This window comes from Heptranchias perlo, chromosome 13 (genome assembly GCF_035084215.1).
Source record: "Heptranchias perlo isolate sHepPer1 chromosome 13, sHepPer1.hap1, whole genome shotgun sequence".
NCBI lineage: Eukaryota > Metazoa > Chordata > Chondrichthyes > Hexanchiformes > Hexanchidae > Heptranchias > Heptranchias perlo.
This window is the reverse complement of record NC_090337.1, coordinates 21,201,553-21,334,372: the sequence shown is the minus strand read 5'-3', so window position 1 is coordinate 21,334,372 and position 132,820 is coordinate 21,201,553. Positions and strand designations below refer to the sequence as shown.

The window sequence follows — 132,820 nt, the reverse complement described above, 5'->3', positions numbered from 1 at the left end:
TGGGACCCCTAGTTCTAGTCTCTCCCACAAGGGGAAACATTCTCTCAGCATCTACCCCTTCTAGTCCCCTCAGGATCTTATATGTTTCAATAAGATCACCTCTCATTCTTCTAAACTCCAGCATATACAGGCCCAACTTGTCCAACCTTTCCTCATAAGATAACCCCCTCATCCCAGGAATCAGTCGAGTGAACTTTCTCTGAACTGCCTCCAAAGCAATTACGTCCTTTCTTAAATAAGGAGACCAAAATTGCACACAGTATTCTAGATGTGGTCTCACCAATGCCCTGTACAACTGTATCAAAACATCTCTACTTTTATATTCCATTCCCCTTGCAATAAATGACAACATTCCATTTGCCTTCCTAATCACTTGCTGTACCTGCATACTAACTTGTTGTGATTCATGTACTAGGACACCCAGATGCCTCTGTACCTCAGAGTTCTGCAGTCTCTCTCCATTTAAATAATATACTGCTTTTCTATTCCTCCTGCCAAAGTGGATAAGTTCACATTTTCCCACATTATACTCCATCTGCCAAATTTTTGCCCACTCACTTAACCTATCTATATGCCTTTGCAGACTCCTTGGGCAGCATTTTAGCACCCGCTATCGGGTGCATTCCTGGCGGGGGGGCCCCGAAAATCGTGAAATTCCGGAGCGGGACCGGAGCCCGCCTCAAACCCGTGCACTTCCGGGTTCCCCGCTGACGCGCCGGCGTGTGCGCGCAGCCCCCGCTGGTGGGAATCCCGCAGGCAATTAAAGCCAGCGGGATGCCACTTGAAAGTATTTATTTGGCTTGTTCAGGTCATTAACTGACCTGATTAAGGGATTATGTGAGGAGGGGTGGGATTTTAGAGCAAACTGGGACTGTTTCCCACACTGGGGGAAAACACTCCCAGTTCAAATGGACCTGTTGCAGCTGTCAGCCTGTGGCAAATGCAAAGGTCCATTTGACAGGTAGTGGGGGAGACCCTCACTCATTGCAGGAGGCCACTCTGTCACTTGGGACAACGTTTGGCCTCCACCACCCTCCTCCTGACAATCAAAGTCACCAACTTGCACACTTACCTCGGTGTCCAGACACATGTACCTAACTTGCAGACCCCCTCAGATGTACATCTTCCGGATGGGGGCCGCCGTAGCTGCAGTCATGACCTCCTCGGAGGGCGAACAACATCACCAGCCTCGCCATCCACGCCGTCCACCTCTGACACGTGGAGCTCCACAACAGAGTGCTGTGACACATCCACCTGTACAGCAGGAGGGAGGGCTACCGTAGAGAGAGATGCGTCGCAGAGGGCACTACCCTCACCGCAGGGTCCACAGACCGAGGCTCAGCTTCCTGGACCTCTCTGAGCAGCAGTGCACACGGAGGCTCAGAGTCACTCGACATGTAGTCGTGGACATCTGCAGCCTCCTTCATGCCAAGCTGCTCCTGGCTGGCCCGAGCACCATCTTCTTACCTGTCGCTGTCAAAGTCACCACTGCCCTCAACAACCTCTCCTCCGCATCCTTCCAGGGTGCAACCGGGGACATCGCCGACGTCTCTCAGCCGTCTGCACAAAAGAGCCCTGCAAATACACCTACACCCACTCTGCAGTGACACAATGGGTGGCATCAGTTGTGGGTCTTCATAGTGATCCTCAGGAAAGGGCATTATTGCACAGACCAGACAAGATTCGCGAAGACATGGCAGTAGTGGTGCCAATATAATATGTAATGTGAGTTGGTCAGAAATTCAATATAAGTAACAACCATGACAAACCCTCAAACACCCTTGTGCATCCCCTTCATGCTCATGGCACGTTTGCCTTACGCTGCCTACTGCACATATGTGATGCATGCCCTGTGGCTGCAGCACAGGTAGTGGCAGGTTGAGTGAGGCTGGCCGTGAAAGAGATGCATGAGAGGGTGAGTACGAGATAGAGCCATGAGATTGTATGAGGATTGGGTTGAGTGGTAGTGGCGGGATGAGTACTGGCGAGGTGAGTAGGTGCAGGTACGATGAGGATGAGGTTTGAGTGGGTATGAGGGGTGATGTGACAGAGTAGTGTTGGCAGTGCAGAAGGAGATGTGGGTTGGGGGCGGTGATGTGGCAGACGGAGTATAAGGGAAAGAGTAAGTGTACTCTCTTTGGCTGACCTACTGAGGTCATTGGAGCGCCTCCTGCACTGCAGGTGGGCGATATGTTGGTGGTGCAGGTGACCTCCTCTGCCACCTCGAGCCAGGCCTTCCTGGTGGCAGAGGCAGGCCGCTTCCTCCCGCCCGCCGGGAGGAAGATCTCTGTCCTCCCCCTCCTCCTCACCCCATGTATTGATACCTGGAGTGAGGCATCATTAAACTGGGAGCAGCCTTCCCCCTGGGCTGCTCCATGCTGTGATTTTTTCTGTTTGTTGCAGCATCTGTCAGTGGAGGACTGCCCCTTTAAATAGAGCTCCTCCAGCTGACAGATCTTACTGCGCATGCGCAGTCCGCCCGACGGGCAGATCAGCAGCGGGGAACCCGGAGGAGCAGGTAAGTGGATCCAATTAGTGGATTGCCTGCTACGACCGCGCGGGAAGCTGACTAATTTCACCGGGCGCGTTACCCATGCGCCCGATAGCCCCCCCCTGCCGAGAACCCGCAGCCCTGCTAACATCGGGCTCCTTATGTCCTCTTCACAACTTACTTTCCTACCTACCTTTGTGTCATCAGCAAATTTAGCAACCATACATTCGGTCCCTTCATCCAAGTCATTAATATAGATTGTAAATAGTTGAGGCCCAAGCCCTAATCCTTGTGGCACTCCACTCGTCACATCTTGCCAACCTGAAAATGACCCATTTATGCCTGCATTCTGTTTCCTGTTAGCTAACCAATCCTTTATCCATGCTAATATGTTACCCACTACACCATGAGCTCTTCTTTTGTGTGGTTCCCATTCTCCCTCTTAATTTTTATCCGTGGCATTTTAGCAAGACAACCAACCTCCCGTAATTTTTGCTGTTGCTGCTTTGCTTGCTTTTGTAAAACAGGCTTCCCGTCACCTAAGAGCCTTGGCCTTGTCTTCTATTCCAATTCAGAAGCTGCAATCTTTCATCTTCACCTTCCCTCCTGATGAGCGACCCAAGTGTCAGTTTTTTAGCCTTCTGCACATGCATGCAACGTGCTGCTCAGAGCTATTTCTTTGGGCCTCTGTGCATGCATGACCTCAAGGCCAGTTAGAATCCATTGTGCAAGTGTGACCTCCAGCTCAACCTGAGAGAATGTAAATAAGTTGCAAGAAGGAGAGATAGGAAAAAGTGGGGGCAGGGGAGGTGTTTAAAAATGTGGAGAAATAGGCAGACAGAGAGAGAGAGCAGAGAAAGTATAGGAGGTATCATGAGACAGACAAATTAATGAGTCAATCAAGGAGAGGGAAAGTAAAAAGATGTAACGAGCGAATCAGTCAACAGAAAAACAGATGAAAATAGAAAAAATTGCAGAGTGGGAGAGAGCAGGAAGATGGTTACAGTTTTTCTATGTAAGCAACAACATGGGAAATCAAGTAGTAATAAAATATAATGGGACCGAATGGGATGTGGTTTGCCTCATCAAAATCCATACAATGTAATACTATCCTTGCATTAGTTATGCATTTATCTTGTCAACTGCTGTATTTTGCATTTAAGTAAAATTGGCAATAATCAGATTAAGGCTTTTGTTTTCCTTCACAATAGAAATATGTATGAAGGCAGTCATGTTTGGGTTTGTAATTTGCAGTGGTGCCATTACAGAGCAGGGATGATATTCACTGTATACAATCAAATTTGAATTTCTCAGTCCTCATGTTGTATAGAACATTTCAACAAGTACACAGTCAAAAGTACACTTTATACTTTCAAATCCTTATAATTCTAGAAGAGTTTTGATGGTGTCATGATGACTGGAAACACCAAGTTGCCCCTCCCCCACATGCTTACAGCTATAATTGCCGCAAGTTTGAGATGCATCAAATTTAATTAGCTACCCAATGCACATTCTGGTGTTTAAACTTCAGTTTATAAATCACCACACACTCTTTACTACGTAGAAACAATGACTGTGTGCAGTGCCTACAGGCAGACTATTTCATGGAATATGCACTCTCTGAAAGAACATGTCCTGTTACCAAAACAATACTCAGGTCTGTACATAGTGTCAATATATTAATGAACTCCAATACAATACATCCTTAGCTCAAACTATTAAGGCAAAATTCCAATTGATGTCATAGCCAACATTAAATAAACCTAGCTTCAGGTAATTACTTTTTCATTGTTTATTTCTTTTTAAGATAAAGCCACACTTCATTAAATATTACACAAAGGTACATATCTCAGTTTTGAGTCTACTTTCTCTTGAATCTTATCAACTTATAAACAGTGCTTCTTTGGTTGTGAACATGGGCAGGAGTCTCAAGGAGACAGTTTGAAAACTGCTGTAAGACACTGTGTAATATGATGTCAGTGTACTAAATATTTCCACATCGTTCACCTGAGGAAGGAGGTAGCCTCCGAAAGCTTGTGAATTTAAAATAAAATTGCTGGACTATAACTTGGTGTTGTAAAATTGTTTACAATTGTCAACCCCAGTCCATCACCGGCATCTCCACATCATTACTAAATATACAACAGCTTTGCATCTGGCCTTTGTATGTCCCACCTCACAGTAATAGTCAAATCTGAGAAGAGGCAAAATGTGTACTCTGAAATCCAATTTCGGTCAATAACTTCAGACAGTGCATATTTCCCCACAGTCACTGTGATTGCACTGCAGTTTGTAACAAACAAGCCTGTTGCACAAGTTTAAAACAAGATAAAAGGTCAAGTTAGAATTTAGCACCAAATGTGGACATTCTGCTGACATATGGCAAGTTCCTGATCACATCTGGGCTGTCCGAACTATTGGGGGAGGGAAGGAAAAAGCTCCCCTTTGCCTAACGATGGAGCAATATTGTACAGCCTTGGGATGAGGTAATCTGCCTGCTCTTTCATTGGCCACATCGTGCAATGTAAGAGAGGAGGAAGAAGAAGGATCTTTTTAAAAAAAGGATTAAGAAATAATTTCAGAGGAGAAAAATATTAAATAAAACAAGTTGAAATTTGGAAACCAAAACATTAAAAAGTGCTCATCAAATCCCAAATCCAGATTGATAATATTTAAGATCAAAAATAACTTTAGTCTTGTAAATACTTAGTAAGTTGCAGTGTGCTTCATTTAAAAAAAAAATCAATAGCATTATAAGGAGCTATAACTTGTCAATATGAGTTCATATCTTACATATACATTTTAACATATCAAGTCTGTGATACAATGAAAGTTTAATGACTTATCTTCTAAGTACTGTTTTTACTTCTTGTTTAATCCATTTAATTAATTAGCACAAAATAATGATATCTTAAACACAGGAAAAAGGAAGTGGCCCGTAGTAATTACTACCTAATCAATCACTAACTGCAGTGACTCAGGATATCCTGGATTAGACTATATTGTTTCAGCCTGTGTTAAATTGATTCCTTGAAGCCTTAAGTTTTTTTCTGCCCAGTGAGTGAGGGAAAGTTTGTGTACTTGAACAAAGTGATCAAAGCCAATAAAACTAGAACTAAACCAGCCATTTTGTAAAAATAACTTTCAAAATAGTTGTGCCGTTTATCAATTGGAGTTTTAAAGGCCCTGAATTTCCTGCTTGCTTCGCTGTAGCTTTGTTGGAGGTGCGGCTGACACCCCGTTTACATATGTAAACCCCACACTTCCGATGAAGTTATGTTGGCACAGCAGCAGAAAGTGCAAGGAAATTCAGCCTTTAAGTTCAAGAATCAACAGAAATGTTGCCCCTTTGATTTTCTAGACTAAGTAGATCGCCTATCTCTCCCCCTTCCCTACATTCCTGTCTTTTAAGTCCCCCCACACCAGGCACAATTCCAAAAACAAGGAGAAAGAATTTCTGTGTTGGTTTGTGTCACAACATCGTCAAATATACTCAAACTACACGTTTATGATGTTGCTACATATATAGAGACCAAGAGCAATTCTTGTAAGCAGCAAGAAGGTCTGTGTCAATGCTATTCCTAAAGCATCCACAAGTTCTCTCACCTCTGCTTAATATCTCGATTGTTGCCACTCCCATGTCCTAATTGATAGTTTTCTTATCATTTGGGGAATTGTTAGGAAGAGAATCCAAATGCACTATTCTGAAGTACAACATGCATACATGCTAACCTGAATAACTAACAAAAGCTGACAGTTCCCAAGGAGCTGACAAGAATGGCCTAGACATGGAAAAACAAATCGTTATTAGTTGATCTCCTGTGTTGATGTACACGGTAAGTTGGAGCATATGCTCTTTCTCTCTTACCTGTCTCTGTTGCTTTTGTGTTGCTGTTTCTCTCACTATCTCCATTTTGGCTTTCTCTCTCCCTTTCTCTTCTCTTTTGAATCTCTCTCCCTAACTATTCATTTTGCTTCTCCCTCTATCCTCTTTTGTTTCTTTCATATTTTTTTTCTTTTGGGTGGGAGGTGGCGGGTGGCCTGGTGTGGTGGGAAAGGAGCCAGGAATTGCTGCAGGCTACATTTGGGGTGGGGATTGTGGGTAAAAATGTGGCTGTCAGCAGATTCCTTCCAATCCCCTCCCTCAATTACTCATGCTTCCTCCACCGCCTCGTTGCCATCGCATCCCCTCCCCTCCCCTTCCTACCAACCCCTCAATCTCATCTTTACCCTTATCTATTATCCTTTGATCTACCCACTCAATCCCTATATCCTCACTCCACTGTGACTCATCTCACCCTTAACCCTTAATTAATCCCTCCCAGATGTCCCCTCATCCTCAACTGGTTTCCCCTCCTCCTTCCATCCCTGTTTCCTTCAAAGAAGCTTTTTTGTTTTCAAAAATCAACCTTCTTGCACTTTTTAAAAAAAGAAAATCAAATGAAAATGAGAAAAGATGCTCTGCCTGCACGCTTCCTTCTTTCTGCACATGTCTATCGCTCTCTCCCTCTCACAGATGTTAGCAATTAGGGCATTTATCTTTTCTAATGTAAACAAAACAAAACACAAGTGAAACAATTAGTTGGTTTCAAAATTCAGCTGCTATTTTCTTTTGAAAATTGAACTAACATTAGCATGAGGAAAGACACGCTCAGCTTAATGCACTTTCTGAAATTTATAGAGCGCAAAACAAAAGCTATAGAAGTGTGTAATCAACACACTCTCTCAAAAAAACCTGAATATAAACTTTACCTGAATAAAGCTTTTGAAATTTGCCCTCTAGCTTTTCTTCAAATAATTTAGAAGAACAACTTAGCAGAAACTATTAGAAGGTAAAGCAAAATATTCTATTAATACAGCTGACTAAACAGTACTGCTGAATCCTGGGAAATTAGGTACACTACACATGCTCAAATTTCACAATCCAAATTCAACTCATAGCATCACAGTTCTGGGCAAAAATATCAAGTCCAAACCCAAGTTTTTGGGACAATGTGAGGCCTGTTGACCGGAGGTCACCGATTACGATTATTGGCTTAGTACAAAGAGGAGAAGAGTCAATTCTCTCTTAACTCTCAATTCACTTTATTCACGTCGTTAGATCATATACATATAGCTTATACGTCTGGTTAGATATAGACATGCAGTTTGCACCAGGTTATAGTTTTATACCCAAACTAGGATCTAAACGCACACCCACTAGATTTCTCTGACACTCCCTGAGTGGTCACAGAATATAAAGGCTAATACTCGAAAAGGAGAGCTGACGCTGGCCAGGCGTTCCGTTCTCTCTCTCTTTCGTCTCTATGTCCCTGATGTAGGTTCTTCCGCTTCCACAAGTCTTCGCTGGCTCCACGCCCGAGATTCTTCCTTCTTATTCCGAATCTTATCTCTTCAGGCTGTGCTTTCTCTCTCCTGTTGGTTTAGGCTTGCTCGCCTAGTCCGTGTCTTCTCCTTATTGGCTCTGTCCCAAGGACTTAGGTAGCATTACCTCATTACTCCTTTTCTAAATAAGGACTTGTGTCTTATCACATCTCCTTTGGCTTTCATGAAACTTAGCTAATTCAAACCGGTTCCAGCCAGCTCAGGCCAGCGACTGAACTCAGGTCAAAAGTTGCTTTTGCCTGTGTGTCAGTAGTTGGGAATAAACTCAGTAGTTTCTGCATCCCCTGGCCAACAGGCCGTCGAGTAAAAACTTTATTGAAGACATTAAAAGACACAGAAAACAATTCAAGGTTGTTATTGCAAAATATGTAATTAAAAAAAAAAATTCTTATTTTGCCCATTAGAGATTTCAATTACTGAGGAAAATAAAATCAAAGAAGAAAATTTTTCAGAAAGCATTTTGAGTGATTTGTGGGGAAAAGATAACACAGCAATACTTGGTGGCATGGTTGTGGAATTACAGGACGACAAGATTATATAGACGGTTTCCATTATAAATATGGACATAGAAACTCATAATAGAAAAAAGGTGACAAAAGAGTGACAACAGGAAATAAGGTTTTGTAGACAGGAAGTTGCGTGGATGTAAGATTTTTAATAAGATGTCAATATGGTGGTGGAATTTTTGCAGGGTTCTTCTGATCCCCCCACCGTAACTTCAGCAGAAGATCGGTAGAAACCCTGGAAAAACGTCAAAAATGGCTGTTTATGGGGTTTCCCCAAGTATTCCACTGATTCACACCGAAATTATGTTGTGAGATTGGGAGAACCCCTGTGGAAATTCTACCCCGGGGTTTGTTACTTAAGGTGTAGCACAACATTTTTTCACTTGTATAATTCAGTTTATTCTTAATACAAAGTTGCTTAATTTAAATTATTGGCTATTACCATTTTTTTAGTACAAAAAACCTTTGAATTATCATGAGTAGTCCGTACATGAGAACCTGAAAGGGAATTCCAAATATTGAAAACACAAAATTGGTGGTGGATTTCTAGCCCCCGCCTCAGACATGTTCCACAGTAAACTTTACATTTTTACATTAAAAATTATGCATTCTGATTAATTCTAAGCATTTTTGTACTTCACAATTAATAGATTTTAAGCTGAAGAAAAGGAAAACAAAATGAAATTTGAATTTTCAACAGACCAACACGTAAACAAAAGTTACCTCAATAGACATTCTATCACCTCCAGATGGAAGCCTCTGGTATTAGTGGTAATATATTGAGCTCAGTTGAAAACTGGCTGGAAGGCCATAGGCAGAAAGTAATTATAGATGGATCTGGATCGGTTTGGAGACCGGCCATCAGTGGTGTCCCGCAGAGATCAGTGTTGAGATTGTTGCTCTTTGCTATTTTTATTAATGATCTAGATGTAGGTGTTGGGGGAACGATCTGCAAAAGTGCAAATGATATCAAGATCTGTGCGAGTGAAAGGACTACAGACGATGCTTAACTGCTTCAGGCGGATCTTGATGTGTTGGGGGATTGGGCTTGTAACTGGCAAATAATGTTTAATTTGGAAAAATGCTGTGTTATGCATGTGGGCAGGGCAAATGCTCAACATACATGCATCCTTCAGAGAAAAGCATTAAAGCAGGTGGAGAAAGAAAAAGAAAGAGATCTGGCCATTCTAGTGCATAGCTCTCTAAAGTTCATGAGCAATGCTGTGAAGCGATAGCTACAGCGAATAAGGTGTTGGGATGCATTTATAGGACAATTGACTATAAGACAAAGCAAACTATTTTGTCCTTGTACAAGACCTTGGTCAGCCCTCCAGTTTTGGTCTTCCCACATGGTGGGTGATATTGAGGCTTTGGAAAGGATGCAGAAGAGGGCCACTAGACTAATTCCCAGTTTAACACATCTTAGTTATCAAGATAGGCTAAAAGAGCTGTGACTCTACACTTCAGAGAAGCGTAGAGTTAGGGGTGATCTGATTGAGGTTTATAAGATGATGAAGGGAATAGATTGTGTTCCAGCTGACAGTTTGTTCCAATTAAATACATTAGGGAGGACCAGGGATCACAATTTTAAGTTGTATAAGGCCAGATCTAGGTTAGATGTCAGGAGATGGTTCCTTTCCCAGAGAGTAATGGACCCATGGAACAGGCTGCCGGCTCATGCAATGGATGCCGATTCGCTGAATTCCTTTGAGCGAGAGCTGGACCTGTTTCTGGCCGGGGCGAAGATCACCTCTTACAAAAGGTAGGTAATGCATAGAATTGTCAGGGCCAAAGTGATCTCCTGGACTAGTTTTGATTGTCAAAGGGGTCGGAGAAAAAGTTATCATTTTCCCCCCCACCCCTGAAATTGGCCTGCATTTTTAACCTGGTTTTCTGCCTCTCCCAGGAGATCACATGGTTTTGGATGGGGTGGGGAGTATATATATTGTGATACAATTGCGTGGGACAGGCTGGATGGACCAGAGTGTCTTTTCTTGCCTGTCATTATTCGTATGTGACCTCCTACCACTTAGTTCAAAAAGGAAGTCTACCTCCAGACTCAGTTCACAAAGACATTACCTTATCCAAAAACGCAATCTTTCACTGAAACTCTCTCCTCCAACCCTCAATTCAACTTGCCACTCTTCTCGTCCTCCAACAACCCAGTTAAGCTGGTACTGTTTTTCCACTCTGCAGTTCAAACGGGTACTCTCCCTCCACAAAATCTCTGTTAATGATAGCACTCTCCTATCATCCATTTCCCCCTCCCATCTCTCCTTCACTGCTACCGATCCCACTCTTTCATTGCCTTTCCTCTGCCCTTCATTTCCCTCTTCTCTCACCCCTTCATTGGTATCCAGTGCCATTCATTTCCACCATTTCCTCCTCTCTCCCCTTAATTACCATCCATTTCCCCCTTTCATTGCTGTCCATTCCACCCTTTTGTTGTTGTCCATTTCCCCCATTCATTGCCATCCATTTACCACATGCCCACTCATTCTTGCTCCTGAGTCTGGCATCTATTGCATTATCCCAGTTCTCTTAAGAGTTCCCAACTACAGAGGCCACAATCCCTGCCATCATGCTGGAAGCAGTAATGAGAGGAGAGAGGGACGTGATCCAGTGCATTGGCAGCTGAACCTAGGGAGGAGCATGACTAGAGGGAGAGTGGTCTGGTTTGTGCTGATTTTGGCAGCAAACACTGGTATACTGACCAGGACCCCAAAACACTGAAGTCAAGATGAAATCCAGATAGCTGGCATGTATGAATGTGTTAATGTTTGCTATCAGGCTACTGAAATGCTGTGTATCTTTTTATACAGCAAAACCACTTCAAGAAGCAGTTCTGTAATGCATTCTGAGACGACTGATGCTGTACAATGAACCCTTTTTGCATTATAGTAATACACAGCACTGGGGCAACAAACAGCTGTACATGTGTAAGATTGTCTGTTTGAAAGTCATGGTTAATGACCTTGTTTTCCGACCACTGGTTCTTCAGCAAAGGCTGGGTAAAACTTTTACAAAAACCACCTCTTTACTTGGACCTACCGCCAACTTACATTCTTTGTAACGCTGCTACTTAAGTTGGGACTGCTTTTGGCAGCACTGTAATATAAAGGGGACATAAAACACTTAGGCCTTCTAATCAAACATCCTAACTGCAATCAAAGAACATGAAGTACTATCAGCAACTCCCTTCATGTTCAAGAACTAGACTGACAAAAGTTTGATCAGAATCGCAACCAGGAAATGGTGTGTGGCAACAGAGTCTGGAAAGGAAAGGGGAAAATTAAAGTAAAATCTTCAGCAATTTGAAACAAAGCAACAACAGCAAGAGCTCACCATGTGTGAAGAAGTGAAGAGATCTGGTCCACGTCAAAACCAATGTTCCCTCTAATATTTTTACGGCCATGTGCGGAATGAATTTGGGTTTATGCACCGATTATAGAGGCTGTGTGTGCCACTGTAAAAAAAAAAAATCACAACTTTGAATAGAAGATCTTTTTAGAAAACATTATTCAGGGTATATAACAAACAGAACAAATGTACAAAATAATGGATAATTGTAACAAGGATGGCTGTCAAGGATTTTTAATTAAACAAAACTGGTTATAGAAATCTCAGAAGTAAACACTGTCACCAGAGGAATGGGGTCAGCCTGATTGAGACCCAGAGTCTGTATCAGTCAATGTGAATTTGGGGATAGGGAACAGCTTAATTAAACGTAAGAAATAGGAGCAGGAGTAGGCCACATGACCCCTTGAGCCTGCTCCGCCATTTAATCAGATCATGGCTGATCTTTGACCTCAATTCCACTTTCCTGCCCGATTCCCATATCCCTTGATTCCCCTAGAGTCCAGAAATCTGTCTATCTCAGCCTTGAGTATATTCAACAACTCAGCATCCACAGCCCTCTGGGGTAGAGAATTTCAAAGATTCACAACCCTCTGAGTGAAGAAATTCCTCCTCATCTCAGTCTTAAATGGCCTTTATCCTGCGACTATGCCCCCTAGTTCTAGACTTTCCAGCCATGGGAAACAACCTCTCAGTATCTACCCTGTCAGGCCCCTCATGAATCTTATATGTTTCAATGAGATCACCTCTCATTCTTCTAAACTCCAGAGAGTATAGGCCCATTCTACTCAACCTCACCTCAGAGGACAACCCTCTCATCCCAGGAATTAATCTCGTGAACCTTCGCTGCACCGCCTCTAAGGCAAGTGTATCCTTCCTTAGATAAGGAGACCAAAACTGTACACTGTACTCCAGGTGAGGTCTCACCAAAGCTCTGTACAATTTTAGTAAGACTTCCTTACTCTTGTACTCCAACCCCCTTGCAATAAAGGCCAACATGCCATTTGCCTTCCTAATTGCATGCTGTACCTGCATACTAACTTTGTGATTCATGTACGAGGACACCCAAATCTCTCTGAACACCAACATTTAATTGTTTCTCACCGTTTAAAAAATATTCTGTTTTTCTATTCTTCCTACCAAAGTGAATAGTCTCACATTTCCCCACATTTTAGTTTTATTAACTAATTAATTTATCTAGTTTAAGTTATTGATTTAAGCTTTTAGTTAAACCCCTGCACTGACTTAGACAGAGAAAAAAAAGTGACACTCACCTACCTGCTGACCTGTGACATCACTCTTTCAAATTCTGCCTGTGTGAGTTGACGCCAACTGTGTAAAAACCGCGTGTACCCTCGTCTCCTGCTCCTCTCCGCTCTCAGGCCTTCTGCTCACCGCACTTTTTAATCTTCTCGCTCCTTTCCGTTCTCGGGCCTTCTGCTGACTGCACTTTTTATCCTCTCGCTCCCCTCCGCTCTCGGGCCTTCTGCTGACCGCACTTTTTAATCTTCTCGCTCCTCTCCGTTCTCGGGCCTTCTGCTGACTGCACTTTTTATCTTCTCGCTCCTCTCCGTTCTCGGGCCTTCTGCTGACCGCACTTTTTAATTTTCTCGCTCCTCTCCGCTCTCGGGCCTTCTGCTGACCGCACTTTTTAATCTTCTCACTCCTCTCCATTCTCGGGCCTTCTGCTGACTGCGCTTTTTATCCTGGCCTTGCATGGACGGAGTGCCGAAGTGCACAGCACTCAACGGACTGCTGCAGTGCACAGCACTCAACGGACTGCTGCATGGTCGCAGCACGCAGCTTATAGGGAACGGTGGTCAAAACCCAAGGGCAGAGCTATCAGACCTTCCACGGGACAATAAGCACAAGACTGTTGGCTGAAAAATAACCATAGGGGAATCCACATGTGTTTGATACAGATTACAGATATCTAATTTAATTTTATCTTGGACAGTTTAATAGAAGTAATTAATTCAGTACTTCGGAGTAATCTGAAGTGGCTCTTTATTACTTCTCCTTTATCCCCAGCAGAAGAATTCTAAGCACATGGAGGTTATCTGAATGTACAATACAAGAGTTAATTAAAAATTGTAATCCAATCTGTCTTTATAGCTGCATGGAATCAAACTTTTGGAAAAGAACGGGTCCGATTTTTCCTCTTGTGCAAATTACATATAATTTTTCTCTTGGCAGCTTTTACACCCATAAATGTAGTTTTGATAAGATGAATATGTGGGATTTAAATTTAGCAAATTAATGAAGCAGGCAGCAGAAAGCATTAATATACTGATGGACTGTGCCACAGAGTGCTAGGAGAGGGGTTGGTGCCTGCTATTGCTCCCTGTACATACATTCTGAAGTCTCAGCAATGCTAGCAGGATAGGCACTGAGCTGAGGGCAGGTGCTTCCGATGGCTTTGTAATAAATGCAAGGCCCAATGTCTTACTGGGTTATACAGAACAGGAAAGGCCCAGGTTTGTGCTGAGTTAGCTGCTCTCAACTGGAGGAGCAATGGAAGGGGCTAAAGATTTTTTCACTGAAGCACAAATCGTAAAGGTGCAGAACTATGGAAACTATTACCTATTTAAAAATCACTTGTTTTGTAGGTTTTTTAAAAACTCATTATCATAATTACAGTGTAACTATCATCTAACACCATAATTCTGCTTAGCTGTGTTCAGCAAAGTGTCACAGGGCACAATTAGTCTGTTTCTGATGTAGAGATCAGTTGGCTGTGCTTGATCAAATGTGGACATACCCAAATCAATCAATATAACTGAATTACAATGTATCAGTGTTCTTTATTTCACATGCATGCTACTGTCCTAGCCAACAAATGATTTAATTGCATTTGAATTGCCCTGATCTCAACAATTTAGGACAGTACCAGTTATCACTGAACTGCCATCCATACGTTATCGAGCTGTGACCTCCAGGTAATTAGACTGTTCTCACTAGGTTAGTAGGCTATTGTGGCCAAGTTACTAAGCTGTTGTACCAAGATAACTCGTTTGTTTTTGCTAGGACTTGGTTCTGAGGTACCTGGACTATTATCTTTAGTTGTTATTGTTCAGTTTTTAAGCTGTTATCATTTGTGCAGTTATACAAGTTAATGCCCCATTGTCATTGGGCTACTGAGCTGCTGTTGCCAGATTATTCGGTTATTATCAGGTTGCACAGTAACCATTAAATATTTATTTTCTTTTTAATTCTAAGGCCTATTTCTTTCTCTAGTTTGTCTTTAGCAGCAGTGAAGATGCTAATTATAGCTTTTCTAATTAAGTCCATCTGAGTTGCTGTCAACTCTGGAAATTAAATTGGCAGGCCTTAGTTGCAAATGTAGCTTCATTTCAAGGTGATAGTAATTGAAGCACCTTTGGTATTAAAGTTAAACAGCTGGAGTCTGCAGGGTGGAGAACAAGAACCCACCGAAGAATGTGCAATGATGCTCTTCTCTGCCAAAACTGCTCACTATTCCAGTATCATCCTGGAATGTTAAGATAACCCCCGGCTTCTCTTCTCCACTACAAACCGTCTTCTTAAACCTCTCTCCCCTGCCTCCTCCACCCTCACCTCCAACGAAAAGTGCAAGGAGCTCATGGACTTTTGTCACTAAGATTGAGACCATCTGTTCAGCTGCCTCTGCCGCTTCCCTCCTTTCCCCTAGCCCACCAAGCCAAATTTCCCCTACGGTTCCCCCCCCCCCAGCATCTTTCTCTAGTTTCTCTTCTATCTCCCATCATGTCCTCTCCGAGCTCATCTTGACCATGGGACCCAGCTCCTGCTCCCTCGACCCTATTCCCATTAAACTGCTGACCACCCAAATTCCTTTCCTGGCCCCCATGTTAGCTGATGTTGTTAACTGTTCCCTTTCCTCGGGTACTGTCGCCCTCCCCTTCAAATCTGCCGTAATCACACCGCTCCTCAAAAAACCCACCCTTGACCCCACTGTCCTTGCAAACTACCGCTCCATTTCCAATCTCCCTTTCCTCTCAAGTCCTTGAACGTGTTGTCGCCTTCCAAATCCGTGCCCATCTTTCCTGCAACTCCATGTTTGAATCCCTCCAATCACAGCCCCTGCTACAGTACTGAAGTAGCCCTTATCAAAGTCACAAATGACATTCTATGTGACTGTGACAATGGTAAACTATCCCTCCTCATCCTTCTCCACCAGATGACCACACTATCCTCCTGCAACGCCTCTCCTCCGTTGTCCAACTGCGCTTGCCTGGTTCCATTCTTATCTATCCAGCCGTAGCCAGAGAATCAACTGCAATGGCACCTCTCCCCCCTCCCGCACCATTACCTCTGGAGTCCCCCAAGGATCTATCCTTAGCCCCCTCCTATTTCTCATCTACATGCTGCCCCTCGGCGATATCATCTGAAAACACGACGTCAGATTCCACATGAAAACTGACAACATCCAGCACTACCTCACAACCACCTCCCTTGACCCCTCCACTGTCACTCATTTGTCACATTGCTTGTCCGATATCCTGTACTGGATGAGCAAAAATTTCCTCCAACTAAATATTGGGAAGTCCGAAGCCAGTGTCTTTGGTCCCCACCGCAAACTCCGTTCCCTAGACATCGGCTCCATCCCTCTCCCTGGCCACTGTCTGAGGCTGAACCAGACCGTTCGCAACCTTGGCGTCCTATTTGACCCTGAGATGAGCTTCTGACCTCATATCCACTCCATCATCAAGACCGCCTACTTCCACCTCCGTAACATTGCCCGTCTCCGCCCCTGCCTCAGCTCATCTGCTACTAAAGCCCTCATCCATGCCTTTATTACCTCTTGTAAACAATTTTACAACACCAAGTTATAGTCCAGCAATTTGGTGTTGTAAAATTGTTTACAATTGTCAACCCCAGTCCATCACCGGCATCTCCACTTTATTACCTAGACTTGATTATTCCAATGGTGCCCTGGCTGGCCTCCCGTCTTCCACCCTCCATAAACTTGGGCTCATCCAAAACTCTGCTGCCCGTATCCTAACTCGCACCAAGTTCCGTTCTCCCATCACCCCTGTGCTCACTGACCTACATTGGCTCCCGGTCCAGGAAGGCCTCAATTTTAAAATTCTCAACCTTGTTTTCAAATCCCTTCATGGCCTCGCACCTCCCTACCTCTGTAACCTCCTCCAGCCCTACAACCCTCCAAGATCTCTGGGTTCCTCCAATTCTTGCCTCTTGTGCATCCCCAATTTTAATTGCTCCACCATTGGCAGCCCTGTCAGCTGCCTAGGCCCTAAACTCTGGATTTCCCTCCCTCAACCTCTCTGCCTTTCTCTCCTCTTTTAAGACGCTCCTTAAAACCTACCTCTTTGACCAACTTTTGGTCACCTGTCCTAATACCGCCTTCTGGCTCGGTGTCAAATTTTGTTTGATAACACTCCTGTGAAGTGCCTTGGGATGTTTTACCATATTAAAGGCGCTGTATAAATGCTAGTTGTTGTTGTTGATCCATTTAAAAAATGTGTTTTTTTCAAACTACTGCATCATAAATACCACAACCATGCCTGCCTCCTCTTCTCACCTATTATGAATAGTATTGATTCTGTCCAATAAGGGTATAATTCATGATATTAGTATCTCTAATACCGGGTAAATTGGAATCAAAGATTGGCAGGCAAAGCTGTAATCGAACAATGGGCGGCCTTTTAAGAGGAGATGGTTCAGGTACAGTCTAGGTATATTCCCACAAAGGGGAAAAGTCGGGCAACCAAAGCCAGAGCTCCCTGGATGACGAAAGAGATAGAGAGTAAGATGAAGCAGAAAAAGGGGGCATATGACAGATGTCAGATTGATAATGCAAGTGAGAACCAGCTGAATATAGAAAGTACAAAATGGAAATAAGAGGGGCAAAGAGAGAGTATGAGAATAGACCGGCGGCCAACATAAAAGGGAATCCAAAAGTCTTCTATAGTCATGTGAATAGTAAACAGGTAGTAAAAGGAGGAGTGGGGCCGGTTAGGGACCAAAAAGAAAATCTACACATGGAGGCAGAGGACATAGCTGAGTTACTAAATGAGTATTTTGCATCTGTCTTTACCAAAGAAGAAGATGCTGCCAAAGTCACAGTAAAAGAGGAGGTAGTTGAGTTACTGGATGGGCTAAAAATTGATAAAGAGGGAGGTACTAGAAAGGCTAGCTGTACTTAAAGTAGATAAGTCACCCAGTCTGGATGGGATGCATCCTAGGTCGCTCAGGGAAGTAAGGGTGGAAATTGCAGAGGTGCTGGCCATAACTTTCCAATCCTCCTTAGATATGGGGGTGGTGTCAGAGGACTGGAGAATTGCAGATATTACACCCTTGTTCAAAAAAGGGTGTAAGGATAAAACCGACAATTACAGGCCAGTCAGTTTAACCCTGGTGGTGGGGAAGCTTTTAAAACGATAATCCAGGACAAAATTAATAGTCACTTGGACAAATGTGGATTAATAAGGAAAGCCAGCACAAACTTGTTAAAGGAAAATCATGTTTAATTAACTTGATTGAGTTTTTTCATGAGGTAACAGAAAGGGTTGATGAGGGCAATGTGGTTGATGTTGTGTATATGGACTTTCAAAAGGCGTTTGATAAAATGCCACATAATAGGCTTGTCAGCAAAATTGAAGCCTGTGGAATAAAAGGGGCAGTGGCAGCATGGATACGAAATTGGCTGAGTGACAGGATACAGAGAGTAGTGGTGAACAGTTGTTTTCTAGACTGGAGGAAGGTATACAGTGGTGTTTCCCAGGGGTCAGTATTAGGACCACTGCCTTTTTTTTAAATGTATATATTAATGACTTGGACTTGGGTGTACAGGGCACAGTTTCAAAATTTGCAGATGACACTAAACTTGGAAGTGTAGTAAACAGTGAGGAGGAGAGTAATAACTTCAAGAGGACATAGACAGGCTGGTGGAATGGGCGGACACATGGCAGATGTAATTTAATGCAGAGAAGTGGGAAGTGATCATTTTGGCAGGAAGAATGAGGAGAGGCAATATAAACTAAATGGTACAATTCTAAAGGGGTTGCAGGAACAGGGAGACCTGGGAGTTTATTTGCCTAAATCTTTGAAGGTGGCAGGACAGGTTGAGAAAGCAGTTTAAAAAAGCATACGGGATCCTGAGCTTTATAAATAGAGGCATTGAGTACAAAAGCAAGGACATCATGTTGAACCTTTATAAAACATTGATTCGGCCACAATTGGAGTAGACTCATAGAAGGGTTACAGCACGGAAGGAGGCCATTTGGACCATCGCGCCGCACCGGCTCAATGCAAGAGCAATCCAGCTAGTCCCACTCCCCCGCCCAATCCCTGTAGCCCTGCAAATTTTTTCCTTTCAAGTACTTATCGAGTTCCCTTTTGAAGGTCATGATTGAATCTGCCTCCACCACCCCCTCGGGCAGTGCATTCCAGATCATAAACACTCGCTGTGTAAAAAAGTTTTTCTTCAAGTCACCTTTGGTTCTTTTGCTAATAACCTTAAATCTATGTCCTTTGGTTCTTGACCCTTCCACCAATGGGAACAGTTTCTCTCCACCTACTTTGTCTAGACCCTTCATGATTTTGAATATCTCTATCAAATCTACTCACAACTGTCTCTGTTCCAAGGAGAACAACCCCAGCTTCTCCGGTCTATCCACGTAACTAAAGTCCCTCATCCCTGGAATCATTCTCGTAAATCTCTTCTGCACCCTCTCTAAGGCCTTCATGTCTTTTCTAAAGTGCAGTGCCCAGAACTGAACACAATACTCCAGTTGTGGCCGAACCAGTAGTTTATAAAGGTTCATCATGACTTCCATACTTTTGTACTCTATGCCTCTATTTATAAAGCCCAGGATCCCGTATGCTTTTTTAACCGCTTTCTCAACCTGCCCTGCCACCTTCAACGATTTGTGCACGCATACCCCAGATCTCTCTGTTCCTGTACCCCTTTTAGAGTTGTGCTCCCTTGTTTATATTGCCTCTCCTTGTTCTTCCTACTGAAATGTATCACTTCGCATTTTTCGGCGTTAAATTTCATCTGCCACGTGTCTGCCCATACCACCAGCCTGTCTATACCCTCTTGACGTCTATCACTATACTCCTCACTGTTTACTTCCCTTCCAGGTTTTGTGTCATCTGCAAAGAAATTGTGCCCTGTACACCCAATCCAAGTCATTAATATGTATCAAGGAAAGCAGTGGTCCCAGCACTGACCCCTAGGGAACACCACTGTACTTCTCCCTCCAGTCCGAAAAATAACTGTTCACCACTACTCTCTGTTTCCTGTCCCTTAGCCAATTCCGTATCCAAGTTGCTACTGCCCCCTTTATTCCATGGGCCGCAGTCTTGATGATAAGCCTACCATGCGGCACTTTATCAAACACCTTTTGAAAGTGTACATCAACTGCATTGCCCTCATCTACCCTCTCTGTTATCTTATCAAAAAACTCTATCAAGTTAGTTAAACACGATTTGCCTTTAACAAATCCGTGCTGGCTTTCCCGAATCAATCTACACTCACCCAAGTGACCGTTAATTCTGTCCCGGATTATCGTTTCTAAAAGTTTCCCCACCACTGAGGTTAAACTGACTGGCCTATAGTTGCTGGGTTTATCCTTACACCCCTTTTTGAACAAGGTTGTAAAATTTGCAATTCTCCAGTCCTCTGGCACCACCCCCATATCTACGGATGTTTGGAAGATTATGGCCAGTACCTCTGCAATTTCCACTTATACTTCCCTCAGCAATCTAGGATGCATCCCATCCGGACCGGGTGACTTATCTACTTTAAGTACAGCTAGCCTTTCAAGTACCTCTTCTTTATCAATTTTTAGCCCATTGAGTTTCTCAACTGTATCTTACTTTACTGAGACTCTGGCAGCATCTCCTTCCTTGATAAAGACAGATGCAAAGTACTCATTAAGTACTTCGGCCATCCCCTATGCCTCCATGAGTCAATCTCCTTTATGGTCCCGAATCGGCTCTACCCCTCCTCTTACTACCCGTTTACTGTTTACATGCCTGTAGAAGACTTTTGGATTCCCTTTTATATTAGCCAATTCTGGGCACTGCACTTTAGGAAGGATGTGAAGGCCTCAGAGAGGGTGCATAAAAGATTTACTAGAATGGTTCCAGGGATGAGGGGTTTCAGTTATGTGGATAGACTGGAGAAGTTCGGGTTGTTCTCCTTAAAGCAGAGACGGTTGAGAGGAGATTTGATAGAAGTGTTCAAAATCATGAAGGGTTTAGATAAAGCAAATAAAGAGAAACTGTTCCCATTGGCTGAAGGGTTAGAACCAGAGGACACAAATTTAAGGCGATTGGCAAAAGAACCAAAGGTGACATAAGGAAAAACATTTTTTTAACGCAGCAAGTAATTATGATTTGGAATCTGCTGCCTGTAAGGGTGGTGGAAGCAGATTCAATCGTGGCTTTCAAAACGGAATTGGATAAATACTTGAAGGGAAAAAATTTGCAGGGTTACAGGGAAAGAGCGGGAGAATGGGACTAACTGGATTGCTCTTACAAAGAGCCAGCTTGGGCTCGACGGGCCGAATGGCCTCCTTGTGTGCTGTAGCCTTTCCATGATTCTATGACTCTGCTGATTTGCTCTGTTGACCTGCTTAGCTGTCTTGGCTCCCCCGCACCCCCCCCCACACTATACCCCCAGTCTCCCACCCCACAACATTCTAATTCCTCCCATGGCCTGTACCCAGACTCATTTCCTCTACGAGACCCGGCACCTTTGATCCTATCCCAGCCAAGCTCTTGACCACTCAATTACCATTCCAAAGCACATTGCTCACTGACATTCATCATTAACCTCAGTTCCCCCGCCATTCAAAGCTGTTGTCATCAAGCCCTTCTTGATAGGGTTACCTTCAAACCCATCTGATTATTGCCCCGTCTCCAACTTCCTTTTGCTTCGTTATAATTTACGAACACTTCATTGGCATACTGCTCCCACCCATCTCTTCCGGTTTCAGGCCGATCAGTCTGGTATCACACACTGTCCTCTTTTCTGACTCTGGCCTACTGTATTTCTCTCTTCCTTCCCCCCCACCCCCACCATTGGTGACAGAGTTTTCAACTACTATAGCCCTGCACTCTAGAATTCTGTTCTTAAACTTCTACAACTTTGCTACCTATATCCCCACCTTCTGGCAGAAAGTGGGAAGTGGTGTCCCACAGGGATCCGTACTGGGACCACTGTTGTTCACCATGTAGATATATATGATTTGGACTCCAGAATTTGAGGTACGGTGTTGAAATTTGCATTTGATACTAAATTGGAGGGTATAGCTAATAATGTGGAGCACTGCACCAAAATACAGGAAGACATAAACAGGCTTCCATAAATGCAAATTAAATTAAATATAGCAAAGTGTGAGGTGGTTTATTTTGGTAGGACGAATAAGGAGGCCACTTCTTGCTTAGAAGGTAAGAAACTAACTGAGGGAGAGGAGCAAAGGGATCTGGGAACACAAGTCACTAGAATCATAGAAGTTTACAACATGGAAACAGGCCCTTCGGCCCAACATGTCCATGTCGCCCAGTTTATACCACTAAGCTAGTCCCAATTGCCTGCACTTGGCCCATATCCCTCTATACCCATCTTATCCATGTAACTGTCCAAATGCTTTTTAAAAGACACTAAAAGCAGCAACATAAGAACATAAGAAATAGGAGCAGGAATAGGCCATATGGCCCCTTGAGCCTGCTTTGCTGTTCAATAAGATCATGGCTGATCTTCTACCTCAACTCCATTTTCCCACCCTATCTCCATATCCCTTGATTTCCTTAGTGTCCAAAAATCTATCGATCTCAGACTTGAATATACTCAATGACTGAGCATCCACAGCCCTCTGCGGGTAGAGAATAACAAAGATTCACAACCCTCTGAGTGAAGAAATTGTTCCTCATCTCGGTCCTAAATGGCCAACCCCTTATCTTGAGACTATGACCCCGAGTTCTAGACTCTCCAGTCAGGAGAAACAGCCTTTCAGCATCTACCCTGTCAAGTCCTCTCAGAATCTTATATGTTTCTTCTGAACTCCAGAGAATAGGCCCGTTCTACTCAATCTCTCCTCATAGGACAATCCTCTCATCCCAGGAACCAATTTAGTGAACCTTTGTTGCACCCCCTCTAAGGCCAGTATATTCTTCCTTGGGTAAGGAGACCAAAACTGCACACAGTACTCCGGGTGTGGTCTCACCAGAGCCCTATATAATTGAAGCAAGACCTCCTTACTCTTATACTCCAACCCCCTTGCCATAAAGGCCAACATACCATTTGCCTTCCTGATTGCTTGCTGTACCTGCATGTTAACTTTCTGTGATTCGTGTACTTGGACACCCAAACCCCTCTTAATACCAACATTTCTCAGTCTCTCCTTTTAAAAAATATTCTGCTTTTCTATTCTTCCTACCAAAGTGGATAATTTCACATTTCTCCACATTGTACTCCATCTGCCACCTTCTTGCCCACTTACTTAACCTGTCTATACCCCTTTGCAGCCTCTTTGCGTCCTCCTCACAGCTTACTTTCTCACCTAGCTTTGTATCGTCAACAAACTTGGATACATTACTCTTGGTCCCCTCATTTAAGTCATTGACACATATTGTAAACAGCTGAGTCCCAAGCACTGATCCTTGCGGCATCCCATTAGTTACAACCTGCCAACCCAAAATGACCCGTTTATTCCTACTCTCTGTTTTCTGTCCATTAACCAATCTTCAATCCATGCTAATATATTACACCCAGTCCCATGAGCCCTAATCTTGTGTAACAACCTCTTGCATGGAGCCTTGTCGAATGTTTTTTGAAAATCCAAATATACTACAACCATTGGTTCCCCTTTATCTACCCTGCTGGTTACACCCTCAAACATGATTTCCATTTTATAAAACCGTGTGGACTCTGCCTAATCATATTATGATTTTCTAAGTGCCCTGTTACTACATCCTTAATAGATTCTAGCATTTTCCTTACTATTGATGTCAGGTTAACTGGCCTGTAGTTCCCTCTTTTCTTTCCCCCCTCCTTTCTTGAACAACGGGGTTACATTTCCTACCTTCCAATCCATGGGAACCGTTTTGGAATCTAGGGAACTCTGGAAGATCAAAACCACTATCTCTGCAGCCATCTCATTTAAAACCATAGGATGTAGGCCATCAGTTCCAGGAGATTTGTTGGCTTTTAGTCCCATTAATTTCTCCAGTACTTGTTCTTTACTAATCTTAATTACTTTAAGTTACTGGGGTTAATTTCTAGAGGAATGGAATACAAAAGCAGGGAGGTTATGTTAAATTTATATGGAACTTTGGTTAGACCACACTTGGAGCAGTGTGTGTAGTTCTGGCCTCCATATTACAAAAAGGATATTGAAGCACCAGAGAAGGTGCAGAAAAGATTTACAAGGATCTTACCAGGAAAGATTGAGCAGGCTGGGGCTCGTTTCTCTGGAAAAGAGAAGACTAAAAGGAGACCTGGTGGAGGTCTTTAAAATCATGAAGGGATTAGATAGGGTGAATATGAAGAAAATGTTTCCACTTGTTGGTGAGTCCAGAACAAGTATATTATGTATATAATATAGCTACTACGAGATCAAATAAAGAATTTAGGAGGAATTTCTTTACACAGAGAGTGGTAAGAATGTGGTACTCGCTGCCACATGGAGTGGTTAAAGCAAATTGCATTGATGCATTTAAGGGGAGGCTTGATGCATAAATGAGGAGAAGGAAGTAGAGGGATACAGATGCAAGGTGGGAAAAGGTAATTAGAGTGGAAGGAAGCTCATGTGGAGTATAAATACCAGCATAGACCAGCTGGGTGGAATGGCCTGTTTCTGTGCTGTAGATTCAATGTAAATGTAATTCTATATACAGTAATCGAGAAGCCCCACAAGACTTAGCTCTTTGTCCAAAACTTGTCACTTCCCCTCAATTTCATCCCAACAACTTGCTCATTTCCCTATAAAACACATTGAAATGTTTTGTTATATAAAAGGTTCTGTATTAATGCTAGTGTTGTACTTTATATTCTATAATCTATTACTCTTTGTGTCGCTGCCTTATTTCCATTCTTACTCCAAATTTCCCAATTTTTAATTGGCTTTTGAATTGTCAGTGATGAGTCTGGATCAGCTTTGTTAGACCTTGTATTAATTTCACTTGTTGCAAAGCAGACCCAAAAGGAAGGGAGAACTATAAATTTAAGGAGGTGCCGAATACAGATTACCAAACTTCTAAAAACTTGAGTCTTGCTCATTGTTTTCTATGTAATTAAACATGGGTGTCAATGAGATCATTTGGTGAATGGCATTGGCCAAGTCCTGTCACTGCAGAAGAATTGTTTATGACTGTGAACCCTCAGCCAGGGACAAAATGCTCTCCAGCAGCTCAACTGTTTCTCTCTGCTTCAACTAAAGTGTTTTGCTGATGCTGGTTTAAAAAAAATATAGCATTAGCAAAAGCCAAGCTGCTGTTTAGTGTATTTCAACAAAGAATGTCCTATAGTACATTTGTATTACAAATATACAAATAGATTTAGAGATGGCATGCCCTGATACAACAGACAAAAATAGAGATTTTCCAGTCATACTGTGGGCTGAGAGTTATTTGAAAGCTTGGCAGTCTTGTGTGGTAACACAGTACCAGTCTGTACAAAAGAGTTGTTATTCCTCCTGAAAACATTAGGGAGAAGTTGTGCTAACTACTGAATGACTGGTTTGTTCAATGGCGATACCTATTAGTATTTATTTCTTGGTCAGCTTGGTTTTTTCCGCAATTAAAATGGGACTTTTGCCATCAGGATTATTTTTAAATAATGATTTTCACCTTCATCTTTCTATAATATAAAGTCTCATAACCAGCCCTCCATAGTACAGGAACACTAAGATTAAGTGTATTGCCACACTGGCTAAGATCAGTTAACAGCGCAGATCAGGGATTGAACCTAGGGATCACTGCATACCACACTCTATTTACTTATTGAGCCATTGGGAGAGTTTTAGGACCTCTTTCAAAGGAGGAGTATCACCAATCAGGACCCCTTAAAAGCAGGGGGGGTTCCCTTATCTGTAGAATCTCTTTTTAAAAATATAAGCTTCATACATTGAAAAGCAATGGTATTAAAAGGGGAACTTTACCTCAAGGACCCCTCGTGGAATCAGGTCAGCTTTAACCCCCCTCCCCCCACAGCTTTACCCATTCATTGAACTCTTATGCAATTTGCTTCCATGATGGCATTTACAGGATATGCATCAGTAACATAGGCTTGTGGTTGTAGGTGTATGTACTAGTATAGTCGCATCATATGCTTCCAGGAACAGAGTGCTTTGTTGATAGTGGCCAGACGAGGAGGGGAAAGGAGCACGAATGCACAAATGTCACCCTAACTTGCTTAGTATGCCACTAGTTTGGCCATTGTTCTTGTGGCACCTGGAGTGAGGGTGACAGTGGCAGTGTACTGCTAGACAATTTATAAAAATATCACTTTTTAAATAATGCTATAACAAGTGGGAAGTGAACTCTTAATATCACTAGACCAGAACTTCATATCACATCGGAGAAGTTCTCTACAAATTGTCTGTCTCAGACTGCCTCCAAGCAGTAGTTATAAAGCACTAAATATGATGCTAATGGTTAACTGAAAAACACCAGCAAATGTGCATTACAACATTTATGAATGTGGAAGTTTCACTTTGAGTCTCAGCCAAGGTTGGCTAAAGTTTTTTTTAAAAGTTGAAATTTCAAAAGTAATTATCAATGCCCTCTCCTCAATCAGGAGATGGGTGATAAGGAAACCACATTCATGCAACAAACTGACACTTTCGTGACACAAGTGCACCCTCTGCAGTTAGCAAGCAGCTGATTCGGAAAAAGCTCCACCACAGAAAGAAAAAGATAGGAGTAGGATCATGGGGGGTGTCATCAGATGGTAATCCTGTTAAAAGATACCTCAGTAAGGACTGCCCCAGGTTTCTGCAATGAACAGCAACAAGATGCCTACCAAAAGCCCCAAATAACATGAAAAATAACAGTAAAATTAAATTTAAAAAAGAGAATGCTATTTTTCTTAGTGACCATTCAAAACAGATATGTAATAATAATCACAGTTGGTAATCTTAAAATATCACTGTGTTTAGACAATTTAAAATACATTCTGAATTGCAGAGTTAATAGTAATTAATCTCTATAATTGTATGATTCATGGGTTCACATTTTTCAGAATATTTATGGGATATAGCTGACAACCACTGTAATTGTTGCATTACCACCAGTGTAACACACTTAAAGCTCTTTTACAATTAGTGCTTTTGTAGGTCAGGTCATGAGGGAATGGTATCTGTGTGCTAACTGCCCAGTGTTTATATTGCTAAAATTTGTTTCCTTATTAGGTTAGGTGCAATATTTCAACAACCTTATCTGGCATCATAACACTCGTCACTGCATTGCTTAGGTCACATCAAGTTGGTGCATTGGTTAAGCATTGTATCCAATGGAATCTATTCTCTAAATTACAATCATGTCATTATGGTAAATGTTTACATCTTGAAGTGGTTCTGATCAGTGATAAGCAACACACAAATCATTGTAAATTAAAATAGAAAATGCTGGTAATACGCATCAGATCTGTCAATATTTGTAAAGTGAAAGGATTAGTTAATGTTTCTGATGTTGGAACACATCAATAAAACCAAAGGGGACCCAGTTGTTTAGCAATATCATAGCGAGATTATATTTACTTGTTCAGATCTTTGGACTCTTAAGAATTGGCTTACAGCCTGAATCGACAAGCACTGCAAATATCTACAGCCTTCTCTGACGTTATGTCTGTTTAACGGCTTGTAATTGACTTTGTAAATTTAGCACCAGCATAGGAACCTTTTGTGAAACACTAATTTCCTTCTGATCTTTTGAGATACTCTCCTCAATGCTCCCCTATATCCCTGTAAGGGAAGGGCAGACTGAGCTTAAACCATAACCATCTCCACAACCATCATCCATGAAAACCTATCAGCAAACAGGCTGTCTGACAAACATGAACTACACAGTTCAAGGCTGTCTTTTTTTCCAACTGGTGAAATGCCTCACTTCTGATGCAATGACCTGTCCAATGTCAGGGCAAAAGTGAGGAAAATGACTGCCTCATTAAAAATTACAGGCTGGCAACATCTCTTCGGTAAGCAAGGCTTTAAGGATGAGATGAATTTAGATTGCTGGAAATTGCTGATCAAATTTAGAATCATAGAGCACAGAAGGGGGCCATTCGGTCTATCGTGCCTGTGCCGGTTCTCTGAAAGAGCTACCAATTAGTCCCACTCTCCTGCTCTTTCCCCACAGCTCTGCAAATTTTTCCTTTTTAAGGGTTTATCCAATTCTCTTTTGAAAGTTACTACTGAATCTGCTTCCACCACCCTTACAGGCAGTGCATTCCAGATCATAACAACTCGCTGAGTAAAAATATTTCTCCACTAGGTGGGATTGTGAGTTGTGAGGAGGACCTCAAAGAGGCTTCAAGGCGATTTAGACAAAAGATTTGAGTGAGTGGGCAAATACATGGCAGATGCAGTATAACGTGAATAAATGCGAAGTTATCTACTTCGGAAGGAAAAACAAAGGCAGAGTATTATTTAAATGGTGATAGATTGGGAAATGTTGATGTACAAAGGGACCTGGGTGTCCTTGTACACCAGTCACTGAAAGCAAACATGCAGCAAGCAGTTAGGAAGGCAAATGGTATGTTGGCCTTCATTGCAAGAGGATTTGAGTAGGAGCAAGGATGCCTTACTGCAGTTATACAGGGCCTTGGTGAGACCACACCTGGAATATTGTATGCAGTTTTGGTCTCCTTACCGAAGAAAGGATAAACTTGCCATAGAGGGAGTGCAGCAAAGGTTCACCAGACTGATTCCTGGGGTGGCAGGACTGTCGTATGAGGAGAGATTGGGTCGACTCGGCTTGTATTCACTCGAGTTTAGAAGAATGAGAGGGGATCTCATTGAAACATATAAAATTCTGACAGGGCTAGACAGAGTGGATGCAGGGAGGATGTTTCCCCTGGCTGGGGGTCCAGAACGAGAGCTCGCAGTCTCAGGATACAGGGTAGGACATTTAGGACTGAGATGAGGAGAAATTTCTTCACTCAGAGGGTGGTAAATCTGTGGAATTCTCTACCAAAGAAGGCTGTGGAGGCCAAGTCACTGAAATATATTTAAGAAGGAGCTAGATAGATTTCTGGACACAAAAGGCATCAAGGGGTATGGGGAGAGAGCGGATCAGCCATGATCATATTGAATGGCAGAGCAGGCTCGAAGGGCCGAATGGCCTGCTCCTATTTTCTTTGTTTCCTCATCTCCCCCCTGGCTTTTTTGCCAATTATTTTAAATTGTGTCCTACGGTTACCGACCCTCTTGCCAGTGGAAACAGTTTCTCCCCATCAAAACCCCTTCGTTTCCATTTTCTCCCCTCACCTCAAGTTGGCGGTCTCTTGAAATATGCTTGCCCACCCTACAGATTTCTCCTTGAATGAGTAAAAGCTAATTTTCTGGTTAACATACTTTAATGAAGTAAGACTCTCCTTCAAACTATTCAACCAAGGCTGGGTGAAACTCACCCTTCCTCTAAGTCTCTCAGCATACCCAGCCAACATTATATGAACTTTGTTTTCCCATCCAGAACACGCCCTAAACGTGACTCACCTGAAACCCACCCCTTTGATTGGATCTATTTGCAAAACAAATTGGCCAAAACTGGTTGAATCTTATTTCTTTCTCTTCGCCAATCCCGCTCCCAAACCATTTACTATATAGATAGATAGATAGATATATAGATATATATTTAATAAATGGGAGAAGTCTCACAGATGAGAGTCTAATGCTGTTGCATTTCTCTAATGAGAGCAATATATTTTTAAAACTTTTAAATTTTCATGCTGTGAAGAAAGAAAAGCTGTTATGCAGGTGAAATCCAAGATGTCATAGAATAATAGAAGGTTACAGCACGGAAGGAGGCCATTCGGCCCATCGAGTCTGCACTAGCTCTATGCACGAGCAATCCAGCTAGTCCTGCTGCCCCACCTTATCCCCGTAGCCCTGCACATTTTTTTTGTTTCAAGTACTTATCCAGTTCCCTTTTGAAGGCCATGATTGAATCTGCTTCCACCACTTCCTCAGGCAGTGCATTCCAGATCCTAACCACTCGCTGTGTAAAAAGGTTTTTCCACATATCACCTTTGGTTCTTTTGCCAATCACCTTAAATCTATGCCCTCTGGTTCTTGACCCTTCCACCAATAGGAACAGTTTCTCTCTATCTACTCTATCTAGACCCTTCATAATTTTGAATACTTCTACCAAATCTCCTTCCAACCTTCTGTTACAAGGAGAACAACCCCAGCTTCTCCAGTCTGTCCATGTAACTAAAGTTCCTCATCCCTGGAATCATTCTAGTAAATCTCCTCTGCACCCTTTCTAAGGCCTTCACATCCTTCCTAAAGTGCGGTACCTAGAACTAGACACAATACTTCAGTTGTGGCCGAACCAATGTTTTATAAAGGTTCATCACTAACTTTCTTGATTTTGTACTCTATGCCTCTATTTATAAAGCCCAAGACCCCGTATGCTTTTTTAATTGCTTTCTCAACCTGTCCTGCCACCTTCAACAATTTATGCACATATACCCCCAGATCCCTCTGTTCCTCCACTTTTTTTAGAATTTTGCCCTCTAATTCATATCGCCTCACCTCATTTTCCTACTGAAATGCATCACCTTGCATTTTTCCACGTTAAACTTCATCTGCCACATTTCCGCCTATGCTACCAGAGTGTCTATATCCTCTTGATCAGAAGTCAGAAAAGAAAACATCTTTCTACGGCAAAAGAACAAGGTGAATGGATGTCGAACCATGCAGAGACATAACTGAATGCTAGTATGAAAAGATGGATTTTGAGAATTTTTTTTATAAAAAGGAGAGAAAAGTGGAGACGCAGAAGGGTTTAGGGAGGGAACGTTGGACCAAGGCAGCTGAAGGCTCTAACACCAATGATGAGGTAAAGAAAGGGCTGCTCAGGAGGCCAGAGTCAGAAGACTGAAGGTGGCAGAAGGAGATGTAAAGCTGGTCTTGGATGTGTAGATAAGGAGGAGTGAAAGTGGATCTAAGCAGTCTTGGTGATGGAGAGGAGTTAGGTTTTGATGGTCAGCTCAGGGTCAAGCAAGATGCTGAATTTGTACAATTTCATTCAGCCTGAGTGATTTGCTAGGGAGGGGAGTTTACGACCAAAAACAATGGCCTCAGTCTTCCTGCTGTTCAGTTGAAGCAAGTTGTAATATATTGAAGACTGATGTTGGACAGCTAATCCGACAGAATGGTAGTGGTCAGAGAGTGAGAGAAGTAGTGGAAAGGTAGAGTTGGACATCCTCAGTATTCATATGGAAGCTGACTCCATGCCTAAGGATGATGTTGCTAAGGAGCAACTTATAAGGAGACGACCAAGGATGGCTGCTTGGGTGGTAACTGTCCAGGAAGGAAAGAGAAATAATTGTTGGAGGTGCAAGTAAGAATATAAAATAGAAATAAAACAATTAGATTTTCAGGTTCAGAAGGGTTTAGCACAAAGATTTTAAGACTGAAAAATAGATTTCATCCCACTTTTAATTAAAAAGCTAATTCTGTGAAATTTTCAGCTACAATTTTCAGATAATAGGGTTTTGTGATTTTAGTCTCAAATACTTCATTTTGTACTTTGGTCTCAAGTATTGAACTTGCTAAGAAGTTGTGCCTGACTGAGGCATTCTCAGCTGAACTGGCTATGGTTTGCGAGATGGAACGCCTACAATTCTGCACATTCCACTCCTCTTATGAATTATGTTTTCCTATATTGTTTCTACACTAACATTACTGTAGTTTCCCCAACACAATTAACTTTTAGAACTTTTGATGGTTTGTGACAGAGAAAGTCAAAGCAACAGAGAAGAGAGAAAAAGGAGTCTAAGGGCACCAAGTCGACAAAAAGGAAGCAGAGGGGCAAATAGCATTGAAACACAAGGGGAAGTGCTAACATTGCATGGTCTCTAATGGTGACTAGGACCATAAGCACGTGAGTTCTTGTCTCAACCAGGGTGTTTCAACTCCAGTCTTAATCCCAGTTTTACAGAAAGCTTGATTACCTTTGGAGAATCAAGGAGCGTTTGTGTAGAATTTTTTTTTCAGAAGTTCAGTTCTATATTGTACTTGGTCTGTTGGAATGAACAGGCTTAATGGGAAAAATGGCCTTTTCTAATTCCATGGCAGTTAAATGGCTACCTTTACACATATAAACATCTAAGTCATAAAATACACAGATTGCAGAGCTGAAACATTCAAAGTCCAATTTTCTTGCCACATTAAATCAAATATTTCTCTATTTAAATGCTGTGTGTTGTTAATAAACAATTCAGTTCAAACATGACTAATTTAAATCAAAATGCATATTTAGTTATGGCACTGGAATACGAGCATATTTCAGCAGCATTCAAAAGCTTGGTGAGTTATGATTCAATAAGAATTTTCCATCAACAGTCATAATCTTAGCTAGCACAAGTAATTTGGCTGCATGTAGACTGTCAGCACGTATTCTGCCAGAAACTTTGCTTTAGGCCATGATCCTGCCGTGGCACGACTGGCTTCTCAGAGTTCAGCCAGAATTTTAACATCGGTAATAATTAACAAAGGGAGCATCTGTGGTAAAATTTCTGCAACAGGTTATTTGTCACAGTATAAAAGGAAAAATCCCCATGGCTAGTGGGGTGGCATACTTGAGTACCATGGTTTTCTGCCAGGGAGCAGGAGGACAGAAGTTTACACTGATTCCCCATATGGCAATTTTTCAGTCTCAACCACGTAGAACCACAGGAGGCTACCATTTGGTTAAAGCAGTCCAAAACTACTACCATTGCCCTATTCTTGTATCTTATGCTTCAAATATTTATCAAATTGTCCTTTAAAAGAAGCTATGCTTTCTGACTCAACCACTTCCTATGGCAAAACACACCAAGCTCCAGCCACACAGTGTATAGGAATTTCTCCAAACCTTGCTCCTTACTCTGACAATTTTAAATTAATGATCCCCTCTATCAAAACCCTTCATAAATTTTAAAAACCTCCTTAACTTCTCAACCTTCCCCATATCTGGTTAGATGCTTTCCCATATAGGAGGGCCAAATAAAAAGAACTATGCTTCCCAGGGTGGCTTAGAGAGTTTTTCCAGTGAATAGTTGAGTCAAACAGACCCATTTCAATCTATGGCCTATTCTGAATTAGCTGATCTAAGGTAGGGTGACAATAGGTGAGCTACAATTGACAACACCCTTGGTTAGGAAGGGGATTAAAAACTAGCTAGGATTTCCACTCATTTGGTATGCACCAACCAGTACCGTATATGCTGTGTACTCACCGTTCTACCCCCCAGTTGAATAGCCTGTTGACACTCAAGACTCAGACATAATGGACACTCAGAAGTATTGAAGGGGTGTGGTGCATGTGGAACCATACTCCAGCAAGGAGTCATCTCAAGAGGGAAAAATTGAAGTGAAAAGAAATAATGGAAGGCCAACCACTTTGGCATTCCCTTGTGTACATCTTATCCAGGTATAAAGTGACATTGGAGGAGATCTGGCAGCAAGTCACCAGTTTATCTTCTCAACCAGAAAAAGGTCTACCAGGCAGGGAAAGAGAGATCAATATGTAAAATAGTACTGATCTTTAGGGGGGAAAAGTACACAACACTAAGTCAAAGAATCCTGGTGTACGCCAAAAGAGGTGCAAAAGTTTATTTCCCCCTTCTTCTGCAGAGCTCAGTTTTGACTGCATGATTGAGATAATCATCTATTGCCCCTCTTCTTGAATGCTTATGTTATTTACCATAACATGGTCACTCAATCTCAGCTGCCAGTTTTAACATGAAGGACCAGCCTGCTCCATTATCCTCACGTTAAATACTTTACTTGCTCATCAGCACGTAAAGCAGCTTCCAGTGGAAGTGTGACGATGTTGCTCAAAGAATCCAATTTTAAAAAAGGAACTACACTTAAAACTTACTGTAGGCAAATGTGTGATGTAGAACTGAACCTATTAGGAACTGAATTTAGATTGCCAAAATGATAAGTTATTTATAGCAGCAATAACTATATTCCAATTTAATGTCCTTGTTTTTGATGTTGGGATTTATTTTGACCAGTTTTTTGGTATCACCAAATTGAGTGTTTTCAGAGCTTCAATTATTTCCATTGCAAAAATCAGCAGAAACTGGGGTTGAAAAATTTTGTGGCACAAACCCCCTTGTTCACAAGTTTCCTGGTATTATGCAGATTGATTTTTAAAATCAATCTGGCACAATTATGGAAAGCACCTGGTGATTTTGTTTTTTTCCTAAAATTTCCAGTGCTATCAAAATAAACATTCACCTCAAAGTTTTCTGATCAGTGTGATTTTATTGGCTTTCTAATGTTTCGACTGTGGACCCTAAATATAATTCACCAAAAACATTTAAACATTTTTGAAGTGATCAACTTTCAATTTAATTACAATAGATAAGTTCTGTTGCTCAGCACTTTGAGGTTTGAGGTTTATTACAATTTCATTTCACATCATTTCATTAACTTTTTCTTAAATACGAACAAATCACTTCCATGTCAAGGTATCCTAGCAACTTCAACTGCACCAATTCATAAGATTAGTCATTTTTCCCACTTTCCCACCAAAAAAACCCAACAGTAATTAAGATACTTTGTTAACTCTAAAAAGCATGTTAAAAATAAAATCTACACAATTTACTTCATAGCCTTTTCAGGAAGTTGAACAGATCTTAATATATGCAGTCACATGAAAACAGGCTGTGTTTTTGAATTTAGTAAAAGTGTTTGTATTTCCGACAGAGCAACTTATACGAACATGTAACACTAATGCGTTACAAGTCTGAGACCAGTAGCTACTGAATCAATTTGCAGCTAGCTGTGCCCAATTTATACCGCTTGGCTGGAATTGCATTCTCACATCTGTACAGAGTTTAGCTCCCAGCTGCAAACGTTGAGTAGTTTGAGCACAGGTACCAGCGATCCTAAAACATTAAAAAAAATCTCTGCTCAAGTTCATAAAGTACCCAGATCCCCCTGAACATTTCTTGAACTAGACTTAATATTGCATTGGATCTACACTCCATTTGAAATTAAGGCTATGCGATGTGGAACAGCCTCCCTGAGTAGTTTCCCAAGACTGCATTTCTGGAGCCAGATGAGGACTTGACTCCAGAGTTATACTGTCCCTTCTGTGTCACTATGGAACAAGTTTGGAAATTGATACCATAAATTGTGGCCATAAACACTATTAGATTTGGCTAAAACCTGAAAAATTCAAGCAGTGGTAACCACTAAGGAGAATTTATAGAACAGTGCATTCCTTAGTGATCCCATTGTGTAAATTTTATATTTAAACACAATCATAATCACCGTACAGCATTAATTTAATCAGTAAGACGGAATACGGCATCTTTTAAACAGGTATCCGATTACAATCACTTCAATGAATGTATATCCGGTCAGATATAGCAGCTGGAAAGTGGGTCATAATCTGCATTCTCAACCACCAGTAGTAATCCATTGGATTGTAGCGGGTGTATGGGGATGCAGAGGTCAATGCGTGAGTGACATTGTTAATAACCAATGATGTGTCTGTGGAACCACCCACAAGGTAAGATTCCATTTTTGCAATCTGTTCATCAAAGTATTTCTTCCCATAATCCTTACGGATGATGTCCGGCAGATCATTCCACATTTTATCTGTGATCATTTTGACGCGTTCAGGAGTGTAAAGATTGGTGGCGGCTATGTAGTTACCAGGTTCAACAACACTAATTTTAACACCCCAGCGATGCATTTCATAGCGCAAGCAGTCCGAGAATGCCTCGACTCCAAATTTAGTGACACAATAAGGGGAACGAGCAGGATTGGCCATCCGTCCCAGCATACTTGTGATGTTAACCACACGGCCTTTACACAAGAAAGAATGGGAGATTAAAACATTGCATCATTACATAAATAGAGACTTCATATATTATTCATTCTTCAATACGTCAAATCAAGGTCATTTCCAAGTAGATTGTTGTATTCAGTGTTTCATGTGATTACAAAGTTTTAAAGTATAAAGCTCAGTGTATTCACACAAAAATTAGTTTCAAAACAAAAAAAAATCCATTATTTATTTTGTAAGTTCTATCCTCTTGCCTCCTTAGCCATTTCCCAACAAATCAGGATTGTTCCATTTTCAGGTCATGACTAATGTGGGCTTGAACTGGACACAGTGAGGAATGATTGAACAAGTAGGCTTAGTTTTTCCTTGTTCTATCTCCCCTTCTCAGTAAACGGGCTGAGCAACGTGCATGGAATCTGCAAAAGAAATTGTGTCCTACCACACCACGGTACAGCAGATGAATGTACAAAAACTCTTGATCTCTGAAATTACTCAAGATGGAAGCTTTAGGTTGGTTTAAGTACCGATTCAATACTTTCAAAGAGAAAATATGTTCCAAATAGACTATCAATGCAATGCAGAATTGATAAGGGCAGGTTGGATTAGTTTAGTTTTTTTCTCCCTTTTATAAACTCATGGCAAATCTGTTCACATCAATCACTGATGAGACATGCATATCCATGCATGTTTCTTTCCAAACTTGCCTGGTAGATATCTAATGAGAAAGGGCTCCTTTCATTAAGCACCAACATGGACATCACAGCACATCATAGGGGCAATTTTTGTCTCACTAACTTTTGGTTCCTCAGGGTGAATGAGGCGGTGGCAAGCTGAAAATTTTACTGCTCACTTGCCACCCAAGGCAATTTGAGCAGGCCTCTACATAGGCAGCCAGCACTCCCATCCAAAACCTGCACAAGCCTAGATCTCGAAGCCAATTTGGTCTCCACCCGTATTGCTATCGCTAGTTTCTTGTATTGCCCATGGTTTGTCGGCAGGTTAAGTCTGAAGATGGCCTTTCTAGCGATATTTAAAAGGGAACTTCACCTGCTCGCAGGTGAACTACTGGAAAGGTTGAGATATTTTGCTTCTATTACTTTGTGGTTTTTGGCTACATAGACCATGCCATTGTGCTTGTGGTGGCTGTAGAACGTTCTCACTTAAAGGGCTTCTGGCTAGAGGAAGAGGCTTAGGAGGAAGGAGCACAGAGAGCTGCAGGGAGGAACGCATTCAGAAATCCTTAGTGTATAGGCCCAGGACAACATATCTGCAATCCAAGGATCAGTGCATAAGGAAGCTGTGTGACTCTAGGGAGGCTATCAGAGTTGTGTCACTTCATAAAATAAGACCTACAAGCAACTCCCACAGCTAGCACATTACCTGTTGCAGTCAAGGTCACTGCAGCCCTCAACTTCTTTGCCTTCAGCTCCCTCCAGGCTGCCACAGGGGATTATCAGCAACATCAAACATATGGCACTTCAAGCTTAGGGGAATCCTGCAATCTGAGGAAGCCCCAGAGCCCTTGCCTGCTGCTGCCAGTTGTCAATGGGGAAAGTGTTTGCTTAGTAAACACAAGTTTGGCCCAGCTGGTTTTCTGGCACCAGTGCAAACATTGGTTGAGAAAGTCACGACAGTCTAGACATGCTGTCATCCTGAGATGGCAACATGGTCCCTTCCCATTGCAGGACTGCAGCTCAGCTCTCACATCAATCTATGGTGAACTGACTCTGGGAGATCAGTGATCCAACTAGAGCCCCTATCCATTCAGTCTCCTAGCTGTCCAAGGCAGAGGTGATGGTGGAGCCCAGAGCCTGCAAGACCCCAGTAAGAGCACTCCTGAGATGCTATTGCTGGTGTCAGACTCCTGCATGGAGACCAGGTGTATTATCCATTGAGGTAATCACAAGTGACATGGATGACTGCAGAGCATCAATGCCATGCACCAGCACCCCACACAAGTTGGTAATGGACTCCTCCACACGGAAATGCTATGGAAGCTCCCTGGCAGGCAGTCCAATGTATTCAACAATTGGTGTGATAGAGGCAGGACTGCCTTCTGATCTTGCATACTTCCTTGTGCTGTGTGCCAGCTTCTTCTACAAGAAGAGTGGTAGTGGGTTAGTGTGTGCTCTGTTGAAGGGGTTTGAATATGTGTGAGGCAGCTTAGGATAGTGTGCAAAATGAGGAGGAAGAAGCAGCAGGTATGGACAAGAGGATGAAGCCTTTGCAAAGGCAGTAGCAAGTCCTGAGAGTTTGTGCAAGCAGAAAGAGGAGCAGTGAAGTGTCCTGTTGTGATTCAAGGAGAGGCACGAGAAGCGGGGAGGGAAGGATTACTAATGTTGGGGCTGAATTATGGTGGTGCAGAGCTGTGCTGAGTGTAAGAGATGTGCAGCAAAGTCTTACCTTAACAGTTCTGGAGATGATAATTTGTTTCTGCATTGCTGCCAAGTTTTGGGAACAATGCTTACTCTGCCACCTCTCCATTGCTGCTGTGAAATTCTTTTGGGCAGCAGGTGCTACTCAGGGGAATATGTCCTCCCTGTTGCTCAATTAGCACCTCCAAACACCATCCAAAAATCTGGGGGCCCTAGATGCAGTCATCTTGCCAGCAGATTCTGAACGAGTGCCAGTAACTGGCATATGAAAAGTGCACCTTCTCTTTAAGAGGTGCAGGCTGCCTTTAAATAGCAGCAGCCCTGCTGGATTTCCCAATGTCAAAAATTGGTGAGAGTGAGCTGCCTATAGAGAGCGTGACTTGTGCCGGCAGCTCACCAATGTAGAGAAGGTGGTTAAAAAGCAAATGGAATACTTTCCTTTATTAGCAGAGGCATGGAATATAAGAGCAAGGAGGTTATGCTGGAACTGTATAAAACACTGGTTAGGTCACAGCTTGAGTACTGTGTACAGTTCTGGTCACCACATTACAGGAAGGATGTGATTGCACTGGAGGGGGTACAGAGGAGATTTACGAGGATGTTGCCAGGACTGGAGAATGTTTAGCTATGAGGAAAGATTGGATAGGCTGGGGTTGTTCTCTCTGGAACAGAGGAGGCTGAGGGGTGATTTAATTGAGGTGTACAAAATTATGAGGGGCCTAGATAGAGTGGATAGGAAGGTCCTATTTCCCATGGCAGAGAGGTCAATAACCAGCGGGCATAGATTTAAAGCGAGTAGAGGAAAAAAATTTTCACCTAGAGGATGGTAGGGATCTGGAACTCACTGCGTGAAATGGTGGTAGAAGCAGAAACCCTCAACTCATTTAAAAAGTACCTGGATGTGCACCTGAAGTGCCGTGACTTACAAGGCTATGGACCAAGTGCTGGAAAGTGGGATTAGGCTGGGGGGGGCTCATTTTCGGCCAGTGTGGACACGATGGGCCGAATGGCCTCCTTCTGAACTGTAAATTCTCTTTAATTCTATGATTCTATGATTATAATGAAGCTCAACCACAAAAATGGATCAGTGCATCTTGCCAATGTCATCAGGCAAGCAGAGTGGATGCCCTGCCCATTACCTGCCTGATTTACACTATTTATGAAAATCAATCTCCATATGTCAACACACTGGGGTAATGTCCTATCCAATTGGTTATTGAATACCCAGGCAACTGTTTGGCACCACACACACTACTCAAGCTAATCTTCACTCACCTTTTGCTCTGCGAATATAGGGAAGGAAACCCTTGGTCACACGGATAGTTCCCCACAGGTTAACCTCTGCAACCTCCTTATAAGTTTTCATGGTGGTGAACTCTACTTCCCCAAAAGTTGAGATACCAGCATTGTTAATCAGACCCCAAAGACCTAATAAAAGGAGGCAATTAGTGTTTTGAGATATTTCAGTCAAGAGACATATTTGAAATGCCAGATTAATGATAACAATATTTAACCTAATACTTATCCTTTAAAGAAGGAAAGTGCGAGGGAAGTACTTTTTCATTAAAGTACTCCTTTTTCATGTCAGAAAACACTTGCTAGATACTTTTTCAACTCTTAATAAAAATCAATTCTATCACTGACATGGAAACCTTTAAGTAGGTTCTCTCTCCCTGCTAGGCTTCTCCAGTGGTGTCAATTACTCGTAGGATCCTGGTGTCCCTGACTGTGTCCGTTGCAAACAGCAGAAAAAAAAAACTGCACCCCATCCTGTAGCATGACTTCCAAATCAAGCAGCTGCGCTGCAGCGCTCAAGCCAATCTGATGTTGCAATCTGACTGCTTGCAATAGAGCTACTCCAGAATACAAGGGGGAACTATCAGCAACTGGAATTACCAAAGCTTAGCAAGAGGTGCTTATGTTGTGCTAAAATTTCCATTTTCTAATGCAAAAAAAAGTACTTTGAACCAAAAATACTCCCTTTACTTTTCTTCCACTTACATATCTTTCATTGTTCTAAATACACACCCTAAATTCCACTATCAGCAGACATGAAATGTACTTCAAGCAGCATAACAGGATTCCTCCTTCCACCCACTCAATTTTTCTCTGTGTTTATAAGAGTGCTATATAAACAGCAATAGAGAAATCATACCCTGAATGCACTTTCCTCCTGACTGAAGGAAGCAATGCTGCACTGAACAGCTCTAAAAGCTTTGGAGAAAACTTTTTTTTTTAAAAAAAAGGATTTCTAAAAATCCTAAAGCTTTTATAAATATTGGGTGTGCACATAAATTACCATAAATTCTATTTAAATAAATGTAAAGGTGGGCTCTTAAAGCCAACTGACCTTTTTCTGTACCCGTTAAACGTTCACTCACAAACTCTACTGCTCTCTCTACCTCCTCATCTTTGCAAACATCTAACTGGACGACAACCATTCGATTACTCTTCATATCCTCCAGCTTCTTTGTCCCTTCCCCACCTTTATCCTGAAAGCAGAAATTTACCATCAGCATAGAATCTGTAAAAGGTTGCAATTCATCTCTAACAGTCACCATGCATTCTGTATTCACAGCAGCTTAATACATCCCTGTGAAGTGGTAGCACAAGATTTCCCACAGGCTGAGTTTGATACTCAGGTTATCTTAGGGCAGTAGTGGAGGTGAGCCACCTGCCACACCAAGAAAGGAAGGGAAAGTTAATATTGGTTTGATTTCATGCAATCTCACTCCTGTTATCAAACAGCACGGACATATTCCTGTCACAGCAGGACATTTAATATTGGGGTGCATAAAGGTCAAAATGTTCAACTGTAGAACTGAGTACACAGCACTTAGATTTTGACCAATATGGACCACAGCCAAAACATTAATTGGAAAGTAAGTGGACATAGGGTAAGGACAGGATTGGGCTTGGCTGTGATACCCTCATGGTAAAATAATCTTCAGATTCACATCTAAAACTGTCACTCCTGTGAAGTACTAGAGGGAAACCAGCATCCATAGACTTCTACTCTAGCAGGAGTCAATACTTTTAGGACAAAGTGGGGAGAAAGTTTTTTTTTAAAAAAAGCTACTTGCAGAATTTCTTCAGGGATATCATATTGGTCCCCAAAATAATCCAAATATTCCACTCACATTTTGTACATTCACAGTCTCTTGAGCAGAATGCTGGATTCAATACAGGTGAACATTAATCTGTTAACAGCTGAGCTGAATAGACGTTTGAATCCGAGCAGACACTAGAACTTGGACTTTTCAACTTTATATCAATCCATAATACTGTTAAAGAATAAAAGTTGCAAGCTAATACTAAAAAGTGCCCAGTGCACAAAGGATCAAATAGAAGAATGGAATATAACACAAGAACTGGCAGTTCTGCTGATGAATCTCTATTGATCAGGGAACAGATGTCGTTGAGACGGTCGGTCTGTACAAAGCAGTTGTCAGCAACGTACGTTCTGTACAAGGTAACCCTCAGATCAAGAGTCAAAACATGTCCATGCCTAGCAATTGACTTTCTATTGTAAAGATGCAAATGACGTCACTTGAGACCACGTTTGCCCAGGAAAGTATAAGATAAAACAGAGCTGGTCAAAATTTAACAAAGGAAACAAAGATAATTCCATCAAAAGCATAATACTGTGGATAATCCCATTAACTGTTAAAAATTACTTTAACGGCCTTTGACCTTGTTACTTGATAAACAAAGATCAATCAAGTACAGGAAATTCACACCTAATTGAGGCAAACAAAGACACAGCAATCTTTGTAAGAAACAAGCCGTTTAAAGCCAAATTGTGGAAAGACACTCATTCTGTGCATTTTAGATGAGTTTCAGCAAATGCAAGAGTGGGGTATCCAACAAAAGTATAAGGAAAGTTATAAATCAAAAGCCACAAAAGATCTAAACACAGCAGAGAATGAAATCTACCATGCTGCGCTGCTGTCCAGAAGACTTGGAACTGGGTAATACCAACCTTGAATTCTGCTGTTGTTGCTTAAATACTGTGTGTATTGATGATTCTGATGATGTTACAACAAAGCCTTGTTATACCCAATTGGGACTGCCAAGCAAATTACTGGAAGGGTAACCTAGGGCTGAGTGCCCACAAAAAGGGGACCCTATCTCAACATGAGTAACACTTGCTTCAATTAATTTCCACGTAAAACCCTTATAACTGCAAGAGAGAGAAAACTTCTCAATTATTAGTTTGAGCTGAATCTAAACAAGGGTGAGGATCAATTTAGCTTCAGCCTCCAATACTATAAGGAATTGCTAAGATAATGATCTCCTTGCACTTGAAACTTAATAAAAATTTGCTTGTTAATTGGAAAGACTAAACATTTATTCTGTACAGTCCTATGTATTTAGATCCATCTTGAGGTTCCTTACAAGTTACCAGCACAATGTATTTTTCTAACAATTATAACTACAAAAGCTTTCATGATCAGAGTTTCTTTCTCAGCAGCTGAGACACGGCAATGAAGCAGGCTGAAGACAGACAGCACTTGGTCAGACAATTTGCCTCAGTTAATAGGACAACTACCATCAGACCAATCATAAGTGCACAGTAAAAATTACAGTAAATATTAATTATTTTCCATTTAAGGAGATCCCCATTATAAAGCATTATAGACCTTCTGGAGAATCCCTTTAATAATTTTGTGCAAAATGTCAGTTTCTGCTCCTTTTATCATTTGCTAAAGCATTAAAATATTAAGATCCTGTTCTAAATCAATTACTTTTATAAGAACCCTTATGGATAAAACATTCCACTTTGCTTTGAAGCTAATTCTCCAACCTTGTGCAACTAAGAGGCAATAATATCTACCTTTAACAGGCATCCTGCAAATATTCTGAACCCTTTTTCATGCAGGTGTTCAGCCAATGAAAATCCAAATCCAGTGTCACATCCTGTGATGAAGATACTTTTGCCTTCGTTCTGGTTTAAATAATAAAAAGAAAATCATAATGTTTCAAGAAAGAACTTGCATTTTTGTCAAACTTTCACAAACTCAGGACATCCCAAAGTGATTTATAGGCAATGAAGTACATTTGAAGTGTAGTCACTGTTGTAATGTAGGAAATGCGGCAGCCAATTTGTGCACAGCAAGCTCCCACAAACAGCAATGCGATAATGACCACAATGTTATGATATTGGTTGAGGGATAAATATTGGCCAGGGCACCAGGGAGAACACTGTTGCTCTTCAAATAGTGCCATAGGATCTAATGCCACTTGAGGGGGCAGATGAGGCCTTGCTTTAATGTCTCATCTGAAAGATAGCACCTGCAATAGTGCAGCACTGAAGTGTCAGCCTAGATTATGTACTCAAGTCTCTGGATTGGGACTTGAACCCACAACCTTCTGATTCAGGAGGCAAAGGTGCTACTAACAGAGTCAAGGCTGACATCCATGTTTTCTCTTTCTAACATTTATCATTTTTTTTTCTTACTCCTCTAATATCATCCCACTCCCAACTCAGTGAAAGCAAATCTTCTCAGGCTCTGCCAACACTGCTTTGTAATTAGGTAGCCACTAGGAGATGTACACAAACACCACTGGTCAATTCTTCTTCCGGTTTGCATCTTCCTGTAGAAGTGACTCTTCGCTCCGTTCTGTCCTCAGCTGGCTCACAAAGATCAGTTAGCTTGTGAGTGAGTGATCCCGAGAACTAATGCGACTAGACACACTAGACAGACAAGTGGGAAAATTCTAAAAATTATATTTATACAGCCTACAAAAGATTGTATATTCAAGACAGAGTGACAGATTTTTGGACACTAAGGGAATCAAGGGATATGGGGATAGGGCGGGAAAGTGGAGTTGAGGTAGAAGATCAGCCATGATCTTACTGAATGGCGGAACAGGCTTGAGGGGCCATATGGCCTACTACTGTTCCTATTTCATATGTTCTTATGTTCTCAAACTTAAAATTCATTTTTTTCACAGCCAATCAATAAAATCATTCTAAATTTATGTTCTGCTAGAACATGGAAGGAAGTTAGAGTTAACGGTATTCCAGTTCGATGCCATTGTAGCCATTCTTCTGGAGATGCAGTCAAACCTCTACTCAAATCAGGCTATATGAATACCATAATGCAAGTTCCATCAAACTTTTCTAAAACTAGCTCTAGCTAAGGGATCCTGGGAACTTAACTCTTCTCCCAAAAAGGCCTCAAATTGATCACCAGTTCCATTGTTGGGTAAATTAAAAGAATCTCATCTCCAAAATTAATATAATGCAAACTTCTGCCTCATTTCTAGGCTAGGCCAAAAAGAAAAGCAGACTGTTGGGCCCTGCTCTGTTTTGCCAGCATTACCGGTTTTAATTTCAGACCTGATTTCCTGCCCCCTCCCGCCTCATCAATTCACACATTCTTTTATTATGCTTATTCGTATAGTCTAAAGATCACGGCAGTCATTGAACTGTCTCCTGTTTTTATCCGATCAGCAGGTTTCACCCATACTTCCTCTTGTATTTATCCTCCTCCCCCCTCCTTTCTTCCAATTCTATTTATTTACTTTTCCAGTTCTAATGAAGCGTTACACCACAAATGCTGACTGACCTGCTGTGTTTTCAGCATTTGCAGTTTTTTTTTTGCTTTTAATTTAGATTAACTTAGATTAAGGTCTCTGATCAAGTTTTGATGAAACAAATTTAACCCTTGTTTTCCATGACACATTTTCACTATCGAATCCATGTGTTGTGCTTACACAAATATCAAGCTAGGGCTTAGTTTGCAGTCAGCAATCTGGCATGCTACTAATGCACTCTGCACAGCATACTTTCCACAGACAGCTAACCTTCAACTCCCACCCATAACATGCTCTGAATTTATGAGAATAAACTGCCCTTATTCCCCACCCCGTGGTTGACATTGAATAGGAGTGTTACTACGTTGAGTCAATACACAATCTATAATGCTGAACTTTTTCCACTATAACATGGAGCTTACTACAAACAGGTTTCACTTAACTTTAAAGTTTTCTTGCATATATTTTAATGGCTTTTAACTATTTCACTTTGGAACAGAAAGCCTTCCATTACATTGAGCTACTCACCACTTCCGGCTGGCTTGCAAGTGATCGAACAGTTGTGGTGCAAATTGCTGGCTGCACTCTACTGAAACACAGGATAACAAAGAACATAAATTATTGTGCGCAAGGTTTAATAATAGTTTAGTTAAATTTTAGGAGAATGAAAGAACACATCTAACATGTAGCATGGACTCAAGTTCATGAGACATAAGGTGAACAGGCATTTTAGATTCAATTACTTTACACAAAGGGTGGTGAATATACGAACCAGATAAGCAAGGGAAGCCACATGTATTCCTTACATACTCACAGGAGGCTGCACCAGTATGGAAAATGTAGATAAATAATGAGTCTGGAATCAGGAGAGAATACAACTAACAGCGAAGGAAAGTGAGTTTAACATGAAGACTAACTACTGTGCACTTGCTGGAAAAATTCAAAGGCAAATGAATAAGTGCATGATTCAGTGGAGTAGAGACATATGGGCTTATCAAGGTAGTTGGGTAATAGTAATACAGGATTAATTGGTAGTCTAAACTAGATTGGCCTTTTCTATTTCAGTCAGGAGTGTGATGGAATACTCTCCACTTGCCTGGATCAGTGCAGCTCCAACAACACTCAAGAAGCTCGACACCATCCAGGACAAAGCAGCCCGCTTGATTGGCACCCCATCCACCACCCTAAACATTCACTCCCTTCACCACCGGCGCACTGCGGCTGCTGTGTGTACCATCCACAGGATGCACTGCAGCAACTCGCCAAGGCTTCTTTGACAGCACCTCCCAAACCCGCAACCTCTATACCTAGAAAGACAAGAGCAGCAGGCACATGGAACAACACCACCTGCATGTTCCCCTCCAAGTCACACATCATCGCGACTTGGAAATATATCGCCGTTCCTTCATCATCACTGGGTCAAAATCCTGGAACTCCCTTCCTAACAGCACTGTGGGAGAACCTTCACCACACGGACTGCAGCGGTTCAAGGTGACAGCTCACCACCACCTTCTCAAGGGCAATTAGGGATGGGCAATAAATGCTATCCCATGAACGAATAAAAAATAGTTTGCTGAATGACTTCTCTAACCAGGAGATTGCCCAACTTCACTTGTGCAACAAACCTCAAGATATGTGACTTCTTGCACAGGAAACTGCTGATTCACCATTCACAACTTCTACAAAGACTGAATTTATATCAAGGAGGAGAAAAATGCTTTATTTTACTTTTTCCCCCCCAACTCTCATTCCTTTTAGAGGCAGTGCTTAATGATAGCTATAGTTCCATGTCCAAGTGGCCATTCTTCATTTTTGAGCCTAGAGAGCAAGCTATTCACCCATGTGGGAATTGGGGGGGGGGGGGGGGGGGAAGGCAGCATGCATCATAACAAAGCCTATGCCTGTCTTTGCCAAACAGCCATATGCACACATTTTGTAACAGGGATCACTGGATAGAAGACAGGAACTTGGCTGCTTTTTCTAACCAGCTGGAGGGCTGTGTATTACAGCATAAAACAGCTCTAGTATAAAGACATAACTATTATCTTCAGAGAATGTGGTATATGGGTATAAATTGAAGCCAAGAAAGAACTTGCAATTTTAGAGCAGCTTATCACATCCCAAAACTCTATAAATAATGGATTACTTTAAAAAAGTACAGCCACTTGTTATATTGGCAAATACAGTTGCCAATTTACACTACAAACAGCAAGTGAATGAATGACTAGATCATCTGCATTTTGATGGTGTTGGTTGAGAGAAGAATGGTGACCAGGACATCAGTAGAATTCCCCTGTCTTCAAATAGTGCCAAGGGGATCTTTTATATTCATCTGGGCAGGCAGATGGGATCTTGGTTTAGTATCTCACCTGAAAGCCAGCACCTTCGACAATGCAGTATTCCCTCAGCACTGCATAAAACGGTCAGTCTAAATTATGTGCTCAACTTCAGTGGGGTCTAAACACAAAGCCTTCTGCTTCAAAGGGGAGAGCTCTACCAAATTGAGTTAGCCAATATGACAGATTTCTGGAGGGGTCTTACACCTCAGGACTTGCTGCGCTCAACAGTCTTTAGTTGTACTGCCATTTTTGCCCTGATGTACACTCCAAACCAAAAGTGTTAGTGTAAAAGGTAGTCTAAAGTTATGGAAAAAGGGTATTCAGCCCATCACTTCCACAGATCACATATAATTGACTATCCAACCAGACCTGTACTGTACCCACCAGGAAGATCTGATAGCCTTGCTCAGGGATATGATCGCCCACGTGCAGGACGGTGGGGGTGAACACCTGCCTCAGCCTGGACCAGGAGAAGGCCTTCGACAGAATATCCCACATGTACAAGATGGACGTGTTCTCCAAAATGGGGTTTGGGGAGGGAATCCACAATTGGATCCGACTGCTCTATGTGGACATCCGTAGCACAGTCCTAGTCAACGGGTGGGTGTCGGAGAGCTTTCCGATCAGATCTGGAGTCAGGCAGGGCTGTCCTCTCTGTGGTCTTGTTTGTATGTTGTATTGAGCTGTACATCAGGAAGGATGCAGGTATCTGGGGGTGGGGGTGATGATCCCAGGCAGCGGAGGCTCTCAGGTTAAGGCTTCCCTGTACGTGGACAACCTCACCGTCTTTTGTTCCGATCAGCAGTCAGTCCAGAGACTGATGGGCACCTGCAACCATTTCGAACTGGCCTCGGGGGCCAGAGTGAACCAAAGTAAGAGTGGGGCCATGTTCTTTGACAGGTGGGAGATCCGATCCTTCACCATCAGGTCCGACTACCTGAAGGTGCTGGGGATCTGGTTCGGGGGGCCCCAGGCCTGCACCAAGAACTGGGAGGAGTGGGTCACCAAGGCCAAACAGAAGCTTGGTATGTGGGTGGGGCACTCCCTCTCCATAACCAGCAGGAACCTGGTGATAAAACGTGAGGTACTCGTGTTGCTCTGTGGCCAAGGTCTGGCCCCTTCCCCGCCAATCCGCCGTCAGTTACCCGAGCTATCTTCCACTTTGTCTGGAGGTCCAAAGGTAGAACCCGTCTGCAGGAACACCCAGCCCCTACAAGCCCCCAGGCAAGGGGTGGGGGGGGTGGGGGGGGGGGGTAGAAAACGAGCATTCCCAATGTCGCTTTGATCCTAATGGCCACTTTAGTGTGTGGCTGCCTCAGGATGCGTGTAGAGTCCCAGTACACAAACACCAAGTGTCACTACATGCTGAGTTTCTACCTATCAGAGGCAGCTGGGTCTGGCCACAGACGCAGGATGTCCTGTCCAGCTAGACTGTCCCCACCACCTGTCCCAGGTGGAGAAGTTCCTAAGGTGGAACCCCTTCGACCACAAGGCCGTCAGACAGTGGTTGGCACGGAACGTTCCGAGAGTCCTGCAGGGAAAGGAGAGGGTGGATCCAATCGGGCACTTCCCTGACTCGTCGATTCCATTTGGCAGAACGTCTCATCGCCAAAACTGACGAACAGGCACCAGGATGTAGTCTGGATGATGGTGAGACGGGCCCTCCCAGTGCGGTCCTTCCAACACGCACGGAATCTCAGCGCCACTGCGAGCTACTCTCAAGGCTGCGGTGGGAATGAGACCATCATTCACCTCCTGATGGACTACCCCTTTGCGCAGAAGGTGCGGAGAGCGCTGCATTGGTATCTGTCCCAGTTCATCCCCAACAGCTCGGTAACACAGAATGCTGTGCTCCACAGGACACACCAAGACAGATATCAACTGCTGCTGGAAGACAATCAACTCTGTGAAGGAGGCCCTCTGGTCTACCTGAAACCCGTTGGTCTTCCATCTGAAGGAGCTGTCTACGACCGAGTGTTGCCGACTGGCATACTCAAAGGTCCAGGAGTATGTGCTGTGGGATGCACTGAAGTGAGGTGTGGACTATGCAAAGGCTCCATGGGGAAAGGTCACCATGTAAGGCCACCCCACTTTGTAATGTATAGAATGTTGAAGATACGTACAGTGTTTTGAATTGTAATAATGGAATCATTGTGTACAATCTGCATTGTATTGGTTTGAACTACATTGCTTGAAATTGTGTCCTTTACATTGAACTGTATGTATCTTTAAATTTTATGAAATAAAGTATATTTTGAAATATTAAAAAATTCTATCCAACCAACTTTATCGCGCAAGGAAACATTCTGCATAACCTCCCCCTGCCTAAGGGTAAATCAAGAAAACTCCAGGATATAAATTGAAAGACAGTTTTTGAACTTTGAACATGGCAATCATTTCCATTTGTAAACACGACGACTTGACAGGACTTTTGAACCCGTTTCAGAAAAGTGTCTGCCATTGACTGTTCCATTAGAGACTGAGTACAAAGGCACAAGACTGATTTCCTGCATTTACTTTAACTAGCAGGTGTAGGCCAATGATATTTGTAGACCCCCATTTTCATGGCTTTACAATGCCGATGGGTTACATCATGGAATAGGACAGCTGAATGAAGAACAGTCTGCAGTGCTCCATTAGTGTGAAAGTACCTTATTCTTAATAATCTCCTGTCCCTAACCAATTAAATGAAATCAGCTGCTGTAGCAGAGTCTTCTCCTCCTCCCTCATTACCCTAAGTAATGGATATATATATATATATATATACACACACACAATAAAAATTCTTAACTTCAAATATTGTTGATTTCATCCTCAGACCAAGTTAAATAATCTTCAGAGAAATGGATAGCAACAATACACAGGGACATTAGGAGAGATGACTAAATATATGGTTAAATAGACCAATTAAGAAGTCATTTAAAAGTGGTGAAATGGGAATCAAGTCTATGGAGAGTAGGGTGAAGAAGGGTAGAATCTTAGAGCTAGACCATTTGAGAGTAAAATCAGGAAGCACTTTTTCCACACAAATGGTAGTGGAAATCTGGAACTCACTCTCTGAAATGGCTCTGGATGTTGGGTTAATTAAAATTTAAGATTGAGATTGATAATTTTTTTTTGTTAGGTAAGGGTATGGAGGAATATGGATCAAAGACTGATAAATGGAGTTACCCTACAGATCAACTATGATTTAACATTGGCAGAACTGGCTGGACCTGCTGAATGGCCTACTCCTGTTCCTATGGCAACACTCTTACATCCAAGTTAACCATAAATTTGAAGCTCTGCATTGTGGGCTCAACTCTGCAACTTAGACATATATTTAAAGAATTTTGAATCCCAAAAGCAAGTAATTTCTGTCTCAATGACAGACGCCACCATCAGCTCAAGGAAAATCAAACGTAATATTTGAATTATTTTTACAATCTTGTCCCAAGAGTGATTTGAGTGAAAAAGCTAAGGGAACATTTAAGCTTTATATAGGCAGTCCAGATAACGACTAGAGGGTTTCTCTGACGAGGACGCCGATCAGCCTGGTTAAAGTTCCCTTCTGACTCACTTCCCTCTTAAACTGAAGCCCGTCGGCTCCAGTCTCACCCCATAAACCCAGTGATTAAAAGAACCGGGCCGAGTCCCTGTGACCGGCTGACCGCACTCTTACCTCAGCACGGGAGGTGTTGCCCTCCGCAACGCGACCGTCACACTCCGACTCACGAAACCGTACATGTTGGAAATGCACCCACAACCGCTCTACAGAGTCCCAGCCGCTCTCCAAGGTCACTCGGTTCACGCTCGTATTACCGTAATACAAAGGCAAAATACCGTAATGCACCGCGTTTAGCTGCCCAAACACGCCCTCCAGCTGAACCTTTCTTTGTGTTCGAATCACAGAAAGGTTACAGAGAAATCTAGCTAGTCCCACTCACCCACCCTATCCCTGCAATTTTTTTCCTTTCAAGTACTTATCCTGTTCCCTCAATACAGATTATTGATTACAGATTCATTACAGCTACATTACCTCAATTTGAATTTTACATTCTGCCAGAGGTGGGTGGGGGGGGGGGGGGTTTCCCTGATTTCAGCCCCTCGGTATACAATGGCAGGAAGGCTCTAAATGGTTGCCTTTCCCCACAGAGCCTTTGCGGCGGCTGCACCCAGCCTCAGTGCGTGTAATGCAATAAGGCACCCTAGAGTGTCATGAACTGTCCGACAAGCTGAATTTAGGGAGTTCGGAGTTAAACTAAAGAGTAGGACCTCAAAGGTAGTAATCTCAGGATTGCTACCAGTGCCACGGGTTAGTCAGAGTAGGAATGACAGGATAGCTAAGATGAATACGTGGCTTGAGAGATGGTGCAAGCTGGAGGGATTCAAATTCCTGGGCCATTGGAACCGGTTCTGGGGGAGGTGGGACCAGTACAAATTGGACGGTCTGCATCTGGGCAGGACTGGAACCAATGTCCTAGGGGGAGTGTTTGCCAGTGCTGTTGGGGAGGGTTTAAACTAATGTGGCAGGGGGATGGGAACCGATGCAGGAAGTCAGTGGGAAATAAAGTGGTGACAGAAACAAAACGCAGTAAGGGAGAGTGTACAGAACATGACCGGACAGATGGTCTGAGAAAGCAGGGCAAAGACCAAGGGAAGTCTAGATTAAACTGCATTTATTTCAATGCAAGAAGTCTGATGGGCAAGGCAGATGAACTCAGGGCATGGATGGGTACATGGGACTGGGATGTTATAGCTATTACTGAAACATGGCTAAGGGAGGGGCAGGACTGGCAGCTCAATGTTCCAGGGTACAGATGCTATAGGAAAGATAGAGCAGGAGGTAAGAGAGGAGGGGGAGTTGCGTTCTTGATTAGGGAGAACATCACGGCAGTAGTGAGAGGGGATATATCCGAGGGTTCGCCCACTGAGTCCATATGGGTAGAACTGAAAAATAAGAAGGGAGAGATCACTTTGATAGGATTGTACTACAGACCCCCAAATAGTCAACGGGAAATTGAGGAGCAAATATGTAAGGAGATTACAGACAGCTGCAAGAAAAATAGGGTGGTAATAGTAGGGGACTTTAACTTTCCCAACATTGACTGGGACAGCCATAGCATTAGGGGCTTGGATGGAGAGAAATTTGTTGAGTGTATTCAGGAGGAATTTCTCATTCAGTATGTGGATGGCCCGACTAGAGAGGGGGCAAAACTTGACCTCCTCTTGGGAAATAAGGAAGGGCAGGTGACAGAAGTGTTAGTGAGGGATCACTTTGGGACCAGTGATCATAATTCCATTAGTTTTAAGATAGCTATGGAGAAGGATAGGTCTGGCCCAAAAGTTAAAATTCTAAATTGGGGAAAGGCCAATTTTGATGGTATTAGACAGGAACTTTCAGAAGTTGATTGGGAGAGTCTGTTGGCAGGCAAAGGGACGTCTGGTAAGTGGGAGGCTTTCAAAAGTGTGTTAACCAGGGTTCAGGGTAAGCACATTCCTTGTAAAGTGAAGGGCAAGGCTGGTAGAAGTAGGGAACCTTGGATGACTCGGGAGATTGAGGCACTAGTCAAAAAGAAGAAGGAGGCATATGACATGCATAGGCAGCTGGGATCAAGTGGATCCCTTGAAGAGTATAGAGATTGCCGGAGTAGAGTTAAGAGAGAAATCAGGAGGGCAAAAAGGGGATATGAGATTGCTTTGGCAGATCAGGCAAAGGTGAATCCAAAGAGCTTCTACAAATACATAAAGGGCAAAAGGGTAACTAGGGAGAGAGTAGGGCCTCTTAAGGATCAACAAGGTCATCTATGTGCGGAACCACAAGAGATGGGTGAGATCCTGAATGAATATTTCACATCGGTATTTACGGTTGAGAAAGGCATGGATGTTAGGGAACTTGGGGAAATAAATAGTGATGTCTTGAGGAGTGTACATATTACAGAGAGGGAGGTGCTGGAAGTCTTAACGCGCATCAAGGTGGATAAATCTCCGGGACCTGATGAAATGTATCCCAGGACGTTATGGGAGGTTAGGGAGGAAATTGCGGGTCCCCTAGCAGAGATATTTGAATCATCCACCGCTACAGGTGAGGTGCCTGAAGATTGGAGGGTAGCAAATGTTGTGCCTTTGTTTAAGAAGGGCGGCAGGGAAAAGCCTGGGAACTACAGACCAGTGAGCCTGACATCTGTAGTGGGTAAGTTGTTAGAGGGTATTCTGAGGGACAGGATCTACAGGCATTTGGAGAGGCAGGGACTAATTAGGAACAGTCAGCATGGTTTTGTGAGAGGAAAATCATGTCTCACGAATTTGATTGAGTTTTTTGAAGGGGTAACCAAGAAGATAGATGAGGGCTGTGCAGTAGACGTGGTCTACATGGACTTCAGCAAAGCATTTGACAAGGTACCGCATGGTAGGTTGTTACATAAGGTTAAATCTCATGGGATCCAAGGTGAGGTAGCCAATTGGATACAAAATTGGCTTGACGACAGAAGACAGAGGGTGGTTGTCGAGGGTTGTTTTTCAAACTGGATGCCTGTGTCCAGCGGTGTGCCTCAGGGATCGGTGCTGGGTCCGCTGTTATTTGTTATTTATATTAATGATTTGGATGAGAATTTAGGAGGCATGGTTAGTAAGTTTGCAGATGACACCAAGATTGGTGGCATTGTGGACAGTGAAGAAGGTTATCTAGGATTGCAACGGGATCTTGATAAATTGGGCCAGTGGGCCGATGAATGGCAGATGGAGTTTAATTTAGATAAATGTGAGGTGATGCATTTTGGTAGATCGAATCGGGCCAGGACCTACTCCGTTAATGGTAGGGCGTTGGGGAGAGTTATAGAACAAAGAGATCTAGGAGTACAGATTCATAGCTCCTTGAAAGTGGAGTCACAGGTGGATAGGGTGGTGAAGAAGGCATTCAGCATGCTTGGTTTCATTGGTCAGAACATTGAATGCAGGAGTTGGGATGTCTTGTTGAAGTTGTACAGGGCATTGGTGAGGCCACACTTGGAGTACTGTGTACAGTTCTGGTCACCCTATTATAGAAAGGATATTATTAAACTAGAAAGAGTGCAGAAAAGATTTACTAGGATGCTACCGGGACTTAATGGTTTGACTTACAGGGAGAGGTTAGACAGACTGGGACTTTTTTCCCTGGAGAGTAGGAGGTTAAGGGGTGATCTTATAGAAGTCTATAAAATAATGAGGGGCATAGATAAGGTCGATAGTCAAAATCTTTTCCCAAAGGTAGGGGAGTCTATAACGAGGGGGCACAGATTTAAGGTGAGAGGGGAGAGATACAAAAGGATCCAGAGGGGCAATTTTTTCACTCAAAGGGTGGTGAGTGTCTGGAACGAGCTGCCAGAGGCAGTAGTAGAGGCGGGTACAATTTTGTCTTTTAAAAAGCATTTGGACAGTTACATGGGGAAGATGGGTATCGAGGGATATGGGCCAAGTGCAGGCAATTGGGACTAGCTTAGTGGTATAAACTGGGCGACATGGACATGTTGGGCCGAAGGGCCTGTTTCCATGTTGTAACTTCTATGATTCTATGATTCTATGTACAATGTGTTCATTGAACTGCACTTGATGTAACCTGCAAATTGTATAATCTGTATTGTGTACGTTTAGAATGTGATATGACAACTGTATTGTATGTATTGCTGCAAATTTTATGACTAAAGTATATTTTATGAAAAAAAACTTATCCTGTTCCCTTTTAAAAGGGACAATTGAATCTGCCTCCACCAGCCCCCTCAGGCAGTGCATTCCAGATCCTAACCACCAGCTGTGTAAAAAAGTTTCTCTTCCTGTCACCTTTGGTTCTTTTGCCAATCACCTTAAATCTATGTCCTCTGGTTCTTGAGCCAATGGGAACAGTTTCTATATTCTGTCTAGACCCTTCATGGTTTTAAATATCTCTATCAAATCTCCTCTCAATCTTCTCTGTTCCAAGGAGAACAACCCCAGCTTCTCCAGTCTATCCATGTAACTAAAGTCCCTCATCCCTGGAATCATTCTAGTAATCTCTGCTGCACCCTCTCTAAGGCCTTCACATCTTTTCTAAAGTGCGGTGCCCAGAACTGGACACAATACTGCAGTTGTGGCCGAACCAGTGTTTTATAAAGTTTTATCACAACTTCTTTGCTTTTGAACTCTATGCCTCTATTTATAAAGCCCAGGATTCCATATTTTCTTGCTTTCTCAACCTGCCCAGCCACCTTCAACGATTTATGCACATATACCTCCAGACTTCTGTTCCTGGACCCCTTTTAGAATTGTGCCCTCTAGTTCATTTTGTCTCTCCTTGTTCTTCCTACCGAAATGTATCACTTCGCATTTTTCAGCGTTAAATTTTATCTGCCACGTGTCTGCCCATTTCACCAATATGTCTTTGTCCTCTTGAAGTCTATCACTATCCTCCTCACTGTTCACTACACTTCCAAGTTTTGTGTCATCTGCAAATTTGTACACCCAAGTCATATATCAAGAAAAGCAGTAGTCCTAGTACCAATTCATGGGGAATATCACTGTACACCTTCATCCAGTATGAAAATCAACCATTCACCACTACTCTCTGCTTCCTGTTACTTAGCCAATTTTGTATCCATGCTGCTACTGCCCCCTTTATTCCATGGACTTCAATCTTGATGACTAGCCTATTGTGTGGCACTTTTTCAAACGTCTTTTGAAAGTCCATATGTACCAGATCAACCGCATTACCCTCATCGACTCTGTTACCTCATCAAAAAACTGTAGAGTTAGTTAAATACAATTTGCCTTTAACAAATCTGTGCTGGCTTTCCCTAATCAATCCTCACTTGTCCAAGTGACTGCTAATTCTGTTCTGGATTATCGTTCCTAAAAGTTTCCCCACCACCGAGGTTAAACTGACTGACCTGTAGTTGTTGGGTTTATCCTTACACCCTTGTTCAAAAAAGGGGTGTAACTTTTGCAATTCTCCAGTCCTCTGGCACCACCCCATTATCTACAGATATTTGGAAGATTATGGCCAATACCTCTGCAATTTCCACCCTTACTTCCCTCAGCAACCTAGGATGCATCCCATCCGGACCGGGTGACTTATCTACTTTAAGTACAACTAGCCTTTCAAGTACCTCCTCTATCAATTTGGTCCATCCAGTTTCTCAGCTACATCTTCCTTTACAGAGACTGGCAGCATCTTCTTCCTTGGTAAAGACAGATGCAAAGTACTCATTTAGTTCCTCAGCCATGCCCTCTGCCTCCATGAGTAGATCTCCTTTTTGGTCCCTGATCAGCCCCACCCCTACTCTTACTACCCGTTTACAAGCCTATAGAAGACTTTTGGATTCCCTTATCTTGGCTGCCAGTCTATTCTCATACTCTCTCTTTGCCCCTCTTATTTCCTTTTTCATTTCCCTTCTGAACTTTCTATATTCTGCCTAGTTCTCACTTGTGTTATCAACCTGACATTGTCATATGCCCTTTTTTTCTGCTTCATCTTACTCTCTGGTCATCCGGGTAGCTCTGGCTTTAGTTGCCTTACCTTTCTCCCTCATGGGAATGTACCTAGACTATACCTGAATAGTACCTCCTTAAAGGCTGCCTATTATTCAATTACAGTTTTGCCTGCCAATCTTTGATTCCAATTTACCCAGGCCAGATCTGTTCTCATCCCACTGAAATTGACCCTCCGCTAATTGAGTATTTTTACTTTAGAGTGGTCCGTGTCCTTTTCCATAGCTATTCTAAACCTTATGATACTATGATCGCTGTTCCCTAAATGTTCCCCCATTGACACTTGCTCCACTTGGCCCACCTCATTCCCCCGAACTAAGTCCCACAATGCCTCTTTCCTCATTGGACCAGAAACTTACTGGTCAACAAAGTTCTCCGGAACACTTCAAAAATCCTCCTCCTCTTTGTCCCTTATATTACTATCCCAATCTATATTAGGGTAGTTGAAGTCCCCCATTATCACAACTCTATGGCTTTTGCACATCTAATTTCCCTGCAAATTTGCTCCTTTATATCCTTCCCACGAGCTGGTGGCCTATAGAATACACCCAGTAGTATAATGGCACCTCTATTGTTCCTTAACTCTAACCAAATAGATTCTGTCCTTGATCCCTCCAGGACATCCTCTCTCCAGCACTGCAATATTCTCCTTAAACAATACTGCCACCTCACCTCCTTTCTTTCCTTCCCTAAACACCTTGTATCCAGGAATATTTAGTACCCAATCCTGCCCTTTTTTGAGCCAGGTCTCCGTTACCATCACGACATCGTATTTCTATGTAGCTAATTGCGCCTGCAGCTCTCCAATCTTCGTGCATTTACACACATGCACTGCAAACCTATGAGACTTTGTGCTCTTAGTCTGTTCCCATCTACTATCATACTATTTCCTGCTCGTGTGCTATCTTCCTCTCCCAATCCTTTGCACACCTTGTTTCTCCTTTCCAATGCTACATCCTGGTGCCCACCCCCCTTCCAAATTAGTTTAGCCCCTCCCCTCCACCCACCACAGCACTAGTGAACATCCCCACGAGGACATTGGTCCCAGCTCTGTTGAGGTGCAACCCATCCGTCCTATACAGGTCCCACTTCCCGCAGAACTGGTCCCAATGCCCCAGGAATCTAAAGCCCTTCCTCCTGCACCATCTCTCCAGCCATGTATTTCTCTCCCTATGTGTGGCTTATTTGCTTTCTTTGTGTTTCTCTCATTCTTTGAAAGAAGCATAGAAAGAAAGACAAAAAAACTGACATGGTCAGTTTTAAAAAAGCTGTACACTTCACTATAAAACAGAAATATACCTATCCTCAAGGAGAAAAACAGAAGCCAGGGTCAACTGCACTGGATGGGTCAAACTGGTGCACAAAGTTTCACAAGGTTTGTCCGATCTCTTTACTGAAGGCTGTTTGGTCGATTTTCCTGGTCTTGTGCTTAGGTGTATTAGATCACCTGGACACAGCAAGTACAGGAAAGTTGGGCTGGCTGCCTTGCAGGCATGCATTCCCCCATCTGATTTTCCTATATTAACTGTGCCCAGGTAATACAATAGGCCCACGCCTAGGACCAGGAAAACCTAATCGTGTTGTGGTACAATTCCACTGCAACCAATAGCTCTTAATGTATGAGGCTAAACAGTGAGTGTCAGCAGGCTATTTGTATGTCAATGGACATCACAGCTAAACCCAATGCTGATAGGGTTAGATGAAGTAGGGTGGGAGGAAGCTCAGGTGGAGCTTAAACACCGGTAGTTCGGCTGAAAGACCCGTTTCTATGCTGTAAATTCTGTACAATCCTGTCATCCAGTCTTGTGCACTTTCCAGAGCAATCAACGGCCTGGCTAATTTCCCCCCACAGATTGAACATAGATCAATTTCAGTGACCCCCACTGCTACTCCAGCTGAAATTTAGTACAATCCAAGGATCAACTCTGATCTTTCTGGTGTCTGCCTGACTCAGTATCACACCAAGAGTGCAGTGCACTATTGAGAAAACTGGAGATGGGTTATTTGCAAACCATTCCTGCCTCATTCATAGAGGATAATTAGGTGCACATGATTGTGAATACTGGAAACGTTTCCATTTGACTCACTGAAGCTTTAGACAGACAAAATACAAAAGGCCAGCAAGCCATGGATAAAATTTAGATGGATTATCAGCCACTGTGATAGACTTGCTATGCATGTCATGAAACAGCATTTAAAAGGCTACGCGATCCCACAACCAACAGATCAGATCAAAACTCTGCAGACCTGCCACATCCAGTCAACAGTGGAGGACAATTAATCAACTAATGGGGAGTAGGAGGCTCCATGAACATCCCCAATGAGAGATTGGGTCGTCTCGGCCTATATTCATTCGAGTTTAGAAGAATGAGAGGGGATCTCATTGAAACATAAAATTCTGACAGGGCTAGACAGACTGGATGCAGGGAGGATGTTTCCCCTGGCTGGGGGGTCCAGAACGAGGGGGGACAGTCTCAGGATACGGGGTAGGACATTTAGGACTGAGATGAGGAGAAATTTCTTCACTCATAGGGTGGTGAACCTGTGGAATTCTCTACCCCAGAAGGCTGTGGAGGCCAAGTCACTGAATATATTTAAGAAGGAGCTAGATAGATTTCTGGACACAAAAGGCATCAAGGGGTATGGGGAGAGAGCGGGAATATGGTATTGAGATAGAGGATCAGCCATGATCATATTGAATCGCGGAGCAGGCTCAAAGGTCCGAATGGCCTACGCCTGCTCCAATTTTCTATATTTCTATGATGGCAGAGCCCAGCACGTGAGTACAAAAGACAAGGCTGAACCGTTTGCAACCATCTTCAGCCAGAAGTGCCAAGTAGATGATCCATCTCGGCCTCCTCCCAAGCTCCCCACCATTACAGAAGCCAGTCTTCAGCCAATTCGATTCACTCCAGGTGATAAAGAAACGTCCGAGTGCACTGGATACAGCAAAGGCTATGGGACAACATCCTGGCTGTAGTGCTGAAGACTTGTGCTCCAGAACTAGCCACGGCCTCTAGCAAAGCTAATCCAGTAAAGCTACAACACTGGCATCTACCCAACAGACTGGAAAATTGCCTAGGTATGTCCTGTCCACAAAAAGCAGGACAAATCCAATCCGGCAAAGTGATGGAAGGTGTCGTTGACAGTGCTATCAAGTGGCACTTAATCACCAATAACCAGTTTGGGTTCCGCCAGGATCACTTGGTTCCAGGCCTCATTACAGCCTTGGTCCAAACATGGACAAAAGAGATGAATTCCAGGTGAGGATAGTGTGACTGCCCTTGACATCAAGGCAGCATTTGACCAAGTGTGGCATCAAGGAGCCCCAGTTAAATTGAAACCAATGGGAATCAGGGGGGAAAACTCTCGTGGCTGGAGTCATATCTAGCACAAAGGAAGTGGTTGTTGGAGGCCAATCATCTCAGCCTCAGGACATTGCTGCAGGAGTTCCTCAGGGCATTGTCCTAGGCCCAACCATCTTCAGCTGCTTCATCAATGACCTTCCCTCCATCATAAGGTCAGAAGTGGGGATGTTCGCTGATGATTGCGGTGTTCAGTTCCATTTGCATCCCGTCCGATAATGAAGCAGTCCCTGCCCGCATGCAGCAAGACCTGGACAACATCCAGGCTTGGGCTGATAAATGTGGCACAAATGTTACTTGGCACACAGTGCCATGCAATGACCACCTCCAACAAGAGTGAGTCTAAACACCTTCCCTTGACATTCAATAGCATTACCAGTGCCAAATCCCCCACCATCAACATCCTGGGGGTCACCATTGACTAGAAACTTAACTGGTAGCCACAGTATTTGTGGCTGGTCAAGAGCAGGTCAGAGTCTGGGTATTCTGTGGCGAGTGACTCACCTGACTCCCCAAAGCCTTTCCACCATCTACAAGGTGGAAGTCAGGAGTGTGATGGAATACTCTCCACTTGCCTGGATGAGTGCAGCTCCAACACCACAGGAAGCTTGACACAATCCAGGACAAAGTAACCCACTTGATTGGCACCCCATCCATTACCCTAAACATTCACACCCTCGACCACCGGCACACTGTGGCTGCAGTGTGTACCATCTGCAAGATGCACTGTAGCAACTCGCCAAGGCTTCTTCAACAGCATCTCCCAAACCTGCAACCTCTACCACCTAGAAGGACAAGGGCAGCAGGCACATAGGAACAACACCACCTGCACGTTCCCCTCCAAGTCATACATCATCCTGACTTGGAAATATATCGCTGTTCCTTCATCGTCGCTGGGTCAAAATCCTGGAACTCCCTACCTGACAGCACTTGTGGGAGTATCTTCACACAGACTGCAGTGGTTCAAGGCGGCAGCTCACCACCACCACCTTCTCAAGGGCAATTAGGGATGGGCAATAAATGCTGGCCTTGCCACTGCAACATCCACATCCCATGAATGAATAAAAAAATATGGGATGGTTTGGAGGAGGGGAGAATTTTGAAGCTCCAAGAATTTACAGCTCAACCCAAATATATTCCAGAAGCTTTTGCAAATTTCCACTTGTGCCCTGGTTTAAGAGTCTGATTTTCCTGCTCATCATACAGTGGCAGCATTCCACATATATTACTTGAGGTGACTGATGCCCCATTTTACAGCCTCCAGTTTATTTATCACAAGGCTATTTTCAGAGATACCGAATTACATCATGCGTCCCAAATGTAAGTGCTTCAATTGGCAAATTCAATTTCTAATGAGTCATGCATACGGCATGCGTCTGTAGAATATCACATTTCATAAATGGCTGTTACACTTTAAGACCGAAAGTGTCTGTAGGCCAAAAAACCCATGATAAGTTCATCTTTATCAATATAATATTTACACCATTCAGAAAGCACTCAAGTAAATGTTGCTAATTGGCTGAAATCCACCTTCAGGTAGGAAAAGGTACTAAATTAGCAACAGCTGCAAAACAAACCGATCGCCACTTCCATTTACAAAACAGAATAAGCAAACAGCAAAAGAACCAATTAAATTGCCTAACAACTTCTTTCAAAGTCATTTGGCAACAATGTTCCCTTCTAAAGCACTATGTTTTATATCTTAGTTCAATTATTGACAGATACAAAAATTACACTTCTTAAAAATTCACCTCTAAACTTGGTGCAACAAAAATTAATCTTTCTTTTTTTAAAAAAAGTTTCATGGGATGTGGGTGTCGCTGGCAAGGCCAGCATTTATTGCCCATCCCTATTTGCCCTTGAGAATGTGGGTGGTGGCAAGCTGCTGCCTTGAACCGCTGCAGTCTGTGTGGCAAAGGTACTCTCACAGAGCTGTTAGATAGGAAGTTCCAGGGTTTAGACCCAGTGATGATGAAGGAACATTGAAGAGATATATTTCGAAGTCGGGATGGTGTGTGACTTGGAGGGGAATGTGCAGGTGGTGTTGTTGCCATGTGCCTGCTGCCCTTGTCCTTCTAGGTGGTAAAGGTTGCAGGCTTGGGAGGTGCTGTCGAAGAAGCCTTGGTGAGTTGCTGCAATGCATCCTGTAGATGGTACACACTGCAGCCACACTGCGCCGGTGGTGAAGGGAGTGAATGTTTAGGATGGTAGATGGGGTGCCAAACAAGTGGGCTGCTTTGTCCTGGATGGTGTTGAGCTTCGTGTGGTGTTGGAGCTACACTCATCCAGGCAAGTGGAGAGTATTCCATCACACTCCTGACTTGTGCCTTGTAAATGGTGGAAAGGCTTTGGGGAGTCAGGTGGTGAGTCACTCACCACAGAATATCCAGCCTCTGACCTGATCTTGTAGCCACAGTATTTATATGGCTGGTCCAGTTTAGTTTCTGGTCAATGGTGACTTCCAGGATGTTGATGGGGGGGGGGGGGGTTTCAGCAATGGTAATGCCATTAAATGTCAAGGGGAGGTGGTTAGACTGTCTTGTTGGAGATGGTCATTGCCTGGCGCAAATGTTACTTGCCACTTATCAGTCCAAGCCTAAATGTTGTCCAGGTCTTGCTGCACGCTGGCATGGACTGCTTCATTATCGAAGGGGTTGTGAATGGAATTGAACACTGCAATCATCAGCCAACATCCCCATTTCTGACCTTATGATGGAGGGAAGGTCATTGATGAAGCAGCTGAAGATGGTTGGGCCTAGGACATGGCCTTGAGGAACTCCTGCAGTGATGTCCTGGGGCTGAGATGATTGGCCTTCAACAACCACTACCATCTTCCTTTGTGCTAGGTAAGACTCCAGCCACTGGGGAGTTTTCCCCCTGATTCCCATTGACTTCAATTTAACTGGGGCTCCTTGATGTCACACTCGGTCAAATGCTGCATTGATGTCAAGGGCAGTCACTCACCTCTGGAATTCAGCTCCTTTATCCACGTTTGGACCACGGATCAAAGGTTGGGTAAACATGAAGCTATTTTTGTCTACATTTATTTTTCTTGTGTAACATTCAAATGAAAGGTCCATATCCAAAACATCAACTTGTCTGTTCTTCCCACAGGTGCTGCCTGTGTTCGAGTATTTTCTGTCATATTGTAAAATAATAAATGTGGATTCTGAAATACACCTTCTGGTAGAAAAAAATACTAAAATCAAGAACTGCAAAGCAAACCAGGAAAGGGAATTGTGCATAACAGAAAGTGTCCAAAACAAAACATCCAGGTACATTTCTCATTGTGTTCATGAGTTTGTTTGGAAACCCAGAGTTGTTTATGACTAGAAAGGAAAAGGAGCAGATGGGCTTCCATGTGGGGAAAAAAAGGGCGAGTGGGAAATAAGAAAAAAACAGCAGTAAACCTGTCCAAGCGTAGGGCAAGGTGAATAAGCTACAAAATTGCAGGTGAGGAAAAAAAGGATTAATCTGTCAGCCCCACCCGTTACATACTTCATACTTGGGATTAGAGATTTAGATTTTTTACAAGTGTATTGAATTGCAATTAAATTGACTTTTACAGACATCAGTAAAATGGGCAAGATGATTTCAAAAATATTATTTTCTATTTCCAGGGTTTAAAGTAATGCTAGAAAACTGTATTTAGGAAAGAAAGAGAAGGCGGTTGCTATTTTCTTATCTTTCAGCAGTACAAGTGTATGTTAGTGTGTTCTTCTAAAGCTATCCTAATTTGGGCTGGCATTCCTGTTCAGTTTATTTTTAGGGCAAGAAAAAATATATCAGCAGGATGCCTCAACTAACTTTGGACTAAATATTCTTTCATCCATATTTTCAAGTCTATTTACATGTACATTTCTTTCAAACTTCAGACATTCTTTTCTTCTTCCTCACAGTCCTGAAAGCCATACATCAGTTCGGCAGGCAACTCTCTCCTTGGACTCTCAATACTGGCATTAAAAAGACTAAATGATGCTCTCTCTTCTCTACAGTTTATAATAATATGTGGGTTACATGGAATATGACTTCACAACAGTGAATTTTTTAAACACATGGAAAAGTAGGAAAAGCTGGCCAACGACGTCAGAATAGCTGAAGCTCAAAAATAACCCTGACAGGGTAACCCAATCTTTGAGCTGGGGGCCAGATAGTCATGTTAAAATCACTGGGTAGGCCACATGGTTTTGTAGAAATGTGAGCTCTGATACATAGAATATTCAAACATCACCATGTGCAAAATTCAAAGCTTCATACATTAAAAAACACCCTTCACAATGCAAGACCCCTTACATGAAAAAGCAGCACCATGCACAGACAAAAATTGAGATCTCCCATACACACAAAAAGCCAGATCCCAAAACATAAAAACCTCTGCACAAAAATCCCAAATAAGAAATTCAAGCATCCCCTCTTCCACCATTCTCACCTCCAGCTTTCTCTTGCCCAGCCTCACCCTGATACTTATCTTCCCTACTCCTGAAGCTTATAAAACGAGGAAGATTCAGCCTTGGCTATCTAAACCACTTGGGCTGGAAGACTAATGGGTAAAAAAAAATTCTGCTCCCTGATTGGTCTAAATTCACCAATCCTGTTCTAGTCCCAGGAAACTTAAAGAACTGTAACAGCCATTTATCCAACCTGTGCTTTTTCCCCTCATACTAAGTACACAAAGCCAATTTCAACTATTGTTAGTCTCCGCTCCTAGTGAAACTAACTGTAGTTGAAACCAAATTTCTGCATCTAATTTGGCCAGCTCCTGGCCTCGTTGGACAGGGCTGCACTATTAAATGAGGTTAAATTGAAAGAACAGCTGTGTATGGGCTTGTCATAACTTAGGCTGCAGGTATGTCCAACATTTGATCTCTGGACTAATAATCCAGAGAACATGAGTTCAAATCTCACCATGGCAGTTTGAGAATTTGAATTCATTTTTTTTTTAAATCTGGAAATAAAAAGCTGGTATCAATAAAAGTGACCAGGAAGCTGATGGATTGTCATCAAAACCCAACTGGCTCACTGATGTCCTTCAGGGAAGGAAATCTGCCGTCAATACCCAGTCTGGCCTATATTATTTTGACCTTTTAGAATTACCACTGCATATTTCTTCATATTATAACCACGTGTATTTATATTGTACCTTTAACATAGAAAAACATCAAGACACTTCTGTGTCCTATGTTCCTGGCCGGGGTTGACCTGTTGGACTCCTTGCCCTCAGTCTTCTGTTGATCCGGATCATTCGTCAAATAGCTGTTTGGTGGGCTTCCAAAGTCACCCTTAGTTACATTACTCCTGCTGAGTCTCTACAACCTTATGCTGGTGAGGGGTTCCTCCTTTTATGCCACTTTTGGGGGTGGTGTCAAGGGCTATTACTGACAGGTGTTTGACCCTATGGAAATCTTGCCAAAAGGTGGGGTGGCCAATTGGGTGTTGAGCATCTTTCAGGAGAAAAGGAAAATGAGTCAGCCTACTCTTTCTCTTTTCTTTGATGGACAGAGGGTGATGGAGTAGCACCCCCCTAATACCATACCCTTTGGATTGACCAATTACCAGTTACCATTATTCCCATGGGACTGGCCCCTTATCTCATCCTGTAGTATTCCTCTTAAGGCCACCGTTGGCAACTTCTCGGTCTATTATCTGATGCTCCTGTCTGGGTCTCAGGCTTGAAGCGCTAAGACTCCATTGTCTCATATGGACAGTTATCTTGTGAGCATGTCTGCATAGCTATGGTTATAGTGTATGTGCTAGCAACTGTCATACTTTTATTAGTTTTAATAAAGGATCTTGAAGGGTTTTTGCAATGCTTGATAGATTTTAAGTTGTGTGGTTAATAAGTATACACCTATTTAGTATTAGAGAAATATGTTCATAAGCATAGCAAAAGGTATATGACCCAAATATATGTGGTACAATGAGTCAAAGTACAAATGTGATTATGGCAATACATAGGTTAACATCAGATATATGTGATTAATACTAAAGGTGAACTGCCCAAACTACATTTGATACAGATTTCACAGGTGATGGAATAATCTTACACTTCCTTAGATAAGGAGACCAAAACTGCACAGTACTTCAGGTGATGTCTCACCAAAGCCATGTGCAATTGTAGTAAGACTTTCTTACTCTTGTACTCCAACCCCCTTGCAATAAAGGCCAACATGCCATTTGCCTTCCTAATTGCTTGCTGTACCTGTATACTAACTTTATTTCTTGTACAAGGACATCCAGATTTCTGAACATTTAATAGTTTCTCACCATTTAAGATATTCTGCTTTTCTATTGTTCCTACCAAAGTGAATAATCTCACATTTCCAGACATTATACTCCATCTGCCACCTTCTTGCCTACTCACTTAACCTGTCGATATTCCTTTGCAGACTTTGTTTCCTCCTCACCTTCCTTTGTATCAACAAACTTGGATACATCACACTCTGTCCCTTCTTCTAAGTCATTAATATAGATTATAAATAGCTGAGACCTACTCCTGTTCCTAACCAAATCGTAAACCTGTTCACAAACTGGTTGAGGCTTTCATTCCTCATGAAGAAGGGAAATCTTTTCATCATGTTTCAGCGGGCTTGCGATCAGTGACACTCAGATTGCACTAAGAAAAAAATCACTACATCAGGTTTATTTATGTATTACTACTGAGACTAGACATTGGAAAAACTTTTCATTTTGAATATCTCCTCAGGAAGGTGCACCATTCCCAGAGGCACTGCAATACTGGGTCAATGCGTGTAGTGGATGGAGCAAGCCCCTATTCCATCTTTGTTCCAAAAATCAATATATGGTCCCCAGATAGAGGATGTATCAGATATTAAACTAATAAGATTTTTTGTTACAAATTTTATGAACAAACTATTTTTGAAACAGTAGTTACCCACACATTTCAAATGTAGACAGATTATACAACTTGCAAGATACAGACAATTGTAAACAATTTTACAATACCAAGTTATAGTCCAGCAATTTTATTTTAAATTCACAAGCTTTCGGAGGCTTCCTCCTTCGTCAGGTGAACGATGTGACATCGTTCACCTGAGGAAGGAGGAAGCCTCCGAAAGCTTGTGAATTTAAAATAAAATTGCTGGACTATAACTTGGTGTTGTAAAATTGTTTACAATTGTCAACCCCAGTCCATCACCGGCATCTCCACATCAAGATACAGACAGTTCAAATATGATTCAAACAATAGTTATACATCGTACATGAGAATGAGGGTCAATGACACCCTCTTGTAGTGATCTTGCAGATGTGGACAGGTCTAATCACAAAACGGTACAGCAACTTGTCGGTGCATTCTCAGTAAGATTTGTACACGGAAGTGATCTCATTCTCTCGGAACTGTCTGGGTGTACGCGGAGGGGAAAGGCTAAGCGAGTGAGTAGGACCGACCAAGCTACCGACTTCCCAGCGGGGCTGACAGCACATACTGATCGCAGGCAACAGACGGAGCGATCATATGAGCTCTGGTTATTAGAGTGGAGCAAGGGGAGGGGGTAAAATGTCGCAGTTCTCATACGTGCAGAAGGCTCTTATGGTGTTGTTTTCATTCCTGCTGACCATCAGTTTGGGCTTGTGGCTCCCTGAGATTCTGAGTTCATTTGTTAAACTGTTTGGTTTCACGGATGACACGGTGACTCTCAGTATCGTGCTGGTGTACCTGGTGTTTGTCTTGTGTTTGGCGACGCCCGTCCTGCCCCGCGGCTCGGTGAAGGTACGTTTAACCGCATTAAACTCTTAACGTCTCACATTACTAATTACTGCCGGGATTTACCAACCAATGCAGGCCACGCTTCTCTTTCTGGTATTGTATCGAATCATTCTTTTCACTATGTTTATAGCGTTTGAGTTTTCCTCAACATGACATTTGGAAATAGCCAGGTATCTAAAGTGAAGTGCCCATAATGGTAACATTCAGTGTAAAGTACACCGTAATGACTTGTAGATTTTTTTTAAAAAGGAGTCATTAAATCAATTGTAACTTCTGGCCGTACTTTGCATCATACCCAACATTTAAGAATATTGATGATTGTTATGGTTATTGATCGCAAGTTGAATACAGATGAACAGGGCAATTTTGGCTTAAGTTTATCCATCCAAAAATTGCCATCTCCAGCTCACTTCATCACACCGTCTAACTGAATCCTGAATGACTCATGTTTTCTTTATCGCTACTACTTTTCCTGGAAGTCTTGATTACTTTGTGTAAACAACCAGTTTAAAATCTGTGACCCTTGCCCTACTACCTTTTTAAAAAAAAGTGATCATGGGATGTGGGCGTCGCTGGCAAGGCCAGTATTTATTGCCCATCCCTATTTGCCCGAGAAGGTGGTGGTGAGCTGCTGCAGTCCGTGTGGTGAAGATTCTCCCACAGTGCTGTTAGGTAGGGAGTTCCAGGATTTTGATCCAGTGACAATGAAGGAATGGCGATATATTTCCAAGTCAGGATGGTGTGAGACTTGGAGGGGGAACATGCAGGTGGTGTTGTTCCCATGTGCCTGCTGCTCTTGTCCTTCTAGGTGGTAGAGGTTGCGGGTTTGGGAGTTGCTGCAGTGCATCTTGTAGATGGTACACACTGCAGCCACGTGCGCCGGTGAAGGGAGAGAATGTTTAGGGTGGTGGATGGGGTGCCAATCAAGCGGGCTGCTTTGTCCTGGATGGTGTCGAGCTTCTTGTGTTGGAACTGCACTCATCCAGGCAAGTGGAGAGTATTCCATCACACTTGTGCCTTGTAGATTGTGGAAAGGCTTTGGGGAGTCATTCACCACAGAATACCCAGCCTCTGACCTGCTCTTGCAGCCACAGTATTTATGTGGCTGGTCTAGTTAAGTTTCTGGTCATTGGTGACCCCCAGGATGTTAATAGGGAAATTAGGCAATGGTAATGCTGTTGAATGTCAAGGCGAGGTGGTTAGACTCTTGTTGGAGATGGTCATTGCCTGGCATGAATTTACTTGCCACTTATCTACCATTCAATATCAAAGATAAATACAAATGGGGGAGAACATTTAACACACCTTGTTCATCTTTCCAAAGAAATCTACTTGTCCCTTTATATATTTCTATTCTCTTCTTTGGCTCCCCCAGGTCAAAAAGCTAAATTTCTCTAATTGGCCCTCACAGCTCAGACTACTGATGCCAGGTATCAGCCTTGTTCTGCTACATAGAAATACATACATAGAAGTTATAAAATGGAAACAGGCCATTCAGCTCATGTCAGTTTTTACACTCCCACATCCTTTCAACCCCTTTTCCAATCTAATCATGAATGTTGACAATTGTTATGCCTCAACCACTAACCATGGCAGTGAATTCCACAGCACACAAAGAAGTTTCTCCTCGCTTCATTTAATCTTTTATTCATAGCCCCTCATTATTGACTGCTCAATTAAGTCTCTGGCCTCCCATTATTTCATAATTTTAAACATTTCAATTATATCATCCTGTAATTTGCACTGTTTGAAAAGACCAAATCTTCCAATTCTTTATTCATATATGTATTTCCTTATACTAGGCAGCATCCTAGTGAATCTGCATTGTATCCTCACTGTGTGGCACCCAGTACTCCAGCTGAGGTCTTAAGGTTTTATGTAGGGCCATCATTATATTTTGGCTTTTATATTCTACCTCGATAAAACCTAGAATTCTATTGGATTTTTAAAAATTAAATAGCATTATCAACCTGAGATGCTATCTTTAATGTTCTGAGCCTAACCCTGTACCCCCTGCTCTTCCACAGCACAGCCTACTTCCATTCAGTATAATTACTGCTGTTATTTCTTTTACCAATATGCATCGCCTCACACTGACATTGAATTCTATCTGCCATCTTAGCAATATCCTTTTGCAGTTCCCTTTGGTCTTCTAAAGAATTAACAAAATCTCCTACTTTGGTATCATCCTCAAATTTTCTACATCAATCCCTCTAGACCTATATCTAAAATCATTGAACAGTGAACAGAAGTTGCCCCTGAACCCCATGGGATGCCACAACCCACTTCCAACTATTCTGAAAAACTGCCCTTAACTCCTTCTGTTTTTTCCCTTCTAACCAAATTTTGATCCAGTTTGCTATCCTCCGAATTCCCATATCCCTTAATCTTCTCTAGTGTTCTCCTGTGCAGTATATTGTCAAAGGCTTTTCTAAATTATACATACACTACATCCATCTCATTTCCCCCATCTACCTCAATTCTAGGTTTGTCAAGCAGTGGTCCCTTTTGAAATCCATTCTGGCTACTTCTAATTATTTGTTAGAATCAGATAGCCAGTGAAGGATTGAATACTTTTAGTTGCTTATAAATGTTATTTGCTGAAATTCACATTACACCCAATACAAACCCACATGCTCTGTCAAGCCTACTCCCTTATATAAGGGAGCTAGATTTCAATTGTTCAAGCACCTGAACCTAATCATCCATCAATTGATGCAATTCATTTATATAGAATTAACAGATTCCTCTTTAAATTTAAAAAATCTTGTACTCAACAAAATATTACATTGTGGTCCAACCCTTCTCCAGGATCCCCATAAGCCTTGGTACACTTAACTTCTTTGTAAAACAATCCAATAGTTGATGGCTTGAATCTACCTATTTAAATTTTGGAGATTTCCTTTCTCTCCACCATTTGTTTCAAACCAGCAAGATCAATCCATAGATGATTTCTCACGTACATTTTTTGTAGAGTGTACATTATCCCACAATGACCAATTGTCTACATAACATTCTATGGGTATGTTATTGTCAGTGCTCCCATTGTACCGGAAGTCACTATTTGCCAAATAGAATCCCATAGCCACTGCATCTATGAGAGCCAGTGTTTCAGCAGCTAGAATACTTTTAACAACCTTTTCTATTTTCTTAGCTTCAAGCTAAAAAAGACAACATTTCCCATTTTCACCCATAAGAAACAGTACTAAACCAGCTGCACTAGAATACCCATCAGGAAGATTACCATGTGAAGCATTGCGAAAGATAACCAGCTTCATTTTCTTTCGGTCACCTAAGGATGGGAACTTAAGTATGCATTTATCGATATTTAATTTCTGTAACTTTTTTTGCCCTTAAAACATTCTCTATTATGGGGTGTTTCATTGAAGTACTTAACCCCAACACATCAAAACTAGCATCTGGTCTAGTCAGTGCAAAACCAGTTCAACTGAACAATCAAACTTCATAATCTCTGTCTATTCTTTAGATGGTAGTCATGATGTGGAGATGCCGGTGATGGACTGGGGTTGACAATTGTAAACAATTTTACAACACCAAGTTATAGTCCAGCAATTTTATTTTAAATTCACAAGCTTTCGGAGACTTCCTCCTTCCTCAGGTAAATGTTCAGGATCTCCTTGAAGCCTACGCATTTATACATATAGAACAATACATGGTGTTTACAGACTGCCCCTGCAACTGCCCGTTGCCAAGGCAATCACCGTGTTCAGACAGAGAGGTGTCACCTGCAGAACCCCCGAATACACATTCAACAAAAAAACAAACAGGGAAAAAAAACAGAGAAGAAAAACAGAGAGAGGCAGAAACATCCGGAAGGCAGAGAGAGCCAGCAAATGACCCATTATATTAAAAACAGATAACATTTGTTCGCTGGTGGGGTAACGTGTAGCGTGACATGAACCCAAGATCCCGGTTGAGGCCGTCCTCATGGGTGCGGAACTTGGCTATCAATTTCTGCTCGACGATTTTGCGTTGTCGTGTGTCTCGAAGGCCGCCTTGGAGTACGCTTACCCGAAGGTCGGTGGATGAATGTCCATGACTGCTGAAGTGTTCCCCGACTGGGAGGGAACCCTCCTGTTTGGCGATTGTTGCGCGGTGTCCGTTCATCCGTTGTCGCAGCGTCTGCATGGTCTCGCCAATGTACCATGCTCTGGGGCATCCTTTCCTGCAACGTATGAGGTAGACAACGTTGGCCGAGTTCTACGCCATGTTCTCCGCAGCCTTCAACATGTCATCAATGAGGACAAACACCTCGCTATGGCCATCCCCACACCTCCACTACTCGCCTTTAAACAGCCACCCAACCTCAAACAGACCATCGTTCGCAGCAAATTACCTAGCTTTCAAGAGAACAGCGTCCACGACGCCACACAACCCTGCCACGGTAACCTCTGCAAGACATGCCAGATCATCGACACAGATACCACCATCACACGAGAGGACACCACCCACCAGGTGCATGGTTCATACTCCTGTGACTCGGCCAACGTTGTCTACCTCATACGTTGCAGGAAAGGATGCCCCAGAGCATGGTACATTGGCGAGACCATGCAGACGCTGCGACAACGGATGAACGGACACCGCGCAACAATCGCCAAACAGGAGGGTTCCCTCCCAGTCGGGGAACACTTCAGCAGTCATGGACATTCATCCACCGACCTTCGGGTAAGCGTACTCCAAGGCGGCCTTCGAGACACACGACAACGCAAAATCGTCGAGCAGAAATTGATAGCCAAGTTCCGCACCCATGAGGACGGCCTCAACCGGGATCTTGGGTTCATGTCACGCTACACGTTACCCCACCAGCGAACAAATGTTATCTGTTTTTAATATAATGGGTCATTTGCTGGCTCTCTCTGCCTTCCGGATGTTTCTGCCTCTCTCTGTTTTTCTTCTCTGTTTTTTTTCCCTGTTTGTTTTTTTGTTGAATGTATATTCGGGGGTTCTGCAGGTGACACCTCTCTGTCTGAACACGGTGATTGCCTTGGCAACGGGCAGTTGCAGGGGCAGTCTGTAAACACCATGTATTGTTCTATATGTATAAATGCGTAGGCTTCAAGGAGATCCTGAACATTTACCTGAGGAAGGAGGAAGTCTCCGAAAGCTTGTGAATTTAAAATAAAATTGCTGGACTATAACTTGGTGTTGTAAAATTGTTTACAATTATTCTTTAGATATATCGGGCGCTAAATTGGGCCTTATAGCGCCCGTTATTTCGGCGCTACACGGCCTTTCCGATATCCAAGATGGCGTCTTGGATGCGAATGCACGTTTCCTGCGTTACGTGCGCCAGACGCCATCTTGGTATGGGAGTTAGCGCAGGCACAGATAACGAACACTGGAATCATGTAAAGTAGGGAGAAAATGGCTGCAGTGTGCAACGCTGATTTAAAGTGATAAGTCCCAAAACGCTCAACTCAACGCATGGTCTTAACCCCGACCATCTGAACGTGTCTTAGAGTGCCTGGAGGACTCCCCCACTGGCGCTAATTAAAGGGACCATGCAGGATTTACAGGTTAATGGCTGGATTATTGCCTCTGGCTGCCGAGACATTTGTAACTGTTTTTGGAGGTCTCCTTGACTTCAATACTAGGACGCGGGGACAAAGCCGAACATTTCGAGCCAGGACGTGCAGGAGTGAAGTTAGGAAATGCTTCTACACGCAAAGGGTGGGAAACATTTGGAACGCTCTTCTGCAGACGGGCAGTTGATGCTAGCTCACTTGTGAAAGTTAAATCTGAGATTGATAGATTTCTGTGAACCAAGGGTATTAAGGTGATATGGGCTAATATGGAGTTAGGTCACAGGTCCACCCTGATCTCACTGAATGGTGGAACAGGCTTGAGGGGCTAAATACCACTGCCACTTGCTGTCTCTTGATATGCGCCACCTTCTCCTGCAAGAAAGTGGGACGTGTAAGGGAGCACGGAGTAGCAGCTATCAACGGAGTCTGGTTTCGACAGCGTCTATAATTGGGAATTTGGTGAGTGAGGTGATTCGATGCAGTAAGTGGCGAGGTGCATTTGATTAGTCAGAGGAGAGGAGAGGAGAGGAGTGTACCGAGAGCAGGTCACAGCAACAACAAAACAAAACTGCAGTGTGACGTCACAGGTAAGGCAGGTAGGTGGTTGGTGGTGAGTATCTCTTCTGTTTTCTTCTTCCTTAGGACTGTGAGCTAAGTAACTTATAGCATAAAACTAAATTTAAAAAAAACTAAACTTAATTTAATAAATTAATGAAGGCCAGTACTTGGTTCAACCTAAAAATAATTTGATTGGCATTGTAGTAATCAATTAAATAAATAAAATAGTTATGACAGGGCAGGAGATGTGTTGCAGCTGCAATATGAGGGAGCTACTGGACAGTTTTGTCCAGGGCGACTACATCTGCGGTAAGTGTCTGCAGCTCGAGGAACTTTGGCTCCGAGTTGAGGAGCTGGAGTCTGAGCTGCAGACATTGCGATGCATCGGGGAGGGAGAAAGTTACCTGGACACTTTGATCCAGGAGGCAGTCATGCCCCTCAGACTAAATACTGTAGAATTGGCACGTAGTCAGAGACAGGAAGGTGTGACTGCGAGTGAGGCAGGTACGGGATCCAGGAGGTAGCACTGCAGGAGCCTCAGCCTCTGCACTTGTCCAATCGATACAAGTTTCTTGCAGCCCTTGTGGACGAGTGCAGGGACTGCAGGGAGGATGAGCAAACTGGCCATGGCACCATGGTTCAGGGGGCCATTCAAATGGGGGGAGTAAAAAGGAATGTGGTTGTAGTAGGCAACAGTATAGTTAGAGGGATAGATACTGTTCTCTGCAGCCAAGAGCGAGAGTCCCGAAGGCTGTGTTGCCTACCCGGTGCCAGGGTTAAGGACATCTCCTCAGGGCTGGAGAGAAACTTGGAGTGGGAGGGGGAGGATCGAGTTGTCATAGTCCACGTAGGTACTAACGACATAGGTAGGACTAAGAAAGAGGTTCTGCTGAGGGAGTTTGAGCAACTAGGGACTAAATTAAAAAGCAGAACCACAAAGATGATAATCTCTGGATTATCCCCTGAGCCACGAACAAATTGGCACAGGGTAAATCAGATCAGAGAGATGAATGCGTGGCTCAATGATTGGTGTGGGAGAAGTGGGTTTCGATTCATGGGGCACTGGCACCAGTACTCGGGAAAGAGGGAGCTGTTCCGTTGGGATGGGCTTCACCTGAACCATGCTGGGACCAGTGTTCTGCCAAACCAAATAACTAGGGCGGTAGAGAAGGCTTTAAACTAAATAGAGGGGGGGAAGGCTCAGGTGGGGTGAAGTTTAGATTGATAAAGAGAAAAGACAAGGAAGTAGGACAGGAAAGTGATGGGGGTAATGATAAACAGTGTGTCAGGAAGGGACAGAGCGTACAAACATAAGAATGCACTAGCAAATGGGGCCGGGGTAGGAAAGAATGGTAAAAAGACTAATTTAAAGGTTCCTTATCTGAATGCGCGCAGTATTCGTAAGATAGATGAATTGGCGGCACAAATAGAAACAAATGGGTATGATATCGTGGCCATTACAGAGACGTGGTTGCAAGGTGACCAAGGTTGGGAGCTAAATATTCAGGGTTGTTTAACATTTTGGAAGGATAGGAAAAAAGGTAAAGGTGGTGGGGTAGCTCTGTTAAGGATGAAATTGGTATAATAGTGAGAAATGATCTTGGTTCAGAAGATCAAGATGTCGAATCAATTTGGGTGGAGGTAAGAAATAGCAAGGGAAAGAAATTGCTGGTGGGAGTCGTATATAGGTCCCCGAACAGTAGCTACACTGTAGGGCAAAATATAAATCAGGAAATAAGGGGGTTTGTAAAAAAGATAATGCAATAATCATGGGTGATTTTAACTTTCACATAGATTGGACAAATCAAATTGGCAAAAATAGCCCTGAGGAGGAGTTTATAGAGTGTATTAGGGAGTGTTTCTTCGACCAATATGTCAGGGAACAGGCCATTTTGGATCTGGTAATGGGTAACGAAACATGATTAATTAATGATCTCAAAGTAAAGGATCCCTTGGGAAGCAGTGATCATAACATGATGAATTTCACATCCAGTTTGAGAGCGAGGATCTTGGGTCTGAAACTACTGTATTAAACTTAAATAAGGGCAATTATAAAGGAATGAGGGCGGAATTGGCTAAAGATGACTGGGTAAACAGATTAAATGGTATGATGGTGGATAAGCAGTGGCAAACATTTAAAAAGATATTTTATGACTCGCAACAAAAATATATCCCTGTGAGGAGGAAAGACTCCACAAAAAGGGTGAACCAACCATGGCTAACTAAGGAAGTAAAGGATGGTATCAGGTTAAAAGAAAAAGCATACAACATGGCAAAGGTTACTGATGAGCCCAACGATTGGGAAAACTTTAAAAAACAGCAAAGGGTGACCAAAAGAATAATAAAGAGGGAGAAAATAAATTATGAGAGTAAACTAGCAAGAAATATAAAAACTGACAGTAAAAGCTTCTACAAGTATATAAAAAGAAAGAGGGTAGCTAAAGTAAACATTGGTCCCTTAGAGGATGAGACTGGGGAAATAATAATGGAAAACAAGGAAATGGCAGAGGAATTGAACAGATATTTTGTATCTGTCTTCACAGTAGAAGACACTAATAACATACCAATAATAGTAGAAAATCCAGGGGCAAAGGGGAGGGAGGAACTAAAAACAATCACTATCACTAGAGAAAAAGTACTTGGTAAACTAATGGGACTAAAGGCTGACAAGTCCCCTGGACCTGATGACTTGCATCCGAGGGTCTTAAAGGAAGTGGCTACAGAGATAGTGGATGCATTGGTTGTAATCTTCCAGAATTCACTAGATTCTGGAAAGGTCCCAGCGGATTGGAAAACCGCAAACGTAACACCCCTATTCAAGAAGGGAGTGAGACAGAAAGCAGGTAACGATAGACCAGTTAGCCTAACATCTGTCATTGGGAAAATGCTAGAATCCATTATTAAGGAAGTAGTAGCAGGACATTTGGAGACTCATAATACAATCAAGGAGAGTCAACATGGTTTTATGAAGGGGAAATCATGTCTGACAAATTTATTAGAGTTCTTTGAGGAAGTAACAGGCAAGGTGGATAAAGGGGAACCAATGGATGCAGTATATTTGGATTTCCAAAAGGCGATCGATAAGGTGCCACATAAAAGATTACTGCACAAGATAAGAGCTTATGGTGTTGGGGGTAATATACTGGCATGGATAGAGGATTGGCTAACTAACAGAAAACAAAGAGTCAGGATAAAAGGGTAATTTTCAAGATGGCAATCTGTAACTAGTGGGGTACCGCAGGGATCAGTGCCGGGGCCTCAACTATTTACAATATATATCAATGACCTGGATGACGGAACAGAGAGTGTCTTGTGGCCAAATTTGCTGATGATACAAAGTGAGGTGGAAAAGCAAGTTGCGATGAGGACAAAGTGTCTGCAAAGGGATATTGACAGGTTAAGCGAATGGGCAAAAATTTGGCAGATGGAATATAAAGTGGGAAAATGTGAAGTCATCCACTTTGGGAGGAAGAATAAAAAAGCAAAATATTATTTGAATGGAGAAATACTACAAAATGCTGCAGTACAGAGGGATCTGGGTGTCCTCGTACATGAAACACAAAAAGGCAACATTCAGGTGCAGCAGGTAATCCGGAAGGCAAACGGAATATTGGCCTTTATTCTTAGGGGGATGGAGTATAAAAGCAGGGAAGTCATGCTACAACTGTACAGGGTGCTGGTGAGACCACACCTGGAATACTGCATACAGTTCTGGTGCCCTTATTTAAGGAAGGACATACTTGCATTGGAGGCAGTTCAGAGAAGGTTCACTAGGTTGATTCCGGGTATGGAAGGGTTGTCTTATGAGGAAAGATTGGACAGGTTGGGTCTATACTCATTGGAGTTTGGAAGAATGAGAGGAGATCTTATTGAAACATACAAGATTCTGAGGGGACTCGATAGGTTAGATGCTGAGGGGATGTTACCCCTCATGGGGAATCTAAAACCAGGGGGCATAGTCTCAGAATAAGGGGTCGCCTGTTTAAGATGGAAATGAGGAGGAATTTCTTCTCCCAGAGGATCGTGAATCTTTGGAATTCTTTACCCTAAAAAGCTGTGGAAGCTGAGTCATTGAATACATTTGAGGCTGAGTTAGACAAATTTTTGATTAGCGAGGGAACAGGCAGGAAAGTGGAGTTGATCTCATTAAATGGCGGAGCAGGCTTGAGGGGCTGAATGGCCTACTCCAGCCTCTTATGGTGTGCCTGTCATGGTTGACTAGCTGCCTGTGAGCAGCATTTTTAAATTCATTCATGGGATGTGGGCGTCACTGGCAAGGCCAGCATTTATTGCCCATCCCTAATTGCCCTTGAGAAGGTGGTGGTGAGCCACCTTCATGAACAACTGAGTGGCTTGCAAGGTCATTTCAGAGGGTGATTAGGAATCAACCACATAGCTGCAGGTCTGGAGTCACATATAGGCCAGACCGGGTAAGGACGGCAGGTTTCCTTCCCTAAAGGGCATTCGTGAACCAGATGGGTTTTTACAACAATCCAGTAGTTCCATGGCCACCATTACTGATACTAGTTTTTTTTAATTGCAGATTTTATTTAATTAGTTAAATTTCTCCAGCTGCCATGGTGGGATTTGAACTCATGACTGGAATATTAGTCCAGGCCTCTGGATTATTAGTCCAGTAACATAACCACTATGCTACCGTACCTGTGTAACAGTACTTGAAACAGTGGTAGTGTGTAAGGGTGAGAGGAAGCATCTGATTGGAAGAGTTGAGTACCGATGGAAAGAGTTTATTGGTATGTGGGTGGTGGGGGGTGTAGCGCGTGGTGCAGTTGGTTGGAAACGCCACTTGACAGTTGACCTCACTCACCTTGCCTACTCATGTCAAAGCATTGAACTTCTTCCTGCACTGCATCCATGTTCGTGATGCTGTGCGCCTGGCATTGACTTCGTCCCCCACTGCCTCCCACTATCTTTTGAGTGGAAGAAGGGCCTCTTGCTTGCTGCCCTCCGCGCCCCCCCCCCCCCCCCCACGGATATAGGATGTCCCTCCTTCTGTCCACCTCTTGCGCCCAAGGTCTCTAGTGCATCAGCTGAGAACCTTGGTGCACGCACTCTTGCAGGCCTGGTACCAACTCAGATTGGCTGATTGGTGAGGTCTGGCGTGCAGATTGGATGATGTGGGATTTATTGCTTTATTCAATGTTTTAACATAACTCATCAGAGTGTAAACATAGGGATGGGACCTGCATCTGTGTTTTACGTGTGCAATGTCTGATCTCTGTTCAGACTCCATGCAGACAGTAGACTGTTATTTTCAGCAAAGAACAGGTACCAGCTACCTTTAAGAGATGTCTAAGAAACATCCTCTCTTTAATAGATTGAGCTCCCCCTGGTGGTGGAAAGTGCAAATTGCATTGATTCCCCATGCAAGGCCTGGAAAGGAACGCCAATTGCAGGTCAGTGCTCCCTTGGGATCAAACTTGCGTCTTGCCTGCCCAGGGTCCGTCGGGTGTGGGGTGTTAGTGCATTGTGCTACCATCGCTCAGAACAGACCCTTAACCAATTTTCCCCCATAATCTTTTTGATATGACCGAGTTCGATTAACTGGGATGGGAGTAACTCTCTAAATAGGACTGTTGATTTCAATTTATACCAGACCCACTTTGCTTGATATCTAAACCAACATTTAAAATCCCCAAAGGCATGTCTCCCGATTTTAAATTCTACTCTAATTTGATCAATGATGAATCTCTCAAGTTCCACAGTACCACCCCATAAGAAATCAACATGCATCATTAAGATGCCTGAATGTTTCTCTTTATGGTACAATAAAACATTGCGGGATCTGATTTTAGCTGAACACAACCTATTTTTAGCAAAACAAATCACCAAAAAATACGTTTAGCTTCCATAGCATCTGCTGCCTCTTTTGGCAACATCGCCCTGCAGAAATGCAGCTTTTATGTCAATTGACCTACACTCCCATGAATATGTGGCTAAAATAGCCAAAAAATTCAAGATTACCTTTCCAGCAGTGGGAGAGTCCACTCTAATATCTGCATCACCCAGTTTCTCTTCAAAACCCTTAGCTGCCAACCTTGCTTTAGCCTTAAGTCCCATCTGCAAGGACTTTCAGTATAAACCCATCTATGCTGGTTGACCATTATCTGTTACCTCAGAATAGACTCCAAATTCTTTCCAACTATCCAGCTCCCTTTGTTTTGCCTCCCTTATACTCAAGTTTATTGGCAGCTACCAAAACTTCTCGATCATGAGGACTTCTACTTCTCGTTCTGTTACGTGGCCAATGATTGTGTCTGATCTATTTAAGCTATGGCCTCCACTTCTATTTCTGTCGGGACTATGACACATCTTCCTCTTGCACTACTGGCGCGGACACAATGGGCCGAATGGCCTCCTTCTGTGCCGTAAATTTTCTATGATTCTATGAAAGCTCTTTCTCTAGCCAGTGATTGTTTTCTGATCGATTCACTGCTGGACCCCCTCCCCAAATCACTACTTGTACTCCGCTTTCTTACTTTCCACTGTTCGCCCACTCTGCCAGTCCATGGGCCACGCTGCTTTGCCATCATCCTGAACATTCAATCAATGCTTAAACTTACCAGTAGCTTTCCCTGCACGACCCAAAATCATCACATTTCCATTTATTAGTCCCTTCTGGAACATATGTTACCCGTGTACCCACTTTGGATAATTGTTGAGGATTTGATAGCTGTCATTTATTTCATGATCATGCACATCACCATCCAGCCCTTGATCCACCTCATGCTGTTCCTCAGGAACCTCATCAAAAAAAAAATGAACGTGAGGTACAAGCTCCCTCGTTTACTTGTATCACCTGCTCAGATTCTGAGATTCAGTAATTAATTCCAATTAAATGTGAGGAATTAACCTTAAGTTTGATTGGTTGTGACGGTAAGACAGTACTTGTCCAACATGGCAATCACTACTGGGGCCTTTCCATTCCTTATGACCCTCTTTTGAAGTATACCAAATCCCCTGAACTGAATTGTCTCAGATGGTCTAATACAATGCCTCAGTGCTCTATGAATTCTGATACTTCAGCCTTGATAAAAGCCTGCCTTCCTACATGTAAAGTGTTTAAATGCTCAAAATAGCACTAATAGTACCTTTTAGAGCAGGGGGAATTATCACTGATAACAGAAGGTAATTTGGGATTTTGCCCATAGACTAGCTGTTAAGGACTATATCCTCAACCATCTGCAAAGAATTTTGCATAGAAAGAACTATAGAAAAGATACAACACAGATGGGGGCCATTCGGCCCATCGTGTCCGCACTGGCTCGAAGAACAACCAGCTGCCCATTCTAATCCCACCTTCCAGCACTCGGTCTGTAGCCCTGCAGCTTACAGCACTTTAGGTGCAGGTCCAGGTACTTTTTAAAAGAGTTGAGGGTCCTTGCCTCTACCACCAATTCGGGCAGCGAATTCCATACACCCATCACCCTCTGGGTAAATAAGTTTTTCCTCACGTCCTCTCTAATCCTTCTGCCAATCAGCTTAAATCTATGTCCTCTAGTTCTTGAACTCTCCGCTAGGGGAAACAGGTACTTCCTGTCTACTCTATCTAGGCTCCTCATAATTTTGTACACCTCAATCAAGTCTCCCCTCAGCCTCCTCTGCTCCAAGGAAAACAACCCAAGCCTATCCAATCTCTCCTCGTAGCTGCAATTTTCAAGCCCTGGCAACATTCTTGTAAATCTTCTCCGCACTCTCTCCAGAGCAATTACGTCCTTCCTGTAATGTGACCAGAACTGCGCACAATACTCCAACTGTGGCCTTACCAGCGTTTTATACAGTTCCATCATTACATCCCTGCTTTTGTATTCTATACCTTGGCTAATAACGGAGATCATTCCGTATGCCTTCTTCACAACCTTATCTACCCGTACTGCCACCTTCAGGGACCTGTGCACATGCACTCCAAGATTTCTCACTTTTTCTACCCCTCTCAATATATTCCTGTTTATTGTGTATTCCCTTTTACTATTTGTCCTCCCTAAGTGCATTACCTCACGCTTCTCCAGGTTGAACTCCATTTTCCACTTTTCCGCCCACTCCACCAACCCATTGATAGCTTCTTGGAGTCTACAGCTATCCTCTTCACTGTCAGCTCCACGGCCAATTTTTGTGTCATCTGCAATGAACTGCCTATGCAAGGGCAGTAGACAATTTACACTCTGGTCGATCAGCCACAATTTTATGCACCATGTTATCAATCATGAAATGATTCCTCTCAAAGACAATTGCTAAAAGGGCTCCCAGCCACTGTATTCATGACAATTATATTCATATTCTCGTGTCTGAACTCATTAGCAAATTCCCCTCCATTATAAGTTAAAAAGGCAGACAGGATACTTTCCTTTATTAGCCGAGGCATAGAATATAAGAGCAGGGAGGTTATGCTGGAATTGTATAAAACATTGGTTAGGCCACAGCTTGAGTACTGCGTACAGTTCTGGTCACCACATTACAGGGAAGATATAACTGAACCAGGGTGGCTACAGAGGAGATTTACAAGGATGTTGCCAGGGCTGGAGAATTTTAGCTATGAGAAACGATTGGATAGGCTGGGGTTTTTTTCCTTTGGAACAAAAGGAGGCTATGGGGAGATTTAATTGAGGTTTATAAAATTATGACAGGACTGGATAGAAAGGACCTATTTTCCTTAACAGAGGGGTCAGTGACCGGGGGCATAGATTTAAAGTAATTGGTAGAAGGATTCGAGGGGAGCCGAAGAGAAATTTTCTTACCGAGCGTGGTGGGGGTATGGAACTCACTGCCTGAAAGGCTGGTAGACACAGAAACCCTCAACTCATTTAAAAAGTATTTCGACGTGCACTTGAAGTGCCGTAACCTACAGGCTATGGACCAAGTGCTGGAAAGTGGGATTAAGCTGGATAGCTCTTAATCGGTTAGCACGGACATTAACCAAATGGCCTCCTTCTGTGCCGTAACTTTCTATGATTCTATTATCAGTCAAAAATTTGACTTGTGCCCCAAGTCCAGTCATTATCCATTTTTCCGTAAATTGATCAAGAATAATCTTTTCCTTATTATGTATTAGGGAAGAAATATTAAATCTCATAGCTAGGGCAATAAAATGTAGGATGAACACATTTCTGGCTTCGTCCCATACTTTTAAATCCATAGCCACGACTTCATTAAAGTCCTGTGCCAATGGAACACTTGCAATAGGACACGGGGGCAACCATCTATACTTTACAGATGTCACAATTATCACTAATTTCTTCTATCAGCTGAGTATACTCATCGACTACACCTGCATCTTTCAGCAGAATTTTGAAACGTTGGTCAGTAGGGTGGGCAAATTGTCTATGTAATTTCAGGACAATATCATTTTTTCTCACCTATCCTGAACACCTGATGCCAATACTACTATCCTGACGTGCTGATGAGAAACATTAAGGTGACAATAATGCCCTGACTGGGTAAACTGTAGATCAACTGATTTTCCAAACAATCACCTTACCATGTTCCATGTCAAGTTTCATTTTCACTCTTCACAGAAGGTTTACCCAAAAAGCATGGGTATCTCACTCAAGACTACATCTGTGCTTATAAAATGGCTTACTCCAGCTATTTTATATGGTGTAACCCCTAACTTGAATGACCTCAAGGTGTTGTCATCACCAAACCTAAAGCAGGTCAAACTTTCATACTTTAACCTTGCATCAATTTTCATTGCTGAGTGAGTCAAGATAACATGTTAACCAATCCACCCCACAGTCAAAGTACACACTATTTAACACCACACATCATCACCAGATTAAAACTCATGACCAGAATGATTTGTTCATATGTATCATTAGCTTCATCCTCTGCCTCAGGGCTACTGTCCACATGGGTCATCTCAAATACCCTGCATGTGCACTCTGGGCAATTCATTGCATAATGATATGGAGAGTTACTTGGCCATTCGTGGAATTCAGTTATCCATAATTCCTGTTCCAAATTTGCCATCTGTCTATATAGCCAGATTTGCTTTGCTGGCATTCATCACCAATCTGCCTGTCTTTAATCCAATCACTTTGACATTTCCATCCAGTCTCCTGAGAATTCCAAAACACAGTTTGGCACTCATGTTCAGTATCCACATCTCTAAACCTGGTCACCGTGGAATCTTCCATTCTGTGTTACGCCAGAAGGACCCATGGTGATCCATGAGGGCCAAAGGGAATGAACGTTTCCGGAGGAATTTTTTTTTAAAAAGCAATGGACATCTGATCTAACAGAGTCTCTGTCCAAGAACTGAACACCAGTTGCCTGTTCATGAGATACTTTAGCACAGTCCAATAATTTAAACACAAGGATCAATTCAGGGATTCCTTATTTGATCCTTGTCAACATTTGGTATAATTTGTTGAAGTCCATGATGTACTCTTCCATGGAATGACCATTTGTTTTTCAAAATCAAACTTTGACCAGGCCTCATAGGCACTCAATAGATGATTTTTAAAAAAATATTGTCCGGGAATCTTATTAAGTAGTCAAAACCTTCATCATCCACACAATCAACCTCCAAAAACACTTTACTTCCAATCTTACTGCATTCAGGAAGCAACAATGCCAAGGCCAGCCCTTGCTTTCTCTTCAGCAGAGCAGTAACCCATGTCCACAAATTGGTCATATGGTTCAAACACCAAAAACATCAGAGGGAAATCATACCTCACGAACTTACTCTTGTTTTCCACCATTCTTCACAATAGCCACTTGACTTTCAAGTTCTATGTCCAAAAATAATTTTTCTTTTCTTAGCTTCCAGTCTCCACTTTTAGGCAACCATTTCCTGCTGCCAGATTAGAACCAGACAGTGAAGGCCTGAATACTTTTTTTTTTATTCGTTCATGGGATGTGGGCGTTGCTGGCAAGGCCAGCATTTATTGCCCATCCATAATTGCCCTTGAGAAGGTGGTGGTGAGCAGCCTTCATGAACCGTTGCAGTCCGTGTGGTGAAGGTTCTCCCACAGTGCTGTTAGGAAGGGAGTTCCAGGATTTTGACTAAGCGATAATGAAGGAATGGCGATATATTTCCAAGTCAGGATGGTGTGTGACTTGGAGGGGAACGTGCAGGTGGTGGTGTTCCCATGTGCCTGCTGCCCTTGTCCTTCTAGGTGGTAGAGGTTGCGGGTTTGGGAGGTGCTGTCGAAGAAGCCTTGGCGAGTTGCTGCAGTGCATCCTGTAGATGGTACACACTGCAGCCACAGTGCGCTGGTGGTGAAGGGAGTAAATGTTTAGGGTGGTGGATGGGGTGCCAATCAAGCGGGCTGCTTTGTCCTGAATGGTGTCGAGCTTCTTGAGTGTTGTTGGAGCTGCACTCATCCAGGCAAGTGGAGAGTATTCCATCACACACCTGACTTGTGCCTTGTAGATGGTGGAAAGGCTTTGGGGAGTCAGGAGGTGAGTCACTCGCCGCAGAACACCCAGCCTCTGACCTGTTCTTGTAGCCACAGTATTTATATGGCTGGTCCAGTTAAGTTTCTGGTCAACGGTGACCTCCAGGATGTTGATGGTGGGGGATTTGGCAATGGTAATGCCGTTGAATGTCAAGGGGAGATGGCTAGACTCTCTCTTGTTGGAGATTGTCATTGCCTGGCACTTATTTGGCACGAATGTTACTTGCCACTTACCAGCCCAAGCCTGGATGTTGTCCAGGTCTTGCTGCATGGGCACGGACTGTTTCATTATCTGAGGGGTTGCGAATGGAACTGAACACTGTGCAGTCATCAGCGAACATCCCCATTTCTGACCTTATGATGGAGGGAAGATCATTGATGAAGCAGCTGAAGATGGTTGGGCCTTGGACACTGCCCTGAGGAACTCCTGCAGCAATGCCCTGGGGCTGAGATGATTGGCCTCCAACAACCACTACCATCTTCCTTTGTGCTAGGTATGACTCCAGCCACTGGAGAATTTTCCCCCTGATTCCCATTGACTTCAATTTTACTAGGGCTCCTTGGTGCCACACTCAGTCAACTGCTGCCTTGATGTCAAGGGCAGTCACTCTCACCTCACCTCTGGAATTCAGCTCTTTTGTCCATGTTTGGATCAAGGCTGTAATGAGGTCTGGAGCCAAGTGGTCCCGGCGGAACCCAAACTGAGCATCGGTGAGCAGGTTATTGGTGAGTAAGTGTCGCTTGATAGCACTGTCGACGACACCTGCCTTCACTTTGCTGATGATTGAGAGTAGGCTGATGGGGAGGTAATTGACCGGATTGGATTTGTCCTGCATTTTGTGGACAGGGCATACCTGGGCAATTTTCCACATTGTCGGGTAGACGCCAGTGTTGTAGCTGTACTGGAACAGTTTGGCTAGAGGCGTGGCTAGTTCTGGAGCACAAGTCTTCAGCATTACAGCCGGGATGTTGTCGGGGCCCATAGCCTTTGCTGTATCCAGTGCACTCAGCTGTTTCTTGATATTATGTGGAGTGAATCGAATTGGCTGAAGACTGGCTTCTGTGATGGTGGGGCTATCAGGAGGAGGCCGAGATGGATCATCCACTCGGCACTTCTGGCTGAAGATGGTTGCAAATGCTTCAACCTTGTCTTTTGCACTCACGTGCTGGACTCCGCCATCATTGAGGATGGGGATGTTTACAGAGCCTCCTCCTCCCGTTAGTTGTTTTATTGTCCACCACCACTCACGACTGGATGTGGCAGGACTGCAGAGCTTTGATCTGATCCATTGGTTGTGGAATTGCTTAGCTCTGTCTGTAGCATGTTGCTTCCGCTGTTTAGCGTGCATGTAGTCCTGAGTTGTAGCTTCACCAGGTTGGCACCTCATTTTTCGGTATGCCTGGTGCTGCTCCTGGCGTGCTGTTCTACACTCCTCATTGAACCAGGGTTGATCCCCTGGCTTGTTGGTGATGGTAGAGTGAGGAATATGCCAAGCCATGAGGTTACAGATTGTGCTGGAATATAATTCTGCTGCTGCTGATGGCCCACAGCGCCTCATGGATGCCCAGTTTTGAGCTGCTCGATCTGCTCTGAATCTATCCCATTTGGCACGGTGATAGTGCCACACAACACGTTGGATGGTGTCCTCAGTGCAAAGATGGGACTTCGTCTCCATGAGGACTGTGCGGTGGTCACTCCTACCAATACTGTCATGGACAGATGCATCTGCGACAGGGAGATTGGTGAGGACGAGGTCAAGTAGGTTTTTGCCTCGTGTTGGTTCGCTCACCACCTGCTGCAGGCCCAGTCATGTCCTTCAGGACTCGGTCAGCAGTGGTGCAACCGAGCCAGTCTTGGTGATGGACATTGAAGTCCCCCACCCAGAGTACGTTCTGTACCCTTGCTTCCTCCAAGTTGGTGTTCAACATGGAGGAGGACTGATTCATCAGCTGAGGGAGGACAGTAAGTGGTAATCAGCATGAGGTTTCTTTGCCCATGTTTGACCTGATGCCATGAGATTTCATGGGGTCCAGAGTCAACGTTGAGGACTCCCAGGGCCACAACCTCCAGATCCTGCCGGTGGGACAGGATATACCCTGGGATGGCGATAGAAGAGTCTGGGACGGCAATGGAAGAGTCTGGGACGTTGGCTGAAAGGTATGATTCTGAGTATGGCTATGTCAGGCTGTTGCTTGACTCGTCTGTGGTACAGCTCTCCCAATTTTGGCATAAGTCCCCAGATGTTATTGAGGAGGACTTTGCTGTGTCGACTGGGCTTGGTTTGCTTTTACCGGTGCCTAGTGGTCCAATGCCGAGTGGTCCTTCTGTTTTTTTTATTCTTATTATGACTCTTTTTAGTGAGATTGTATAACTGAGTGGCTTGCTAGGCCATTTCAGAGGGCAATTAAGAATCAACCACATTGCTGTGGGTCTGGAGTCACATATAGGCCGGACCGGGTAATGACGGCAGGTTTTCTTCCCTGAAGGGCATTAGTGAACCAGATGGGTTTTTGCGACATTCTGGTAGTTTCATGGCCACCATTACTGATACTAGTTTTTTAATTCCAGATTTTATTTAATTAATTGAATTTAAATTCCCCAGCTGCAGTTGCGGGATTTGAACTTATGACTCTAGATTATTGGCCTAGCCCTCTGGATTACTAGTCCAGTAACATAACCACTATGCTACCGTACCCAAATGGCTTATAAACTTTATTTGCCAGGAGTCACATTGCACCCAATAAAACCCTCATCCCAAGCCTACTCTCTTACCTATGGAAGCCAGAGAGTTCCCAATTGGTCATGCACCTGAACTTAATCATTCATCAATTGATGCAATTCATTTATATACAATTAACATTATTGTCTCTTTATCTAGATATGTGATAATTTCATCCTTAATTAAGGACTATAAAATTTCCCCCTCCATAATTGTAAAGCTAACTGGCCTGTAATAACTTGGATTAGCTTTATCTTCCTTTTTAAAAAAATGGGTACAACATTGGTCACTCTACGGTCCTATGGTACACATTCACACTCAATATTGCCCTGAAATATAATTTCTGGGGCCTCTGCAGTTTCCTCCCTCAACTCCTTCAGGATCCTGGCACTTTGTCTTCTCTTATCTTAACTAACTTATCTAAAATTTCCCTTTTATCTAGCACAATATCGTTCATCTAGCTCGCAACCATTTCAGGATTCACCTCTTCTCTGATATCCTTCCCTTTACTTATTCTACCTCTACCATTTTTTGAATATCATCTACAAATTGACAATCCTCTCCTGTCAGTGGTCCCACCTCACTTTTAACAATTCTCTTTTTTACTTTTTTAAATTTTAATTCTCGGGATGTGGGCATTGCTGGCAAGGCTGGCATTTATTGCCCATCCCTAGTTACCTATGAAGGTGGTGGTGGGCGGCCTTCTTGAAACACTGGTCGCGATTTGATACAACTGAGTGGCTTGCTAGGTCACTTCAGAGGGCAGTTAAGAGTCAACTACATTGGCGTGGGACTAGAGTCATATATAGGCCAAACAAGGTAAGGACAGCAGGCTTCCTTCCTTAAAGGACATTAGTGAACCAGTTGAATTTTTACGACAATCTGACAGCTTTTACTAATACCAGCTTTTTATTTCCAGATTTTTTTCAACTGAGTTCAAACTCTCAAACTACAGGAAAGAGATGTTAAGGGAGATACATATCTGCAAACAAAAAGGATAACAGCACAGCTGTCTTCTACTCTGTCAGGAATGAGCAAAGGATGCAGAGAGATAGTCAGCTACCAAGAAATGATATGAGCAAGTGATAATTGAGAAAGAAGTTGCTGAAATGTTAAACCACTACTTTGCAATGGTGTTCACAAATGAAATGGGGAGAAATTTCAAAGAGGAAGAGACCATTGACACACCAGTGTGGATTGGAAACCTTTAAAATCACAAGGGAGCATTCGTTAGGGAAGTTCTAGAAGTGCGAGGTAAACAATGCCCAGGCTCTTGACAATTTTCATCACAGGGTTCTGAAGCAATTAGCTCAGGAGATTGCGAATCTCCATGTCAATATTTTCCAGAGCTCATTGGAGTTGGGTCATATCCCAGAGAATTAGAAAGTAGCAAATGTGATTCCTATATTTAGAAAAGGGATTATTAAGGATGTACAGTCAAATTACAAACCTATAAGACTTGCTACAATTGTGGTAATTGTTTGAAACTATGATGAAGAACAGCATAAGGAATAATCTTGAAGCTATTACAGATAGTCAGTATGGCTTTTGGAGTGGCAGATCATGATTAACAATTTACTGGATGTTCAGGATGGTGTGACCAAGTGGATGGAGTGAGACAGTTTATGTTGTATACCTGGATTTCAGAAAGGCACTTAACACTGTCAACCACTGCATAAGATTTGGATCCATAGAATAAATGGTAATGTATTGGCCTGGATTAGAAATTGGCTGGTTGGTAGACAGCACTGAATTGTGATGCATGTTGAGGTATATGTGTGGTTGCTGGTTGCTGATGGTGCGCCACAGAGTTCTGTGTTGGGACTGCTAATGTTTATAATTTTTTATGAATGATTTGGAAGATGGAATTGTGTCTAAGATACTTTACTTTGCAGATGGCACCAAACTGGGAGCAGTGGCAAATAATGATTATCAATGTGCCAAAGGTATCTAGAAAAATAAAGGCATTGATTTTAACTCTGGCAGCGGTGCATTTGGCAGGGCGAGTGACAAGCTTGCATGCTGAGGCCCGGAGAGATTTTAGCTCCTGGGCCTCTTTTACATATGCAAGATTGAACTCCCGCTCGAACCTGGAGGAGCCTCGGGAATATTCCCAGGCATAAGACAAGAACATTAAAGGGCTCCAGGAGGAGAATCCGCATCAAGTTGGGGGGAAAGCCCGGGACAGGGGTGGCCCAATGTTGCCTTGTGGGGCCCGGAGGAACACACTCACTTCTGGCCCATAAGAGAACTGAAAGAAATTTTTTTTAAAACTTACCTCGCTGGGCCTCCTCTGGTCCTGTCCTGGGAGTTAAAATTGAGGCCTAAATCTGTGTATTTAACATGGAGAAGTGTAAAGTTAGGAGATCTGGGAGAAGAAAAGATAGTTCAGACCAAACAAAAGCAAAATACTGCGGATGCTGGAAATCAGAAATGAAAACAGAAAATGCTCGAAACACTCAGCAGGTCAGGCAGCATCAGTGGAGAGAGAAACATAGTTAATGTTTCAGGTTGATGACTTTTCATCAGAACATTAGAACGGACTAAATGGAAATGTGCTTGCAACGTCAAAACAGGAGAAAGATATTTCTGTTTTGGTCTCTAAAACCGTTGGTACAGTGTGTGTACCAGTGAGTGAACAGATATAGAATATATAACTTATGGTTTCAGTTATGAATCAAAAGAAGTAACTATAAAATTGTATATGGCCTTTGTGAGACCACATCTTGAGTACTTAATGCAGTTTTAATGTCCCTATTTTAAGAAGGACATTAAGTTATTGGAGGGGGGAGCGGGGAGGGGGGAAAGGAGAGCTACTAGATTAAATCCAGAACTAAGGAGTAGAGCCATGAGGAGAGGTTAGTTACTCCTTAAGACTGAGGGGTGATTTGATAGAAGTATTCAAGATTTAGGATTTTGGAGAATGTGGATTTAGACAAGTTTGTCTGCCGTATAGGCAATTCAAATATGGTTCATAGTTTCAAATTATGGATGACAAAACAAAATGGAAAGTTCAAACAAGATGTTTTTGGGTTCCACACATTTATATCAGCAAGGGTGATGGAACAAGAACCGTGAAAAGGTTGAAAATGGTACTTGGCAGGTTCCTGTCAGCAGGTGGGATTCATCATTATTAGATTTACTGTGCATTCACATTACACGTTTAGTGTTGCTACAAAGTAGTTTTGGCTTCACTCCGATGTTAAATTTGTGTGGCATAAATCAGGTGTGAAAGCCCATACTGACTCCGAAGTGACATTTCCTCCTCTCGGGAGATCTGTTCCACTTCACTGTCACATTGGCTCCGAGCTCTAGATTCAAGGTGCACTTGCTGTAAATGGTCATTGCAATTGTGCAGTAGCACGAGAGTTGTAGTGTGATTGCACCTATGGAAGTGCATCAGGTAATCTTGCAGGAAGTTGGATGGCTAGGTTAGATGGACTAATGATCGGTCTGAAAATTGTCACTATGTTACTTAAGTTTTAGAATCGTAGTCCTTGATGTAAATTAGGAACAGTAGGGGTTGCAGCACTGAATTGTAAGTAGTCCACTCGATATTGCTCCAAGCCACACTTAACATCAGTCACTTCACCTTGGTATGTTAATTGCTGGCAATAATTTCATAGTTTCCTACTCTTCCTTTTAATAGACTAAAAGCATACACTAGTGTTGTCACACAAAGGTGAAGTTGCTTCTAATCCTACTGCTCTCTTTTTGTTACAGCACATGCCCAATTTGAGCTATCGCTGCAACCGCTTTTTAAAACTCTTCATGAAAGCGTATATTGTTTGGCAAAGCATTTCACTTGCCATTTTCTAAAACACAAGACAGTGATGTAAATCATGTCAAACTTTATAGTTTGTACATGACATCATTGTTAGGGCAAGTGATTTGTTATGCTCAGATCTCCCTCGATAGCATCATTTTTAATATCTGTGGGACTTTCTAATGCAAAATTGTGGTGTTCAAGCAGCAAACACTTATCGAGCAGTAAATACAGAAATTTGCAGGATTTTGCTGTGCTAAATCACTTCCTGTAATTATTTTGTGATGTTTTCAGCCATAGCTTTACTCAACACTTAAGCAAGCGGACTGGTTTCCTACTTTGGTCTGCATCGTTAATGAGTGATTGGCCTAGTGCTTTGAAAATGTATTGTTTTGTGAGGCTTCGCTGGAATCTTCCTTTAATGAAATACCATGATCAAAATGTTAATTCTTATGCCATTTGTCAGTACTCACCTATTGCATACCATGAATTTGAGAGTGTGACTCAGCATTACAGTAGTTTAGGTAGCATTATATTCCCTTGGTGGATAAGGAAATTGTGTACATTTGTGTTTTATCAGCTATACTTAATATCTAATTTGCTGCAGCTGAGTATGGTATTTTCTTGAGGTAATGTAAAATTAACGAATCTGTATCATTGAGTTATCCTTGTTTCCAGGTTAAGGACAAAGCCATCTTGATCACAGGGTGCGATAAAGGATTTGGGTTTGCCTTGGCAAAGCACCTACATACCCAGGGGTTTACTGTCTTTGCTGGCTGCCTCTTAAAGGTGAGTCTGTGACATCTTCTATGTTGATCTGGTTAACCTTTGGATTAAAAAAATTGGCAGTGTCTTGGGTTCTCTACTTTTCCTATTCATCCTTTTGATGATTAATGCAAAATTGCGTGAGTTGGAGAAATGGGAACAAAGCTGTTGTTTTGGAAGTGGATCTGGAAAGTTTGAGTATTTGGATAGAAATTTGCGATGACCCTTGAACGGAAATCTAGACTGCATTTTTATGTTTATCAATAAATATGACTTGCCAATATTAACACCCTTCCAGCCAGCAGAGAGAGAAAACTTTAATTTGACTTTAGATTGGATTCAAACCCAGGTCCCAAAGTTGAAAGGACCATATTCGAACCCATTTCCATACCTAGTTTCCTCCAAACATATCATTTCACTGAACAGTTAAGGTGCAAGATTAATTTGTTGTCAGCATGCATTTAGAAAATGGTCCCATGCCTGATGTTTCTAAGGGGCAGCTTATAAACAAAGAAAAAACCTTGTCATAACTGTAGAATTGAAGGTACAACCTTGCTGGTCTATATAGTTCAGTAGTGCACTAGAAAGATAGGATGCAGAGATCTTGGGTTGCACCTACTTATGTTTATCATTTTCCCTCAACAACTCCACATTCAAAAATACACCAATAAAGCAATTACACTTTTTGAGAACATCACAGATTTCTTATTTTTTGAAAATCAGAAGTGACCACCTCTGCAGCCTTACTAAGGAGCTGCCGTCATTTGGGTGCACCATGTGAGCTCGTAAATACATATTTCCCAAAACATTCTTGTCTTGTTTACAGGACTGTAGCAGCATTTAAAACCTCCCTACTTCTTGCAGGGTAAGGACCACACACCCTGCCTCTATTAGCCCCAAGTGCCACATTCAGCAAACAGAAAGCTGTTCACTGTTGTCCCACACAGCACTCCTTGAACTTTGTTAAACTTTGGCATCCACCACCTAAACTTGGTAGGAACAACTGATTCTGTTCCAGTCTGACTGTAGTATGTCACAGCTAATGCTCGTCAAACTTGTGACTCATTACCTTGTGCTGAATTCAGCCCTTCAATTTTTTTGTTACCCCACTTTAACCGCACAGAGTAACAGTTATTTGTTAAAACCTCTACACATGTTTCCAACCAAAACGACTGATCATTCTTCATTCCTCTTAACTCCTATCCATCTTGTTTGTTTGCAAATGTAACAAATAATGGAGTGCAATACATTGCAAGCTAATAAAGAAGCCCATTTTATACACTGACAAGACTATAACAACTTTGTCTTGTACTGGATAATCCACAATCTGGATCATTGGTTAAATTACTAATAGAAAATGTAATTCCGTAAAGCAGTAGATTGCTTACTAAACTGAACTGTATTGTTCAAACGTTTAAAGTTCTGAATGTGTATTCTTATAATTACGTAATTAAAGACTTGTGTATAGTGCAAATCCCATTTCAAAACTGCATGTCACACTTCAAATTTGTCAATTGTATTATAAAGCATCCATTATGCTCGTCTGATTGGCTGAAATAACGAGGATCTGTTCAGTTAACCATTCTGACTTGCTAAAATATCCAATTATTGCTACACAAATAGAGAAAAAAATACCACTGGGTAACCAATAAGATTTTTCAAAATATTTTTCAAATTTCTTTTCAATGACCATGTTACTTATGAGCCATATATTTCATTTGCACAAAAATGAAATCGCAAATTATTCAACATGACTCTCATACTTTATTTGAACTTTCTTATGTACTGCCCTGTGAAGTTAACAAAAGTAAAATCGGCAGCGTGTAAAACGGGTGGCCAATCTGATTGCATCAGTTTCCTGACTGGCGTGTTGGATTAAAATGATCTTCAGTCTATTTTTGACTCATCAGGTGGAATAATACAAGAGATCTATTATTATTAAAAATACAAATTCAATATTTTAGAATGTAAAAATGTGGTATTGAGAAAAGGTCATCTAGCTTATCCATCATCCAGATCTTTTTTCAGGAATTTAGAAAAACTCTTTTTCCTACCTCGAACATAACAACTTTCTACTTTTTGCTGAATTGCCAATTTGATTTCATTTTGAATGTTTTAACTGACTCAGTATTTACCGCACTAGGTGATAGTCTGTTTCATAATTTCTTCCATAATTTGACAGTTGTAAACATGAAAAAGGATTTCTTACCCCAAGCTTATTTTGCGACTTTCTCAATATATAGTCATCTCTATTTTCTCTACCCTGGTATCATAAAAAATAACTTTCTCTACAACCTCCTTATCTGTTTCCTTCATTCTTTTAAAGTACTACTGAATGTCCCATTAAGTTGGAAGATTTGGAATTTTTAAGATAGGAATGTTATGTGTTGTTATTGGGAGGATTTATTTATTACTGGGTATGGAATTTATAGACATTAAGATTGGGGGGATTTATAAAAGGGCAGCAGTGGGAATGTACAGTTTTGGGATTTGTATTTATTTTAAGATTGCTGGCACCGTACATTTATTCCTAAATTTGAAGGTTGGGCCGATTTATTAATAAAAGGGCAGTAGTGGGAATGAACATAGGAATTGTTAGATTAAAAAAGTCCAAGATTCAGCTAGTTTGCCTTTTACCATCCTGGTAGTTGAATGACACAATGATAATGGAGTTGCTAACTAATGATAGCAATCAATCTCTATCAGTTATTCAAAACAGTCCTAGAAATGATGCAAGGAAAACCCCAAAGATCTAAAGTCACCTTTTACCTCCCAAGCATGCTACACTTAGCACATAGCTTGTCTTTTTTTTTATTCGTTCATGGGATTTGGGCATCACTGGCAAGGCCGGCATTTATTGCCCATCCCTAGTTGCCCTTGAGAAGGTGGTGGTGAGCAGCCTTCTTGAACCGCTGCAGTCCGTGTGGTGAAGGTTCTCCCTCAATGCTGTTAGGTAGGGAGTTCCAGGATTTTGACCCAGCGATGAGGAAGGAATGGTGATATATTTCCAAGTCGGGATGATGTGTGACTTGGAGGGGAACGTTCAGGTGGTGTTGTTCCCATGTGCCTGCTGCCCTTGTCCTTCTAGGTGGTAGAGGTTGCGGGTTTGGGAGGTGCTGTCGAAGAAGCCTTGGCGAGTTGCTGCTGTGCATCCTGTGGATGGTACACACTGCAGCCACAGTGCGCCGGTGGTGAAGGGAGTGAATGTTTAGGGTGGTGGATGGGGTGCCAATCAAGCGGGCTGCTTTGTCCTGGATGGTGTCGAGCTTCTTGAGTGTTGCTGGAACTGCACTCATCCAGGCAAGTGGAGAGTATTCCATCACACTCCTGACTTGTGCCTTGTAGATGGTGGAAATGCTTTGGGGAGTCAGGAGGTGAGTCACTCGCTGCAGAATACCCAGCCTCTGACTCAAATTACTCGTGTCCTGTATCCCAAAATATTAATTTCTGAAGGTTATAGTTGTTGTTTTAACATTTTTTTATCAGTCATTCATATAAGGGCAGAAGTGAGAATGGAATTAATAAGCATAAAGATGGGGGAGGGTGGGAATTTATTTATAAACCAACAGCACTGAGAATGAAATTTGTAGGGATGAATTATTTATTTATTCTAAGAGTGGCCTATTTATTTATTTCAATACAGAGGGCAGGGTTGTGTTACTCATCTCTTTATATAGAGAACAAATGACACAGTGGGAATGAATTTAAAAGATACACTTGTGGGAAAAAGGGAATTTGTTTTGTAAAAGATAAGTTAAATGCAGGTTGGAGCTAGGAAGTGCAACGTCAATATGGAGACATGGAGAGTTATTCATTTCCAATGGTTGGGCTGGGAGAAGCAGGAATTAATTATTTATTTTTCAGAGTGGGGGATGGTAAAAATAAATTGTTGCAAAAGCCAAGATAAAAACCAAGAAGAGAGTTTAATAAAATATAAAAGAGAGCAGCAAAACACCTCCAGTTTTGGTGCTTTGAAGAGCGAAGTTTCAAAGTGGCTACTAGCCATGAAGTTGTTGCAATGAGTGAACAGGTAGCTGAAAGGCCGCCAATGAATACAGTAGAAGTGTAACAGTGCCACTGGTGGAGGAAGTGGCTATTGCAGGCATGACTTACGACCGTGTCACCTTACTCCATTGAAATTTATGTTGGAGGGTGTCACAAGATTGACTGAAGTGTTATCAATTGTTACAATTGTGGCAAACTTAAGTATTTTAATATAGATAGATGAGTTGTGATGCCTATCAATTTTTAAAATATACACTTCATTTTGTAATTTCTTCCCAAAGTTCCTACATTTTCTTTGGATCTTTCCTGGAGAAGGCAACTTCTGTTGGGCACTTTCATGGTGCTGTTTGCCCTTTGGTACCTTGCTCAAATGACCATTCTCCATGTGTGAGCTTAGACAATAAGTATCGGCAGGCTATTAGACTGCGGGTCCAATTAGCTAAGCCTAATCCTGTCCAACTTTCACCCAACATTCACATCTGTGTACTTTTTAGTAGGGGTCAGTGACTGCACAGTAATCCACCCTGAGAATCCCAACTGAACTTTTTGTTTTCCACTGTCTGTAGCTTGGGGACACTGAGGTCAGTTGTAGCGTTCCACTGCTGTGCTAGATCAGATCAGTTAACTCAGCACAGATCCAAGATTGAACATGGGACCTTTCTGCTATATTGTTTATTGCTACACCACTTAGTACATGTACTCACTGAACCATCAGGAGAACTTGTTGTTGTTTGATTTAGTTACTAGAAAAACTACAGTAATTGTATTTTTTTTTGGAAGGATAAAAATGGAGGAGGTGCTCAAACACTTGAGAAGATGAAATGTGAGCGTCTGAAAGTTCTTCAAATGAACGTATGCATAGATGAGGAGGTGCTGCAGGCCGTGGAGTTTGTAAAGAGCCAGTTGAAGGAACCTGAGAAGGGTATGCTGTGGGTTCAGTTTCACCTAGAATCTGGTTATTTCAGCAGGCTAATTTAACAAAATGTTGTTAACAGTTACTCTACTCTTTGAGAAGGAGTAAGTTTTAATATTAGTTACATACTGCTGTGCTGTTTTGGCCTAGTCAATGAGGTTCGATTTGTAGTAGCCATAGGAGGGGCCATTCTCTAAGTATTTTTTGCCTCCTTTGATCTCTGCCTATATGTGAAATTGGGCTGCTATAAGGATTTGTGGGTCTTTTGATTTGGTATTTTTGTATTTCTCTGTTTTTGTTCCAGAGCACGATGTACCCTGTGACATCTGGGTAGACACCCTTCATGAAGCTGAGGTTTCCACAAAAAATTATATGGGTGGCCTGACAGTCCAGAGCACCTCAGAGTGATCCATCACCTAAATATTTCCTTGAGTAAGCTTGTAATCAACAGTTGTTTTCTGATCATCACCAAGGTGTCACCAAATGTACTGACACTCCAAAAAATAGGACCCTAAATAACAGTCTTGCATCAATCCTAATGGAGTACCTCTATTGTACCAGTTTAACATTTCCATTTTTCATTGAAGGAATTCTGCTCTGGCTGAGCAAAACAGCTAGTTTATGCCAAAGTGTTAATGGTTCTATGATGTGGAATCGCATCCACTTAGAACCAGGTTTGGGTTGCCTAAATTCTGTTTGTGTAGAACCTTTATAACCAATAGCAAGAGGAGATAATTCTCCCATCTGCCTAGGCTGGATTCAAACCCAGGTCCCAAAGGTGGCATTGGAAAGGAGAAACAAGGGGCACAAAGAATTGGGAGAGAAAAATAGCACTAGAGCAAGAAATAGTACGCTATTAGGTTGGATCAGACTAAGAGAGAGTGTACAAGAAAGTAGCGCATGTGTGTAAACGCATGAAGCGTGGTAAACAAGGTTGGTGAGTTGCAGGCACAAATACCCACATGGGAATATGATGTTGTGGCGATAACGGAGACCTGGCTCAAAAAAGGGCAGGATTGGGCACCAAATATTCCTGGATACAAGGTGTTCAGGAAAGATAGGGAAGGGAAGAAAGGGGGGCGGGTGCGGTTGGCAGTATTGATTAAGGAGAATATTGCAGTGCTGGAGAGAGAGGATGTTCTGGAGGGGTCAAGGACAGAATCTATTTGGTTAGAGTTAAGAAACAATAGAGGTACAATTACACTAGTGGGTATATGCTAAAGGCCACCAACTAGTGGGAAGGATATAGAGGAACAAATTTGCAGGGAAATTACAGAAAAGCTATAGAGTAATGATAACGGGTGATTTCAGCCACCCTAATATAGACTGGAATAATAATAATAATAAGGGGCAAAGAGGGGGAGGAATTTTTGAAATGTGTTTAGGATAACTTTCTTAACCAGTACGTTTCTGGCCCAACGAGGAAGGAGGCATTGCTGGACTTGGTTCTTGGGAATGAGGTGGGCCAAGTGGAGCAAGTGTCAGTGGGGAAGCATTTAGGGAGCAACGATCATAGTATCATAAGGTTTACAATAGCTATGGACCATGCTAAAGTAAAAATACTAAATTAGAGGAGGGCCAATTTCAGTGGGATGAGAACAGATCTGGCCTGGGTAAATTGGAATCAAAAATTGGCAGGCAAAACTGTAATTGAATAGTGGGCGGCCTTTAAAGAGGAGATGGTTTGGGTACAGTCTAGGCACATTTCCACGAGGCAGAAATGTAGGGCAACTAAAGCCAGAGCTCCCTGGATGACAAAAGAGATAGTCAATAAGATGAAACGGAAAAAAGGGGTGTATGACAGGTGTCAGGTTGATAACACAAGTGAGAACCAGGCTGAATATAGAAAGTTCAGAGAGGAAGTGAGAAAGGAAGTAAGAGGGGCAAAGAGAGAGTATGAGAATAGACTGGCGGCCAACATAAAAGGGAAACCAAAAGTCTTCTACAGGCACGTAAACAGTAAATGGGTAGAAAGAGGAGGGGTAGGGCTGATTAGGGATCATAAAGGAGATCTACTCATGGAGGCAGAGGGCATGGCCGAGGAACTAAATGAGTACTTTGCATCTGTCTTTACCAAGGAAGAAGATGCTGCCAGAGTCTCAGTAAAGGAAGGTTTGGTTAAGATACTGGATGTGCTAAAAATTGATAAAGAAGAGGTATTTGAAAGGCTGGCTGTACTTAAAGTAGTTAAGTCACCCAGTTCGGATGGGATGCATCCTAGGTTGCTGAGGGAAGTTATGGTGGAAATTGTGGAGGAACTGGCCATAATCTTCCAAACATCCTTAGATACGGGGGGTGGTGCCAGAGGACTGGAGAATTGTAAATGTTACACCCTTGTTCAAAAAAGGATGTAAGGAAAAACCGAGCAGCTATAGGCCAGTCAGTTTAACCTCGGTGGTGGGGAAACTTTTGGAAACGATAATCCAGGACAGAATTAACAGTCACTTGGACGAGTGTGGATTGATTAGGGAATGCCAGCATGGATTTGTTAAAGGCAAATCGTGTTTAACTAACCTGATAGAGTTTTTTGATGGGGTATCAGAGAGGGTAGATGAGGGTATTGCAGTTGATGTAGTGTATATGGACTTTAAAAGGCATTTGATAAAGTACTGCATGGTAGGCTTGTCATCAAGATTGCAGCCCATGGAATAAAGGGGGCAGTAACAACATGGATACCAAATTGGCTACGTGACAGGAAACAGAGAATAGTGGCGAACAGTTGTTTTTCAGATTAGAGGGAAGTGTACAGTGGTGTTCCCCAGGGGTCGGTACTAGGACCACTGCTTTTCTTGATATATATTAATGACTTGGACTTGGGTGTACAGGGCACAATTTCAAAATTTGCAGATGACACGAAACTTGGAAGGGTAGTGATCAGTGAGGAGGATAGTGATAAACTTGAAGAGGATATAGACAGGCTGATGGCATGGGTGGACATGGCAGATGAAATTTAATGCAGAAAAATGCGAAGTGATACATTTTGGTAGGAAAAATGAGGAGAGGCAATATAAACTAGACGGCACAATTCTAGAAGGGGTACAGGAACAGAGAGATCTAGGAGTATATGTGCATAAATCGTTGAAGGTGGCAGGGCAGGTGGAGAAAGCGGTTAAAAAAGCATACGGGGTCGTGGGCTTTATAAATAGAGGCATAGAGTACAAAAGTAAGGAAGTCATGATGAACCTTTATAAAACACAGGTTCAGCCACAACTGGAGTATTGTGTCCAGTTCTGGGCACCTCACTTTAGGAAAGATGTGAAGATCTTAGAGAGGGTGCAGAAGAGATTTACTGGAATGATTCCAGGGATGTGGGACTTTAGCTACGTGGATAGACCGGAGAAGCTGGGGTTGTTCTCCTTGGAACAGAGATGGTTGCGAGGAGATTTGATAGAGATATTCAAAATCATGAAGGGTCTAGACAAAGTAGATGGAGAGAAACTGTTCCCTTTGGTGGAAGGGTCTAGAACCAGAGGACATAGATTTAAGGTGATTGGCAAAAGAACCAAAGGTGACATGAGGAAAAACTTTTTTACACAGCGAGTGGTTGGGATCTGGAATGCACTGCCCGAGGGGGTGGTGAAGGCAGATTCAATCATGGCCTTCAAAAGGGAACTGGATAAGTACTTGAAAGGAAGAAATTTGCAGGGCTACAGAGATAGGGCGGGGGAGTGGGATTAGCTGGATTGCTCTTGCATAGATGAGCCGAATGGCCTCCTTCCGTGGTGTAACCTTTCTATGATTCTATGATAGCACAACATTGTAACACTACATAGTCCAAGCACAGGGTGTGTTCATTTTTGAATTAAAAAATACAAGTTGTTGTACAGGGATAATTTTAACCCTATCGCGCCCCATCGTGGAGGGGCGGGTGGGAGTGTTGTTAAATCAGAAAATATGTCAAACCTGACCCCAACCCACCACGAACGAGCCTACTCCCAGTTTAACTGCGGCAGGTTGGGGGGCGTCCGAGCAACCCGCTCTGGAGAGGCAGGTCCATAATTATAATATTTAATTGAGGCTGTACTCCTTAGATTTTGACAGCCATTTGAAATTAGTGGCTGCAGGCCGGGTTTCCCAGGGCTCAGGAGGTGGGAGCGGCCAGATTGAGCAGGTAATTGCATTTTAGAGCACTGCTTGTGGGCCAGCACAAGCAGGAACGCTTTCCCCCCCTCCGCCCTCCAACAAATCTTCTGCCGCGATCGGCCTGCCCACCACCCGTGATCGGCCTGCTCCCCACCCACCCTCCCCAACCCGTGATCGGCTTGCCCCCCCACCCGTGATCGGCCTGCTCCCCACCCCCCCCCCCACCCGTGATCAACTTCCCCCTCCCCCCACAATCGGCCTACCCTCCCTCCCCCCCCACCACGCTGCCGACCTCCGCGCCACCTGCGTCCCTCCCTGCAATCGGCCTCTCCGCCTCCCCACCTCCGCGCGATCTGCGGCCCTCCCTGCGACCGGCTGACGCCCCCGCCCCTGCCCCGAACCACCATGCCCCGATCTTTCCCTCCCTCCCTCACTGCCGCACACCGAGCCCACCCCCACCATGCCCCGATTTTTTTTCGATTGCCAGGGACTGTCCCCAGCGCTCTCCGTCTGTGGCCTTCTACCGCAGGCTTGCAATCTGGCCAGCTGCCGGGTGGACCTCCCACCTTCCTGGCATTTCTGGGTGTCCCGGTCGCAAACATGTGCCCGTGCTCCCTTCTATCTCCCTGTAAAAATTGGGGCCCATACATCCAATCCCTTTTTTATTAATTGTATTGGTAAACAGCGATTATAACTCATCTACACTGATATCCACTGTCCAAGATAATTTTTAAACAAATACAAACACTTCAATGGACTGCTAAAGTAGATAGACTTCATTTACTTGATAACTAAAGAAACATTAACTTTGTACAACCAAATATTGAACCATCTATTTTTCTTAAACTGCAACTGGCAGTTCAGGGGTTGGCATGCAAGGCAGGTAATGAAACTCAGTGACTGGTGCAGCAGTGGGTGATACAGCAGCCATCTGAGGGATTGGCACATTTATGGGTGATGCAAACACAAAGAACGTGCCGGGTATTAGTTTGTGGATTGAATGTTGTGATTCAGTATTGGAGTTTTAGTGCAATCTATGTCCTTTGCGAGAAACTGTTGTGCAAAGTGATTGGGAATGCTAAAGATACTGCTGCTCACAAAGTTAGAAGAGGAATTGCAATGAGCAGAAATCTGCACACAATCTTTAGTACAGCAGAGAAGAGGAAGTTATCTGGTGAAAAAGGAAATGCCCATTCACAAGTCATTCAGACCTTGTAGACCTGGAAGAGATACTTGCTAAATTGTACATTTTTGCAATAGTTTTCTGTAATAATATTGATGCAACTATGACGCAGAAGAATGTCTTGCACATCAAAGAAAAGCAGTGCACCATAGCAATTTTACAGCTTTCACAGAGAAATATGGCAAGCCCCCATCTGAGCGATCCAAGCACCAGGCGATTGCTTGACTAGCACCCTGGTTCTGGCTGCAGTTGAGTATGGGGATTGACTGGTGTAATCGTTCATGGGCGTAGCACACATCCCATGTTTCGCAGAAGCCAGTCTTCCATGCAACCTTCCCTTTCAAACAATTCCTCATATTGGTTTGTCTCAGTGTGAATGAATCATAACAACTTCCTTCATTCTGTGCATTGAAAGGCATGATTTTGAGCTGCCAGTGACATGTTGAGGGAGTAGAAGCTTTTTCTGTTCTCTGGGTAATGAGGAGGTGCATGAATGAATTGAGTGCAGTTGATAATTTCCTGTACTTTGGGGTAACCTTTGCCTTTGCTGGTAAGGGCAAATTGCCTTTGCTTCTGCCGTTCATGGTCCGTGTGCAATGCACTGAACTGTTGGAACTTCCAGTGGAGAGCTCTGTCACATCACAAATACAGCAGTCCACCGTATTGCATTTGTTTCCAGTCAAGTTTTAGGTGGGTGCCTGTGTCCTAGATATTCATAGCAGTGCTTACTTCGACTTCAGCCTGGAATGTATTACTCATATTGGCCTGAGCTGCGGATCTTGATGCACTAAGCGACACAACCGTGCAATAACTTTTTTGTTCAGTTTGAGCCTCATTGGACATGGCTCCTTCATACAGAAGCAAGACTGCTAGTATGGTATCCACAAAATCCTTGGCTTCAGCTGTAAAATGTGATTCCTTACAATCAGAAGTGTACTAAGCTGGTCCATGTACCAAATATGGCTATGGTGCCCAAATAGAGAGAGAGAGAGAGTGATTCTGAGTTTCAAGGGTCTACTGTGTGAAATAAATTCTCATACCGCAGCTTCATTCATTTGGGTATGTGGGTACCTGATTTGAAAAATTGGCCCTTACAATTCAATCATTCTCTCTTCATGGGACAGTAAAGCCACATTTGGTACATAAAGCAGCTTGGTGCATTTCTGATTGAGGTAAAGACATGGCTGAAATGCATGTACACAGTTAAGGCATCACGAGTGATTATATTACATCTCATTACTTAATAAAATTCTGAGCATTATGGATCTGTACATTGAGGATGAGTTCATTGATGACTTAATTGGCACACAGGATGATTTAAACCATGTGCATTCCCAGTAGAATGTATGTATACAACTTACTGATGCTGAGAGTAAGTTTACCCTGCAAAGAAAATAGATTTGTATGTGTTTTATATGCAACTGCAGTGAAACAAATGGGGTTTGAGCACAGTGGCCACAATTGATATTGGGAGCCATGTGTGAGAGTAGGGGTTGGTTCAGAAATGCTGACACCTGCTCTGGTGGACCTGAGGATCCATCCTGTTTCGTACCATAATCTTTGTTATATACTTTTAATAGGAATTTATAGTTATGTCTAGTATTGTAACAATTTAAAAATGGCTTCTATGACAGTTTTCTGGGAGAGATTTCTGTTGTATTTGTGAAGGAGAGACTGCACGAACTGTGTGGACTTGACACTAAAGTGCTGTTGGTCTGCTCTCTGTTCATGTCTTTATCTGTAAACAGTAAGATTCAGATTGGTTGGAAAGAGATAGCAGGCGAGTGATACATTAATACACGTAAGGTTGCTTCTACGAAAGGAGATGTAATCGTTATCGCTGATAGCTGGGCCATCAAAAATATGCTTTGTTTTCAAAAGATTGTTGACGCACATTGTGTTAGAATCAGCATCCTCTGGTTAAAGCACATACAGGATGTTAGTGCCAATCAATATAGTATGTGTGCTATCCCATGCCATAGTGTCTGTTCTGATTCATGATTGACAGGATGCCTCCCTGGTGCTAGGGTCAAGGATGTCACGGAGCGGTGCAGGGCATTCTGGAGGGGGAGGGTGAACAGCCAGTAGTCGTGGTCCATATCGGTACCAGCGACATTGGTAAAAAAAAGGGATGAGGTCCTGCAAGGTGAATTTAAGGAGTTAGGAGATAAATTAAAAAGCAGGGCCTCAAAGGACGTGATCTCAGGATTACTACCAGTGCCACGTGCTAGTGAGTATAGGAACAGGAGAATAGACCAGATGCATGCGTGGCTGCAGGGATGGTGTAGGAGGGAGGGATTTAGATTCCTGGGACATTGGGACCAGTTCTGGGGAAGGTGGGACCTGTACAAGCGTGACGGGTTACACCCGAGCAGGACCGGGACCGATGTCCTCGCAGGGGTGTTTGCTAGTGCTGTTGGGGAAGGTTTAAATTAGAATGGCAGGGGATGGGAACCTGAGCGGGGAGTCAGAGGAGGGGGAAAAAACGATAGAAACAAAAGGCAAAAAGGGAAGAAGCAATAGTGGAAGGCAAAGAAAACAAGGGCGATAAACAAATAGGGCCATAGTGCAAAATAAAACTAAGATGACCAGCAATCTTAAAAAGACAAGTTTAAAGGCATTGTGTCTTAATGCGTGGAGCATTCGCAATAAGGTAGATGAATTAACAGCGCAGATAGATATTAACGGTAATGATATAGTTGCGATTACAGAGACATGGCTGCAGGGTGACCAAGGATGGGAATTGAACAACCAGGGGTATTCAATATTTTAGGAAGGACAGGCAAAAAGGGAAAGGAGGTGGGTTAGCGTTGTTAGTAAAGGAGGAAATCAATGCAATAGTGATGAAGGATATTGGCTTGGAAAATCACGATGTGGAATCTGTATGGGTGGAGCTAAGAAATACCAAGGGGCAGAAAACGTTGGTGGGGGTTGTCTATAGGCCCCCAAACAGTAGTGGAGATGTAGGGGAGGGCATTAAACAGGAAATTAGAGATGCATGCAAGAAAGGTACAACTATAATCGTGGGTGACTTTAATCTACATATAGATTGGTCAAACCAAATCGGCATTAATACTATGGGGGAGGAATTCCTGGAGAGTGTGCGTGATGGTTTTCTAGACCAATACGTTGAGGAACCAAGTAGAGAACAGGCGATCTTAGACTGGGTATTGTGCAATGAGAATGGATTAATTAACAATTTTGTTGTGCGGGGTCCCTTAGGGAAGAGTGACCATAACATGATAGAATTCCTCATTAAGATGGAGAGTGAAGTAGTTGAATCCGAAATTTGGGTCCTGAATCTAAATAAAGGAAATTACGAAAGTATGAGGTGCGAGTTGGCTATGATAGATTAGGGAACTTTACTAAAAGGGATGACAATGGATTGGCAATGGCTAATATTTAAAGAACGTGTGCAGGAATTACAACAATTATTCATTCCTGTCTGGCGCAAAAATAGAACAGGAAAGGTGGCTCAACCGTGGCTTACAAAAGAAATTAGGGATAGTATTAGGTCCAAAGAGGAGACAAAAAAAAATTGCCAGAAAATGCGGCAAGCCTGAGGATTGGGAGCAGTTTAGAATTCAGCAAAGGACAAAGAGATTGATTAAGAGGGGAAAAATAGAGTCTGAGAGTAAATTAGCAGGAAACATAAAAACTGACTGTAAAAGCTTCTATAAATATATCAAGAGAAAAAGATTAGTGAAGACAAATGTAGGACCCTTACAGTCAGTAATGGGGAACAAAGAAATGGCAGAACAATTAAACACATACTTTGGTTCTGTCTTCACAAAGGAGAACACAAATAACCTCGCAGAAATGTTAGGGAACCAAGGGTCTAGTGAGAGGGAGGAACTGAAGGAAACCAATATTAGTAAAAGAAATTGTGCTAGAGAAATTAATGGGGCTAAAGGCTGACAAATCCCCAGGGGCCTGATAATCTACATCCCAGAGTACTAAAGGAAGTGGTCCTGGAAATAATGGATGCATTGGTGATCATCTTCCAAAACTCTATAGACTCTGGAACAGTTTCTACAGATTGGAGGGGGGCAAATATAACCCCACTATTAAAAAAAGGAGGGAGAGAAAAAACAGGAAATTACAGACCAGTTCGCCTAACATCAGTAGTGCGAAAAATGCTAGAGTCTATTATAAAAGATGTGATAACAGAACACTTGGAGGGCATTAATGGGATTGGACAAAGTCAGCATGGGTTTATGAAAGGGAAATCATGCTTAACAAATCTACTGGAGTTTTTTGAGGATGTAACTAATAGAATAGATAGGGGAGAACCAGTGGATGTGGTGTATTTGGATTTTCAGAAGGCTTTTGATAAGGTCCCACACAAGAGGTTAGTGTGCAAAATTAAAGCATATGGGATTGGGGGGAATATACTGGCAGGGATTGAGAATTGGTTGACAGACAGGAAACAGAGAGTAGGAATAAAGGGGTCTTTTTCCGGGTGGCAGACAGTGATTAGTGGGGTACCGCAGGGATCAGTGCTTGGGCCCCAGCTATTCACAATATATATCAATGATTTGGATGAGGGAACTAAATGTAACATTTCCAAGTTTGCAGACGACACAAAGCTGGGGTGGAATGTGAGCTGTGAGGAGGATGCAAAGAAGCTCCAATGTGATTTAGACAAGTTGGGTGAGTGGGCAAGAACATGGCAGATGCAGTATAATGTGGATAAATGTGAGGTTATCTACTTTGGTTGTAAAAACAGAATGGCAGATTATTATCTGAATGGTGTTAGATTGGGAAAAGGGGAGGTGCAACGAGACCTGGGTGTACTTGTACACCAGTCGCTGGAAGCGAGTATTCAGGTGCAGCAAGCAGTTAGGCAGGCGAATGGTATGTTGGCCTTCACTGCAAGAGGATTTGAGTACAGAAGCAGGGATGTCTTACTGCAGTTATACAGGGCCTTGGTGAGACCACATCTGGAGTATTGTGTGCAGTTTTGGTCTCCTTATCTGAGGAAAGATGTCCTTGCCATGGAGGGAGTGCAATGAAGGTTTACCAGACTGATTCCTGGGATGTCAGGACTGACGTGTGAGGAGAGATTGGGTCAACTAGGCCTATATTCACTAGAGTTTAGAAGAATGAGAGGTGATCTCATCGAAATATATAAAATTCTAACAGGACTAGACAGACCAGATGCAGGGAGGATGTTCCCGATGGCTGGGGAGTCCAGAACCAGGGGTCACAGACTCAGGATACGGGGTATGCCATCTAGAACCGAGATGAGGAGAAATTTCTTTACTCACGGGGCGGTGAACCTGTGGAATTCTCTACCACAGAAGGCAGTGGAGGCCAAGTCATTAGATGTATTCAAGAAGGAGATAGATATATTTCTTAATGCTAAAGGGATCAAGGGATATGGGGAAAAAGCGGGAACAGGGTGCTGAGTTAGATGATCAGCCATGATCATTTTGAATGGCGGAGCAGGCCCGAAGGGCCGAATGGCCTACTCTTGCTCCTATTTTCTATGTCTATGACAGTTTTGTAGCCAGTAGCTGCCTGAATCTGGGGATAAATATTGCAAACTTTCCCAAGTTCTTTCGATCCGTTCACGCAGTTCCATTGCACGTACAGGTCGCTGCGATGAAGTAGGACACCACGGGCGCTAAATTGTGCCGTGTAGCACCCGTTATTTAGGCGCTACACGGCCTATCTGACATCCAGTGTGAGACATGCGCTGGACGCCATCTTGGTATAGGAGTTAGCGCAGGCACAGATAACGAATGCTGGAATCATGTAAAGTAGGGAGAAAATGGCTTCAGTCAGTGTGCAATGCTGGTTTAAAGTGATAGACACCATTTTGGGACTTAATGCTCAACTCAACGCACAGTCTTAACGCCAACCATCTGAACGTGTCTTAGAGTGCCTGGAGGACCCCCCACCAGCAGTATTTAAAGGGACCATGCAGGATTTACAGGTTAGTGGCTGGATTATTGCTTCTGGCTGCCGAGACATTTGTAACTGTTTTTGGAGATCTCTTAGACTTGAATAGTAGGACGCGGGGACATAGCCTAACATTTAGAGCCAGGACGTGCAGGAATGAAGTTAAGAAATGCTTCAACACGCAAAGGATGGGAGACGTTTGGAACGCTCTTCTGCAAACGGCAGTTGATGCTAGCTCACTTGTGAATGTTAAATCTGAGATTGATAGATTTTTGTGAACCAAGGGTATTAAGGGATATGGGGTTAAGGTGGGTATATGGAGTTAGGTCACAGGTCCACCATGATCTCATTGAATGGTGGAACAGGCTCGAGGGGCTAAATGCCATTGCCACTTGCTGCCTCCTGATATGCGCCACCTTCTCCTGCAAGAAAGCGGGACATGTGTCTGGGTGATGTGCCTGTCATGGTTGAATAGCTGCCATTGTGTGTGGCCTGTGAGTTGTGGGTTGGTGGCTTGCAACAGTGGTAATGTGTAAGGATGAGAGGAAACATCTGGTTGGAAGAGTTGAGTACTGATGGAAAGAGTTTGTTGGTATGTGGGTGGTGGGGGGTGTAGTGCGTGGAGCAGTTGGTAGGAGACGCCACTTGACAGTTGACCTCACTCACCTTGCCCACTCATGTCAAAGCATTGAACTTCTTCCTGCACTGCATCCATGTTCATGATACTTTGCGCCTGGCATTGACTTTGTCCCCTGCTGCCTCCCACTGCCTTTTGGATATATGTCTGGAGGGCCTCTTGCACCCCCCCCACCCTGCGGATATAGGATGTCCCTCCTTCTTTCCACCTCTTGCACCAAGTTCTCTAGTGAATCAGCAAGAATCTTGGTGCATGCACTCTCGCAGGCCTGGTACCAACTGAGATGAGCAGATTGGTGAGGTCTGGAGTGCAAATTGGAGGATGTGGCATTTAGTAGTGCGCAACCTTTATTCAGTGTTTTAACATAACTCATCAGTGTGTAAACATAGGGATGGGACCTGTGTTTTACATGTGCGATGTCAGATCAGACATCTGTGCAGACGGTAGACTGTTATTTTCAGCAAATAACAGGTACCAGCTACCTTTAAGAGATTTCTAAGAAACACCCTCCCTTTAAGAGATTGAGCTCCCCCTGGTGGTGGAAAGTGCGAATTGCATTGATTCCATGTGAAAGGCCTGGAATGGAACGCTGATTGCAGGTGAGTCCTCGGGCCGGCTGAAACTCGCGTCCTGCCTGCACAGGGGTCATTGGGTGCGGGGTAATAGTGCATCACGCTACCTGCGCCCAGAAACGGCTCTTACCAATTTTTTTCCCCCTATGAGTGCAATGTGGTGCTTCCAGAAAAAGCACCTCAAAAAATATTCCTTATTTTGTTGCGAGAAAAAATTGTTTAAAATAACACCGAGAATTGAGGGCTGTTCTGTTACTTTTTAATGTGCTGATTTATTATTGCTTATGTATAATTTAACATTTTAATAAGCACAAATTAGCCTCAACTATATGGTTTGTCCAGTGTTTTCTGCCAGTTAGGAGAGATCTCAGCCACATCGTGAGTGGGCTGTATTATTTCTGGTACCTACTCTAGAGGCACAAGGTTTCATTGTTCACCTTGTGTCACTCCACCCCAGATAGGTCAAGTTTTGGTTTGCCCATGAAATCTGACTTTTGTGCAAGCAAGTATAGGCATACATGCACAGAATATCTTAGTTGGAAAACTATTTTTGAAAGAAATAAAGTTTCATTATTAGTAAACCCATTTGCATTTTTTCCACTTCTTAGTCATTCTCTCAACCGTCAAGCAATATTCAGACTGTGTGTAATATATTCCTTCTGGTTCTACCTGCAACAAATGTAGGCCAGTCATAGAGCATGTAGATAATGACATGCTTTTGGAGGAATCCTCCGATTCACATGACATAGCCGTGTGTGAAGCTGGCAGTGATTGGAGTCAGCTATATTCCCCCCTGCCCAAGGTATCCGGCTCTTTAAGCTGTGTTTTTTTTTAATATAAAGCAGGAGGTAGAATGATTGAGGGGATGGAGGTATTGGATTATGAAGAGCGATTATGTAAATTGGGCATGTTCTCATTGGAAAAGAGATGGTCGAGAGGTTATTTGATTGCTGTTTTTCGGATTCTAAAGGGACCAGATAATGTAGACCCTGACAAGCTGTTTCACCTTATCCAGAATAATAGAACTTGAAGGCCTGCATTTGAGGGGGGTAAATTCAAAACTAATCTACGGAAACAATATTTCAGTGAGCGAGTGGTCATTGTATGGAGCAGACTCCCTAGGTGGAAGCAGTTAATAATGATTCATTCAAATTGCATAGATTTCCTTCAGAAAATAACATTTTGGGATACAGTATATGAGTAATTTGAGACATGACATGTGGTAAGTATAACATGCTTGGGAGGAACAGATGACTTTGGACCTACGGTTCCCAAAGCTCTTCATGACTAGGATTTTCCTTGCATCATTTCTGGGTCTGTTGTAGACTAATTGATTGAGATTGATTGCTATGATTAGTTTAAAAACTCCATTATTGTTGTATCATGTGACTACCAGGATGGTAGAAGGTGAACTAGATGGACTTTGGTCTTTTGTTGCCTAGCAGTTCCTATGTTCCTATGTAAAGAAACAGCTCTGTTGAGCTCCATCGGGACTGACCTCAGCTCACTTGTTCTGTGTTTTCTTATTTTCTCTTTGCTTTGCCTGATGACTTTTCCATGGAGCACAGTGAAGTACAGACAAACAATCCTTAATGATGCAAACTTATCCTGCAAGCTGAGCCAGCCACCTGGCTAACACAAATAATAATATGCCAGCACATAAGGTACTGTTGAGAGGTAGTTTATCATCAGGCTGAGAAGTATTAAGAGGAAACTCTAAAGACTTCACTCTGTTACTAGTAAGTTTAAGTTTGTATGTTTTTACTTTTTCCCCTTTGGAGTGCTTCTGCACTGCATGCTCTTTATTTACTGTTGAAGACTTTTTGTTCACTTCTAGAACTGTCTTTAGTCAGCTGCAAAACCCATGGCAGCAGAGATCTATTGATATACAGGGGGGTTGTAGCTTGCAGCTGGCCTAGAAATACTGCACCTTAAACAGACATTCCCTGGATGTTTAGACTCAGTGGTTGACACATACCGGTGCTGGATAGATTGAGTGTATGTGCAGAGTAAGCAGCCGGATTCCCACATGCCCAAGCGAGTCACTGTGTGGCAGTGAAGCTGATGGCATTAGCAGGAGTTGGGCTCCAGGAGTGACAGCTATGCAGTGTTTACACTAAGTGGTGGAAACATAAAAACAGATGTTCGTGACATTCTGTCCTTGCCAAATTGATCTGTCTAACAAACATTTTGGACCTCCTTCCAGAAGGCATGACGCTGTCACAGTTTAATAAAACGAGAGGTAGAAGGAATGAATTAGAGCGGCTTAAACTAGATCTCATTTCTTTCTGTTTTAAAATGAAATGAGGTTGCATACAGTACAGAAACATTTTCCATCTTTTTCATTTCCTGGTGGAGAAAATTTAAAAATCCTCCTTGTAATGTTTAAGTATTCAGTTGGATGATATTGTGTGTTGGGTGGGGTGAAAACACTGTTGGCGGAGCGGGAAGGGGCATGCTGGGTGGGGGGGGGGTCCCATAACCAACCTCTCTGTGCCCCCAAATGCCAACGCCAGTTCTGCTTACTTCTCCATGTTTATCCTTTGCCACTTTCCTCCTCCTGCAGTTTTGACCAAAGTTCTTCATTAGTCGGTGAAGCAAAAGCCTCAGAAAGGGAGTGGAATGTGAGAATTCAAACAGCAAGCATAGGTGATATTTATATCTGATCAGATTTATATCTGAAATGGTGAAGATCAAATTACATTTTTTGCCAGGAAACTTTAGAATGGTATAGAACTGCAGGTCAGCTTTAACAGTTTTTTAAAAGTGACATTTCCTTAAATTTCCATTGTATGTTACACAGAGGGACTGTAAGAGGATAATAGATGTGATGCATGAACAGCCTATATGTCCATATTGTACTGATCAAATGCATTGTGTACTTTGTCCAGGACTCTGGGGTGTGGTGAACAATGCTGGCATTTCAACCTTTGGGGAAGTGGAATTCACAAGTGTGGCAAGTTACAAGGAAATTGCAGATGTCAACTTGTGGGGAACTGTTCGGGTAACTAAGGCCTTCCTCCCCCTCATCCGGCAAGCTAAGGGTGAGTATTACTGGGTTCCAGATCTCAGATAATTGTCAACTAGTGACTACCTCATATGAAAACCTACATAAACACAAAGTTCACCTAAAAACTTAACCAGGCATCGCTTGTGGAAGGAATCCAGTCCTCATTACTGTACATGTTGTGTCAGTTGCCTTCCCAGATTTCTAGCCTCTATTTTATTAATAATGCAGTTTGATATTTCTATATACTTTACGAAAACTTGCAGCAGTGTTTCCTTGTCCATCAAAAAAGAGTAGTGAGGATATCCCACTTTAGTTAGAAGTTTTGTACCAGTCCTATACTTGAAAAGTCCAAAAATATATGGATTTCCACAGTTTATGAAATTAGAACTGTGTCTGGGCTTCAGATACTTTGTTCTTAAAAATTCCTGAAGATGGCTGTCCTTTTAAAGGTGTTCTAATTACGCAACTACTGTTCTCTGAGCCCCTCTGTATTGGCCAGATAACCTTTTATCCCTCAACTGTGTGAAAGTCATGAAATGTGAGCTGCTGTGCAGTGGTCATGCAAATTCTTCTGTGATGGGGGTCACTTGGGGCTGTCTGGCAGGCAGGAGCTCTTGAGCTATTTCTTGGCTTAGTTAGTATGCAGCTTACTTCAAGCATTCATTACTGTATGCCACTCAACCTTGCAGTGCAGTCTGGGATCTGAAATAACTCTCCTGGTTGAGATAAATTTAAGTGGTAGACAGCCCTGGAAATTAAATTTGCACCTGGATAAACTCTACAGGGCCTAATTCATTACGGGAGCCACTAAGCCTGTTTTTTAACTGATTCAAAGATATGATCTACGTAAACTGGCATGGAGTAACAGGATGCAGGTTTGTGTCAGCGATTGTTCACGTGGCACATTCTCAGCCTCTGGTGTTGCCAGGAGGCTCCAAGCAGAGTTTGTTTCCCACACGGTGGAATCGAAAACCAGGGGCCTTGCCTTGTGCATTGCCTTTAGGTTGGTTATAGTAAGGATTTGGCAGATGCCTAGGATTAGTTCCACAGCATTTTTTCTCCACTGGAAAAGGTTGTGGTAAAAGGAGACTAAAGGCATGTCAAAAAGAGAATAAAATAAACATAAATAACAAGAAGAATGGTTGTCAGGGGATGTGAGAGTACATCACAGGTACTGTAGCTCTCGCTTTCAAAACTGCTGTCTTCACCCCTCCCATCAAAAAAGCCACCTTTGACTCTTCGTCCTTACAAAGGTGGGACAAAGGGAGTCAGAGGAACGGAGAGTCCCATCTCCAACCTCCTCTTCCTCTCCAAAGTTCTTGAACATGTTGCTGCCTCCCCTCATCCACACCTTTGTCACCTCCAGATTTGACTATTCCAATGCTCTCCTGGTTGGCCTCCCATACTCTACCCTCTGTAAACTTCAGTTCATTCAAAACTCTGTCTGTATCCTATCTTGTACCAAGTCAGGCTCAACCATCACCCCTGTCCTTGCTGACCTACATCGGCTCCTGGTCCCCCAACCTCATGTTAAAACCCCTTGATGTCCTTACCCTTTCTTATCTCTGTAACCTCCTTCACCTATAACCCCCCCCCCCCCCCCCACCTCCCACCCCGGACTTTCCGTTCCTCTGACTGTGGGCTCCCTTTGTCCCATCATTGATGGCCGTGCCTTCAGCTGTCTAGGCCCCATGGTCTGGAATTCTCTCCCTTAACCCCCCTGCCTCTCTATCTCTCGCCTCCGTTAAGGCCTGCCTTAAAATCCACTTCTTTGACCATGCATTTATTCCCTTCTTTGCCTTGGCATCCATTTTTGTCTAATTATCCTCTGTGGAGCACCTTGGGATATTTTTCCACGTTAAAGGTGCTATATAATTGCAAGGTGTTAATAGCATTAATAGAAACTTGGCTGCAAACAGTACAAGACTGTTAAATGAACACATTGGGATATAATATATTTAGGAGGGATAGAAAAGATAAGAATGAAGGCAGAGTGGCAGTATTGCTAAAAGAGGGACTACATATTGTAGAGGGGATTGATTTTAAACAAGAAAGGAGTACAGACAAAGTTGAAATGGCTGGAGCTCAAAGATAAACAAGGGCTTGTTACATTAATGAGGTGTATTACTGACTTTCAAATTGTGGGAAGGAAATGGAAGAAGACATCTGCAGTCAGATTAGGGAGATCAGTAGGAAAAACAAAGTTATCGTTCTCAGAGATTTTAATTATTAACTTAATGATAGGACAGTGAGGGAGTAAATGGAGAAAAGCTGTGAGGAGGATGCAAAGAGGCTGCAAAGGGATATAGACAGATTAATTGAGTGGGCAAGAAGGTGGCAGATGCAGTATAATGTGGGGAAATGAGAAATTATCCACTTTGGTAGGAAGAATAAAAAAGCAGAATATTTTTTCAAAAGGTGAGAGACTAAGAAATGTTGGTAGGCTAAGGGATTTGGGCGTCCTTGTACATGAATCACAAAAAGTTAACATGCAGGTACAGCAAGCAATTAGGAAGGCAAATCGTATGTTAGCCTTTATTGCAAGGGGATTGGAGTATAAGAATAAGGAGGTCTTGCTGTAATTATATAGGGCTCTGGTGAGACCACACTTGGAGTACTGTGTACAGTTTTGGTCTCCTTACCCAAGGAAGGATATACTGGCCTTGGAGGGGGTGCAATGAAGGTTCACTAAATTGATTCCTGGGATGAAAGGGTTGTCCTATGAGGAGAGATTGTGTAAAATGGGTCTATATTCTCTGAAGCTTAGAAGAATGAGAGGTGATCTCATTGAAACATATAAAATTTTTAGAGAGCTTGACAGGGTCGATGCTGAGAGACTGTTTCCCCTGGCTGAAGAGTCTAGAACTAGAGGACATGGTCTCAAGATAAGGGGTCGGCCATTTAGGACCGAGATGAGGAGGAATTTCTTCACTCAGCGGGTTGTGAATCTTTGGATTCTCTATCCCAGAGTGCTGAGGATGCTGAGTCGTTGATTATATTCATAGATCGATAGATTTTTGGACATTAAGGGAATCGAGGGATATGGGGATAGGGCGGGAAAGTGGAGTTGAGATCGAAGATCAGCCATGATCTTATTGAATGGCGGAGCAGGCTCGAGGGGCCATATGGCCTACTCCTGCTCCTGTTTCTTACGTTCTTATGTTCTTAAAAGGGAAAGGAATTTCCAAAATGTGTACCAGACTCCTTCCTTAAGCAGTATATTAGTAGGTCTACAAGAGTGAAGGCATTGCTAGATCTGGTTATGAGCAATGAAATAGATCAGGTAGATGAACTAAATGTGGGTGAGCACCTTGGGAATAGAGACCAGAGTATGATAAGAGTTCAGATCCAATTCAAAGAGAAAAAGTCAGTACAAAAACTGGAACACCAGATTGGACAAAGGCAGATTTTTGAAAGATGAGGAATAAACTAGCCGAGGTGAGGTGGAAGAAAAAATGAGCACACAGGACTGTAGAGCAACAGTGGATAGTTTTTTAAAAAAAAGATTGCAAAGGTACAAAATAAGTATATTGTATTAAAAAAAGAAGGAAACTACAAGTAGCTTTAGAATGCCATGGATAAATAAAGAGGTTAGAAATCAATTAAAACTAAAAATGACTGTAAAAATAATGATGAAAATGAAAGAATATGAGAAAATAAGAGATTCAAAGTATAATTTTTACATATTTGTTTATCAGTAATATTTTGCAATCGCGCAGAATTCTGTGAATGAAATGGGTGCATCTCAGTAAGAATTTTAGGATTCTGTACTGAAGGCCTGAAAGCATCTGTGTGACCATGTCTGGCCTGTGAAAGGGTTTGGTTGCTCAGCTATATCCCACTGCTAGAAATTTTAAAAAAAAACTTTAGATAGGCAAAAATTTGATTGGATTCATAATAGCTTTTTGCTCTTCGATTTTTACAGGTCGTGTTGTGAATGTTGCCAGCATGTTTGGACGCATGAGCATAGCGAGCCACTCTGCCTACTGTATATCGAATTACGGAATAGAGGCGTTTTCAGACTGTCTGCGCAATGAACAACAGCGTTGGGGTGTTAAAGTCAGCATAATTGAGCCGGGGAACTATATAGCTGCCACAGGCATTCTCACTCGTGACCACGTTGAAAGCATTGCTGATAGAATGTGGAAAGAAGCTACTGAAATTGTACGTGAAGATTACGGGAAGACATACTTTGATCGACAGACAATGACAGTGAAATCCTTCTGTAGCAGCAGTTCGAAAGACATGTCTCTTATTATTGATGCCATCACTGATGCACTAACTTCCAAATATCCATACAGTCGTTATGAACCAATGATTGCCTACTGGTGGGTTAGATTGCACATCTTGGCCCACTTACCTGCTCCAATAGCTGATTGGGCATACAAATAATAACCAACTTGCCAGCATGCTGCCAGATTGGTCTGCTTCAAACAAGTTGTGCCATTTTCCTCGTCCTTCCTGTTCCTTTCTTCAATATTTAGTGTCACTTCCTCTTTTTTTAAAAAAAGATTCTAACCCAAGGACACTTAATGGAATGGCACAAAATTAATTAACGTTCTATTTTATAGATTTTGTATGCACTTACTCTAATATAATTATTTTTCACTTGGACACATTATATGCTTGTTACAAGGTAATGTACTGAAGAACTGTTGTAATACTGTTTATTTTTAAATGTAGTAAATATGTGTTATTAAATTCAATGGTGGAAAAATTGTGCTGTTCTTCAGTATTTTTACATGTGTGTGATACCATATGTTAGATAGAAAATTTCCCTATGATAAGTTGCAGAATATTTCTTCTTCTTGCTTTTTTTGAGTGTCTGCCTCTTTTTCTCTTCTCTTCCTCTGCCATAGGCTCCCCTTCAACTCCCCACTTACAGCTGAGAGGTTGAGTTAAAGACGTTCTCCTTGTCTGCTCCCAATGTTGCTGTAAAACTGGCCATGAGGAGGTGAGTGAAAAAGGCCAGGCATGTTTAAGTCCAACTTATTCTTCCTCCCACTGCAGAGGTGATTGGTAAGCATTTGACGCCACCTTACTAGAGATATGTCATGCATCGTCCCACTGCATGACATGGCATATCGGATTTTTAATATTCATATTTATAGTTGCTAATTAGCTTGTGTGGACATCCTCAGGTGTTAAGGATTTGGAGCATACTGATCATCACTGCTAGCATAAAATGTCAAAAAACAGAAGTAATCCCATCTCCTTTGGGCTTCTGATAACTATTAAGTTCATCATTCTCAAAGTTAATGACTTTATCAGTGGTGTCATGGATGAATATTCTGTCTACGAGTTGGTTTACTGTTTACTGAAACAAAAATCAGCATCTTTTGTGTAGGAGGATCTTTGAATTACTTTGAAGTGAAGGTTATTAGTGTGGTGCTCGTACTGTTTTTCCCAGGATTGTGCTTGTTACAATTTGGATCATCTCCCATCACTCTTTGGTTACGTTCACTATAACAGATAGTTTTCATAATTCTCTTACAAACCGAATCTTAATCTTGTGTGTATAGTGAAGTGGGTATAATGTGCCTCAGGGTGAACAGTACCCTTTTACAACTGAGTTATAGTGGATATAGTACAGATTACCCACCACATCCTCCAGATCTCTCCAGTGGGAGGAAAATCACCATGCTGATAGAGTATATATCTCAGACCACACTCTGAACTGTCTGTTAAGCTGTCTTTCTCAAGTGGCTTGCCTGGAATAATGTGGAATTGGCTCAAAACTTTGCAACGACTTTGTTGCTGGAAGTCCCCACTCGTATGACGCCTGCCTAGCTGAGACAATCATGACTCGAAGCATAGGGAGTTGGACTCAACTATGAGAATTATCTATGATATGGGAGCAGAAAAATCAGCAGTAAAAAGAATAGAAAACACTCAAAAAGTCTGGTAATATGCCAAAATTGGATATTTGAACCTTAGCAAAAAGTTATGATTAAAGGCCAAATGAAATAACGAAGTCCTTGTTAGTGGTCAGTCATGAAAGGCCCATGCAGATGTATCCAGCTGTGTCTTTTAGTTTTGACTCGAGGATGACTGGGTTATCCTTGCACTATGAAGAGAACAGATGCATTTATCCATTGGATATTGCATTGTCATTACATGCACTATTAGGCACAATCACTGCCGATGCATTGATGTAATATATTGTGCAAATAATAGAATATCTAATAAATGTGATATACACCACAGGCTCTGCACTTTCCTTCACATTTCATAGGGTCTACACCTTCCAAGCTCTCCCTCTGGAACAGCTTGGCAATAGCTTGCTCACAGAGAGTGAGCTGTTTCATATTTGGCTTCGCCACTTGTTCTATGCTGCGACCTCCAGTTCTATATATAGATTTAGCCTTCAAACATGAAGTCTATAGGGACTGAGACAAGATGATTTTTTAGTTATGAACACAGCATTATTGCTCTGCAAAGTGCCTTACAGGAAAGGCTGCCAGGTCTTCAAACTGCGGAGTGGGCTTTGATAGGATTGGTGCTGCAACTGCATTGCCAACAGCTTCTACCTCTAAGAAAGTTTGGTGGGAATTTTAACCCTGTAGATAAAATTAGCATAAATAAGAAGAAAAATTATATTTGCAAAAATTTGCATTGAGGCATATGTAAAATTAGTGGCAGCACAATTTACCCCAATAGCCAATCTGATGGGGATTGAGCGGACTTTCCAGATCAGGTCATCTTTGCTGCTTCGGGAACAGCTGATGTGAAAACCCCATGCTACAGTAAAACCACTGCCTTTAAATAGTCCATATTTTATATATTTTTAATCTATGTACGAATTGGTTTCAAGCAAGTGGACTATGGTCCTTTGCTACCAGTAGCATTAGGCAGTTAATAAACAGCAGACATGAGTTGCCTGATTGGAAGGGGAAATCTCTGAGTATTGAATGATTAGTATGTACGAGGTGAAGGTTACCTTTACTTCAAAGCTTATCTTGTTGTGGTACTGCAGCCTTGAATGGGATGAACACAAGATATCTGCAAATAACAACATCTGTCTGTAAATTGGGTGTAATATATTTGCTGATGTTAGATCGAAGTTTACAGGAAGTTCATAGTTGATATGTGTGGTGATTTACACAAAACAAAACAACAAAGTGACATCATTTGCACATGGTGCATGTGAATTATAGCAGCTATTTATTACACAAGTGCTATATTTTGTGTAAATCTAACATTCTGTTTCTTCAGTACATTGAGTCTAGTTTTATTTTACCTTGAACTTATTTTTACTTAGTTATTAGTCCTTTTTTGGACCTTTTTTCAATCGAGAAACCGAAGTGAAGGGCCAAAGCTCACAAAGTAGGATATCGTCAAGATTGGGAGAAAAGCAAGATTTTCCTCCATATTCCTGACTGAAAATGGGTTATACGGGAATGAAGAATTAAGGAAAATAGGGTGGGGAGGCCTCCTGCCGAATTCTTGCCCTAAACATTGGTGAATCACATTTTTCTGCTACTACCACTGATGTCGTCCATTGCCCATCCTACTTTGTGGAAATGACACTTATGATGGCTGATTTTCCTCTGGGGCCTGCATCTAAGTGCACAGCAAGTGGAGTGCACTGGAGTGCACTCTGCCTGGACCTATCCCATTGCACCCGCATTTCCAGTTTTTGGTCATTTGCACACGGTGGCAGGCACTGAGTGCACATGAAATTCTGCCCTTAAAGGCCTATAACAACTAAAAATGGTTTCATGGCCGGTTGCCTTCATTTTGGTCTGGCTGCATTTGCTCCCTGTTTACTTTTATCCTGCAGCATTAGTCATTTTTTTATGGCCTGGCTGCATTTGGTTTGGTTTGGTCCTGATTCATCTTCAACAGTTTGGGCCCTACTCTATTGGAGTTCCCCACATAAACTCTTCCCCACATAAACCTCTTCTCCTCTTAAAACCCTCATCAAAACCCATCTCTACGATCAAACTGTTGGTCACCCCTCCTAATCTTTACCTCCTGGCTCGGCATTCATTTTCCTAATGGTTATCTGTGAGGCGCATAGGACAGATGTCTGGCCTGATATTAGGAGGGAGGTGAGTTGGCAGCGGGGGGGTCGACTGGGCGCGTGGGTAACGCGTCCAGTGAAACCGGGGTGCTCTGCACGTAATTGCAGCCTAATTGAAGGTACTTATGCGTGCTTCCAGGTTTCCCGTTCCAGACCCACGCAGCGGGCGCACTGCGCACCCGCATCACAGGCTGTCAGCAGGAGGAGCCCTATTTAAAGGGGCAGTCCTCCAATGCTCCTTCTGCAGCAAAGAACCAAATTGGCAGCATGGAGCAGCCTCAGACTCCTCACTCCAGGTGCTACTCGATGGGGTCAGAAGGAGGAGGGAAACATTTTTCCCAGCGGACGGGAGGAAGTGGCCTGCCTCTGCCACCAAGAAGGTCTGGCTCGAGGTGGCAGAGGAGGTCAGCAGCAGCAGTAACATCTCCCGAACCTGGGTCCAGCGCAGGAAGCACTTTAATGACCTAACCAGGTCAGTCAAAGTGAGTATACTTACGCATTGGCCCACACTCCGACTTCCACATCATCTCCACCACCACACAACCCCTTCTGCACTGTCACCACAACGCTCTCGCATCACTCCTCACATCCACTCAACTATCATCCTCACCTTGCCTGCACTTACTCACCGCCCCACTTCTCCTTTCGAACACTACCACGCAACCCAATCCTCATACAATCTCATGGCTATATCTCACACGCACCCTCCCATGCATCTCCCTCACTGTCACCCCCACCCACACCAATGCATGCATCGGGTCACTATGGTACCATCACTCAATCACGCCTCTGTGTTTTGCCTTGATAGGAGAAGAGATGCCAGAATGCCCGGGAGAGGGATGACCGTGAAAGGGGATAGGGAAGTGGGGTCGCCACTCAAAGCGCTTCCACGTCTCACCCGTTGCCCCCCTCTCAACCGGTACCCACAATGCTGCCTCCTCTCCAGGTGGTCGAGTCTGTCCCTGCACAGGTGCAGGTGGAGCAGTCTTTGGAGGGGTCCTCACGGGCACTGAAACCCAGAGAGCGTCTGCGCAAAGCATCTAATCAGTCAGGGCATGAACAAGAGCAACCTGCCACTACCTCTGCTCCAGGCACAAGGGAAGCACCACGTAGGAGTAGTTGGAAGCGTAAGGCAAAGGTTTTGTGAGCACAAAGGGGATGCACAAGGGTGTTTGACGATTTGTCATGTTTTTTATTTATATTTCTTTCACATTCACAATAAATCTTATTATTATCATCACTACTGCCACGTCTTGCCCATTCTTGACTGGCTTGTGCAATAAGGTTCACCATGAACACGCACACTTGATGCCACCCATTGGGTCATTCTACAGTGGGTGTATGTGTAGTTGCACCACTGTTTTGTGCAGGGGGTGGGGGAGGGGGCTGGTGTAGCTGCTCCTCTGTCCAGTTGATGAGGACTGGACTCTTCACACTGTCTGATGTTAGGAGAACCGTTCACATATCAGTGACTCCCTGGCCTCACGAGCAGCCAGGTGAGCCGCTGTTCTGCCCATGGGTTGCTCCGCCTTCTCCTCCTCCTCAATATGGGTGGCAGATGTGGATGGGGCCTCCTCCAGCGGCACCCCTGACTGTTGTGCCATGTTGTGCAGGGCACAACAGACGACTATAATGTGTCCCACTCTGTCAGGTGCGTATTGAAGCACTCCCCCGAACGATCAAGGCACCTGAAGCGCATCTTGAGCAGCCCTATAGCATGCTCAATTGTAGACCTGGTAGCGATGTGGCTGTCGTTATATCGATGCTGTTGCTCGGTGGTGGGGTTCCCCAGAAGTGTCATAAGCAGGGTTATTCCTTGTCCGTGAGGAGCCAGTCCTTGTGGGTGTTTGGTGCGTGGAAGAGGGCCGGGATGTTGGATTCCCTGAGGATGAAGGAATCGTGGCACCTGCCAGGGTATCTGGCGGACACGTGAAGGAATCTCTTGCGGTGGTCACAGATGAGCTCAGTATTCATGGAGTGATAGCCCTTCCTGTTGATGAACAGTCCTGGCTCGTGTGGAGGTGCCCGTATTGCTATATGGGTGCAATCGATTACACCCTGCACCCGTGGGAAGCCAGCCACCAAGTGGAATCCCACTGCCCTCTCCGTCTGGCTGAGGTCATCATGGGGAAGATGATATAGTGCGAGTCCCTGCAGAACAAGCCGTCGGTGACCTGCCTTATGCACTTGTGTGCAGACGACTGAGAGACCCCAGCGATGTGCCTGGTGGCACCCTGGAAGGATCAGGAGGCAAAGAAGTTGAGGGCAGTGGTGACTTTGACAGCGACAGGTAAGAAGATGCTGCTTGGTCCATCCGGGAGCAGCTCGTCATTAAGGAGGCTGCAGATGTCCGCGACTACCTGGCGACTGAGTCTGAGCCTCCGTGTGCACTGGTCCTCAGAGAGGTCCAGGAAGCTGAGCCTCGGTCTGTAGACCCTGTGGCGAGGGTAGTGCCTTCTGCGACGCATCTCTCTCTGCGGTTGCCCTCCCTTCTGCTGTGCAGGTGGATGTGTCACAGCACTGTGTTGTGGAGCTCCACGTGTCTGAGGTGGACGGCGAGGCTGGTGATGCTGTTCATCCTCCGAGGAGGTCGTGACTGCAGCTATGGCGGCCCCCATCCGGAAGGTGTACGTTTGAGGGGGTCCGCAAGGTAGGTAAATGTGTCTGCGCACCGGGGTTGAGGTTCCAAGTTGGTTAATTTTAGTGTTAGGAGGAGGGTGGTGGAGGCCAAACTTTGTCCAAAGTGACAGACTGGCCTCCTGTAATGAGTGAGGGTCTCCCCACCCCCCCCCACCCAACCTGTCAAATTGACCTTTGCAGCTCCCACAGGCTGGTGGCTGCAACACGTCTGTTTCAACTGGGAGTGTTTCCCCCAGTATGGGAAACATGCTCAGTTTAGATGAAAATCCCACCCCTCCTAAAATATCCCCCCAATCAGGTCTGCAAACGACCTGAACTATCAAATGAATTGCTTTAAGCGGGATCCCGCCGGCTTTAATTGCCGGTGGGAGTCCCGCATGTGGGGGCTGTGCGCGCATCTAAGCACATCACTGGGGAACCCGGAAGTGGGCGGGTTGGAGCCGGGATCCGGACCCGCCCCGGGAATCCCAAATTTTCGGAGCCCCCCACCACGAACACACCCACTCGGCCATCCTAAAATCGACCCCTTTATTTTAAAAGCAAGTTGTTGTTCATAATCTGTTTTCCTTAATGATTGCCAGATGCATGTGGTCAAGGTTGCCAGGAAGTTCATTCTGTTTGTCCCCCAGTTCAGGTAAGCATGAACAATATTTGCTGGCTCCCCTGCATGACAAGGTCTTGCTAAGTATAAACCATATGCCCTTTCTCACTGAGCAGCTCTAAATATTCCTGAATGGATGAATGTTCACAGATCAATACCAGATTTCCAATGAATTTACATATGTGATCATTGTCTAATAACAGTTGGCCCTCCCTATCTAATGTTCTGTTATAAAGGGAATATCGCCTCCCTAACATTGCCCAACTTTGCCCCTGCCTCCGCCCATCTGCTGCTGGAACCCTCATCCATGCATTTGCCACCTCCAGATTCGACTATATCAATGCTCTCCTGGATGGCCTGCTATCCTTTATGCTCTGTAAAGTTCAACTAATTCTGCTGCCCTTAATCTAAGCTGTAACCAAGACCCACTCACCCATCACTCCTCTCCTTGCTGATCAACGTTGGCTCCTGGTCCCCCAAAACTGCCAAATTAATAATGTCATCCTTGTGTTTAAATCCCTTCATGGTCTTGCTTCTCCTTATCTCTGTAACTTCCTCTAGGCCTACAACCTCCCCAGAACTCTCTGCTCCTTCAACTGTGGCCTTGTGCATCCTCCCTGCTTTCATCCCATCATTGGTGGTAATGCCTTCAGCCGCCTACGCCCTACACTCTAGAATTCCTTCCCTAAACCTCTCCACCTCCCTCTCCTCCTTTAAGACCCGAATTAAAACCCATCTCTTTAGCTAATCATTTGGTCACCTTTCCTAATATACCTTTCTTTGTCTCGGTGTCCATTTTTGTCCAATTACGCCTTTGAGTGTTAGGATATTTTTCTACCTTAAGTGCGCTATATGAATGGTTTTTTTTATAAAATAAGGGGTGGCATGGAAATGTGGAATGGAACTCTTCAGGAACCCAGTATCACATCAGGTGCTCCTAGGTCAGCACAAGAAGATGCAGAGTAGAGCTCCACCAATCATGGAACATCCTTTTCCAGTCCGGGAACTTTAAATAACTTGAAGGTGCTGAAGTTGGCTTTCTGCACCAAGCTCAAAAAAGGAAGGAGCCTTGCAGGCCCGATCAAAGAAATTCGGGGGCTGCATTATGCTGAAAGCCACCTTTTGGACAATAGTGCACTAGAGTAATGTTGGAAATTGCCCCTTGCACACTCACTGCATCACCTGTCTACTTTCACCAGTTCCATAGGAAATGTTGGAAAAGCAGGTTGAGCAGAAAGGAAAATTAGTTCCAAGTGCAACAGACTTTGTTTCATGATGTTGAAGATCCAATAGCCATTGACAAAAGGCAACTGGAAATCTCAAGTAAATGAAGAAACAGAACTTATAAGTTGCTAGTTAGACACAAACTGGTGAAATGCTGGCCCATTTCAACATCATCAAAATCACCCCTTTTTCTTCAATTATAAGGCCTTGTAAAGGAAATTGTTTTTATGTGTTCTTAATTAGAGAGTGAAACATGAGTGATGCACATTACTTGAAAGATTATGGCCTTTTTGAGTATTACCTTGAAGGTCAACTGAATTATTAAATCTTAAAGTGCACTGGAGAATTTTTTTCCTGTAATTCTTATCACTTGTATGAATACCAACAGGAACAACATACAAATTTGTAAGTTGTAACATTTTTACGATAATATGTTCCAAGGCACTTCACAGAGAAGAGAGTTGGACGAGACAGTAGACATTTTAGGAGAGCTGGCCTAAGATACAGTCAAAAAAATAGATTTTGAGATTTTTAAAGACAGAAGGGACGTAGCAAGATGAAAAGATTCACAAAGGGAGTTCCAGAGGGCGGAACCAAGATGGTTGAAAGCTTTGCCACCAAGTGAGGAATGCCAGGAGGGAGGATGCACAGGAATCCAGAGTCAAAAGACTTAAAGTGCGTGTGGGAGGTAGGGCTGGAGGACGGTGTGAGTCCCAGGAATTTAATTTTACAAGAATCCATAGGGTAAATTTTGAGGCTCTGCGCTGATGGTAGGGCCTCGCCACAGCCAATACTTCTTGAAACATTGCCGGCAGCATGCCCATGATTTTTCATGCATTGATATTTTTCCTTTCCATTTCTTCTACCTTTTTCCTGCTCCCAATCTGACTGGTGAAGGAGGATATGTGATGGATTGAACTTCGCCTGGAAGACTGAGCAAGAAAATACATTGATAGCATCTGTATCTGTATGTTGTGACTGAGAAGTATTGCATGCAATTTAACAAAATTCCGAACTTAATGCAGAAAGACCTAATACTGTCTTTGGTGAGACCACACCTTTGATTTTAGCATGTACCTCCCTCTGTACATTACTAAGGTACTATGTTGACAAGAATAAACCCTCTTTTTAATTGTAATTTTTTATGCAAAAATATTTAAGTAATTTGTTTACTCTCTGTTCCTTATATCCATGCCATCCTCTTCAACAGATAATTCATGCTATTAACTGTTATTAACTTAATACTGTTCTTCAGTCAACATGCTTGGAGATGCACTAAAATGGTGTGGAAATGGTATCCTGTCCCCCGACCTCCTCCATCTTGTGGACAAAGTAACCAAAACTGTCTAGTTTCCCCTCTCATTACCTCAAATGTGAATGGCAGTCAAAACTGGGATTTTTAAGGAGAGATTCCTAGTCAAGAGTCTACTGTAAATGCAATTTTTCTCCTCCTACCACACTAGTATTTTAGGGGATTAGCTCCCGACGTCCACATTGGCCTTCAGCATGGCAGTTCATCCAAACCTCAACAGATATTATTAATTTCACTATTTGACCCACTTGAAGGACTTTGAGTCTCCATTTTGAATAAAAGTTTTTTTTAAGTGGTATTGGAGAAATGTTTCCTCTGAGTGCTGTGTGTAATTTTATAAAGAACGGGTTTACAATTTCAGTACACATAACACACAGAGGAAATCTTCCCCTATTATAAATATAGGTGTTTTTTTTTTACATCTTTAGGTCTTCCCACCCATACACCATTCTGGCTAATAAGGCAGGCAGATGTGCTTCTTACAGGGCTCCACCAATGCCACTGTGTCACTGGCCCACCAGTCGGTGGCTGGCGGTAGCCTAGTGACTTGCCTGCCTTTGTTTCTCCCTCTCTTTGCAAAAATGTTTCACCTGTGTATAGTGCCTTAATCAAACAGCACAATTGAGATTGAGAATTCATGTAATCAAAAAGCATGAATCCACATTCCACCACTCTTCGTTCCAGCATTTGTCATCTACATTGTGCTACCAGCTCACCCATAAAAAGGTTATTCAAATATTTGCATAATTAGGTGTCAGAGACAAAGGGGAACATTAATCTTTATTTTCTTGAACTGATTCATACAAAGTACAATCTGAATTAATTATAAATAATTACTTTAACACATTAGCTCCATTTCAGACAGTGTTATAATCTGTTTCCCACTGACTGTTTCAGGTTTGGCACATACTGTTGTGCTAAGTGAGTACACTTTTTTAGAATTCATGGTCAGCCAGTGCCACAGATACTTCAGGTCACAGTTGCAAACCCATGGATTCAGTGAGAGATCTGGACCCTGTTGCCATTTTGCCCCAATCTGCAGGAGATTATCGAACACTCCTGTGGGAAGCGACTCTAACTTGTTGTCTGAAAGATCAATCGTGTCCAGATTCAATACTTCATTAAACAGCCCCACTGGAATCTTCCCAATATTATTACTATTAAGAAACAAATATTTTAAATTTAGCACATGGTCAAAAATACCAGGAGGAATGATGTACAACTGATTATTTCCCAGATTTAACCTCTCCAGCTTGGACAATTTGTTAAATAAATCAACTGATAAATTTTCAAGTTTATTATTGGAAAGATCAAGCGTTATCAAACTGGTTAGATTTTGAAATGAATTGGGAAGTATGGATGTCAACATATTGTTTGATAAATCCAGCCATTCAAGACTGTGAAGATGACTAAACCATAAAGGATTTGTTGTCTGCAATCTGTTTCCCTGTAAAACCAGTGAGGTTAGATTAAGAGAGGTGCTAAATAAATTTGGTGGGAATGTCTTCAGGAAATTGTTGGTTAAGTCCAGGATTCTCAGCTGATGAAGATCTTTTAGTACACCTGAAGAGATGTTTGTCAGCATGTTGCTTGAAAGATGAAGTTCTTGAAGTTGGAACAGTCCAACAAAATCCTTTTCTTTTAGGGTGGTAATGTTGGTGAATTCTAACGATATGGTTGTTGCATTGGGCGGAATGTTCTCTGGTACGTCATGAAGAGATTTGACCGAAACACAAACCACAGATGTGATATTGTTCGAGAAGTAGCAAGTGCAGTAATCAGGGCAAATGGTCACGGAAAATGAAAAGCAAAAATAGCTCAGGAACAGTACCGCAGTAATCTTCATGGCATTCATTTGATCTGAAATTAGTGAAAAACATAAGAATGTTCGTATCTATGGCTATCATGGAGCGGATGACATAATTAAAAATGGTTACAAAGAATTTATTAAGATTAGTTTTCTTTTGTTTCTTTTTACATATTTCAGTTCATTTTTTCCACAAAATGTTTTTGTTTAAACAAAATATGCTGATGGTATGATATGGGGAACTGGCTGGAAAAGTTGCTGAGCTCAACCCTAATCTGGTGTAGGGGTTCAGATGATGGTTATCAACCACACAAGCCTCACTGTCACACATTGTGATGCCTTATGAACCCCTCAATTATAGGTTACATTTTGTGAGCTTCCATTCTGGGGAAGTTGGAAGGCTTGCACAAGGAGAGCATAATTGGAGAATCAAGCACTGAGGTCAGAATGCCTGATTCAGGATCGTTTTACTAGAAAAATCAGGATTGTTGTGAAATGGGTAAGCTGATCTTTGTGCCCAGTTCTCTGATCCGTGTTCTTGTTGAGTGACACTCCATTGTTGGGAATGGAGCCTCACAAAATTTACAAATTACAGCCTTAACAAGCTCAGCAATCTAGCATTTTACACACAAATCATCTGAATCTATCAATCAGATTGTAACTCGTTCCCAGGTATCAATCTATAATTTTCTATCTAACCCATCTGAACTCCTTGATTAGATTATAACCTGCAACTCTTTTGTCAGATCTCCATTATTCTCTACATAAACCAACTGAAGCTCTCCATAGGTTTATTCCCCACATAAGCCAACTGAACCTCTCTATCATCCTGCTTCAGTGAGGCTGGATAATAAATGGGAAAAAATTTTCTTTGACTGCAGCAAAGAGAGAGGCTGTGGAAAACCCAGCGTGAAGGAGGGAGTGAAAGCCCACAGAGAATTGAAAGTGCAGGGGAAGAAGAGAGAGAGAACCCTGAGAGCAGCCTGGCAGCAGGAAAGAGATAAATGCCCACAGCCAGACTGAGGAAGCCAACCTAAGCAGCCCTGCCAAGATGCCAATCATTGGGCCCAATCACTGGAACAATCTGTTATTTGAGACTAGTCCAGGCCAGAAAACAGGATATCATACAGAGGGTTACTGAACTGTGTGTAACCTTGTACTGGTAACCTTGTAATGGTCGATGCAATAATTGGAAGGTAAATTGTACTGTGGTATGCTGAGAGCACGTCTCTTTCTGTTGTTTTTGTAAGTTGATTCCTACCTGCATGTGGAGTGCCTGATAATATGGTTACATGGTTCCTAAATTGTTGTTTGGTGTATATGTTAACCATTAACAGGATAGCAGTGATCACTGCTACTTCCAGTTTTCAAGTTTAGAAACTAGATCATCCATAATGACTAAACAATGGTTCTTCACACTGCACCAACCATATGGCAGGGCTGGGTTTGACCTGTGTAAGAATGAAGCAGTTACTGCTTTTTTTTATCACTTGCACCTAGGCAGTACTTTGCTGCTGTCATTTTTTTCTGGTGCTACTCACTTAACAATTAATATTTCAGCAAACATCAATCACTGTTCCTAGTTAACATAAAACACCCGGCCATTAATTTGAATTTTATTGTACCTTTGAGTAACTGGGTAGGAAAATAAAAGACACAGGGCAGAACTTTTTTCTGCTGACAACAAATTCCAGCATACACATGCTGCAAAATACCTCAGCCTGCAAACAGATTCCAGAGTAAAGTCCCCCAGACTCCAGCAGATCAACTAGAAGACAGCTCATAACAAGAGAAAGAGAGAGAGGCTGCAGAAAGCCCAGACATCAGATTCTATCATTATATTCTTACCTTACACTTGAGCTGATTCAATAAGACTGAAACTTAGAAAACCTATAGAAATACCTAAAAGTTGGCGATCTTTCAAGTGTAATCTGTCCTGTTGAAAGAGAGTAAAGTTCACTGACCATGTCAGTTAAATACAGATTCTATCAGTATATTCTTACCTTATGGTTGAGTCGATTCTGAATTAATTTTGTTCCGTCAGCTTTGTGAAACGCAGTGAATGTGGAGAAGTATTTTATACAGTTCCACAGCTGCTCTTTGCCAAAACAAGCAACTGTCTGTGTGCTCCTGTCAAAGGAAGTGAAGCTCGAATACTGGAACTGGTGAGATTTGAAGAGAAGTTACACAATCACTGTGCCATTTTGGTCAATAGTACTTTCATGCAACTTTAGTTTGCTGAGTGATAACTAATTTGTACAGAACATGCAGAACTCTTTTACACTTGCATGCTGTATCTTCATTTGAATCCTGCTGTTTGATATTGAAGATATTGCATCAAAAAGATTGAAACTTAGAAAACCTATGGAAATACCTAAAAGATGCCAAACTTTCATGTGTAATCTGTCCTGTTAAAAGAGAGTAAAGTTCACTGGGCATGTCAGTTAAATCAATATCTTGCTTGGTGGAGAACAACATTGAGGGAGAATTGTGGAGATTGAGAGAACAACATTTTTGAAGTATTCCAACAAAAGTCAGAATATTGTTGCAGAAACGGAGGATACTGTAAAGGAGCTTGTTGAATGTGATAATTATTCCACATAACTCAAGTGACAGTCACTTATCGAGGCATAAGCCTTCCGAATGGCTTTCTAATCCTAGTACAGAATGTCTTGATTGCAAAAACATAGAAACATAGAAAATAGGAGCAGGAGTAGGCCATTTGGCCCTTTGAGCCTGCTCCGCCATTCGATCTGATCATGGCTGATCTTCTATCTCAATACCATATTCCCGCTCTCTCCCCATACCCCCTGATGCCTTTTGTGTCTAGAAATCTATCTAGCTCCTTCTTAAATATATTCAGTGACTTGGCCTCCACAGCCTTCTGTGGTAGAGAATTTCACAGGTTCACCACCCGCTGAATAAAAAAAATTTCTCCTCATCTCAATCGTAAATGTCCTACCCTGTATCCTGAGACTGTGAATCCTTGTTCTGGACCCACCCCAGCCAAGGGAAACATTCTCCCTGCACCCACTCTGTCTAGCCCCGTCAGAATTTTATATGTTTCAAAGAGATCCCCCTCTCATTCTTCTAAACTCGAGTGAATACAGGCCTAGTCGATCCAATCTCTTCTCATACAACAGTCCTGCCATCCCAGGAATCAGTCTGGTGAACCTTCGCTGCACTCCCTCTATGGCAAGTATATCCTTTCTTAAGTAAGGAGACGAAAACGCACACAATACTCCAGGTGTGGTCTCTCCAAGGCCCTGTACTCAAATCTTCTTGCAATGAAGGCCAACATACCATTTGCCTTCCTAACTGCTTGCTGCACCTGCATGTTTGCTTTCAGTGACTGATGTACAAGGTCACCCAGGTCCCTTTGTACATCAACATTTCCCAATCTATCACCATTTAAATAATACTCTGCCTTTCTGTTTTTCCTTCCGAAGTGGATAACTTCACATTTATCCACATTATACTGCATCTGCCATGTATTTGCGAAGCCTTTATGGCTCCTAGCTTAGAAGCCATTATTGCTTAATTATCTTAGAACCTAGTGTTAGTTAAAAGCTTTATGGTTTTAATTAGCTTTGCTACTTAGATACTTCCCAGCATTCAGTTTCACAGTTGAACTCCATATTGTATGGCTACTTTAAGCTGAACTCCATTTTGAGACCACATTTCCCCAATGAATCTTGAAGGCACCCTTCAGGCAATTTACGGCACACTTTTCTTTCAGCCCCAACCACAGAAAAGTAGAAAAGGACCTCCTCAACCAACCTTCTCCCCAGCGCAAGCCCAGAAGCCCTCCCTACCCTCGGAGGACTACATGACAGAAACTACGCAGCACAGTTGTGAAGCAGCATTTTTATCCCATCTTTGTTCAGCCTCGAACACAATATACATCTATCAATGCCCGTTGCTGTAGACACCTGAATGACCAACCCCCTCAAGACACTACCTGCAGCCCCCCCACCCCGCCCTCCAAGGTGACACCCCACCCTCCAAGGTGACACCCCTTTGGACATGGACACTGACACAATTTCTACTATTTCTTATGTTCTTATGTACAACCTGGTTTGCCACTGCAGTCAACCACCTGTGACAAACTCCACACATCAAGGCTATATTGATCCCACAAATGCTGCCCACTACACCTTGACCCCTCTGACCCAGCCTTTCAAGGACTGTGAACATGGAACAAGTCCATGAGTCAGCAAGAAGTAACTGAGACAGAACTGGGCCCCGAGGACAGGCTGCCCACATCTCACTATCACGAGTAGCAGCAATTATAAAGCTCAGTGAGAACTTTCTAATGAGCATCCAGGACAGGAATGCGAAGATCAGTGAACTCTGCAGTGCTAATGCCAGGGCAGAACATAATAAGTGAACTGGAAATTTGTGTCTATGGAAATGATGTTGAGATAATGGCACTACAAATCTAGATAATCCATCTGCTAAAGAGGACCAAGATAACTGGGGATGCTACAATAATGTATTTATTTTAGCATCCCTGAATGCCTGGAGAAAAATAATCAAAACATACTCAGATCCCTACTCACCATGGATGAGAG

The 132,820-nt window shown here is 42.9% G+C and overlaps 3 protein-coding genes and 1 pseudogene across 4 annotated transcripts; 1 reads left to right on the top strand and 3 right to left on the bottom strand.

Annotated features, from left to right (window-relative positions):
• Positions 1–34,172: 34,172 nt before the first annotated feature.
• On the bottom strand, positions 34,173–50,779 carry LOC137331367 (D-beta-hydroxybutyrate dehydrogenase, mitochondrial-like). 2 transcript variants are annotated; one of them, XM_067995119.1, is made up of 6 exons: positions 50,645–50,779; positions 45,173–45,233; positions 42,939–43,049; positions 40,452–40,593; positions 39,377–39,529; positions 34,173–35,746 (listed from the first exon to the last, which is right to left on the bottom strand). In XM_067995119.1, the coding sequence occupies exons 1-6, from the start codon at positions 50,707–50,709 to the stop codon at positions 35,277–35,279; spliced, it is 1,002 nt and encodes a 333-aa protein (XP_067851220.1). In that variant the 5' UTR covers positions 50,710–50,779; the 3' UTR covers positions 34,173–35,276. The 2 variants fall into 2 exon arrangements, with proteins under 2 accessions (XP_067851220.1, XP_067851221.1); XM_067995120.1 differs by having other exon boundaries at positions 45,173–45,230.
• A 15,748-nt stretch (positions 50,780–66,527) lies between these two features.
• LOC137331762 (U2 spliceosomal RNA) lies at positions 66,528–66,699 on the bottom strand (annotated as a pseudogene).
• A 471-nt stretch (positions 66,700–67,170) lies between these two features.
• On the top strand, positions 67,171–118,840 carry bdh1 (3-hydroxybutyrate dehydrogenase, type 1). The gene is made up of 5 exons (XM_067995118.1): positions 67,171–67,554; positions 92,240–92,350; positions 97,112–97,253; positions 112,518–112,670; positions 116,562–118,840. The coding sequence occupies exons 1-5, from the start codon at positions 67,342–67,344 to the stop codon at positions 117,026–117,028; spliced, it is 1,086 nt and encodes a 361-aa protein (XP_067851219.1). The 5' UTR covers positions 67,171–67,341; the 3' UTR covers positions 117,029–118,840.
• An 8,360-nt stretch (positions 118,841–127,200) lies between these two features.
• Positions 127,201–130,446, bottom strand: LOC137331023 (leucine-rich alpha-2-glycoprotein-like). The gene is made up of 2 exons (XM_067994610.1): positions 130,250–130,446; positions 127,201–128,299 (listed from the first exon to the last, which is right to left on the bottom strand). The coding sequence occupies exon 2, from the start codon at positions 128,292–128,294 to the stop codon at positions 127,278–127,280; it is 1,017 nt and encodes a 338-aa protein (XP_067850711.1). The 5' UTR covers positions 128,295–128,299; positions 130,250–130,446; the 3' UTR covers positions 127,201–127,277.
• Between the last annotated feature and the right edge of the window lie 2,374 nt (positions 130,447–132,820).

Excerpts from the sequence above, each read along its gene's own strand:
- bdh1 (XM_067995118.1), top strand. The coding sequence starts at position 67,342 with ATGTCGCAGTTCTCATACGTGCAGAAGGCTCTTATGGTGTTGTTTTCA. Across the intron at positions 92,351-97,111 it reads TTGCTGGCTGCCTCTTAAAG|GATAAAAATGGAGGAGGTGC; the intron begins GTGAGTCTGTGA and ends TTTTTTTGGAAG. Across the intron at positions 112,671-116,561 it reads CCTCATCCGGCAAGCTAAGG|GTCGTGTTGTGAATGTTGCC; the intron begins GTGAGTATTACT and ends CGATTTTTACAG.
- LOC137331367 (XM_067995119.1), bottom strand. The coding sequence starts at position 50,709 with ATGTACGGTTTCGTGAGTCGGAGTGTGACGGTCGCGTTGCGGAGGGCA. Across the intron at positions 43,050-45,172 it reads TTGCAAGCCAGCCGGAAGTG|AACGAAGGCAAAAGTATCTT; the intron begins GTGAGTAGCTCA and ends TATTTAAACCAG. Across the intron at positions 39,530-40,451 it reads TTTAACGGGTACAGAAAAAG|GTCTTTGGGGTCTGATTAAC; the intron begins GTCAGTTGGCTT and ends TCCTTTTATTAG.
- LOC137331023 (XM_067994610.1), bottom strand. The coding sequence starts at position 128,294 with ATGAATGCCATGAAGATTACTGCGGTACTGTTCCTGAGCTATTTTTGC.